Source organism: Cricetulus griseus (genome assembly GCF_003668045.3).
Source record: "Cricetulus griseus strain 17A/GY chromosome 1 unlocalized genomic scaffold, alternate assembly CriGri-PICRH-1.0 chr1_0, whole genome shotgun sequence".
In the NCBI taxonomy this organism is placed as follows: domain Eukaryota; kingdom Metazoa; phylum Chordata; class Mammalia; order Rodentia; family Cricetidae; genus Cricetulus; species Cricetulus griseus.
The window spans coordinates 38,735,296-38,879,474 of NW_023276806.1; the positions used below are offsets into that span (position 1 = coordinate 38,735,296).

General features: G+C 39.6%; 1 long non-coding RNA gene across 1 annotated transcript; it reads left to right on the forward strand.

The window, feature by feature from the left end:
- Positions 1–37,749: 37,749 nt before the first annotated feature.
- LOC113833493 lies at positions 37,750–95,376 on the forward strand. Its single transcript, XR_003481216.2, has 3 exons — positions 37,750–38,619; positions 94,295–94,368; positions 95,142–95,376. It is a non-coding gene; the product is annotated as an uncharacterized LOC113833493 (long non-coding RNA).
- The last annotated feature ends 48,803 nt before the right edge of the window (positions 95,377–144,179 follow it).

Below are 144,179 nucleotides of genomic sequence, written 5' to 3' on the forward strand. Positions count from 1 at the left end.
ATCTCTCTAAAAGCGAGTTTTAGTTTTTCATCGATATATTAGTTTTCAAGATTTCTGTGAGAACTGAAATTCACACATGTGAAGCACTTACAGGCTCATGGCAGGTTCAGTTGGTCATTAATTAGCCATTGAAACCCAGGAGAAAAAGAATAAAAAGCTATAAGCTTCATCCCTGGCATGGATTTAGGACCATTTTAGAAACAAAAAGATAGGTGAAGAATTATCAGCTTGGCAAGGTGTTTGAACTGCATTTTACCCACATTGAGTCTGAAGAGAAATGTAACATTCTGGCTTTTCATTTTGCCTTGTATGCCTTCTCCAAATGGCAATATTTAACATGGTGAGAATGGAGACATTACCAGGTGGCCAGGGTCTTGGCTGGGGGCTTCCAGGTTCCTGATATAGTATTCAAAATTAAATACAGGAACACAGAGATTGCAAAGTAGCAAAATACTTTATCCAAAGTAAGCAAAACACTGTCCAGATTGACAGTGGCCCACCCTAGTGAAGGTACTCAAGTTCTAATTACTGTTTGGGGATTCCTTTTAAGTATAGGATCCAGAGGAGGGATTGATTGTTAAGGGGCATGCTTTGAGTGGTTGTCTCTTCTGATTGGCAGCCTTAATTTATATAATTTTCCTATGCTATCTATGTCCCTTCCCTCAATGCATGTTTTTTTAGTCATATGCATGATATGCATGTCTATGAGAATAAAGGAGTAAATAGGAGTATCCCTAAGAGTCCACTCTGAAACAGTTTGATTATTCTAAATGCCTTCCAAACCAATATAGGTGGGGTTGGCATTCAAACCTTTGTGCGATAGCTGGAGTATGATTGATTGCAGAGAATCTAAGTTTGGTTGCTGTTAAGGGGAGGAGATACCTAGTTCATTGTTTAGACTGGGCTGAGCATGCAACTCTAAGCGCGTATGGGTTCTAGGCTATTGGTAGACTGCTCGTTGCATTATTTGTAGTGTGTGTGTGTGTGTGTGTGTGTGTGTGTGTGTGTGTGTGTGTGTGATCAGCATAGCCCCATACAAGTGTGGTCCCAGATTGCTAAACTATTCCCTATGCTTCTCTGCCTCACAGTCACTTTAATAGTGTGGTCTCACAAGAATCGTAAGCCCAGTTTTCAACACTTAGACAAATGATAATGAAATGATAATGTGTTAGAATTTTTGCACAATAGTTTTTTGTGTATATGTATGTGTCTAAGCATGTTTATGTGCACACAGGTGAGTGTGTGCCTGTGCATATTGAGGGCAGAGATCAACTCTTGCTGTTTTCTTTTATTACCCCCACTGTGATTCTACAGGCAGGGTTTCTCACTGAACCTGGGACTTGTCCATTCAGCTAGACCGGCTAGCCAATGAGCTAGCTTCAGGGATCCTCTTTTCTCTGCTTCCAATGTCAAGATTATGGATGTCTGCTGACGAGTCTGACTTTTTTAACCTTTATTTTAATTTTATGCATATGGGAGTTTTGCCTGCATATCTGTCTGTGTACCATGTGCTTGCAAGTGCCTGTGGAGGCCACAAGGTGGGAAGATCACCTGGAACTGGACTTACAAAAGGTTGTGAGCCACCATGTGGGTGCTGGAAATTAAACCTGTGTCCTCTGGAAGAGCAGCAAGTGGTCTTAACTGTTGAGCCATCTCTCCAGCTCCACATGCCTTTATTTTACCCTTCAAGACAGGTTTTCTTTAATCCAACTCCTGAGTGCTGGGATTAAAGGCATGCGCCACCAACGCCTGGCTCCACATGGCTTTTTAAGTACATGCTGGGAGTCCAAACACAGATCCTCGTATTTGAGAAGCAAGCACTTTGCCATCTGAGTCTTCATCCTAGTCCTCGCAGTAAAGAGTTTTGTTTTGTTTTTAACACTAAAGCTTCCATGACAAGATTTTTCCTTTTCTTCTTTTTTCTCTTTAATTTTATTTTTCGGCGGTGTAGGTTGCCTGGGCAAAGGGTGGATATGAACGGACAGGGAAATGACTGGGATCTAGATGCATGATGTGAAAGCCACAAAGAACAAGTAAAAGGGTTAAACAAATTAAAATACAAATTAGTATCTGGATGGCTGAAGTGTATCCAGTTTTACTGATAACTTGATAATAGAAAGAGAAAGGTCAATCTTATTGACTATAGCCATTTTTACAGTCACCAAATTCATTTTTATACTATAAAATTCCACTTTAAAAATAAGACCTTTATTAGTTCTTTGAGAGTTTCACCCAACACAGTTTTATCAGATCCACCCCATCTCTAACCCAGTCTCTGGGTTGCATCGTCTGCACTTTCTGCAGATGCGCTGGTCCTCTGGCTCTTTCCATCTTCCTGTCTCCTCTTCCTTGATATTTCCTGCCATATGCTAACATTCTTAAGCAGGGGTCAGCAAATGTTCTCCTGGAAAGGAGCAGATAGTATTTTTCACTTTGTGGTTCTACAGGTAAAAGCAAAGTTACAGTGTGGGTCCCTATATGCAAGATAGGACACAAACCTCTATAATTTGATATGTGTGCTTTTGTCTCTTTCTGTGGGTCTGTGGGTCTCTCTCTCTCTCTCTCTCTCTGTGTGTGTGTGTGTGTGTGTGTGTGAGAGAGAGAGAGAGAGAGAGAGAGAGAGAGAGAGAGAGAGAGAGAGAGGATGCAGAATATAGTAGTAGAGACGAGTGAGTGTCTTCCTTGATGACTCTCCACAGACTCTCACTGAATCTAGAGTTTACTGATTCAGCTAGACGGGCTGACTATGGAGCCCCAGGAATCCTCCTGCCTCTGCCTTTCTAATTCTGGGATGACAGTAGCACACAACTGTACTATGCCAAGTTCTTCTCAGCCCCAGATTTCAAGTTAAAATAATTATTAATCAATGTAAACAATAAGCGAGATTCATTTTGTAATAAAAGGTTACTACTGAGAGAAACGGGCTTATTTGGGGGAAGTAAGATTTGATTTAATTGATGTCTGTTATTGTGATGGATGAAGTCTCCCTTTCCTACAGAGTCATCCCTTGCTTCTCTGAAACACAGGGAACAGACAGGGGTATGTTATTCCCCACTTTTGGCACCCCTGCACAAATGTAGGTTCCTTTAGTGGGGAGGTGGGTAGAGCACGAGCCCTGGGCTAAGCTGCCTGGTAGAATGCCAGCAAAACAGGACTCCAGAAGCTGTGTGAATTTGACTCTCACTTCAGGTTTTTCATCCATGAAATGAAAAAGGACTGCAAAGGCCATTACAAATATCAGATGAATCATGCAGTATAAATGATATTCTTCCTTTTACTTTTAATATAACAACATAAAACTATCCTTAGCTCATGCTTGGTATAAAAGAAGACCATGGGCTGGATATGGGTCATGGATGATAGTTTATTAAAAATTTCCTTTTTCTCTTCAATGGTCATTATCAGCATTTCAGAGCTGGCATGGCTCTCTGGCTATCTCAGTCTTGTAGATGCTATTTCATTCATGAACTGGTTAAGCAATTATCTTGGATTTATTTATTTTATGTTATGTATGTGAGTGTTTTGCCAGAATGTATGTATATGCACTACGTATGTAGACACAGAAGTTAGGAAATGGTGTCAAATCCCCTGAAACTGGAGTTACAGACAGTTGTGAGCTCTCCCACAGGTACTGGGAACTGAACTCTGGTCCTCTGGAAAAGTAGCAAGTGTTCTTGACTTCTGAGCCACATCTTCAGCTTCCCATTTTTTTTTAATCTTAAAAGTTTTAAAGACAAGTGTGTATATTTCTTTGGAATGCTCTTTGTTGATGCATAATGTTCTATGTATTTAAAAAATGTAGCAATTAGTTTTAAGAATAACTACAAAATTGTGAACTATACTTGTTATAAGTTTTGGGGCATTGATTATAGTTAAATATTTTAAAAAAACTATAAAGAAAATTGGTAGTGGAGATGAGTATGTTTTGGAAAGAACTTTAGGTATCTATGAAAGTCATCATTTACAAAATGAGGTGGCAGATCTTAGTGGCACCCTATCACTTTTAAAAACATCCAGCCATGTTTCTTGTGAAATTCCAATTTGTGATATCTTGGTTAAGAATCAGTCTCTGGAGTTATACCAATCGCCTAGTTTAAGCAGCATGTCTATAAAATTCATGGTGTCTCCTCAAATACCAAACTACTAGATGCACTGACAGTCAGTGTTATCACTTTACAAATGGCTTAAAACTACACAAATGTTATGCCCCCTTTTTATATAAAGTAAGCAAAATAATGTGATTATCTGAAAGAAAATCTCTGAAACAGAGCTCTTTCAGTCAGGTAGCTACAGCTCATGCAGAACTCCAAACCAAAAGCAGAACAGAGGTTGAAAGAAAGGATTTCTCATTCACCAGGAATGTATTAGCTTTAAGATGAGAAGGAGACTTGGCTTCTTCCCCTTTACTGTGTCTTCCGAAATTGTAGGATGGCACTAGGACCCAGAGACCCTCAGCAACTGTATGTGGGTTTTCTTTGATTTGTCTCATTTTCATTTGCTTTGTTCCAGCCCTGGTTGCCCTAGCCTCAAAGCAGCTTCTTCTAGTTTCACTCTTTCCCAGGTGCTTACATGTTCATGGTTTCTCCTCTGCTATTGCTTTTCCCTTACAACAAAAATGTGTAAAATACCACTTAAAAATTTTGTTTTTGAAATTTAGAGAACAACCACTCATTAGAATTATAAAACTAATATTTCAAAACTTTTCAGAAACTGTATAATAGCTAGTGTTTATTGAATATTTTAAAATAATTTCACATATATCAGTTCACTTAAACCTTTTGGTAACTAAGTTTCTTCAGACCACACCTGAGGAGGGAAAGGGGAAGTCAAATGGCTAGTTAGGAGACCCAAAGACAAAAAGCAGGGTCCACAGCACTCTTCTACCACAAAACCACACCATCTCCCCGGTTTCTAGTGTCTTTCCCAAAGCATCCCGAAGAGGTTCTCCCCATTCTCCAACCCTCATCTCAGGAGTTACTTCTCCTCATCAGGTCCTCATTGCTCTTCTTCCAGCTCACTTTCCCTACACATTAATGAGAGCAAACCCCATCAAACGAATGGCATTTGACGGCTTGCCAAACAAGCCCACAAATGTTGTGGGTTTTGTTGTCTTCTTCAACTCTCAGATGAGAAACTCAAGTCCAGAGAGATGAAACTTTGTTAAAGAATCTTCAGCTAAGGAGGAGGCAGACACTGGGCTACACTCGCAGTCTTGTTTCTTTCTGCTATGTGGCAATGCCTTGAACTTCAGTATCAGAATATACTCTTCAACAGAAGACAGAACTGTTCCCTGGGCTGTTATGGTTGAAAGAGGTGGTGCTGAGTGAATGTTACTGAAACTCAGAATCAAAGGGACCTTTGTCCAGCAGGTGGTTCAGTCAGCCCTCGTTTTTTATATTCTCCCCCTGGGAACCTTGTGCTGATGTTAGGTTTCCTTTGGAGAGCCCCTAAGCTTTCCCCATCCTCTGGAAACACCCACTCCCCTCTCTTTCATTGCCACTGAGTATTATTTTACACACACTATTCTCCATCTTAAAAGCCCAGGTTAAAACAAATAAGCAAAAGGGAAACAGAATAAAAAAAACCCCTATCCTCTTCTCGACCAGACAAATAATTTCCACCAAATCACTCAGTTCATAGCGGCATGCAACTAGTCCAGCCATACTCCCGACCCCCCACCCCCCAGCCCCGTCCTCCCAAGTTCTATCCTAGGGCTCTTCCACCTTACCATGACAAATGCTGTCTTCCTGAAGGGAAAAGTCATTGAAAAGCCCATTATGGAAATGACAAACTGGGAACCAGAAACAAAAATCTTAAGAGATTCAGCAGCCTCATTCTGGCCGAGGGGCTGATTTCAGTGTAACACCTTGACATGATTTGAGCTTTCTTCCTTCTCCCATCTAGGTACAACTCTCTTTCTTTCATAAAGCTCACTGTGGACAATTATCTGCTTGGGGGAAATAGTAAGACTTTACAAGAAAATGGTGCTTCTTCTTTCTCTATTGTGCAGAAAGATAGATCAGAATGTATTCCCCGCAACAACTTAGCAAAGACATGAAAAATATTTTTTAACCCTCACACACAGCCCCGGAGAAGGGAAAACTAAACCACACACAAGACAAGTACAGCACATACAAACGATCAAAATGATTTTTCAAGGGCAATCCAATAAAACATAATTCACAAGGACTCCGGTAATGGAATGGCATACGAACACAATTCTTCCTGAATTGAAACAACAAAAAGTGATAATTTCAGCCCTCATAAGCGCTTATGTGCAATTTTATTCACTATTTAAAAAAACTATTATATTCTTAATGTAGATTATTTGATCATTTAGAATATCACAGTGCTTTTGGACACTGAGTAGGAATTCTTACAGAGAATTAAGAAAGGAAACTGGGTTTAATTAAAGCTACACTACTAAAGACCTTTCAGGAGTGTTACATTTTTTCTTAAAAGTTTTATTTTGTGTGTGTGTATGTGTGTGTGTGTGTGTGTGTGTGTGTGTGTGTGTGTGTGTGTGTGTGTGTGAGAGAGAGAGAGAGAGAGAGAGAGAGAGAGAGAGAGAGAGAGAGAGAGAGAGAGGCTGGCAGGGACCTAGAGACACATTTGTTCAAGTACCCACGGAAATCAGCAGGGGACACTGAATACCTTAGAGCTGGAGTCATGTGCATCTATGAGTGACCCCAGGTCAGATTCAAACACTGGTCCTCTGATAGAACAAATAGTGCTATTAACTGGTAAAACATCTCTATTTTTCAATTCCCCAAATATTTTAAAAATTTCAGTTGTTTCTGTGGCTGGAATTGACAGAATAACTGGTACTTAGATTGTTCTCCTTCACACCACAGTGCATAACTGGAAATCAAGATAAACTATTGAGTAACTTTGCTCATTAGTTGATAAATGGAAGAACATAGCTATCACCTCCCCCCAAGAAAAGTAATATAAATGAGACTAGCCTTGTATTATCTTAGAATTTGTCTAGAGGTACTTTCCCAAACTGTGGCCAAAAGAAGGTGAACCCTGGCCACAACAGCATCACAGTTTATGGGGTCAGAGGTGAGAGTTCATGGAGTCAGAAGCAGTTAGGAATTTGGGTATCAGAGTACTAGAGAGGGGAGGGTTCCAGGAATTTGCACAGAAGCCCACTGTGCTTTGAATAGTAGACAGAAAGCACATTGGAGGGTATTTGAGTAGAATAGGGATGGTGCAATGGGCAATATAGGACAAAATTCTTAGGCTTCGAACAGGGCTGAGAAATACTGAGCTTCTGGCCATCTCAAAGAGCTACTATTGTTCACCTGAAGCATTCAGTAGAGAATCCAGAAGAATGAGTCTTTAATAGAGGGGCTCTTTATTAGGGGGAGCTAAACCAGACTTAGTGTAACTGCTGTGCTATGTCTGCCCTATCAGGACCCAAGCAAAAGGTTCCAAAGGACTGAGTTGATTGATGTTACTGAACTGCCTATTTAACGCCATTAATTCAACACTCTAAAAAGTAGCCAAATCCAGTCATTTGACAAGTAACATTTATGATGTTCAGCATCAATCAAAGCTTGCCATTCAAAGAAGCAAAAAACTACTACCCATAAGTAGAACTAATATACCAGGGTACATGGAAATGCTAGATCTGGGAAAGACATTTGTTAGCAAAAAGTTTTTTGGGTGAGCTTGCTGGGAACTTAAGAACTATAGAATTCAACTGGAACATAAAGAACGAAATGAGGTAAATTGAAGTACGTACAAGGGAAAAAGGCACTGAAAAGGTTTGAATGGAGCCTAATGACTTCTGGGATAACACTAAGGTATCAACAAGGTAAGCATCCCAGAAACAGCCTGGTGTTGTAAAAAGAAGTGAGTGACCCCGAAGCTTATGAATATGATGAAAGCCAAGTTCATAGATCCAAGAGGTTCTAGTGAGTCTCCAGCACAATAATTACAAAGAAGCACACAGCAAAACATTGTAGTAAAGATTATGAAAAATTAGTAATAAACATATCCATTAAAACAGAGAAAGATCGGATATTTCAATATTCTCAGATTTTATAAAAATAATGAAAACCAGAAGACAATGAACATCTTTTAGTAAAGTTCTGATGGAGAAAATCTGGTCATCTAGCAGTAAAAATAGCCTACAGTAAAAATAACCATCATAAATGAAGGTGAAAAATATCTCAGATAAAATCCAAGGTTGGGAATGGTGGTTCATGCTAATAATCCCAGGATTTGGGAGATGGAGGAAGGAGAATCAACAGTTTAAATCAGCCTGAGTTGTAGACTGAGTTCAAGGCCAGCCTAAGCTACCTGAGAGCCTGTCTTAAGAAACAAAAACACTACATGTTTATATCAATGTATAAGTATATATTATTATATTACATTAATATATTGATGTACTTATACAATATATTGATGGATATATAGCTGTGTAGATTAAATCTTTTTTCTCTTATTATTATTATTATTATTATTATTATTATTATTATTAATTCAAGTTAGGGAACAGGCTTGTTTCACATGTAATTCCCCTCTCCCTCTCCCTCCCCTCACCCCCATTCCTTCTCCCCCACCTCCAACCTACCCCCCACCCCATCCACCCACCACTCCCCAGGCAGGGTAGGGCCCCCAACCGGGGCTCCACCAAGTCCACCAAATCTTCCTGTGCTGGGCCTAGCCCCCTCCCCATGTGTTCAGAGACAGAGCGCATCCCTTCAAGTGGGATGGGCTCTCAAAGTCCCCCCCACACACCAGGGCAAAACGCCAGTCCACCTCTGGAGGCTCCCAGGAGTGCAGGGGCCTCCCCATTGGCATCCATGATCAGGGGGCTGGATTAGTCCCGTACTGGCCTCCCAAAGAGCGTCTGGGGTCGATATGCTTTCCCTTTTTCAGGCCAACTGTTTCTGTGGGTTTCTCCAACCTGGTACAGACCCCTTCGTTCTTCATTCCTCCCTCTCTTCAACTAGGTTCCAGATTTCAGCTCAGTGTATTTCTGTGGATGTCTGTCTCTGCTTCCATCAGCCACTGGATGAGGACTCTAGGATAGCATAGAGAGTAGTCATCAATCTCATTCTAGGGGAAGGGCTTCTAGGCCATCCTCTCCTCCACTGCCCGGACTGTCAGATCGTGTCATCCTTGTAGGTCTCTGGAGATCTTCCTAGTTCCAGATCTCTTCTTGGACCTATAGTGGCTCCCTCTGATATGGTATCTCTCATCCTGCTCTCTCTCCTCTATTCTTCCCCCAACTCAATATATCTGCTCCTCCATTTCTTCTCCTCTACCCTTCTTCTTGTGCTCTTATTGTGGCAGCACCCACTCCCCTACCCTCATGCTCTCAATTAGCTCAGGAGTTCATGCCACTTCCCATTCCTGGGGTCCATTTATCCCTTAGAGTCATTCATGATTTCTAGTTTCTTTGGGGAAGTGGATTATAGGCTGGTGATCCTTTGCTCTATGTCTAAAATTCATATATGAGTGAGTACATACCATGATTGTCTTTTTGTCTCTGGGTTACCTCACTCAGGATGGTTTCTTCTAGTTCCATCCATTTGCCTGCGAATTTCAAGATTCCATTGCATTTTTCTGCTGAGTAGTACTCCATTGTATAAATGTACCACATTTTCTCTTTCCATTCTTCAGTTGAGGGGCATCTAGGTTGCTTCCAGGTTCTGGCTATTACAAACAATGCTGCTATGAACATGGTTGAACATATGTCCTTGTTGTATGGACATGCAGTATTTGGGTATATACCCAAGAGAGGAATGGCTGGATCTTGAGGTAGATTGATTCCCATTTTTCTGAGCAACCGCCATACTGATTTCCAAAGTGGTCTTACAAGTTCGCACTCCCACCAGCAATGGAGGAGTGTTCCTTCTTCTCTGCAACCTCTCCAGCATAGGTTGTCATTGGTATTTTTGATTTTAGCCATTCTGACAGGTATGAGGTGGTATCTCAGAGTTGTTTTGAGTTGCATTTCTCTGATGGCCAAGGATTTTGAGCACTTTCTTAAGTGTCTTTCAGCCATTTCAGATTCCTCAGTTGAAAAATCTCTGTTTAGTTTTGCACCCCACTTTTTAATTTCATTGTATGGTGTTTTGGTGGCTAGTTTCTTGAGCTCCGTGTATATTTTGGAAATCAGTCCTCTGTCAGATGTGGGGCTGGTGAAGATCTTGTCCCATTCTGTGGGTGGTCGTTTTGTCTTACTGACTGTGTCCTTTGCCTTACAGAAGCTTCTCAGTTTCAGGAGGTCCCATTTATTGATTGCAGACCTCAGTGTCTGTGCTTCTGGCGTGATGTTCAGGAAGTGGTCTCCTGTGCCAATTTGTTCAAGGGTTATTCCCACTTTCTCTTCTAGAAGATTCAGTGTGGCTGGATTTATGGAGAGATCTTTGATCCATTTGCACTTAAGTTTCGTGCATGGTGACAGGTATGGATCAATCTGCAATTTTCTGCATGTCCGAATCCAATTGTGCCAGCACCATTTGTTGAAGATGCTATCTTTTTTCCATTGTATGGATTTAGCACCTTTGTCAAAAATAAGGTGTAGGTCGTGGGTTAATATCTGGGTCTTCAATTCGATTCCATTGGTCTATCTGTCTATTTTTGTGCCAATACCAAGCTGTTTTCAGAACTATGGCTCTATAGTAGAGCTTGAAGTCAGGGATGGTGATGCCTCCAGAAGATCTTTTATTGTAAAGAGTTGTTTTGGCTATCCTGGGTTTTTTATTTTTCCATATAAAGTTGAGTATTGTTCTTTCAATGTCTGTGAAAAACTGTGTTGGGATTTTGATGGGGATTGCGTTGAATCTGTAGATTGCTTTTGGTAGGATTGCCATTTTTACTATGTTAATTCTGCCTATCCAAGAGCATGGGAGATCTTTCCACTTTCTGGTATCTTCTTTAATTTCTTTCTTTAAAGTCTCAAAGTTCTTATTGTACAGGTCTTTCACTTTTTTGGTTAGTGTTACCCCAGATATTTTATGTTGCTTGTGGATATTGTGAAAGGTGATGTTTCCATGATTTCTTTCTCATTGAGTTTATCATCTGTATACAGTAGGGCTACAGATTTTTTTGAGTTAATTTTGTATCCTGCTACCTTGCTGAAGGTGTTTATCAGCTGTAGGAGTTTCCTGGTAGAGTTTTTCGGGTCACTTATGTAGACTATCATGTCATCTGCAAATAGTGAAAGTTTGACTTCGTCCTTTCCAATTTGTATCCCTTTGATCCACTTTTCTTGTCTTATTGCTCTAGCTAGAACTTCAAGTACAATATTGAAGAGGTATGGGGAGAGTGGACAGCCTTGTCTTGTTCCTGATTTTAGAGGAAAAGCTTCGAGTTTCTCTCCATTTAGTTTGATGTTGGCTATTGGTTTGGTGTATATTGCGTTTATCATGTTTAGATATGTTCCTGTTATTCCTGTTCTCTCCAAGATCTTTATCATGAAGGGATGTTGGATTTTGTCAAAGGCTTTTTCAGCATCTAGTGAGATGATCATGTGGTTTTTCTTTTTCAGTTTGTTTATATGGTGGATTACATTAATGGTTTTTCGTATGTTGAACCATCCTTGCATCCCTGGGATGAAGCCTACTTGATTGTGGTGGATGATTTTTCTGATATGTTCTTGGATTCAATTAGCCAATATTTTATTGAGTATTTTAGCATCAATGTTCATGAGGGATATCGGTCTGTAGTTCTCTTTCTTAGTCTTATCTTTGTGTGGCTTGGGTATCAAAGTGATTGTAGACTCGTAGAAAGAGTTTGGCAATATCCCATCTGCTTCTATTGTGCGGAACAGTTTGAGGAGTATTGGTATCAGCTCTTGTTTGAATTTCTGGTAGAATTCTGCAGTGAAGCCATCTGGTCCTGGGCTTTTTTTGGTTGGGAGGCTTTTGATGACTGCTTCTATTTCATTAGGGGTTATGGGTCGATTTAAACTGTTTATCTGATCTTGATTTAATTTTGGTAAGTGATATTTATCCAGGAAACTGTCCATTTCCATTAGATTTTCAAATTTTGTGGAGTACAGATTTTCAAAGTATGACCTAAAGATTCTCTGGATTTCCACAGTGTCCGTTGTTATATCCCCCTTTCGTTTCTGATTTTGTTAATTAGCATGCTCTCTCTCTGCCTTTTGGTTAGTTTGGCTAGAGGTTTGTCTATCTTGTTGATCTTCTCAAAGAACCAACTCTTTGTTTCATTGATTCTTTGTAATGTTTTCCTAGTTTCTACTTTATTGATTTCAGCTCTCAGGTTGATTATTTCCTGGCATCTACTCCTCCTTGGTGAGTTTGCTTCTTTTTGCTCTAGTGCTTTCAGTTGTTCTGTCAGTTCTCTAATGTGACTTTTCTCTAGTTTCTTCATGTGGGCACTTAGTGCTATGAACTTCCCTCTTAGCACTGCTTTCAGAGTGTCCCATAAGTTTGGGTATGTTGTGTCTGCATTCTCATTAGATTCTAGGAAGTCTTTAATTTGTTTTTTTATTTCTTCCTCAACCCAGGAATGGTACGATTGGGTGTTATTAATTTTCTAAAAGTTTGCAGGTTTTCTGCCATTTGTATTGTTGCTGAATTCTAGCTTTAATGCATGGTGGTCTGATAAGATACAGGGGGTTATTTCAATTCTTTTGTAACTATGGAGGTTTGCTTTGTTGCCTACTATGTGGTCAATTTTAGAGAAGGTGCCATGTGGTGCTGAGAAGAAGGTATATTCTTTTGAGTTTGGATGGAATGCTCTATAGATATCCGTTAACCCCAGTTGGGTCATAACTTCTTTCAGGTCCTTTGTTTCTTTGTTAAGTTTCTGTCTGGTGGTCCTGTCTAGTGGTGTAAGGGGGGTGTTGAAGTCTCCTACTATAAGTGTGTGTGGTTTTATGTGTGGTTTGAGCTTTAGTAATGTTTCTTTCACAAATGTGGGTGCCTTCGTATTTGGAGCATAGATGTTCAGGATTGAGATTTCATCTTGATGGACTTTTCCTGTGATGAGTATGAAATGCCCTTCTTCATCTCTTTTGATTGATTTTAGTTTAAAGTCCAATTTGTTAGATATTAGGATTGCTACACCGGCTTGTTTCTTGAGGCCATTTGATTGGAAAATCTTTTCCCATCCTTTTACTCTGAGGTATAGCCTGTCTTTGAAGTTGAGGTGTGTTTCTTGTAAACAGCATAAGGATGGATTCTGTCTTTGTATCCATTCTGTTAGCCTATATCTTTTTATGGGTAAGTTAAGACCATTGACATTTAGGGATATTAATGTCCATTGTTCGTTGGTTCTTGTTTGGTTTGGATTTATTGTTGGTGGTGTCATTGTGTGTGGATTTTGCCCTCCTGCTTCTTTTTGTGTTTGGCAAAATTAGATTATCTATTGCCTGTGTTTTTGTGCATGTAGTTATGTTCCTTGGGTTGGAGTTTTCCTTCCAGAACCTTCTGTAGTGCTGGATTTGTGGATATGTATTGTTTAAATCTGTTTTTGTCATGGAATATCTTGTTTTCTCCATCTATAATGATTGAAAGTTTTGCTGGGTACAGTAGTCTGGGTTGACATCCATGCTCCCTTAGTGCTTATAGGGTATCTATCCAAGACCTTCTGGCTTTCAGAGTTTCCATTGAGAAGTCGGGTGTGATTCTGATTGGTTTGCCTTTATATGTTACTTGGCCTTTTTCCTTTGCAGCTCTTAATATTTTCTCTTTATTCTGTAGATTTGGAGTTTTGATTATTATGTGTCGGGGGACTTCTTTTTGTGGTCCAGTCTGTTTGGTGTCCTGTAAGCTTCTTGTACTTTCATAGGCATATCTTTCTGTAGGTTGGGGAAGTTTTCTTCTATGATTTTGTTGAATATGTTTTCTGTACCTTTGAGCAGTGTTTCTTCACCTTCTTCTACACCTATTATTCTTAGGTTTGGTCTTTTCACGGTGTCCCATATTTCCTGGATATTTTGTGTTAGGGATTTGTTGGACTTGAGGTTTTCTTTGGTTGATGAATGTATATCCTCTAGCGAGTCTTCAATAGCTGAGATTCTCTCTTCTGTCTCTTGGATTCTATTAGTTATACTCACGTCTTTAGATCCTGATCGTTTATCCAGTCTTTCCATTTCCAGCATCGCCTCATTCTGTGTTTTCTTTATTGTGTCTAATTCAGCTTTCATGCTTTGAACTGTTTCAAGAGCTTCCTTCACTTGTTTGGTTGTTTTATCTTGGGTTTCTTTAGCTTCTTTAAGAGATTTGTTTATTTCTTGAATTTTTTGGTTTGTCTTTTCCTCCATTTCGTGTAATTTTTTGCTTGCTTTTTCTTCTATTTCTTTAAGGGATTTTCTTGTTTCCTCTTTGAAGGTCTCTATCATCTTGCTGAGATAATTTTTGAGGTCCATCTCTTCTTCATGCACTATGTTGGGCTTTTCAGGTCTTGCTGGAGTGGAGTCCCTAGATTCTGGGGTGTCATATTGGTCTTTCTGTTGTTGTTGTTCTTATTCTGTCTTCTTCCCATATCTTTTTCCAGTGAGTGCAGGTAGGATCTCTCTATCTCCTCTTGTTACTCTGTAGTGTGTGGGGGCCAGGAATTCAATGTCCAAAGCTCTGGATGGTCTTGCCTCTCCTCGTAGTCTCCTCACTCTGAAGGAGTTAGGCCTCCTGGCGGATCGTTCGTCGGGAACGGAAGGAAGAGTGGCCTGTACCCAGATTCAGGGAGCCCCTCCCTGCCTGGGTGTGTCTGTTTCAAGCAGGGACAAGCCTGGAGGGATCTGGGTGAATGGCGCTGGTCTGCAATGAGTCGGCTGTGTAGATTAAATCTTACACATATAAAATTCATAATTTTATAGAAAATAAATATACAAAACATAAAATATTTTTTAACATACCCAGGCATAGTGGTGCTTGTCTATAATTCAGACTAAGATAAGAGAATCACTACAACTTCAAATCCGTCAAGCTAGATGGGAATTATTTAGGTTAGCATGTTAGGCTTCCAAAATGGAATTTGGAGTCCTAGACCTGTAAAACATTTGAAGAAAGAAAAATTACTTTTGTTTCTTGTTAATTCAAAAACGAATTGACCAGATAGACCAAGACTGATTGCACATTGTATTTTATATTTATAGCATGTGTAATAGCAAAATGCATGCCACTAACATAAAGACCCAGAGCTCATATGCATCACAGAGCTGATCAACAAATGGCACAGCCACTTTGGCAGTACAATTTAACATGTATTTCTCATATGACTTAGGAATTGTGCTCATTCTTCAGCCAAAAACAGTGGAAACCCATGCTTTACAAAACTTCAGCACAGATGTTCACAGATGCCTTATCTGCTATATTTTTCTTCGTTCTTGAGGATTTCATATAGACACAGTGAATCTGATCATATCTATACTTAATTTCCCCTACTTATGCCTCCTCTTAGATCCCCCAACATGTCTTATACAAATTCATGCCTTTTTTTGATAACCCACTAAGTCCAGTTGGTAATGCCTGTATGTGTGTGGAAGTAGGGCCATCCATTGGAACACAGGACACGTACCATTGGTCACATCCTCCAAACAAACGACTCTCTGTCCTCTAGCAAATATCAATTGCCAGTAGCTTCTTTGTAAGTAGGTGGGCCTAGAGATCATTTACCCCATAGATACTGAAGTTTTGGCTGGCTTGATCTCGTACAGTCCTGTGAAAGTAACTACAACTACTGTGATTTTGTGAGTGTGATAGTCACGATGGTCCAGAAGATAATGTTTCTCAGTTTTCCTTCCCACCTCTGGCTCTTATGCTCTTTTTGTCCCCTCTTCCTTGATGTTCTCTAAATGGTGGTGGTGGTAGTGGTAGGGTTAATATAGGTGGCCGCTTTAAGGCTGAACACTCATTCTTTATTCTCAGCACCTTGACAATTTATGCTTCTCTCCACTGACTGCTGCTCACTGTAAAAAGAAGCTCCCACAATAGTGGCATGAATACAATGAGGTCACTAACTGTTTTCTGATTGTATTTGAAGTCTGCTCCTCAGAAGGCATTTTGTACCTAGTACTGCAATCTTGGTCAAAAGCTTTGGAGGTCTTAGGCCCTAGGCTAGGTAGGACTTGTTGATATTTTGCTAAATGGTCATGCTTTCAAAATTCCCTTCTAAATATTTATGTTTATGCCCATAGACATGAGCTGCTGTCAACCTCGGACAAAAGTCTTCTTTATTCAAGACAAATGCACATCATGGCCATACGCTAGAGATAAACCAAAAGCATCTCAAATGATGAGTGATAATCACATTTTGCTATATCTGTACAATGAGATACCATGGTACTTAGTCAACAAAATGAACTATTTGTACATGGGATAACATGAGAGAATCTCCAAACTACTATTTTGAGTGAATGGAATAGCCAAACACAGAAGTAAGAATACGATAATTTCAGTTTTTTTTTCAGCTGCTGGACCACAAAATTAACTCATGTTTGTATGTATATGTACTAGTACATTAGTATGTCTATATGATGGTGTGTGTGGGTGGCATGCATATAGAGGCGAGAGGACAATCTTCAGGGTTGATCCTACCCTCCCACTTTGCTTTGAGACAGGGTTTCTTGTTACTGCTCCATGCACCAAGCTGGCTGTCCTGAGGACTTGTGTAGATTCTCTTGTCCTGGCCTTCCATCTCCCTAGAGGTATGTGCTAGGATTACAAATGCTGTTGCATAGGGCTCTGAGTGGTTTCCGGGGATTCAAACTCAGGTTGTCAGGCCTTTGTAGCAAGTGCTCTACAGCCCCAATTAATAAATGTTGACTGAATGTCCATTGGTGTTAGTCAGTGTTAATCTGGCCAGAGTTCATAGATTAATTACAACAGAGGCATGGAAGAATTTTTGGAGTAAGGGTAGTATTATAAAGTTTGACTATTATAAGCATAAATGAGTATAAATACTTGTCAAACTGATTAAATTACTGCTTCAAGGCCCTTTTCTTAAGAACTATAAGACTTATAAAACTGTAAAGTTAAGATGTATTCTTTTTATAGCATATGAATTATGACCAATAAACCCATCTAAGAAGAAAGCTTATAAAAGCAGAACAATGAGACATTCCTATTTAGTGAACAAACTTCTTTATAGCAAGCTGATATTATAAAATAATTGATACAGAAGGTTTGTATCCAGTGAAAAATATGATTCCTTTAGTATTCTTGTGCTTTCATTAATAAATTTTATGCATAAAATTATTCATTCCAATCTGGTTGAATACCTTTTATTTTTCCAATTGGTTGTGATTTTTCTGATTTCTAAAAGGATATTAAATGAAAGAAAAGCAGAAAATAAATTCAATTGTTCCATTTTCTCTTGGTTAGTTGTGCTAATTTTACTCATTCACTCTGAATATTTTAGTAATACAGGCTTTGAGTCATTTCCAAAGCTGCTCAGTTATTAATTTTGGGAACTTGTGGGAACCTTATATATTTTGTGTAGAACATTTTGGTTCTACAGCATGTAGCCAACAAATGGGGGGTGGTGAAAGGTCATAAAAACACAAAAAAGTTGATCTCAGTAGATAAGAGTGCTTGTTCTGTAGGCATAGACCTGGTTTAGAATCCACAACACCCACTAAAAATGTCCAGCATAGCTGTGCATGCCCGGAATCCAGAATTAGGCAATAGACACCAGCAGATCCTGAGAGCTTACTCCCTAGCTAGCCTACCTTCTGGTTCAGTAAGAGACTCTGTCTCAAGCAAATAAGGCCAAAGGGGAACAGAAAAACAGACCTACTACCCTGCTTCCAAGAAGCTTGCCCTTGATGGGGAAGATAGATACAGTGACATGCCATGGTTATTGGCAGATTGGAGAAATGGATGTGGGCAGTTGGGATCCAGGATGGTGATGTGCTGAAACTATTGGAGAGGTATTAGAAAATTCATTCAAGTTAAACTGTAGCAATCTTGCCTGTAACAGTGGCCACACACTTTGTGAGTGGCTTTAGGCAGAGAAAAGCAGAAAGAGGGAAACTTAAGGTATGGTCTTCCTCGTAGGTCAGCGGATGAGATAGAAAAGGGCAGAGAAGCACTCATGCAGTTCTTTGTATTTTTTCCTGTGTAAGTGTTCCCCAATAAGCACCCATTTATCATTTATCTTGGGTCTAGAGAAATCATTACACCCTTGCCTTCACTAAACTGAAGCTAAAGAATGAGTAAGAAGTTACCTAATTGACAAGTAAAGAGAGTCATTTTTAGCAAAGGAAACCCAAATGCAGTGGGGCATAATGGAGATTATAAGGAACAAAATGTTTGAAAACTGGGCATGGGGCTAGGAAGGGACTATTTAACTGTGAGTTTGAGGGTGTGCCCCCTAATCAGCAATTCAGGAGTCAGGAAGATGCTGCTGTTTCATCTCCTTAACTCTTTCCTACCATGAAGCCAAGGTTGGTACAATGACTGCCACCACGACCACATGATCGCTGGAAAGCTGGGTACCCCACAACTACTGTGTGGCATCACCAGCCAACAGGAAGTTCAGTTATGTCAATTCTCTTCTGCTGTCATGACCTCAGAGTACATCTAAGTGACAGGATTTCATTTGCCTTTAAATGCCAGCTACCAGGATATTTAGGGGATGGGAAGATTGTTTTTCTCCATCTGCAAAAGAGTTATAATGGATAAAATGATAGCTGTGGATACTGTGCACTTACTGGAACATAGCCAACATGTTCCCTGGCTATGGATTGTGTATCATTATGAGAAAACATGTTAACTTAATATTACAACACACTATAGCGAACCTAAAGAAGTTTGGTGTTGGACATTGAACTACGAAGTCATGATTCCATTAAACTGTGTGCGAGCTTCTCCAGGATATGATTGATATCTTATTGATCTTTGGTTTTTCCATTGGGAATAGTACCCTATGAACGGTAAATAAAAATGGTTGAATAAATGAGTTGGACATTTGCCCAAAACAGTTGACCCAGGCTGTCTCCTTAATGAGAGAGTTAGTTTCCCTACCGCCTGCCAAGTTCTTATCTTGCTCCCTGAAAGAATGAAATAGTCAGTGAAGGGTCAGCAAGTGAGGAGAGCTTTATTAACAGGCAGTAGCAATTCAAGTGTATAAATACAAGTCCATCAAGTGAGGGTGCCAACAGAATAAAACAGTAGAAACTTTGAACTCTAGGTAGCAGCCAAGTGTCATCATTACCTGCATGACTCTGAGGCTTGGTGGTCTTGGAGTGCTTACTGAGAGCAGTCCTGTGAGAGCAAGTCTGCAGAGGGCAAGTTGCTCACGAAAGTGACAGAGACTGTGGGTCCTGGAGGGTAGTAACAGTAAGTCTGTCCCCAAGATGGGAAAACTTGATAGAACAGTGGTTCTCAACTTTCCTAATGCTGTGACACTTTAATACAGTTCCTCATGTTGTAGTGACCTCCAACCATAAAAGTCCTTTTGCTGCTACATCATAGCTATAATTTTGCTTTTCTTATGAATCATCCTGTAAATGTCGGTTATCTGACATGTGATCCCTGTGAAAGGGTCTTTCCATTCCCCCAAACCGGTCTCTACCCACAGTTTGAGAACTGCTGAACTAGAGGCAGAAGCATCTTAGAGCAAGACTCTGGATGGGAGTAGAGCCAAGGAAGGTGCTGTGCTGCAGGAGTTTACATAGGTTCACAAGGCCCTGACTTGCTACTTATGTGTATGCAAATGAGGCGAAAAACTGGAACTGTGGTGGTTTGAATGAGAATGTTCCTTACAGGCTCAGATGTTTGAATATTTGGTCCTCAGATGGTGGCACAACAACCATGTGATGGGGGATGTCCTTCTGTTTACTGGGAACATGTATTTTTCTTATTGGTTGATGAATAATGCTGTTTTGGTCAATGGACAGGTAAGATTTAGCCAGGTGAGAAATCCAAACAGGGATAGAGAAAGATAGTAAGTAGGCAGAGTCAGGGAGATGCCATGTAGCTGCTGAGGAAGAAGATGCCCAGGCATCACTGGTAAGCCAAAACCACCACATGCAGATATACAGATTAATGGAAATTGGTTAATAACTAGAGAGAGAGCTAGCCAATAAGAAGCCTGAGCCATCAGCTGAAGAGTTTATAATTAATACAAGCCTTTTGTGTGTTTATTTGGGGCTAAATGGCTGTGGGACTGGGAAGGACAGAAACCTCCATATACACCCATGCATCAGTTAAAGGACAGTTAGCAACCTGAAAAAAAATTAATTATACACACACACACACACACACACACACACACACACACAAATATATATATATATATAATATATATATATATATATATATATATGTATATTTATACAAGTTAATTAAGGGGAATAATAAATATATTAAAATAGAGATGGCCACTATATTAAGATATAATAGATTAAAGCATTGTACACATAGATAAAAACAGGCTATATACATGTACACACGTATGTTCACACCCTCACAAAATGCACCCAAACCTATTCCAAGTGACACTTAACAGTAGGAGAAGCATAAGCCAAGTGAAAATTTTAAACAGTTAAAAAATGAAGGAACATATGTCACAATCATATTGCTCACATCCTTCATCCTTTGGATAAGACAGTTAACTATAAGATCAGAGACATCAGGTGAATTGTGTTTTCAGCTACCCTTGGCAGTATTATACATTCCTGGACTAGGAATCTGCCTCCTTGCCCAGACCACCTAGGTGGTTTTCCCTTGTATGCTATTCTCTACAGCTCCATTCTTATTAGAACACCAGGGACAATTTGTAATTGTGTTTGTTTGTCTTTGAATTCTCGGTGAAGTTCAGTCTGTGATGAGGCTGATGTTCATTGCACTTGGTCTTGGTTTTAGCCTGGGTGACATTCCCAGTCACTTTCAATTAATCAAAATCCACTACTCTCTAAGCTTTGGGTTTTTCCTGATGCTTCAACCCTCTTGAGGCCTCTCCATTCACTTTAGAAACTCCGTTAAATTTGTTCAAATCCAATTTGAGGGATCTCTGAATTTCCAACCATCCTTCCCCAAATCTGTTTACCAAGCTAATTTGTTTGCTTATTTTGAGGATCAAGCCCACTTGCATGGGATTAATCTCTGCTATTTGGGATCTGTTCATCCACAATACATGTTGTTTTGTGGTTAATGGTCCTTGTCTCAGGGCAGGGATGAAGAAAAACTCATTGAAAAGAAGCAGATGGAGCTTTCTCTTGCCTAATTTCTCTTTGTCATATCCCCAGCCACTGTGGTGAAAATTCCAAGTTTAGCTGAAGAACAAGCTAGCCTCTGATTGCTGTCTATCTTCCCCTTTCCCATCTTCAGGGCACACTGGGGAAGAATGGCTCGATTTGGTTGTTTTTCACCCATGAGCCTGCAAGTATGTTTTCAAGAGGATATGTCTTGTAGCTTGAAATAAGAGAGTGAAATGAGGTAGGGGATTTGGATTGGAGAATAACTTTGGAGTCTACTTTTAGTTTATTTTATAGAAGAAATCTGGAGTAAAATTAAGCCCATGGAGAGAGTGTAGGAGAAACAAATTGGACAAGTGTGCATTACATATACTAAAATCCAACAGAATATTGCTTTTAATCTCTCTCTCCATTATGACAGCCATGGAGATGAGGCCCAGGTGCTGATCCTCAGCATGAGGGGAAAAGGACTGCAATAGAAGAAGAGAATAAAGAAATAGATTACTTTCTATAAGTATAAGGGGAGGATTATGTAGCTCTCCACCACTGGGCAGAATATCCAAGAAACTCAACTGAAAGAGAAAATGTTTATTTTGGCTCCTGGATTGGCAGGTTTCAGGCTATGCAGCTTGGCTTTGTTGTTTCTAGGCCTGTAGTGAAGCAGGACATGATGCCAAAGTGGGGGGTATAGAAAAGCTTCAGTCACAAGCTGCTTGTCGTGACAGCCAAGAAAGAGAAAGGGGGCAGAGAAAGCATGGAGAGGGGGAGAAAAGAGGGATGGAGAGAGAGATTGACTTAGACAAAAATACCCATCATATCATCCTGCTGTGGCCTATTTTCCTCTATCTAGGCCCCACCTATTAATGTTTCTACCACTACCAATAACTCATTAAGTTATGAACCCATAAATGCATTAATATGTTGGTAAGACTTAAGCCCTCGTAATCTAATCACCTACTCTCATACTCCAAGTCTATTGTGTTGTATAGCAAGCCTTCAGCACATTGCTGTCCAGGTAACACTGAGAAGCTAAACCATGGCAAGGAAAGCTAACAAGCCAAGACAGGAGAGCATTTTCTGTGGAATGTCTTGGACTGGATGCTTCCAGAAGGTCAAAGTCACTGGGTCAGGTAAGAAGAAGAGGTCTTCAGCATGGCATTCTGGAAAGCTCAATGAGAGAATGAAAGTCATCAATGGGAGAAACTTTTGAGTGGCTGGCATAGAAAAGAAAGGCGATTTTAACCAGACTCAATGAGCTATATAAGAAAACAAACAAAAATACCCAGCAGAAATAATAATGGAAGGAAAGAGAAAGAATGAGATACATATTCCAGTTTGGAAATTACAGAATTGTTTGAGGGCAGTGACTGTAAGGTAATTCTACTGAAGAAACTGAAAAAGGCCCAAAGTTCTCCTAAAGATTGCTTTTCTATCTCACTTCATCACAAGACAGTGTGTCATTGCACAAGGACATGTGTTCCTGCTCACACCTGCAGGTAGACATTCTTTGACTCTCTATCCATAGATTCTTCCAAACAACACCTGCAACCTTCCATCTTGCTCTCATCTTCTGCGTACATTCTCTTGGCCTTCTCATTCAACATTTATTATCGATAACATTATGAATAATTGTTGATTATTGATGCTCTGTTGTCAATCTTCTCAAACTGTTGGTGGAGACTCTTAATGGCCTGCAATGAATTTATAGCAGTGAGAGGTTTCTGAACATGCAACAACCTAAAGTTAATTCAAAATTAATTTTAAAAAATATAGCACTGGGCTGTATTATATGATATTGCTTGACTTTAAAAATTACTGATTGACTTTCAGACTTGCATTTCACAAAAAACATAACATATAAATAGATTTAGCTTGAGATGAAGAAAGAATTTCCAACAGCTTCTAAATTGTCCTAAGTAAAATTTTGTCATTTCTTACTATGTACTAATATGAAGTGACATTATAAACTTTGGCAACTATAACATCAAACTGTTGATCAACTCTTAACATATTATGTTGAATGTGATTTCCATCCTGCAGTATTGAATATTCATTCAAGATTATATTCTCTTTGTTAAAATTTTTATTGCAGTTATTTATTTGTTGGAGGGCTGTGACAAATGTCCACAACATGTGAATGCAGGTTGGAGGATGACTTTCTGGGCTTGGTTCTCTCCTTCCCCCATGAGGGGCCTGAGGATTGAACTTGGGTTTTCAGCCTTGTCACCAAGCACCTGTACCCACTGATGAAGTCCAAGACTAAATTCTTTTTTTTTTTTAAGATTTTTAATTTATTATGTATACAACATTCTGCTTCCATGTATATCTGCACTCCAGAAGAGGGCACCATATCTCATAACAGATGGTTGTGAGCCACCATGTGTTTGCCGGGAATTGAACTCAGGACCTCTGGAAGAGCAGTCAGTGCTCTTAACCTCTGAGCCATTTCTCCAACCCCCCAAGACTGAATTCCTATGTAAAAATAAGACAGTACATCCAACTCAGTAGTATACAAATTTGCATTGTCTGTGTATTCCAAAGGTCAGTTTTAATATGGAATCTGAAATGTTTTCTTATTGTTATGTTCAATTTGAGCACCTGTTTTGTAAACCTACATCAACAGAATTACGTGAAAAATTTTGACTGGAAACAGTAGGTGAGTGGAACATGCTTGAGATGTCCTGCACTTTGGGCTGGGCCATAAGCATAAGTAGGGTGAGGCAACTTATTATGTCCAGTAATGCAAAGGTGGAACAGCGGCTCTTTATGCATGCCCAAATAAACATGAACGTTCTCTTCATAGCTGCCTGTTGTCTTCATGACAATGCCCCCTAAGACACAACTGGAAAAAAAAATTTCTTTTTTTTAGAGAGTGATTAAAAAAAAAAAAAAGGTTACTGTTCTGAATTGCACCATCATATAAAGTGGTGTTTTTCTCAGGTTCAATACAACTCCCCAAATTAACTTCAAATCTCAATTATTGTCCTCCCTTATCCCCACCATCGGAGGATGCGACAAGACAGAAACTGGTTTTAAAACACAGAACTGCAATTACAGCGTCTATGGAGATCATCAAAGGATGCTTTAATAACCCTCGAAGATTCTCTTTTTGCAGACACTGTGGACATAGGGGATTTAAACTCTGTTCGAGCACCTTTCCAATCATAATTAGAATCGAACAAAAGCACTAGTCAATAGATTTGTTTTTCTTCCTTGGGGATCAAAGAAGTCCACAACAGGAATTATTTTTTGGGAAAGGAGTCCAAGGAATTTATCTACAGAAAAAAATTAATCATAACTATTATGATGATTTGATCTTGGGGGGTAAAGAGAGTCTTTGAAATAAGCTGCTTACTTAACCCACCCGAGTCCAGGCGTCCTTTGTTCCAGCCCCCCAGGGATGTTTTGATGTGATTTATGCTACTTTCTTGTGTTTGTTACTTCGTGACTCAATGCCAATGACCGGGGAGCTGAATTTGTTCCCTCCATTCTTTCTCACACTCTGGATTGATTCATACAAATCGAGGTAGCATTCGAGAGAGGTTTCATTAATTTTAGAGAGGTCATAGATTGGAGAAACAGATAGAGCACTAATTGAAAATACCAGGTTGTATGCTGTCTCCTTCTTAATTCCCCAGGCTGAAAGCTTGCAAGGTGTCTCTCTTTCAAAAGATCATGTGCGTCTGGTATGTGCTCTTTTTCAAATTGGCTTTGGATTACTGCATAGTTGAAACATCTCACTGAAGCTTGTCTTAGGCCAAATTATCATAAGGCATTTGATTGTGTGAAGAATGTGAGGATGTTTCATTTCTCTGCACAGTCTCATGTAGGTGACACAGGTTGAAACTTCTGGTGGTAATATAGCTAACAAAATGTCACGGTCTATCTCACAATCCCCTTGTAAAGTTTCATAAGGAAAGAGATCTCAAATTCTCCCCTTTATAGAATTGTGTGCTATATTGCTCAAATACAAGGTTTCATAATATAGTAATTCTTTTTTCTTTTCCCTTTTTTGTATTTAGAAACAATCATTTTACATATCAATCCCCCCTTTTCCTCTTCCTCCCATCCTCCCATGGCCACTACCAACTAACCCCCCAACTCATCCCCCAAATGGCTCCCCAAGGACGGTGAGGCCTTCCATGGGGGATCATCAAAGTCTGTCACATCATTTGGGGGAGGGCCTAGGCCCTCCTCCATATATCTGGACTAAAACAGTATCCATCCATAGGGAATGGGCTCCCAAAGTCCATTTGTGCAGTAGGGATAAATACTGGTTCCACTGTTAGCATTCCATAGCCTGCCCAGGCCTCCTAACTGGCACCCACATTCAGAGGGTTTGGTTTAGTCCAATGCTGGTTCCCCAGCATTGCGACTGGGGTTTCTGTGCTCTCACTAGGTCAAGTTATCTGGTTCTTTAGGTTTCTCCAGCACAGTCTTGACTGTTTGCTCATCCCTCTCCCTCTCTACAACTGGATTCTATGAGTATGACTCAGTGCTTAGCTGTGGGTGCCTGCTTCTGCTTCCAGCAGCTACTGGATGAAGGCTGTTCACGGCAGGTAGTTTGGTCCTATGTTGGTTCCCCAGCTGTCAGACTGGGGTCCATGATTTCCCACTTTCTCAGGTCAGCTGTTTCTGCAGGTTTTCCCAGTATGGTCTTGACCCATTTGTTGGTCACTCCTCCCTTCTGAAACTGGATTCCAAGAATTGGGCTCAGTGCTTAGCAGTGGATCTCTGCTTCGGCTTCCATCAGCTACTGGATAAAGGCTCTGGGATGGCATTTAGGGTAGTCATCATTTTCATTATAGGGGATGGCATTTAAGGTGGCCTCTCCACTAAAGCTTAGGTTCCTAATTGGGGTCATCCTTGTGATCTCTGTACAATGCCCTAGCAGCAGACTTCTTTTTATACTTATTGCTGTGTCTCTTTTCTTGATCTCCTGTATTCCTCTCCCCACTCAATCTTCCTGATCCCTCATGTTCTGCACCCCATTCCTTTTCTCCTCTCCTCTTTCTCCTAACTCCCTCCTCCCTTGCCCCATGCTACCTATTAGTTCAGGGGCTCTTGTTCTTTCCACTTTACTTGGGGACCATGTATGTCTCTCTGAGGGTCCTCATTGTTTTCTTGTTTCTCTGGAGGTGTGAATTGTAGGCTGGTAATTCTTTCCTCTCTGTCTAATATCAATATATTAGTGAGTGCCTACCATGTTTGTCTTTCTGTGACAGGGTTGCCTCATGCAGGATGGTTCTTCTAGTTCCAACCATTTGCCTGCAAATTTCAAGATTCCATTGTTGTTGTTGTTTTTTTTTTTTTCAGCTGAGTAGTACTCATTTGTGTAAATGTACCACATTTTCTGTATTCATTCTTCAGATGAGGGGCATCTAGGTTGCTTCCAGGTTCTGGTTATTACAAATAATGCTGCTATGAACATAGTTGAACAGATGCCCTTATTGTCTGAGTGTGCATCTTTTTATTACATGCCTAAGAGGGAATTGCTGGATCTTGTGGTAGACTGATTCCAATTTTCCTAAGGAACCGCCATACTGATTTCCAAAGTGGCCGCACAAGTTTTCACTCCTACCAGCAATGTAGGAGCATTCACCTTTCTCCACATCCTCTCCAGCATAAACTGTCACTGGTGTTTTTGATTTTAGCCGTTCCAAAGTGTATAAGATGGTGTCTCAGAGTTGTTTTGATTTTCATTTCTATGATAGCTAAGGATGTTGAGTAATTTCTTAAGTGTGTTTCAGCCATTTTAGATTCCTCTATTGAGAATTATCTGTTTAGTTCTGTACCCCACTTTTTAATTGGATTAGTAGGTGTTTTCCTGACTAGCTTCTTGAGTTCTTTCTATATTTTGAGATCAGCCTTCTGTCTGATGTGGGGTTGGTGAAGGTCTTTTCCCATTCTGTGGGGTGCCCTTTAATATTATTGACTGCCTTACAGAAGCTTCTCAGTTTCATGGGGTCCCATTTATTAATTTTCAACCTCAGTGTCTGTGCTACTGATGTTATGTTCAGGAAGTGGTCTCCTGTACCAATTAGTTCAAGGGTATGTCCCACTTTCTCTTCTAAGAGTTTCAGTGTGACTGAATTTATATTGAGGTCTTTAATCCATTTGGACTTAAGTTTTGTGCATGGTGATAGATATGGATCTATCTGCAATCTTCTACATGTCTGAATCCAGTTGTGCCAGACCAGTTATTGAAAATGCTTTCTTTTTTCCATTGTATAATTACCTTCTTTGTCAAAAATCAGGTGTTCATAGGTGTGTGTGTGTGTGTGTGTGTGTGTGTGTGTGTGTGTGTGTGTGTGTGTTAATATCAGGTTTTTAATGGATTCTATTGGTCAACCTGTCTATTTTTGTGCCAATACCAAGCTGTTTTCAGGACTGTGGCTCTATAATAGAACTTGATGTCAGGAATGGTTATGCCTCTAGAAGTTCCTTTATTGTACAGGGTTGTTTTGGCTATCCTGGGTCTCTTGTTTTTCCATATAAAGTTGAGTATTGTTCTTTCAAGGACTGTGAAGATTTGTGCTGGGATTTTGATGGGGATTGCATTGAATCTGTAGATTTCTTTTGGCAAGGTTGCCATTTTTACTATGTTTACTATGTTTGTGGCAAATGTAAGGATGATATTTCTCTGATTTTTTTCTCTGCAAGTTTATCATCCATATACAGTAGTGCTACTGAGTTACTCTTGTATCCTGCCACTTTGCTGAAGGTGTTTATCAGCTGTAGGAGTTCCCTGGTAGAGTTTTTCGGGTCACTTATGTAGACTATCATATCATCTGCAAATAGTGAAAGTTTGACTTCTTCCTTTCCGATTTGTATTCTCTTGATCTCCTTTTGTTGTCTTATTGCTCTAGCTAGAACTTCAAGGACAATATTGAAGAGGTATGGAGAGAGTAGACAGCCTTGTCTTGTCCCCAGTTTTAGAGGAATTGCATTAAGTTTTTCTCCATTTAATTTGATGTTGGCTGTCAGCTTGCCGTATATTGCTTTTATTATGTTAAGGTATGTTCCTGTTATCCCTGATTACTCCAAGACCTTTATCATGAAAGGGTGTTGGATTTTGTCAAAGGCTTTTTCAGTATCTAGTGTGATGATCATGTGGTTTTTTTTTTTCCTCAGTCTGTTTATATGGTGGATTATATTGATGGATTTTCATATGTTGAACCATCCTTGCATCCCTGGGTTGAAGCCTACTCGATCATGGTAGATGATTTTTCTGATGTGTTCTTGGATTTGATTTGCCAGTATTTTATTGAGTATTTTTGCATCAATGTTCATGAGGGATATTGGTCTGTAGTTCTCTTTCTTATTGTGTCTTTGTGTGACTTGGATATCGAGGTTATTGAAGCCTCATAAAAAGATTTGGCAATGACCCTTCTGCTTCTACTATCTGGAATACTTTGAGGAGAATTGTTATTAGCTATTCCTTGAGTTTCTGGCAGAATTCTGCACTGAAGCAATCTGGCCCTGGGCTTTTTTGGTTGGGAGACTTCTGATGACTGCTTGTATTTCATTAGGTGTTTTAGATCTATTTCACTTGCTTATCTGTTCTTGATTTAATTTTGGTAAGTGAAATATGTCCAGAAAATTGTCCATTTCCTTTTGATTTTCCAATTTTGAAGGACATAGGTTTTCGAAGTATGACCTGATGATTCTCTGGATTTCCTCTGTTGTCTGTTGTTATGTCCCCCATTTCATTCCTGATTTTAATGATTTGCATATTTACTCTCTGCTGTTTGGTAAGTTTGGACAAAGGTTTGTCTATCTTGTTGATTTTCTCGAAGAACCAACTCTTCGTTATATTGATTCTTTGTATTGTTCTCCTAGTTTCCATTTTATTTATTTCAGCTCTTAATTTGATTATTTCCTGGCATCTCCTCCTCTGTGGTGTATTGGCTTCTTTGTGTTCTAAAGCTTTCAGTTGTGCTGTTAATTCTCTAGAGTGATTATTCTCCTGTTTCTTCATGTGGGCACTTAGCACTATGAACTTTCTTCTTAGCACTGATTTCAAAGTGTTCCATGAGTTTGGGTATGTTGTGTCTGTATTCTCATTGAGTTCTAGGAAATCTTTAATTTCTTTTTGTGCAATTGGGTGTTACTTAATTTCCATGAGTTTGTAGGTTTTCTGCAATTTGTGTTGTTGTTGAATTCTAACTTTAAAACATGGTGGTCTGATAAGACACAGGTGGTTATTTCATTTTTTTTTGTACCTGTTGAGGTTTGCTGTGTTGCCAAGTATGTGGTCGATTTTAGATAAGGTTCCATGTGGCATTAAGAAGAAGGTAAATTGTTTTGTATTTGGATGGAGTGTTCTATAGATATCTGTTAAGCCCAATTGCGCCATAACTTCTATTAGTTCCTTTGTTTCTTTGTGAAGTTTCTGTCTGTTGTTCCTGTCCAGTGGTGAGAGTGGGGTGTTGAAGTCTCCCAGTATAAGTGTTTGCAGTTTTATGTGTGATTTGAGTTTTAGTAATGTTTCTTTTACAAACGTGGATGCCTTTGTATTTGGGGAATAAATGTTCAGAATTGAGACTTCACCTGATGGATTTCTCCTGTGATGAGTAGGAAGTAACCTCCTTCATCTCTTTTGATTGATTTTAGTTTAAAGTCTAATTTGTTGGATATTTGGATTGCTTCCTCCGCTTGTTTCTTGGGTCCATTTGATTGGAAAATCTTTTCACAACCTGTAATTCTTAGGCACCCTCTATCTTTGAAATTGAGGTGTATTTCTTGTATGCAGCAGAAGGATGGATTCTGTCTTCTTATCCATTCTGCTAATCTGTGTCTTTTTATAGGTGAGTTAAGACCATTAATGTTGAGGGATATTAATAACCATTGATTGTTCATTCTTGTTTGTTTTGGATTTGGTGGTGGTGGTGAAATTATGTGTGGGATTCTATCCCTTTTTCCTTTTGGCTGTTGGTAAAGTGGGATTATCTATTGCCTATTTTTTAACTACAACTATTGATTGTAGTTAACTTCCTTGGGTTACAGTTTTCCTTCCAGTACTTTCTGTAGGGCTGGATTTGTGAATATGTACTGTTTGAATCTGGTTTTGTCACGGAATATCTTGTTTTCTCCATCTTTATTGATTGAAAGCTTTGCTGGGTATAGTAGTCTGGGCTGGCATCCGTGGTCTCTTAGTGTAGGTAGAATATCTATCCAGGATCTTCTGGCTTTCAGAGTTTCCATGGAAAAGTCAGGTGTACTTCTGATAGATTTGCCTTTATATGTTACTTGACCTTTTTCCTTTGCTGCTCTTAATATTTTCTCTTTATTGTGTATGTTTGGTGTTTTGATTATTATGTGTCTGAGGAGACCTTTTTTTTTGGTTCAGTCTATTTGGTGTTCTGTGGGTGTCTTGTACTTTCATTGGCATGTCTTTCTTTAGGTTGGGGAAATTTTCTTCTATGATTTTGTTGAATATGTTTTCTGCATCTTTGAGGTGGGTTTCTTCACCTTCTTGTATACCTATTATCCTTAGGTTTGGTCTTTGCATGGTATCCCATATTTCCTGGATATTTTGTGTTAGGGATTTGTTGAAGCTTTTCTTTGGTTGATGAATCTATTTCTGCTAGTGTGTCTTCAACTCCTGAGATTCTCTCTTCCATCTCTTGTATTCTGTTGGTTATGCTTGAATCTGTAGTTCCTGATTGTTTACCCAGCTTTTCTATTTCCAGCATTCCCTCAAGTTGTACTTTTGTTATTGTCTCTATTTCAGTTTTTAGGTCTTGAACTGTTTCCTTGAGAGATTTGTTGACATCTTGTATTTTTTGGTTTGTTTTTTCTTCCATTTATTTAAGGGATTTTCTCATGTCCTCTTTGAGGCCCTCGATTATTTTCATAAAGATGCTTTTAAGGTCATTCTCTTCTGCTTCATCTGCATTGTGATGTTCAGGTCTTGTTGGTGTATGGTTCCTAGTCTCCGGTGGTGTCATATTGGGTTTTCTGTTATTGAATGTGCTTTTACATTGTCCTCTTCTCATCCTTTCTTCTGGTGGGTGTAGCAGGAGTCTCTTCATCTCCTGGTAGGTATAGGACTAAGGTTCCTTTCTGGTAGATGCAAACAGTTCCAATACTCTGATGTCTGCCATCTTGTGGATAGAGGTGGCACTGTTACCGGGGCCTTGGCAGTGTCTGGGTGTGTTGGATCCTGCTGCTGAGTTTGGATCTGGTGAGCAGACCTCTGGCGTCAGGTGTCCCCAAGCAGGGCCACAGAACTGGAACCAGAAACAGCCCCTGGGCTACCTGGGCCAGTGGATGGAGCACTGTTTAAATTTTTAATCAATTTTATATATTGCAAACATATCAGCAATGATTCTTGTGGTCACAGGTTCATCATGTCAGTAATTAGTTTTTTATTATAAATTTTTTTTTTGCTTTTTATTTTTTTTAAATTTTTTATTCTTTTTTTTTATTTTATTAGTTCTAGTTAGGGAACAGCTTATTTCAAGTCCCTTCTCCCTCTCCCTCCCCTCACCCCCAACCTTCCTCCCCCACCCCCAGCCACCCCCCACCCCATCCACCCACCACTCCCCAGGCAGGGTAGGGCCCTCAACAGGGGCTCTGCAAAGTCCACCAAATCTTCCTGTGCTGGTCCTGGGCCCTTCCCCATGTGTCCAGGGCCAGAGTAACCCTTCACGTGGGATGGGCTCTCAAAGTCCCTTCTTGCACCAGGGAAAAATACTAATCCACTACCAGAGGCTCCCTGGAGTGCAGAGGCCTCCTTGTTGACATCCATGTTCAGGGGTCTGGATCAGTCTTGTACTGGCCTTCCAGACAGCATCTGGGGTCCATGTGCTCTCCCTTGTTCAGGTCAACTGTTCCTGTGGGTTTCTCCAAACTGGTACAGACCCCTTCGTTCTTCATTTCTCCCTCTCTTCAACTGAATTCCCGATTCAGGCTCAGTGTATATCTGTGGATGTCTGTCTCTGCTTCCTTCAGCCACTGGGTGAGGGCTCTAGGATGGCATAAAGAGAAGTCATCAATCTCATTTTAGGGGAAGGGCTTTTGGGTTTTCCTCTCCACCATTGCCTGGATTGTCAGATCGTGTCATCCTTGTAGGTCTCTGGAAATCTCCCTGGTTCCAGATCTCTTCTCGGACCTATAGTGGCTCCCTCTGATATGGTATCTCTCATCCTGCTCTCTTTCCTCTATTCTTCCCCCAACTCAATATTTCTGCCCCTCCATTTCCTCTCCTCTACTCCTCTTCTCTTGCTCTTATTGTAGCAGCTCCTTCCCCCCCTACCCTCATGCCCCCAATTAGTTCGGGAATTCATGCCACTTCCATTCCTGGGGACCATTTATCCCTTAGAGTCCTTCATGTTTCCTAGTTTCTTTGGTGAAGAGCATTATAGACTGGTAATCCTTTGCTCTATGTCTAAAATTCATATATCAGTGAGTACATACCATGTTTGTCTTTTTGTGACTGGGTTACCTCACTCAGGATGGTTTCCTCTAGTTCCATCCATTTGCCTGCGAATTTCAAGATTCCATTGCTTTTTTCTGCTGAGTAGTACTCCATTGTATAGATGTACCACATTTTCTCAATCCATTCTTCAGTTGAGGGGCATCTAGGTTTCTTCCAGGTTCTGGCTATTACAAACAATGCTGCTATGAACATGGTTGAACATATGTCCTTGTTGTATGTACATGCATTATTTGGGTATATACCCAAGAGAGGAATGGCTGGATCTTGAGGTAGACTGATTCCCATTTTTCTGAGCAACCGCCATACTGATTTCCAAAGTGGTCTTACAAGTTCACACTCCCACCAGCAATGGAGGAGTGTTCCTTTTTCTCCACATCCTCTCCAGCATAGATTGTCATTGGTATTTTTTATTTTAGCCATTCTGACAGGTGTGAGGTGGTATCTCAGAGTTGTTTTGAGTTGCATTTCTCTGATGGCCAATGATTTTGAGCACTTTCTTAAGTGTCTTTCAGCCATTTCAGATTCCTCTGTTGAGAATTCCCTATTTAGTTCTGCACCTCACTTTTTAATTTCATTGTTTGGTGTTTTGGTGGCTAGCTTCTTGAGCTCCTTATATATTTTGGAAATCAGTCCTCTGTCAGATGTGGCATCCGTGAAGATCTTTTCCCATTCTGTGGGTTGTCGTTTTGTCCTACTGACTGTTTCCTTTGCCTTACAGAAGCTTCTCAGTTTCAGGAGGTCCCATTTATTAATTGCAGACCTCAGTGTCTGTGCTACTGGCGTAATGTTCAGGAAGTGGTCTCCTGTGCCAATTTGTTCAAGGGTAATTCCCACTTTCTCTTCTAGAAGATTCAGTGTGACTGGATTTATGTTGAGATCTTTGATCTATTTGCACTTAAGTTTCGTGCATGGTGACAGGTATGGATCTATCTGAGATTTTCTGCATGTACGAATCCAATTGTACCAGCACCATTGGTGAAGATGCTATCTTTTTTCCATTATATAGATTTAGCACCTTTGTCAAAAATAAGGTATCCATAGGTGCGTGGGTCAATATCAGGGTTTTCAATTCGATTCCATTGGTCTATCAGTCTATTTTTGTGCTAATACCAAGCTGTAAGTTTGGTGTTTTGATTATTATGTGAGGAGGTTACTTTTCTTGTGGTTCACTCTATTTGTTGTTCTGTAAGCTTCTTGTACTTTCATAGGCATATCCTTCTGTAGGTTGGGGAAGTTTTCTTCTATGATTTTGTTGAATATGTTTTCTGTGCCTTTGAGCTGTATTTCTTCACCTTCTTCTATACCTATTATTCTTAGGTTTGGCCTTTTCACGGTGTCCCATATTTCCTGGATATTTTGTGTTAGGGATTTGTAAGACTTGAGATTTTCTTTGGTGTATGACTGTATATCCTCTAGTGAGTCTTCAACAACTGAGATTCTCTCTTCCATCTCTTTTAGTCTATTGGTTATACTCACATCCTTAGTTCCTGATCATTTATCCAGCCTTTCTATTTCCAGCATCCCCTCATTTTTTGTTTTATTTATTGTTTCTATTTCAGCTTTCATGCCTTGAACTGTTTTGGTTGCTTCCTTCACTTGTTTGGTTGTTTTTTCTTGGTTTTCTTTAGATTTTTTTTAAGGAGAATTACTTATTTCCTGAATACTTTGTCTTTTCTTTTGTTTCTTTAAGATACTTTCTTGTTCCCTCTTTAAGGGTCGCAAACATCTTCATAAGGTATATTTTTAGGTTTGTCTCTTCTTTTTCCTCTGTGTTGTGCTTTTCAGATCTTGCTGGTGTGGAGTCCCTAGATTCTGGTTGTGTTATCTTGGTCTTTCTGTTGTTGAGTGTGTTCTTATCTTGTCTTCTTCACATCTCTTCTTCTAGTGAGTGCAGGTAGTGTCTCTCTATCTCCTCTTGTTACCCAGTGGTGTATGTGGGCCAAGTCTTCAGTGTCTGCCGCTCTGGATGGTCTTGCCTCTCCTGGTATTCTCCTTGCTCAGCAGATGTCAGGGTGGAGGGGGAAGGAAGAGTGAGGTGTTTCCGGGCCCAGGGAGGTCCTCCCTGTCTGGGCGGGTCCACTGTATGCCAGAAACAGGCCCAGAAAGATCAAAGGAAGGGGTGATGTCTGAAGTCAGGTGGGAGAAGAGGGGACACTCACCTCGGCAGAGGTTAGGGTGGAGGGCGCAATACATTATTTTCAAAATTTTTCTTTAATTTATATTTTGCTGTGGCTAGACTTCTTTTTTTCTGGTAATGTTGAGATGAAAGCCTACAAATCAATATTTAATGAATATTTAGTCATGCATCACTGTTAGTTAGAAATTCACAGTCTTGCTTGGAAGATCTCCAGAACACACCCTGAAAATACTTCACTTTCCCTCCTTCTTGCTACTTTCTGACAACTGTGAGGTGAGCAGCTGAGCTCCACCATTCTCTTCTGCTATGGTGCTAGCTCTTAACTGGCACAGAAACAATGGAGTGAGCCGTTATGGACTGAAACATCTGAAAATCTGAGGCAAACTAAGTCCCACCTTCTTCAGAGTGTTTTGCTTGGATATTTGTCATAGTAATATATATATATATATATATATATTATATATATATATATATATATATAGTGTGTGTGTGTGTGTGTGTGTGTGTGTGTGTGTGTGTGTGTGTATAGTATGTATGTATGTATGTATATGATAACTGAGTAACTGACACACAGTTAGTAGCCACAATCCATAAGATCATTCAACTTAAATCAAAAGACAACTTAAAATGGACAAAAAGCCTGAATGGGCATTTCTCCAAAGATGACATACACATGGGTTAAAAGGTGCAGGGGATGTGTTCAGCATCATTCATTATTAGGAAAGTACTCATCCAAACACAGCAAGATATCATTCACACCTGTTGTAGTAGTCATTGTCAGATATGCCGAGAAATAACAAGTGTTGGCAAGGAACTGATCAAATGTGACCCTTCCACAGCAATGATGGAAATGTAAAGTGATACAACAGTTGGTACTGACTGTTTTGGTACTAACAGAACTGTTAGGAAGATTTATCCTTGCAGGACTGAGAAGTTGATCACTGCCATTGCAGCATTATTCACAAAGGGAAACAGATGGGAATACCTAAATGCCTATCATTAAATGAAATATCCACACTTAATAAATAAATAAACTGTCATCATTTATTACAACATGAATGAACTTTGAGGAAATTATGCCAAGTGAAATAATTCACAAATAGAAGGGAAAACATTTTCCTACTCCATTTATCTAAGGTATCTGAAGTAATTAAATCCATAGATGACAAATATGGCAAACTGGTTGCCATAGTCAGTTTTATGTAAAGGGTATAGAATTTCCAGTATACCAAATAAAAAGTCCTAGAGATCTGCTATACAGGAAAAAAAAAAAGCAAATATAGGGCTGGTGAGATGAGTCAGTCCATAAAAGGTTTGCTGTGCAAATGTAAGGCTCTAAGTTCGAATCCCTAGGATTTATGAAAAGTTGGCATAGTAGCACATGCCTGTAAATCTTGTGCTCCTACAGGGAGCTGGCAGCAGAGACAAGAGGGTCTCTAGAAGCTCTCAGGCCAGTAAATTTGGTATGCACAATGAAGAACAAAATACTCTGTCTCAAGCAAAGTGAACAGTTAGGACCAACACCTGAATTGTCCTCTGACCTCCTCACCTGTGTTCTCACATGTGTACATTCATACACACCCCCCCTACACACATACGATTAAAGTAAATAAAGATAGCATTTATAAGAAGGAGACATACAGACTGGGAAGATGGCTCGGCTGGCAAAGTGCTTACCATACAAGCCTTGAGTTTGTATCGCCAGCATCCAAGTCATCAATGGGTAGAAGGCACAGCATGATCCTGGGACATGATATCCAATCACTCCAGCTGAATTTCTGAGATTTCACATGGCAGCTCACAACCATCTGTAATTACAGTTCCCGGGGACCCAATGCTTTCTTCTGAACTTTATAGGCATCAGGCACAAGTGTAGTGTATATAATAATGCAGGTAAAACACTTATACATATGAATTAAAATAAATAAATTTAAAAAGTATGAAAAATAAGGTGGAGAGTGTGAGGAAGATACATAGACTTCTGGCCTTTATGCAAGCACGCGCGCGCGCGCACACACACACACACACACACACACACACACACACAGAGGAACTGGTGTACACATACACAAAGACATAGTTAATATTGATACATATATACATATATATGTTTAAAAGTTTAGCAAGGAGGATACAATTTTTGTGCAACTAAAAGTTTTCTGTCTTTGAATATTATTGCTGATAAAAAATTTCAGGATTGTTGGAGTGTTTAGAAATGTTCTGTGGCTGTTTGAAAATATTATATATTATTCTTTTAAACTAACCTTAAATAAATCTTATTACTTAATAAATCTTACATGTTCTATTACCTGAAACATGTATGTCATAGCTTTACGTTGATGTGTGTGGGCCTGAGGATTTGCTTGTGCACCACATGCATGCAAGTGTATGAGAAGGCCAGAAGGTGTCAGACTCATGGAAGTCTATAGAGAAGAATTATTTCAGTCACACAGGTTTAGAAAGACATCCATATGTTCATTAACACGGGGCTAATATTAGTTAAATCAGGATGTTTTTTCCCTTCCAGTTTTGTAGAAAAATTGTCTCCTGCAATATTCTTGATCAGCTAAAAATTATTTAAGGCTATATTTATTTTAAAACTATTATTATTATTATTATTTTGTATGTGTGTGTGTGTGTGTGTGTGTGTGTGTGTGTGTGTGTGTGTGTGTGGTGTGACACAGGGCACATATGGAGGTCAGAGGACAACCTTCAGGAGTTGGTGGTGTTCTCTCTACCCTATGGGTCTCAGGGATTGACTCAGGTCATCAAGGTTGGTGGCAAACACCTTTACCTACCTGCCCTAAGAATATGTCTCAGCACCAAATTTTGTGGAAGACATCAGAACTTAGAGTTTATAGTTTCAGAAGCTACCATCCCTCATGCTGGGAAATCAAACTCAAGGCCTCAGGTTTAATTGGTAAGTGCTACTTTAACAGCCTCATGGTCAGTTTGTGCATCTTCCTCCCTTAGGACATTTTAATTGCTATTTGTAACTATGCTGTTCTTACCTGTGTTCCCTGGGAGCAGAGCCAGGACCTATACTCTATTTGGAGTATGGCTGCAGGAAGCAAGAGGCAGAAGAAGGAAGGAAGAAGGGTCATTACAAGGATATGTTAAGGAGTTAGTCTCTACTGTGCTAACTGACTGACCAATCATATTGCAAATTGGAAACAACATGACATGTGTCTTAGCCTCCAGAAATTTTCATATCCCCTCAGTAGAAGTGTGAATCTGTGGGACATTGTCCCATGAATCACTTATGCACAAAAACTGCAAGGCTCCTGTGATGTCCAATAAATGGCATTAGCTCAAGATCTGTGGAGTAGGAGGGCACAGCCTAAACATAGGCTTGGACCAAGTGCTCTCAAAACACTCCTCCATGAAGCTGGTCAGCTAAGTGCAGAGCACGTTAAGGTTTGGTGCCTAGGGAAGGCATGCCTGAGGCTCAGAGATCTGCAGTGGTTAGAGGGATCTGCTAGGGACGAATGAGTCTCTCAGTAAAGATCTGAAGAAGCAAAAGCATGTTGGAACAGAGTTATTTTCACTTAGACTTAGCATTACCCAAGATTCTAATAAACTTGAAATAGCTAATATTGCTCACAAGTTTACTGATGTTCTGAGATTTTTCATTTCCTGATACTGTGTGAATTAGAGAATGAATACATCTGCTGAGTTCCCCCAACAAGAGCCTGTGTGTAGGCAATGTGTCCTGCTAATCTGACCAGAGGCCTTCATTTATTTCCTGTGTGACACATGCTGTATTTATGAAAACCATGAATGGAATCAGATGACCCACAGACTTGATGCAAGCAGATGTTAGTGTAATTCAAGCAGAAGCCATCCTGAAGGAAAACGAGGACCCTGGACTCTTGAGATAGGACCCTGGAAATCCTGCTGGAGGTAGGATTTCAGGCAGGTGCACCTACCCTCCTTCTTTTCCTCAGTGACAAGATAGTTTCCAAAGCAGAGAGAGAGAGAGAGAGAGAGAAAGAGAGAGAGAGAGAGAGAGAGAGAGAGAGAGAGAGAGAGAGAGAGAGAGAGAGAGAGAGAGAGAGAGAGAGAGAGAGAGAGAGAGAGAGAGCCATCTTAAGGCTGGAGCTGAGATCCACTTGTGGAGACAGATTGGGGGAAATGAGCTGGTGGATGTTTGCCTACTGAATGAGGCTTAACTTAGAGATATCAGCAATTTCTTTTTAAAAAGATTTATTTTTATTTATGTGTCTCTCTGTGTATGGCATGTGTGTATAGGTACTCATGGAGGCAAGAAGAGGGCTGGAGTTATAAGCCGTTGTGGGCTTCTGCAATAAGTTCTGAGAACCAAACTCAGAACCCCAGGGAGAGCAGGAAACACTCTTAACCTCCGAGTCATCTCTCTAGCCCCCCAATATCAGCAATTTCTTCTAACTTGCTGGGATATCAGATGCAGTAACTGTGCCCCAGATACAGTTTTATGACTATTATTGCAGTGAGTTGACAAAACAATTAGTAAGATTGAAAATTACCGCAAGTTCATAGTCACAATGTAAATGTGAACTTCAAAGTATTCTTTTGGACTTACTTGAGATTTAAAGAAATCTTGCCAAGATGGTATACAGAATAGTTTCATCTTTCTTACCTCACTTTCATAGTATTAGTACTGTAAATATCCACTATCCAATCATCTGTATGAGGAAATTGTCATGGTTCAATACGGGCAACCAAATTCCAAATTTCATTTAACTTCCCCATGTCTTTCTTTCTTTTTTTCTTTTCCAGGATCCTACACAGGGTAGGAACTGCAATTGTCTTTAGCCATGTGGTCACCCTAGTCTCTATCCTCAGGCACAGCTGCTCAGTCTTTCCTTGTGGCTCAAGGCCTTGACACATTTAAAGAACACCAGTCAGCCATTTTGTAGCACTATCCTCATTTGGTTTCCCTAATCTTTTCTCACAGTTGGAATAAACGTAGGCCTCTTTTGTCAAGGAAGCCAAAGAAATAATGTTGTGCACTTCTGTGTACAGAGGCAATCTTTATTTTCTCAGTGTCTGAATTTCTCCCTTGAAGTGGAGTTCCTTGAACAAAAGATGCATCGAGGTATGTTCTATATAGATTCTTGTTTTTGGATGTGAAATTTCTATGTTGCTTCTCTCTTTATGTTGGTCTATGATCTCATTTCATCCACGTAACACATAAATGATTAATGTGTATCTACTATATGCCAGGCATTGGGATCCTGACAAACACTTGTACTAAACAAACAAACAAACAAAACAATGTTGCCATTCTTTTAATCCCAGAACCTAGGAAGCAGAGACAGGAGGATCTCTATGAGTTTGAGGCCAGACTGGTCTACCTAGCAAGTCCAGGCCAACCAGAGCTACATAGTGAGACTCTATCTCAAAACTTGACAAGCAAATAAACAAACAAGCAGAAGTCCCAGTGTTCTAGGGAAATATGTGTGTGTAAATAGAAAGTGTATAGGTCCAGATGAAGTAAAATTCACTGTGGTAGCTTGAATAAAATGCCCCCTATAGGCTTATGGGGAGTGGCATTATGTGAAAGGATTAGGACATGTGGCCTTGTTGAAATTGGCATTGCCTGATTGGAAGAAGTGTGTCACTGGGGGTGGGCTTTGAGATTTCAGAAGCTCAAACCAGGCCAACTGTTACTCTATTCCTGCTGTACCCTGCAGACTGGGATGTAGAACTCTTTGCTCCTCCAGGACCATGTCTGTTTGCATGCAGCCATGCTTCCCACCATGATGATAATGGAGATAACAGACTAAATCTCTGAACCTCTAAGCCAATTCTCACTTGGGACATGCCTTCAGCTGTGGGTTCTCATTGCTGCTATCTAGACTATCTAGATAGATGCCACGGGACTGCAATTCTAGTTCCTGTTGTTGGGTTCATCAGTTTTGACTCTAAACATTATCCATAATTTGCTGAATAATCTCAACCATAGGACTAGGCTTAGAAGATAATCTTGGCTGGATTCTCCTTCATTTGGATCTGAAGTAAGGAATTTTCCTTTGGCATTGCCAAAAGATTTACAAGATATGCTCCACAGATATTTCTGAGACTATGAAACATAATTAGCAATCATAACTCATCAGTAACAGGTAAATCAGGTGAAATCTCAACATGTTTATATTACTTTTTAACCTAATTTAGTAATAATATAATTGTTAGGATAGTAAAATGATCAATGATCACCCATGAATGAAAAAGGAAAAGGAAAAGAAAACCCATGTACCAACATGACCAAATCTATAATCTTAAATTGATTTAAGTAAAAATATTGAATAATTAGTTAAAATTCTAAAGGTAGGCTTTAGCTCTGGTGAAATGTCTCAAATGACACATTAGCAATGCTTCATTAGACATCTTAGTCATCTTCCTCCTCTCCCAACCCCAGCCCCTTTCTCCTGAGCCTATGGCCTCTTGCACGCAAAGAAGGTGCTTTGCCTCTGATACACAGCTCCAGCCCTACATTATATTCTTTTCCCCAAATTCTCATTCTGCCTCACTGCCTCAACAGGGCATATTCTCATTTTTGAATCAATCACTGAACAACTGTGTTGTTATAAAAACAAATTTGTTTGTGATTATAGCTAAAGGTTGTGCCCATCCAAAGTTCCATGACCAAGAAAAGGAAATAGAGTGCTTTCTCAGAGGGGATTTGAACTGCCCTATTGGAAGAATAGTGTAGATATTGAATGGAAAAGAAGTTAAGAAACAGGTACAACAAACAAACAACCCAACAGGGTGATTTAGTCCTCTGTTAACACTATGGGAAGTCCAGAGTTGAGCTCATAGGATGTTCTATGATTCTTACTTGGCTCTACTTCTTCCTGGACCTGAAGTAGTCAGGTGGGCATTCTGTCAACTGGACACCTTATCTTCTCTACAAAGCTAGTAATATTCACTTATATCCCCATTCTCTGTGGACCCAAGTCTCCTTTCAGTGAGCTTCAGACTCCTGCAAGAAGAATTTCTGGACCTTCTGGCCCAGGGTCACATTCTTGTCCTTATATTAATGACTACACTCTGAGATGATGGCTATTTGTGCCCAGTTTGGATCCACTGTTTGGGTCCAAATGACTGGGCTCAGTAACCCTCTGTGGTCTCCAGATGTTGATATATCCTAGAGGAGATGGGTTGAGTAGGCAGAACAATAACCTATGTAGTGTGGTCCATTGCATCTAAGAGAAGTTAATGCTGAGTCTACAGAAATTTTCTTCTTGTACTCTGAAAGTGAATAACTTGCATCTGTCACAAATATTTTATAAAGAAAAATGGAAAGATCATTAAAGCCAAATGCAATAGAGTCAGAACTAGATTAACAACAGGTAGTTTATTAATTTTGTCAGTTTTGGGATAATTGTTGCTAATTTTTCCCAAAAAGTCTATAAAAGCTATCTGCCAATATTCATTGTCCTTCCATAAGGAGGAAATTTCCTCATTAGTAAACGGTACTATAATTTCTGCTGGGTCTTTTCCGGTTGACAAAGTCTTAATTTGCCTTTTAGAATCAAATCAGAAATCTTTTCTATGTAGTTTTTAGCTTTTTATTTTGTTTATGTGGCAGAAATATCCATTCTAATAGAATATCTTTCCTCTGTATCAGAATCCCTGAAGGGTATTCTCTGGATGGAAAAATAACAAGAATACAGTCTAAATTAGGGTCCACATGATCTATATGTATGTCCAGTATTCTGTTTTTCACCCATTGTAATTATTTTTCTGCTTCAGCAGATAATATTGTGCACTGTTTAAGTCCTTGTCCCCTTTAAGGGCCATTTTCAATGCTTTAAGTCATGTCCTTCTACTCCAATTATTGTCTGTAGTTGAGAAATTTCCCCTAGCAATTTCTGCAGACTATTAAGAGTTTGATAATGTTCTCTTTTAATTTGTACTTTTTGTGGCCTGATTTTTGTAAGTCTATCTTATAACATAAATAATTAATAGAATCTCCTCTTTGTATCTTTTTGGGGGCAATCTGTAATCCCCAATGAGGTAGAACTTCCTTCACTGTCTCAAACATTTGTTCTAATGTTTCCTTCTCAGAAGCTGACAATAAAATGTTATCCATGTAATGATAAAGTATGGATTGTGGAAATTTCTTATGAATTATCTTCAAAGGTTTATGTACAAAGTGATGGGACAAGGTAGGACTATTTAACATTCCTTGTGGCAAACCTTCCACTGAAATCTCTTAAGTGGCTGTGAATTATTAAGTGTTGATTCTGTGAATGCAAATTTTTCCCTATCATTTTTTGTAACAATATAGTAAAGAAACAGTCTTTTAGATCAATGACTATGATAGACCATCCTTTAGGAATCAAGGAAGGCAAAGGCATTCCAGGCTGTAGAGAGCCCATAGGCTGAATTACTTTATTGATGGCTCTCAGGTCTGTCAGCATCCTCCACTTACCTGACTTCTTTTTAATAACAAATGCAGGAGAATTCCAAGGGCTGGTAGATTCTTCTATATGCCCAGCATCTAGCTGTTTCTGCACTAGCTTTTCTAAAGCTTCTAGCTTCTCACAGGTCATAGGCCATTGTCCTTCCCAGACAGGTTCATGTGTTAGCCATTTTAAGGGTAGAGCTTTGGTTTCTCTGAAGGTTTATCATTTGTACTTTGTTTATATACAGCCTGGATGGTTGGTATCTGTTTTCCATAATGTCTTACTATATTTTGTCTACCATCTAGAGCTTGTATATGTTTTGTATCTGATACTGGAGGAATGTTAATCTGGGTATTCTATTGCTGTAAAAGATTACAACCTCAGAGATTTATTGCAATATCTGCCACATATGGTTTTATCCTTCCTCTCTGTCCTTCCGGTCCAATGCAGACAACCCACCTAACACTCTGGTGTACTCTAGATAGAGTTCCAATCCCTCAGAGTTGAACATTTACCTATTTTATTTTATTTTCCCAGGCTCCACACCACCTTTATTTAGACCTCTCACCACTCAGCATGGTCTAGCCTGCAGAAGGTCCCACCCAGCATGGTCTAGTCTGTAGAAAGACCACAACAAAAGGGAAGAACAAGGCCCAGTGTTCCCTGAGAGCAACAGAAAAGAATGCATAGTAGGAGTGTCCCCAAGACTCACAGCACAGGCCAGCGCTGTGCCCTGGAGACCTGTATCTGAGGCCTGGAAGGAGGTGGGCTGGAGAGAGGCAGGAGCCACCATGCTGGGAACGAAGGCACCAGGCAGGTGGTGAGAGATTCAGGTTGAGATGCGATGTCATGAGAGACAAATTTTTCTTAAAATGGGTCTCAGGGAATCTGTAACACAAGGACTTGAGAATTCTGCCTTCCAAGTAGTTCCAAACCCAGGCTAGGTTCCAGAGTTCAGTTGATAATGACTTGGAGCCGAGCCTTTGGCTCCCTGGAGACTGGGTTCTTAGCAGTTTGTGAGTGGGGTCTGAGGCTGAAAGAGAGCATGCCCCACTAGGCTGAGGGTAGGGCCACAGTAACAGACAGAACTGCTCTTCCTTGCTAAGGCTGTCCCAGGGGAATCAGTAACCCCCCAGCCCATGGAGCCACTTGGGGACTATGGAGCCTTCTAGAACAAATGAAGCCCAGAGGTGGAAATGCTCTGTCCTTTAGGTCTAGGGGCAGGCATGACCACCAGAAGACATTTCAGTGAGGCCAGCCCAGTCCTGAGACATAGGAGTATTATCTCTAATAGTAGTGAAATACATGGTAGGGAGGGTAGGGGCCAGGATCTTGGCCTTCATATACTTCCCCAAACTAAATTCCATCTTAAGTCCAAAGCAACAAACAAAAAACAACCATGACCAAAGCAGCTGTGTCTTTCAACAATGCACTCTGCCAGTCCCTGTGCACATGCACATTCCATATTACCACCGCTGCACATATGCACCCATGCACAAATGTCCATGGCCTGTTGCTCCCAGGGAGCCTCAATGCTGACTGCTGACATGGAGTGGGTAGAAGGCCCAGGGCTCAGGGACATAGATGATGCCAGGGTACTTCTTTCTGAGTACAGGGTCATTCCACAGCCAAACAACCCACAGAGGCACCAGTGAGAGGATGAGGGCGAAGGCATAGAAGAGGAAGAGGCCATTTCTGTCTAGGAAGAGGCGCCTGCGCTTCTGGTGAAAGACGAGAGCCAGCATGACAAAGAAGAGAATGAAGATCTTCCTTCTGCTCAAGCTCATCAAGAGATACCCTCGAATGCTGTCTTGGTCTACAATCTATGTCAGCATCATCACTTTCATCATGGGAGCCAGCATCCACCTGGTGGGCGATTCTGTCAACCTGGCTGCTCTTCAGTGGGTACCAGCAGCACCTGTCTGTCAGAGAGAACCCCACATCAAGAATCTCAAGCCAGAGACGCTGATTGACTTCTTTGAGCCGCTGTACTACTATGACGAGTACCTGGGCCACTCTATGTGGTACATTCCCTTCTTCCTCATCCTCTTCATGTACTACAGTGGCTGTTTTACTACTTTCAAGGCTGAGAGCCACATGCCAGGGCCTGCCCTTCTCCTGGTGGTGCCCAGTGGTCTGTACGACTGGTACCTGGTCACTAAGGTCCAGAACATTTACCTATTTTAGAGGCCAACTTTGAAGCCAGGACTTTGGGGTTATTATACTTACATCTGCCTCAGTATCCACCAAACCAGTAATAGCTTTATTATTTATTCTTACTTTTAACTGAGGCCTCTGATCTTTACAGAAGTTTGCCAAAATATGCGTTTTTTCTTCTCCAGTCACGTCTGATTCCTCGTCACTAGCCAAACTACTATCTAGAGTGCTACCATTCCTTACAATAGGCAACGTACTATCTATTCATCCTGTGAGAGATTGTCCTCCACAGTACCTGGGAATGGCCAGATCTTTCTAGATGTGGGTGCCTTCAAGAGTCCCCTCAAGGAGTTTTCCGATTGTAATGGGTTTCCTTGTCTGTGGTCAGTCTACATTCATTGATCCAGTGTCTGCCCTTACCACAACTCCTACATAATCCAGAAGGTGGAGGCCTTTTATTTGAGGCACTGTTGGAATTTCTTTGTCTACAATTTCTCCTAGTATGTCCTATTCTGACACAGCTGAAACATCTAGGATCCTGATGACTTCTGGACCCTCTGGGGATTGCTTTTCCTACCCAAATTCCTGTTCCATTACAGTGAGAGGATCTGGCCTCTTGGTGTCTTTTTAGACCTCTGGAATTTGCTTCTCTTTCCCAAGCTTCTGCGTCATCACCTTTAGAACTTTTAACCTCTTGGTGTCTTTTTAAACCTTTTGAGATTGCCTCTCCTACCCAAGCTTGGACATTATAGCTCTATGCAAGACCCACTCTTCCAGTGGTGTTTATCTGATGTTTAAAGGCAAAAGTATTCTTTGGCATATTGGATTTTCATTATCATAAGCTAGAGAGTATGTGAGCATTCTTCTAGGTTCTGGATCTGCTACCTGTAATTCCACTGCCCTGGATAGTCTTTGTAAAAAGTCAGTGAACTGTTCTGTTAGTCCCTGTTCTATCTTAGTATAGGTTTCTACTCTTTCTCCTGGTTCACGAATCTTGTCCCAGGCATTTAAGGTTGCTGTACCTCATGAGGACAATATGTGCTCGTCATATCCAGCCTGAACCTGTGGGTCAGCATAAAGACCCTCACCAAGAATCTTATCTTGGGGAGCTTCATAACCTTTCTTTACACCTTGAAGCTTGAGGGCTTTTGCTTCCTCTCTCCATTGAGAGCTCCACTGTATCTGAGACAAATTTTTAAGCACAGTTAATATTAGCATTCCCAATCTATGGGTGTTAACCCTATTATAAGTTGCCCATGAATTTAATAATTCTTTGATATAAGGGCTATGGAGACGATATGAGGCAACAGACTCCTTGATTCCTTTTAGGTGTTTTAGTTGTATCGGTTCCCATTGATATGCCATGAAACCATTTGGGTATATTTTGGATGGCAGTTTTTCTGTCATAATTGCTGGGAAGACCAGTGTTGTAAGCATAATGACCTTAGGAAGGTTTTTCTGATTTTTGATTGGAATAGGTGCATTGGATTAGAAGGAATCGAATTCTGTGTCTTCCAAGGCTGGGAGCCTAGCTACTATAGTCTTATGAAGAGATCAAATTTCATGCATCGTATAAGATTCTAAGGATTTCATAGAATCATTAAGTTTCTTTGTTTTTTCATTTATATGTGCTTCTAAACCTTTAATATTCTCATCCTTAGATAGTATCTGAATGGCATGTAAATTGCCTTCTAAATATCCAATCCTAGACTCCAGCTTTTGGCCTGTGGCAGTAGATTCATCAGACATGGAGCAATTGTCTGTGCCAGATCGCTAATTTTTTCCTGGTTCTTAGCTATTTTTGCATTCAAAGCATCAGACATGGAACAAATTTTGGGTTTTATTTGGACATTAATTTGTTCTACCTGTGTTAGTAATGTAGTATGGCCAGAATTAGTATTCTCAACTTTCATATGTAAACATTCTGTGTCTTCCATTTTAGAAATCAAATTTTCCTGGCTGGCTTTTATATCATGCATCCAATTTGCTAAACTGTCCTTTTCCCTGGGTCTCAATCTCTGGTTAGAAATATCACATTAACTATAAAGCTGACTACTAGTATAGTATGAAGGTACATTACTGGCAAGTCATTAGCCTCCTCTAACATTGAATTAACATAAGAATCAAGAATATTCCCAATTGTCTGCATGGTCAGATATTCTGCCATACTGCAAATTTTACCTGTATCAGTTCCCTTCCAGCTGCAGTAACTGTGTTTAACCAGCAGGTGGCACAGGTGGCAGGTTGTGGTGGTGCAGTGTTCAGCTGTGGGTGGCTTAGGTCGATCTCAAGACTATCTGAAAAAATATCTGAATGCCTTTTGGACCACGTTAGAATGGATGGAAGGGATTGGCTATTGTTAGAAGAAAAGTCTTTGGAAAACCTGCATGCCTGTAGCCAGTTTTGGCACCAAGCTGTACCGGTTCTGGGTACAGAGCCATATCCAGCACTATGTGGCTGCGTGCTGGGCTGTCCCAATGGTGACCGCAATGACTAAAACTGAAGGGGAGGAGCCTTGGGTAGTGAAACCCGAGGAAGGCACGGGCAGAAACCATGCTTGGGCTGGGAGACTGATCTGGGAGGAATGAAACCCCCCAGGTGGCTTCCTTGCAGTGCTAGTGGACAGTTTGGCGATTAGTGCTCACAGGTGTTTCTTGGCAAAGGGGGTGGGAAGGAAAGGTGAAAGATTATCCAGGCTCTGATGAAGCAGGGGAATAAATCTCGTCGAAGGTCATGACCGACCTGTGGATTCAAATTCTACACCACTCCTGGTGGTAGCAGTTAAACCAGAACGCAATAGAGTCACAACTAGATTGACAACGGGTAGTTTGTTAAGGGGATGGTACTCACACAAGGACCAGTTACCAGGTTTACACAGGAGCTGGAGTGACCTGCAGATGTCCACTCAGCCAGGTGGGAGAGAGAAAAGAGAGCTGCGTATGTGTCTCTCTGCTACTTAAACCCTTGCTATGTCACTCTGGGCGTGGTCAGTGGCACTTGTGGCCAGCCTCATGTGGGCATGGTCGGCTGTACCTATGAACAGGATTACTCCCTACGGATCATATATGATTTCTACTCCATCAGAATGTAGGCAGGATTCATGTATAGCCACTGGACACCTATGTAACTATATTTGATGCATGTGAGAGGAAACATGAGATTTCTGAGCACATGACTGGTGCTCCTTTAACTGCTGCAGCCATCACAAGGACATAAGGCTGCTGAAATGACTGAGGTGGGTTCTACCAGTTGGATTTTGTTACAGCCTTTCATTAATATCATTTCCTAAATTAAGGATCAGAGCAACAATAAAGATGTCTCCTTTGAGCTTAGAGTAAGTTCAGAGATTTCCTTATTTAGGTGTATTTCTTTTATATTCGAACCCCTTAAATACTTTGGTGTGCTGTCCTCAATTTATGCAACTTTATTAGTGCCAGAAGTAGGTAGGGCTCTTTGGTAATGTGGGTTGGACATGACTCATTGTATCTGTTTGCCAGGTACCACACATTCCTTTCCATTGTGACCCAAGCTTTCATTCATCATGTTTATCCCTGGGAATGAGGCCACTGAAGGCGATTAGCTCACCCCAAGGGCTTAAGTGCAGCAGAATAATGATAACTTATTTAAATCTCACACATTTTGAGGATCATCAGGGCCTGTGTCCTATGAATAAAAGCGATTAAAATTCAACAGTGTTTTGTGTGCCCTTAATGTGCCTTCAGTTTTCTCCACAACATCTTTGACATACCATTACACTGTGTGCTGTGACTGTGTCTCATAATGGCCCACACTTGGTAATACGCATGATGATACAGAATAAGTCTAAGTGTCTTTACATTATTCTTAATATAATAATGGTTCCTAGGGCTACATGCAGCTGTGAGTGCATATTAACAGGGGTAGCCCACTGTGAATTATGATTCTATAATACAGAATTTTCAGAAAAAATACTTACTGTGTATGTAAAATAGCAGCCTTTTAAATGCTTAAAACTTGGGCTGTTTAAAATTGCTTCTAGTGATATTTTTTAAAGAAAATATTCCAGAGGTAGTAAGTGAATGGAATGGGTTTATGAATGATTGCTGTAAAGTCTTCTTTTCAAGGTAATAAATCACAAAACTGTAAGAGCAATGGAAAATTATCTTTTTATGCATGTATAATATGAAATCAATTCAAATGAATCCTAGTAACTAATGTTCTTGATGTTTTTGCCAACTTAATGGAGCCCATGATTATCTTTTATGCCTGTTGATCAGATGATACTTGATCTTATTTCTTTGTTAATTTGAACTAAATGTCTATAAATATAGACATGTTGAGAAATAATCTTTAATGATAATTTTTACCATATTTTGGGGATCTCCACTTCCCAGTATACATGTTCCTAAAGCATTTCTGAAATTCCCATCATCGTATGGATTAGTCAGAACAAATTAAGATCCATCACACATGAATTTCACTGGGAACTGTCCAGCACATGTTCTACAATCATCTCCTTCACTTCCCAGAGCCATCAAAGGCACACCAGTGGTTTGCATTCATTCATTTGTATAGCCCCTATGATTTTGCAGTCTGCAGTGCCCACCTTACTCACAAGACACTTCTTTTTCCATCTCATATCAAGGTTAAAGGTTAAAACCTCTTCTGAAAAGCATACTGACCATGAACTTAGTGACTCCTTCCTAATGGCGGGTAGCATGTTGACGTCTTTAGTGTGCTTACTGAGAAAAATGGAGCCCTTGAATGAAAATATGTGTTTCTCACACTGGCTAGCTGTTACTGTATGCATTGGTAACACTATTTTTGTTTACTAAAATGATTTTTCTTTGTGTGTATACATATATGTGTAGGTGTCTTCCTCTATTGCTCTATGCTTTATTTATTTAGAGTCAGAGTCTTTCACTGAACCTGGAGCTTAATGATTAGTTAGACTGGCTGGTAGTGATATTGGAGCTCTCTGCCTACCTAATGCTGAGGAATCCATAATTTGTAGAACTTTTCTACAAGTGAGATGATATGGTATAATATTAATTTTAAGACTCATTCTTTTACATATTTTCAATGGTCTAAAATAAGTCAGCATCCACTTGTGCCATAATGAACAACCACAACAATCCTGTGGATTGGCAAGGGTTTGGCCTACCTCCTGGTCCAGACTGATATGGCTCAATGTGTTCTACCAGTAAGTTTTAATGGTCAATTTCACACACTCTAGAATCCGTAAGAAGGGAAGTCTCAACATGGGATTGTTTATGTTAGCTTGATCTAGAACATGTCTATATGGGGGACATTTCTTAGATTATGTTAGTTGAAGAGGGAAGAACAGTCCATTATGGGTGACACCATTCTCTAGGCAGAGGATCTTGAATTGTATAGGACTGTAGCAAGCGAGTGGAACACTACCATATGCGCATTAATCTATTGCTCTCTACTCTTGACTGTGTATGCAATGTGACTAGACATTTCAAGTCACCTGACACATTGATTTCCTTTCAGTAATAGATTTAAACCTGGAACTGTGAGCTAAATAAATCATTTCTCCCTTAAGTTGCTTTTGTCAGGGTAATTTATCACAACAGGAAGCAAACCTAAGACAGTGATAAAAGGATCTTGTTATATGTAGTCCTTTAGGGACTCACACCATCTGGTGATGCCAAGTGACTTGAATAAGGACATTCTCTATTATGATTTTTAAATACCGGGAAGACTGAGAACACAGGAAACTGAGAACCTGGTCCTTGGAATGGAAAACATTGCTTGGGTCTATATTTCACTGGTCATGTGGTCTATCCTGATGATAAGAAAGACATGAATTATAGTGTTGACATGTTCCAATTGGAGGGCAAATTGTTGAGCACAAAAGAATAGTTGTTATTTGTCTAGTGTTTCACAAAATAAGGTTGAGGGCACATACAAATGAGTCCATGCCTCTTATCTATAAATGACAGATAATTCAATATCTATGTTTATTTAGTCAGGAAATATTTATTCATTTTTTTGAATATATACTGTAAGCTATGCCATGTGCTAAATCATGTGACACCTAAAAGGAACATTGAAATTTGGACCCTGCCTTGAGAAATTTATCATCTATGAAGGAAGATACAATAAGCACAGAAATAAGTGTAAGTTAGATGTGAAAAGTGCTGTGAGTTAGGAGACTGATTGCATCCTGTACCCAGACCATGTTCAAGAGTAGTTTCAAACATGGATAAGAACAGAAAGGATGATAAGAGAAGAGGTAAACTCAACCCCAGGCTACTCAAGAACCTCCTTTCAAAAGTTCCAGAGATTTTCTTAAAAAACCTAAGAAAATCTCAGAGAACAAAATGAAAGGAATGGGAGAGGGCTGGGAAGAATGTGTTGAGGAGCAGGATGCATTTGCTAAGGTGTGCTCAGCAAGGAGAGAGCACAATGGAAATGCTCAGAAATAAAGGCTCCATCTTTACTCTTTGGGTTATTCTAGTATCAGTGTGCATTTCTCCATCACTCCAAAATCTTCCAAGTTAAATGAGAGGTAGTAGGTTATGATCCAAGTGTGACCTTGCAAAGTCCTCACAGTCCTTTAGATCTAAAGAAAATAATGGGCATGTGCACAGGCACACACACACACACACACACACACACACACACACACACACACACACACACACACACACTCCTTACTATAGAAAGAGGCTTTGGCTTGTTCCTAATAAGCCGGTCACTCCAATACCTGCAGCATCAAAGCAGACAAATGTGGACCCCCAATATGGAGTCAGGTCTAGACACAAAAGGAGTTTATTTAGGAAAATGCTACTCATTCAGATCAGCCTAGCCAGTTGGCAGGGAGCAAGGCAAGTAGAAGAAGCCCCACGTGCATGCCCCTCACTCTTAAACCTTCCTCGTGTCACCTGTCGCCAGCCCCAAGTGGGTGTGGTTAGGGTATCCCCTACAGATGACTTTGGCTCCTCTGCTACATGTTTGCCTTTGTCTCTGATTCCATCCTCAGCTGTGAAGATCATTTCAGAGGAACTTGAATTGTGGCTATTGTACTGTTGTCTCTCTGCCCTCTTTTTTAGTAATAAAATTTTAATTGCACTTTTATTTATCTATGTGTATGTGTTACAATATGTTAAGTAAGTGTGTGCATATGTATGTTTGTGCCTATGTGGGTATGTGCACATGTGCCTGGAAAGGACAGAAGAATGTATCAGATATTCTGTAGCTGGAACTGTAGGCAGCTGCCTGATGTAGGTGCTAGAAACTGAACTCAGGTTCTCTGCAAGAGCAGCGGGTGCTCTTAACTATTCAGTAGTTTCCAAGCCCCCTTTTCTGGCCTCTTTATGGGACCCTAAAAATGAACTAAGTTTGATAGACAGTTATATTTATTGGTACTAGGGTTTCAATTGTTGTGAAGAGATACCATGACCAAGGCAATTGTTACAAAGGAAAACATTTAATTGGGACTAGTGTGCAGTTCAGAGGCTTAGTCCATTATCATCATAGTGGCTAGCATGCAGACAGACATGGTGCTGGATAAGTAACTAAGAGTTCTATATCTTGATCCTCAGGCAACAGGAAGTGAACTGTGTCCCACACTAGGCATAGCTTGAGTATATGAGACTCAAAGCTCACCCACACAGTGACACACTTCTAATAAGGCCACACCTACTCAAACAAGGGCGCACTTCTAATTTTGTCCTCCCTAAGAACCTGTAGAGCCTAATATCATTCAAACCACCACAATGTTTCAGGCATATATTTAAATCTTTCAGGAAGTTATGCTTTCTATATTGTCTGAAGACAAAAGATTACAATATGTTAAAAGCATCCAAGGAGCCCAGGAAGTGTCCTCTGGAATTGTAGCTCAAGAATGCTTTTGTCAATGGATAGAGAGAATGTGGAAGTACATATATGATGGGTACCTACACAGCCTAAAAAAAATAAACTAAAGCAAATAAACAAACAAACCAGAAGCAAATCATATCATTTGTGGTAACACAGTTGGACCTGGATGACATTATGTTGGCTAAAACAAACCCCAAAGAGAAAAACTAATAACACATGGTATCGTTTGCATATGGAATGACAAAAATAAAATTATACTAAGAAAGGATATAAAGTACTCTGGCAAACAGAGAGCAACTAGAGGCTGAGGGATACAGGGATGAGAGATAGTAGAAGAACCTATCATTTCTCTCAAACAAGAGATCCACTACACTTCAAAGTAATGGGCTAATATCAATACCTTGTATAATTGAAAATTGTTTAAGTTGTAAATTTCATTGTTCTCACCATGGAAATAAATATATAAGGTAATGCTTATGTTAAATGATTTGACCTACATACACCCAAGCATCATTTTATCACACATATATTGTGTATATGTACAACTTTGACTTGTTTATTGTGGTGGTTTGAAAGAAAATGGCCCCCAAAGGAGTGGCACTAATGGGAGGTGTGGCCTTTATGAAGTAGGTGTGGCCTTGTTGGAGGAAATGTGTCACTGTGGGGCTGGCTTTGAGGTTTCTTTTGCTCAAGCTTCACTCAATGTGACAGACTGTATTTTTCCCCATTGTCTTCTGATCAAGATGTAGCCTGCACCATGTATATGTGCATGCTTCATCCCCACCATGAAAATTATAGACTGAACCCCTGAACTGTAAGCAAGCTGTCTTAATTAAATGTTTTCCTTTCTAAGATTTTCTATGGTCATGGTGTCTCTTCACAGCAATAGAAACCTTAACCAAGACATTGACTATGCATAACAGACCTATCTTGTCACAGATCTGTCTTTTGGGGACTTTTGCCTGATCACAGTTCTTCCTCAAACTCTTCTAGGGTATTGGTTTTTCATTAGCTTATTGTTCTTCATTTTAACAAGAATTCATTGCCTAGGTATCCTCTTCAAAATAAAAGCATCTTCTCTGTGTCTAACTTCGATAAGAACTTATGAGGGAGTGCCTTAGCAACCTTTACAGGTTTATTTCTATTCAAATCACTGAGTTTGGTTTACACTAGATTTTCTAAAGAATCATTATTTCCTTATTCTAGACACATGTTGAAAGTGGTCCATTTTTGGTCTTTCCATACAAGGATGTAAGTGGTGACATATGGCTTTCTTAGTCGTCAGCAGGCTGAAGAGAAATTCATAATAATGAGAAGAAGCATAGTTTTCCCTAACTTGTGTTACCTTAAGGCTCTATACTTCTGTGTAGCTGACATAAAACACAGGAAGGGTGCCGTCTTAGCTCTTGTTACAGAAGTTAACTGCAAGGGCAAAGTATCCTGAGATGTGGACTTCTCTATACTTATCTGTTGCAAAGGTTCCCATAGCTCTGATTAGAGTGAATAAGTCAGGGTAATTTAATAGATTTTAGATTTGAGTAAATCAGGGTAGTTAATGGAAGTGATCCACAAAAGCTTGCATAGGTCGAATTTTGTTGCATGTATTGCAATGGCAGTGTGCATGAAAAAAATTGATGCATAAACTGTTATCTGCTATGAAATAAAAGCTACACTTACACAAAAGTAACTCTTCAAAGCAAACGTGTGCAGCAGGTATGACTATTCCCATTTTACAAAGAAGACATTAAGACACAATCACTTTCTTCAAAGTTGTACACTTGAAAATGGAAAATCTCAGAGTCTGTCATTGCCACACCCACTCCAGTGGAGTCTGTGTGACATGAGGCAAGTATTGCTAAACACATGTCCAGACCTAAGGCGTGCACTTTCGTAGCTAGGTCTCCTGGAGGTCACTGGCAGGATCCCAAAAAGGACAAGATGGTCTCTTGTGTCTCGCCGTCTGTGGTGGGTTGTTTTTTGCTTTTGTCTTTATCTTATGAATGGTCTGGCTTTGTCATCATCAGCAGATGGTCAGGTGTTGGTTGAAGGCATATTGAGTACCTCTAGATATTTTGGTTCTAGGAACCGAAAGCACCTCACCAGCAATTTTTTGATAAAATTCTATCATTGAAGTTTCGTTTGTGCTCATGGTCCGAGCAGAGCAGTTTCTTGCTAGGATGGCTCAGGATATGAGTACTTCTACTAGAAGCCCCTCATTAGTTAGAACTCTATTAGAGATGTTTTAGGTAGAAAATAAAAGCTTCAGATCAATTATGAATCCATTCCAGCAAGCAGAATTGTCTTACCAGATGTCTAGGAAAAGTAGAAGAGTAGCTCAAGAAGGAGATGATTTAGAAAGCTTAGGGGGATCTTGGAATCCCTATAAAGGTTGAATTAGGCAGAACTTTTAGGAAATGGTGGCAGCCCCTAAGGAACAAAGGTCCATATTTTTATAAGACAATAGCTGTCCCTTTGCCATACACAAGAGCTTATGATAAAGACTTTGATCACTGAGTTGTCATTGGGGGTAAAAAGAGATTGTATATATCATTGAGCTGGTGGGAGAGACTAAACAGAACAAGACCACCTTGATGTGTCATGTCTTCAGCTGACAGAAGAGAGATTTTATGGCAAATGTATAGATATTTACATTATCAATCAGAAGACTTTGTATGAAGACATACAGGGGATAAAAAGGATTTTATTGATTGCTTTATGAAATTTGTAGATTGGCCTAAAGAATCTTAAAGTTCAGCAAGATCATATTTTCAGAGTCACAGCCAGTTCAGCAACTTAACCACTGTCTGGGACCGAGATAATTCTGACTAAAACTGCTTCCTGTTTTGTATTTTCAGTTTAGCACTTATTTAGAGCTAATAATATCTATGATACACAATTTTGGTCCCCAAGCCAAAGCTGAAGTTCCTGTATTGCTTGTATGAATTACGGTGATGGAGGAAAGATTTTTGCAGCAGCATCAAACCTCTCTTGTGTTTGTGTCTGTCTGTCAAGCCGAATCTGTCCCAACCTGAGTACCAAGACCCTGATTCTCCTGCAGTGTGGTTCTCTCCCTGAGTGGTCTGTGGCGTGTCAGATCCTTTGGGATAGGGCCTAGGCCCTATGCTAGGGATAAGTACTGATCTACTACAAGAGGCTCCATAGATTTCCGAGGCCTCCTCACTGACACCCACATTTATGGGGTCTAGATCAGTTCCATGCTGGTTTCCTAGTGATCAGTCTGGGGGCCAAGAGGCCTCACTCTCCCTGGAGAGCAGAAATGGTATTGGATAGGTAGCGTGTTAGTGGGGGGGCAGGGGAGGAGAGGGGAGAGAGGGAACAGGGATTGACATGTAAAACAATCTTGTTTCTAATTTAAATTAAAAATTAAAAAAAAAGAAAATGGAAAATCTCAAGGCAAATTTGTTTGAGTTATTCTTCATAGACATACACATTGAGGTGACAGGGTGGTTCATTTTTTCTTGTCATTTTCCATTCCATTTGTCTACCATCCATATCACTTACTTCCTAATGCTTAGCCTAGGTTATCTTCAGTAACTCTTCTTCGTGAGTGAAGTTAAGCCATTGTTAGAATGAACCTGGAAGATTATCCAAGTTGTGGGCATTGAGGTATAGACCAGGGGAAAGCACAACATTATAAACCTCTCCAGTCTCATTCAAAAGCTTTCCAGCCACAGTGATGTACTCTTTTTCAGAACAGTCATTTTTCTCTAAGCACTCAGCCTTCTCTCTGTGGTAACTACATTTTTATTCCAGGTTCCACCAAAACTGCCTGCAGTGGATAGCCAACTTCTGTTTAGAGAAACATGGCTGCCATAAGGTAGAATGGTCTGGAAGGGTTGATTCTAATCATCTTGGGTCTTGGTCAGTTTCAAAATCAAGACATTTTGCCTACCAGTGAATGGTTTTATATGTAGTGAATTGACATTTAAAAATTTGCGTCTTTCAGCAGACCCCCACACTCCGTTAGTTAGCAGGTCATTTCTTTCTCCCTAATTCTTTTCTTACTGCTTCCTCATTTTCTCTCAGTTACCATCAGCAACAAAGCATGAATTTCTTTGGCTTGTGTCTCTCTGTGTTAGCCCATGTCTTTTAAGGACCTTCTACCTGAAACCCTTACTGTCAACCTGTTCTGAGAGACTCCATGGAAGTAACACTGTATATCCTGATTTATTCAAATCTAATCAGTGAGAGTTAATGAATTCCTAGGGGCAGGAGATCAATCATGTTCTATTTATATTTAATTAATTTCATGTTGCCTCACTTGTCTTTTATAACTACTTTAAGGCGTTTGAGAGAAAGCATATTTGTGATTCATTCTCTTTTTAGAATAACCTGATATTTTTCATGGATTTTAATATAGCAAATTCATAAAATCATTGTTTTCTCAGTACTTTTAGGACATGTACAATAATAATATTTTTACTACCCGAAACAGCCTCATCACAAATTCTTTATTTTCTCTCAGATAGAATTGATGCTATCATCAGTTTTCATTTTTAGTACTAAATTAAACTCAGACATTGCAAGTGTTTATTCATCTGTCTGAAGGAAGTCAGTGTCACTGATACATAGAGAAGATACACTGATGTGTTGTTTGGTTTGAAGGGGTGGAAGACAGAATGATTCAAGAATGGTAGAGGAGAAGATAGGTGAGAGCATGTCTGGTTACACAGAGATGTACCGGGTGACTGATGATGCCCTACAGTGTCATTACATGTAAAATAGAATGGAAGTATGAGATACTATATCCACCTAGGAGCTGATGGTTTGGTACAGGGTGGAAGAAGGATCCTGTTAAGGAAAAATAACTTGTTTGAGATTTGTATGTGTAGAAAGAAAACTGTGTTGCCAGGGTATGGTGAGCCTTGTATCTGAGAAGTTGCTGTGAAATGGGGCTGGAGTTCGGTTTTTTTTTTTTTTTTTTTTTTTTTTTTTTTTGTTTTTTGAGACAGGGTTTCCCTGTGGCTTTGGAGGCTGTCCTGGAACTAGCTCTTGTAGACCATGCTGGTCTCGAACTCATAGAGATCCGCCTGCCTCTGCTGCCCAAGTGCTGGGATTAAAGGCATGCGCCACCACCGCCCGGCTGGGCTGGGGTTCTTAACTCCAGCTAGTGGAAGAGTCTTAACATCTCTCTAGTTACTATGCCACTTTATAATTAATGATCATTCCCAAACTAGAGACCATATTTGGTGAAGAAACATCATTTCTCTATAAAGCATCATATAATAATTATTTTTGAGATTTATGCTCATGCTGTCTCTCTCAACTCTGGTATTAGGAAAGCAGCCATAGACTGTATGCTAATAGATGTGTAAACTCAGGCCATGGACTGGATTTGGTCAATGACACAATCTACTAACCTCAACCAGTATACAGAAGTGAGAGCAGGATGGGACTAGAGAGATGGCTTAGCAGTAAAGGGTGCTTGCTCTTCTAGTAGGGGTTTGGTGTTGGGCTCCAAGCACCCATGTCAGGGGGCCCACAACTGCCTTTAAGTCTAATCCTTGGAGACCTAACACCCTCTTCTGGCTTTCTATGCACACACACACACACACACACACAGAGAGAGAGAGAGAGAGAGAGAGAGAGAGAGAGAGAGAGAGAGAGCACAGAGAGAGAGAGGGAGAGAGAGACACACACACACACACACACACACACACACAGAGAGAGAGAGAGAGAGAGAGAGAGAGAGAGAGAGAGAGAGAGAGAGAGGTATTTTTATGTGTTTGGGTTTTGCCTGCATGCATGCATATGTGTATCATGGGCATGCAGTACCCACAGAGGCTGTCAGCTTTCCCTGGGACTGAAGTTATAGATGTTGTGAGCCACCATGTAGGTGCTTATAATGAAACCTGAGTCCTCCAGAAGAGCAGTCAGGGTTCTTAATCATGGAGTCATCTGTCCAGCTCCAACAGACACATAAATAAAAACAAAATAGCTTTTAAGCAAACAAAAGAAACAAGAGCTGGCGATTTCTGGCCTCCCATTCACTCTTACATGCTTTCCTGCCTTGTTCATCAGATTGGTGCAGTGTGAAATTGATGCCCTTATGCTCAGAATAAGCAAAGTGTAATTTCACTCACTCTAATTCCCTAAGAGAAAATATCAATCTTTGATTTCCAATTGCTATTAGTTATTCACTATTTGAATAAGTAAAGTGGATCACTAAAATTTCTGAGTTATAATTTGTCTTATTAATAAAATAAAAAAGTTCAAATGACTGAGATGAAATCTTTTCCAGCTTTTCCAAGGAGGAGAGGCAAATTGCTGATGCTTCAGACATCTGGGCTAAGGTCAGTGGTAGTGATGGAAGACAGATTAGACTCAGCAGGAAATATTAATATGAGGAGGAAAATAAAATTAGTATTGCTCAAAATGTTTGCTTTAGCATTGGTCCAAACTTAAGTTACGTAGAGTCTAAAGTGCTTTCTTTAAAACAATAATTTTCAGACTATTGTCTGAAAAAAATTGACCATAAGAAAGAGAAATCAATTTTCAAAAGGTTTGAATCATAATGTCACTCCATTTCTTGGATGCAAAATTCAGACCAGAAAGACAGCCTTCTCATGAAAATGAAGTTGTAAAGTTTTGTATAAAATGGTGATGACATGGAGGTTACTCACCCATCTTGGCCAGATTTACAATGAAACAGAGCTGAAAGTGGAGTAGGAAGATAGGAAAAATACATAGTTTGTCTAGAAAAGGAGCTTGAATTTATTTTAAGAAGATTTTCTATTAGTGATCCTTTGACAATTGAGTCTGAATTGTTAAACTTTGGACAAAGCAAATGTGGACAAAGTGGCTTTGATTGCTAAGGAGATGGTGCAAACAATGAGAAAGTATATATTTGTAACAGTGACAACCAGCAAGTTTCCTGAGGGTAACACCCCACTTATCAAAAGCTCTGGCTTTTAAAAACACAAATTCATTTGGAAGGAGAGAGCCTGAACTGAGAATGTGGAAATCCTTGCTGGCAAATGACTACCTAGGGAAGGGTTTTTCCTGGTTCAGTTATGACGGCACACAGAAATTTTCATCCTAGATTCTGGAAATACTTTGAAATCTCAGCAGAACTTGATGTCATCCATGTGGTACTGAATTTGTAGGTGTAGAAGGTACTAGAAGGAGAGGGTCACAGAGGCTTGCACCAAGATTTTCGAAAGCTGGTGATGCCACGGAGATGCTCTGGCACAATCACAATAAAGACTAATGGAGGGATCCTGTTGGTGTTAACTTGTTTATATTTCTTTATATAAAATAATGTGCTTTCAGTGCCTTCGTTACAGGTCCCTTTCTTTTTTCCTGTTCCAAGAATTCTATAATGTGTTCTTAGATAAAGTTCCTCCTTGTCACTCACTAGGAGGAAAAATGGTGTCTAAACACTGGTCACTGGTGGACAGAAACAAAACACTGTGTTGCAATTTGAAGAGAGCTGGGTGCTGAGCTAGTGGCTGCCTTTGGGTTCTTACACTATAGAGAATGAAAATGGCTTGGCCACACCGTGAACTTCACATAGACATGCCTGTAAAAGTGTTTTGTACCTACCTTAAATGCCTATTTCAGAGTCTTGGTTTTGGTCACTCGTTTTTTAAAAGATCATTATGTGGGAACACCAAGTTTTTTTTTTTTTTTAATAACTCACAGAATGGCCTTAGCTTTCAGTGTCCACTGGAATGTTTTCGAGTTGTTAACTGTAATATGCATCCAGAATAAAGTGGAGTCAATTACAAAAAGAAAGGAAGAAAGAAAGAAAGAAAGAAAGAAAGAAAGAAAGGAACAAAGCTGGCGAGACCAAGAAATGTGTAGTAGAATCAGATTCTCTGCCTGGAGAGAACCCAAGTTGGCTTTGAGAGCAGCCCTAGGAGTGAAGCCTAAGTTACAGTGGGATGCCAGTTGCCAGAAATGCCAGAACTTCAATATTTGGCAAGGAAAGCTGCAGACACTGAGTAGAACTAGCCACAAATAGGCCACAACTGCTGCAGGCAACAGAGCTGGAAGGACAGGGATGTCCAAGACCACTGGACACCTGATGATTGCATCGTAAGCTACAATTTCTAGGCACAAAGCTTCAGGATTTGCTATGTGCCTTACTTCGTTTTTGTCTTGCTTTAACCTGCTCTTTTCTTCATTTTGGAAGGGAAGATGTTTACTTTGTGTCATTGTGTATTGCAAATTTGTGGCTTGTTTTATTTATTTATTTTTCTTTTTTTATCATTTACTTATTTATGTCTTACAGAGTATGGCAGTTGAGAGTTTTCTTTGTGTTTCAGAGGAGACTTTGGACTTTGGGATTTTGAACCATGTTGACACTGTTAAGACTCAGGGGACTTTTAGAGATGGACTAAGTGCACTTTTTATTGTGAGCTCCATACAAGACTTTAGAGGCCAGGGTTGGATGTTTTGATTTAAAGTGATATGTTTTGATGTCAAGTTGGTAAGGAGTAGACAGTTACTATTCACTGTCAAATTTACTAGTCTTAGAATTACCAAGGTGATGTCTCTGTGCATGTCTGGGATGGTGTTTCTACAGAAGATTAACTGAGGAGGAAAATCTACTCCGAATGTGTGTGCACCATTCCATGGATTGGATTTGCAGGATTAATAAAAAGGAAAAAGGAGAAACTCGGGTGAGTCTGATATTCTCCTTCCTGTGGTTCTTGTTCCAGTGGACAAGCGGCCCCATGCTATCATCGCCATGACTTTACCTGAAACCATGCCTTCTCTATCATGAGTGACTTTATTCTTTCAAACTCTGAGTCCAAATTAATTCTTCAACCTTAAGTTTCCTTCATGAGGTAGTAGGTCACACCAGTGAGAAAAGAAGCTAATCAAGCCTAAAGTCGACACAAAGGTTCTCAAAACCATAGCCAGGCCTTAAATTGCTGGTTTGAGTTCAGAGAACTTATTCAATTCTATTTATGTGAGATTCTTACCCCCAGATACTTTATACATGTGGGATTTGAATATGGCTTTTTAAACTCTTGGCCTCTATTCACTGCCTGTTCTCTCTCTCTCTCTCTCTCTCTCTCTCTCTCTCTCTCTCTCTCTCTCTCTCACTCTCTCTCTCTCTCACACACACACATACACACACACCACACACACACACACACACACACACAGAGAGAGAGAGAGAGAGAGAGAGAGAGAGAGAGAGAGAGAGAGAGAGAGAGAGAGATTGTTCTTCAAGTGCTAAGTTCTTAGATTTATGGATTCAATAAAACACAGTGCCTCTTCAATTTTTCAGGGCTTGTGCTGATTTATATGGGCTTTGCTGGCACAAAAATTAGATTAAAAATTTTTTATTGAATCTTGTCTGAAATGCTTAAAGTTGAAGAGAGACTTCAAAAAAGAAAATTCATTCTTCTAATTCTCTCAGTGGATCTGGCTTTGGGGAAACAGAACCTGTGCACACTAACTAGGCTACTTGTTTATTTCTGGACACATCCCACTCCTTCCAGTCCATTAGAGGAATAGATTCTCTGTGCCATTCATAATCTCATCAGAAGTCTGAGCTCGGCTGGATGTTGCAGGGTGTGGTGGGCTCAGTTATCATCTATTGTGACAGGCATTTGAATTCCCCAGGATCTCACAAGTTGATTCAAACTCCTTCTGACTTACCCATCAGTGAAAGAATGATCAAGAGACTTCTTCTGTGAATTTGGAAGAACTTGTTTGCCTGAGCTCAAAATTCAGATTTCTGGGCTGCAGCTCCCTGCTGCTGTAATCATATCTTTTCTCTGCTTGCGTACGATTTTCTTCATTTCAGCTCAGTTTGGTCTCTAGAAGTCCAGTAGTGCTTCATGCACCTGGATGAACATTGAATCAGGAGGACAATTAAATAGCTGAGAACAATGAACTCAGGGCACTCTGCCTTTCTTCTTTGTTTAAATTCAGGAATTCTTCTAGGCTTCACTTGCAGGATGATCAAAACCTTTTGGTTTTTCTCCTTCAGTGGCAGGCTACCAGCAAAGTGTGGAATTGGTTTCATTACCTTGTGAGATTGCCGGCGACAGTGTCTCATGCAGGGATGGTTATTTGCTTCCTGTGATTTTCCTGCCATGCAGGTGGTTGGTTATTAAAAAAAAAGTTATTTTCAGATATGTCCTGAAATAATATCACCTCTGTTGGGTTGTCTAAGGTAATAGGACACTGAAGGATGAGAGGTAGGGGGTTTGGTCTTGTGCAGTGGCAGCTGAAAGGTGCTGAAATGACAATATGTTGTAGAAGATTTGGGTATAGACTGTAATTCCATGGTTGCTTGTGTTTTAAAAATATCAAGAAATCTTCAATAACACAATTATTCACTTGGCTGACCTGGTAGATGGTGGTGGTTTTATTAATGTGATTTTGAATAACATTTTAATATGAAAGAAATATTCACTATAAAAATTGGAAACTTTTATGTCTGTTTTCTGCCTTTTCCCAGTATGTCCTTACTTTTAGCCCCAAGAGAACCCTTTTCTCCTTTGGAAAAATGAATGCTATGTATTTTTGTTTGTTTCTTTTTTGAGACAGGGTTTCTCTGTGTAGCTTTGGAGCCTATCCTGGTACTTGCTCTGTAGACCAGGCTGGCTTTGAACTCACAAGGATCTGCCTGCCTCTGCCTCCCGAGTGCTGGGATTAAATGTCTGTGCCACCAATGTCAGGCTGAATACTATATTCTTCAGGAAATTTTGTTGATAGGAAAATTGTCTACAATGCTTTTGAGGTGTAGATGATACATGGATTTTGTTTTGTTTTGAGACAGATTCTCATGTATCTCAGGCTAGCCTGAATGTTACGTATAGCTGAGGATGAATTTGAGCTTCTCATCTACATTCCAAGTGTTGGTATTACATGTGGGCAAAACCACACCTATGTTATTTGATACAGGGGACTGAACCCAGGACTTCGTGGATGCCAGCCAAGCACTTATCAATTGAACTATATCAATGTCCTGTTATGGACTTTGTATAGGAAAACATCATCAGAATTTGTATATCAATATTAATAGTGATTCAGAATTATTTTTTAAGATTCCATTTCCCACAAGCTAAATATTTGGGCATTTCATTTTTGCACAAGTTACCACCCTATGTCCTAGTTGTTCAATTTACCAATGTGGTAACACACTAAATTCATTTGCTCCTGTAAATTACATCAAACCAAAAAAAAAAAAAATGGTTCCTTGGAGCTACCAGTGAGGCACTGTAGGGTGCTGGTGTCTGGAAATGTCTCTCTCTCTCCTCTGAATGTGCTTGAGAGGTCATGGCAACCTGAGAACATATCTCTTCAATGGTCAAGAAGTTCTTCCACGAAACAATGGGACAGTGGCCCACTGTGATCAGCAGCTTTCTCAGAGTTTCTGCTTTCTCAGAGTTGTTGCTTCTCAAAGGCAATCTCTTTTTCCCCAGTTCATTTTGCACTTAGATTTTATTGTCCTGTAAAAACACAAAAAGAAGTGTAGATGTACTCTGAGAGGGTTTACTGGCTCAGTCTCCTGCGGTACAGTCACCCTCACACATTTGTTATCAATGGGTTAGTTCACATTAATCAAGGAGCGTAGGACTCCCACACTTAGGGCAGCTGTCACTCCTTCAGTGCAGGTTTCTCTCATCTTTTTAATTTGCTGGTAGGAAAGTTTCTTTAGACTGTGAGTCAGAAAATGATTCAGGGAAGGCTGAGATTGTCTGTTTTTAATTGAAGAGCCCATTTGTCATATGAATATTGACATCAGAGGTATGATTTTTACATTTTACATAAAGATCAAGCCTCAAGTATCTATTCCATCAAGCAATTTCTGATGTATTTATTTAAAGCTTGTGATAAGGGAACTGTTAGTTCATAAAGAAAATACATAACTGCTTTTCCTTTTATTGAGTTCCAAAGTTGCTGGGAGAAAGCAGGAAAGTGGAGCCCACCTCCTCTGTTGGTCTGCTTCTCATTCACTGGAAGGATAAGGAAAGTGTGCTCATTTGTATAATTATCAGATCAAATTTTCAAGCACACCTGGCCATAATAAGATATGGATTGTTTTGATTTTATGGAGAACATGGGTAGGGAGATGAGGGATGCATTAGAAAAATACAGTCCACACCGAGGTCTTCACCAGGTTTCTGGTGGTCAGAGTCAGTCTGGGCTGGGTGTTTCCAGGTTGTGGTCTCTTACTCAAAGATCTGGGGAAAAAGGGTTCATACTGATTTGTAAAATAAACAAGATGATTGTGTTTAGATTAAAGTGATAGACTAGAGAGGAATGTAGAGATAGAGATTGACAATATGACATGAGTGAAGATACCTGAGGGTTCAGATAACAACCTAGGGGCTCTTTTTATGAGTTCTGAGAAGAGGGGTGTTTACGAGGAGGCATAGTTTGCATGGATCTCCATTTTTATTGATAGATTAGATGATAATACTGCTCTTACTATGCATGTCCCTTTCTGTAGTGCATCTGATTTTAAGCATAAGCATGCCTGTTATACATAGGTTTAAGATGATAAATACGGGGTTCTCCCTAGAAAGTCAGTAGGGGACACAGTTTTGTCTTACTATGCATCATCCAAAACTAGTTCAGGCCATATTAACCCTTCTAGTCTTCACACTCAGATGCACTAGGAATGAACATAAATAAAAACTGAGTTTTATTGTTAATGGGACAGGGAGACTCACACTAATGTTTAACATACCGGGAAGATGTTTAGGGGTTCCCAAATGTTTAGGGTGTTTAGGGTCACTTTGGGACATTTTTTGGAGAGAGATGTGTGTGTATAGTACATATAGGTGAAAGAACCAAGAGTATTATTACAAGTAAAGGGGTGCATTGCCTCCAACCAAATGGAGCTCCCAGGATGCTATACTGCTATGCTTCCCTGCCTTATAATAGGTACTTAGAAACTGTTTTGTTAAAATGCATTGACTCCTCGCTAGGGCCTATATGGTAAGTCACAGCAGGATCAGGCTCTCATCTCCACCTGAATTTTGTGTCTGTCTCCTTTCTTTTGGCCTAGCCCCTGCTGGACTCTACCCAGGTATAATAGTCACTCAAAAATTATCTGTCTACCTTACCTGTCTCATCCTCCTTCGGTGTGAAGGTGCAGTGATACCATTGTTCCAAACCTCTACTCAGTCTGGATTCCAGGGACAGAAAAACTTAGTTGACTGACAACCACCCCTCCTCATGAGGGCAATTGTCTATGATGGGAACCCTGAACTCTAGACCAAGAACAATCATATCCTGTGAACTACGATGACCTCTTAGGAAAAGGAGCTCTCTGGCCCACCTTGTAGAACCAGAGGTAACACATTGATCCATTGGATAACACCTTAACAAAAACTGCCTAAGTACATTTCCCTGATCTCTGTTTGGACTTAAAGCTCATGGCAGAAATCTTGGTGTCTTGAACCGCTTCTGTTTTCTGATATTTCTCATCTGCTTGCTTATGTGGGGATGAGTGACTTAGTCTAGTAGGTTGGGGCTGCCAGGGTCTGGCCTTTTGCCTTTAAACAGTAGCTCCAGAATCTTTAGCCTACACCAGTGTTAAAGGCCAGACAAGAGCCACCCCATAGATTAAGTCAAGATAGGTATTTTGTGTTTACCAGGTAATTATGAGTTTAAACAAGATTGCTATGCACCAAATAAATGATCCCCACTGAAAGCAAAAGAACAACAAAGGCATCTTTATTAACATGATTCATCCATTCATGTTTTCAAAGTGTTTTCTCCACCCTAGGTTCTGTATTGAGTGAAGCACCTCTAGCATGTTTTGGTAATGGCCCCAGGTCAGATAACAGCTGCTGCTGTGGTAGAACTGTAGAAGGACTGGTCGCACAACTCTTAGCTTCTCTTCCACTCCATGTTCAGGGTCTCTGCTGTGAACCTTAGGAGACCGATACAGCAAGGTAGGGGAAAAACAAGATCAGGTTCCAAAGCCCATGTTCAAGGCAACTTGGTTCATGGGCTCATATCCTATTTATTAGTTTTTCTAAGCCAGTACATAGCAGTCCCAAGGAACATTCACCATGTAGTAAGATCCCATTTCTAGCTATTGATCATCCTCACTATAGAGCATATAGAAGTAAGGGATTTCTTTGGTTCTGCAGGTTGTTGTTGAATCTCCTACCCCAAATTCTTATGGTGTGGGTGATTAGCTTCTATTGAAACTGAAAATAATCCTTATAATTTAAGATACTCATAGCATTTCGTGTCACCTCCAACCTTCCTCTTTGTGGTTTTTCTATTAACTCTCAAGTCTTGGACCCTAGGAGATATATCTCAGAATAATTCAACTTTCCCTGTTTTGACCATGTGTGGAATGTCATTTGTATGAGTCCTCTGGGTCTCCTCATTTTAGTTGGTTACCCATCTGACCAGCCCAGAACCTCAGCATAGTTGGCTTAGATATGCTCAGATAATGAAATGCCCAATCATTTTGAAGGGTAGATTGCATATTTCTGGCTGCACTAGCTTTGTTTCAACAGAATATAATCCCCAAACTGTGATTCACCAGAACTTTCATTGTTGTGATTAAAATTGGAATCCTCTTGGTCTCTCTACTTGTCAAACAGCTTTCTGCAAGGACAGCTTTTCATTTATTAAGTGAAACTTTGCCCAGCACCAACTGATAGAACTGGAATGGATTAGAGAAGGGTTACTCACTTAACCCTTTACTGAGGGAACCAAAAAGATGTATTCCAGAGTCAACTCTCTTTTCAGTATGGTTGCTCAACATCTTTGCCTTGGAGTGCTCTGAGCATAAGTTGGCACTTACCATCATCTTTCATGATGTTGGGAATCAAACTTCTACAGGCCATGATTATCCTACCTATAATTCTAATTGAATTTACAATTTGTCTGTCAGTGCCATGAGAAATGCTGCATCTCTACATTGCAAAAATGAATATGTTGTTTATCACTTTCTGTATGCAAGTGTTTTTACATGATTCTTGCAAATATTTATAGCACTTCTTTCTACCTTTATTCATTGAGGCAGGATCTCTCAATCAGACTTATCTCTCAAGCTGGCCTTTTTGGCAGATAAAAGCAGTGTCCATTTCAAAGGCCCTGGAGAGACTTTTCTTAGACTTGAAAGAAATTAGTGACCTAGTCAGTCATCAGAAGTTACTAATTTCAAAGAGGTAAAGAGACACTTGTAGCTGTTTCCTGACAAAAATATTCTGAGGGAGAAGCAAAGTGGAGGACCCTTTCTCCCATTTTCAATATGGAGAACAAAGCCTTGTATTTTAGCTTGTATCTGCTCTTACATGTTCAACTCTACAGTAACGCCATCATTTAGTTTCACAATTGCCTGCTAATAAAATCTTGTATGTAAATGCTTATCTCTGATTATTGGAATCATGTGCAATGCTTTGATGAATGTGTCCAGTTTTTAAGATGAGTTCCCCAGACATTTTGGATCTCCAGTGACACAATCTAAGGAATGGCTCTATTGGGAAACAAGGGTAATGGCATATGCAAACACATGCCTATATCAGCGTTTCTCTGTGTAACAGCCCTGGCTGTCCTGAAACTTGCTTTGTATACCAGGCTGGCCTTGAACTCACAGAGATCTGCCTGCCTCTGACTCCCAAGTGCTGGGATTAAAAGTGAGCATCACAGCAGCTAAGACAGTTTTAAGCACTTTTACCCCCTCTGTCTCTCTCTGTCTTTGTATCTCTGTCTCTGTCTCTGTTTCTCTCTCTCTCTCTCTCTCTGTGTGACTGCGCATGCACATGTGTGCATGTCATGTGTGTGTGTCTCTGTGTGTTCACATGCCATGATGAGATTCAAGGACATATTTCAGGAGTCTATTATCTTCCACCATGTGACCTTTGGGGATCAAACTTGAATTGTCATGTTTCGTAGCAAACATCTTTGTCCATTGAGCCATTGATCTATCCCAGGTAACTTTTGAAAGGTAGCTATGTCCAAGATCCCATTTTAAAGTTTCCCCTTCATTTGGTTTTCATTGGCACTCAGCATCAGTGGTTCTCAAAGATCTCTATTGTGCATATGAAATTTGGAACCATGGTTAGGGTAGGTGATCAGCCTTGCTAGGTACTCATCAATCACAGCAGTTAGTGTGTAAGTTAATTTCATACTCATCTCTGTAGGCTATTGAGGACTCGACTTTGCTTTGCTGGACATTTCTTTGATGGAGGGGCATTTTCCAGAGAAGCTCACATCACACATTATCACCCCATCACTAACTGACCCAGCTGTTAATATAAGTTACATGTTTGAGATCTTGGTACTTGACACAGTCTGGGTGGCATTTGGTAAACATTTATGGAGGGAATAGCACTAGCCTAGTTATGAGACAGTGGGAATCAAAGAAGCAGAGCACGTAGCTCTTGCATGTAAAGAAGGTCTCTTCTGAAATTCCAATTCTAACTCTGGGGATATGGGATCACAGTGAAACTCAAGTACATGGTTATTTGCTGTTGAGAATAATTAAGGTGTGATCATAAGCTTTGAGGCTCTGGTAAAGGGGGGAACTTAAAGTCAGAGAAATATGAATGGTAATTAATTCCTAGATTTTCAAACATTTTAGTTATGAGATATCAATACAATCTTTTCTGCCATAGCCTATTCATCTCTCTACACACAGAGAGACAGGGGAAAACACTACCTGAATTCCTTGCTAAATCATCACTATTTCTTCCTCTCTTGACTCAAGAAGGAGTGTAATAGAGAAAAATACATCAAGGAGAAAAATAAGGAAAATGTGTCTTTAGGGCTGAGGAGGAGCAAAGTAAATGAGAGAGGAAGGAAAGAAAGTGATAGACTGCGCTTTGCTCTCAAGTCACAGAGAGTTCCAAGAGGAATATTTTTTTCTTTAACACAATCACAATAGTGTGTTGCCTTGAAAGACATAAAATAATCCAGGAACTCCCTTTCTTCTTTGATATTTTTCTTGTACCTTTAGCAAATCTGCTTGCTGGCTCCTGTACCACCCCCAGCTACACATAGGACCCCAGCTCTATATGCTCTTTTAAAAACTACAGTGAGTTTTCATCTTTGGATGTCAGACATTTAAGCAAAGGCATATTCAAGCAAGCATGATCCAGTGAATTCTCATCCCCTGCTGTGATGTCATAATCTCACTCATCCTGGCATGCTAAGGACTCTGGGAAGAGACAAAAAAGCATGGCAAAGATCAGTCTAGCAGTCTGCAAATTTGTGACATTGGGGAATTCTGTACATAACACATTCGTGGAGCTAGTGACCTGACCTGAATTGCATGTGTGGAGAATCCCACATTCACCTACTTTATCCTGCTCCAGCTCTGTAATAACACCCTGTCATTATATGTTCTGTGTTGTAATATCATCCATTCTGTTATTTTGAGCCTTCATTTATTTGGGTTGCTGCAGGCCTAAGAAAGGGGGATAAGTGTAGGAAAAAGAGGATTTTGGAGCCAATTAGATGGCTCCGTGGATAAAGGTACTGATGAGCTGAGTTTGATCCCTGAAACCAACATGGTGAAAGGAGAGAACCCACTCCTGTAGGTTATCCTCTGACATCACCTGCTCACTGTGCCATGTGAAGACCCCCTTTTCCAACATATAAATAAATGTACAAATCATTTTATAAAGGAAAAAAGAGGATAATGAATCTATTGAGAGAGGGAGGGTCTTGTCCTGTGACATTGTTGCAGTAGACCCTCACACAGGTAGATTACAGTGAATTAAAGACTTTGAGGTATGGGAGCTAATATGAAGAGAAAGAAAAAAGATTGAGAGCCTCGTTTGGCCCATCCAGTTTGTGATTATAGGATTGCTATTCCACTCAGGGGCAATCTTGTCTTTAGACAGACAGCTTGTTCAAAAGAATTTTGATGAACATGAGCTGAGCATGAGATAAGTGTTTTTGAAGAAGATTTAGGACAATGAAGGAAATACCTAGATTTCTGGTGATTTTAGAATTTTCTTTCTGTTATATTTTAAAGAAATCTCATTTGGGTCATAGTATCATTTTTTTTTCCTGTCAGCTACCTCTTTACCTGCTTAAAATGTATCATGTATCAAATCCAATTAACAATAATTTGGCTATAGCAAGAGACTTTATTCATTATTCCACATTTAAAAATGAAATAGAAAAGAAACTAAGGAAAAGGATTTGTGTTAAGTGCAGGCAACCAACCCCATGAATTAAGTTTCTGAAGTGCTTTTGCATCGAGTACCTAATTTGGTACAGATGAAGCACTGTGATTATCTTAGTTTGTGGATGAGAAGTTCAATGATTTGCTTGAGATCCTATTGCTATGATAGCCTGCACCTGAACTCAGTTCTTCAGGCATCCAAGTTCCATCTCCATTTTAATACATGCATAGATTTCTTTCCCAGGTCTTTGGCTGCTACAGTAACAGACATTCAAATTTCACATAGAAATGATCAGATAGTGTCTTAGTTACTTTTCTATAGACACCATGACCGAGACAACTTATAAAAGAAGGAGTTTATTGGGGGTTGGCTTACAGTTTCGGAGAGTTAGCCTATGACCATCATGGTAGGGAGCATGGCAGCAGGTAGGCATGGTGCTGGAGCAGTAGTTGAGCACCTACATGCCATGTCAACTAGCAATCAGAGAGAGAAAGAGAGAGGAGAGAGGATTTTTAAACCTCAAAGCCTACCTCCAATGATATACCTTCAACAAGGCGTCTCCTAAAGCTTCCCAAACAGTTCCATCAATCAGGTCCAAGCATTCAAGAGACCATTCTCATTCAAGCCACCACAGTTAATAACTGAGAGCTAATGGCCACTAAGGGCTTAATGTATTTGTTGGAAGGTTTATTCCATGCCTCCTCTAGGCAGTTCTCACAAAATTTCCATGAAAGAGTCCCCTTCTAACTTCCCTAATTTATTGATGAAGAACAAGCCCGGGTGAGCTGGAGTCTGAAGTTGTCTTTGGTCTGTTTGACACTGAAACCCATGCTTTCGTCACACTGTTCCTTCTAACCATTTTCTACAGCTCTTGTGAAAATTTACCACAAAGTCACACTGTTTAAAAGAACACAAATTTGTATGGGTTGGAAGTGGAACCCAAGTCTCAGGTGTGGACAGGGATGCAATTCTGGAGCAGTCATGGGGAACCCACTTGGGGACCTTTGCAGTTTTTATAAGCCTGTCACATCCCTTGGTTTCTGGCTCCTTCTATTACAAATTAGGCAAAATTCACCACATCTTAGGCATCTGTCCATATTGGGTCTTTTGTATTTCTTTTAAAAAATAAGTCTGAGAATTATTTTTGTGCATACCTGTATAACTCAAGATACTCTCCTTATACTAAAGGAGTTAAGTGCGAATGGTGTTAATTCAATCTATAACCTGAATTTTCCTTTTCATTGTAATTTGACATCTTCATTGTTGCAGAAGTGAGATGAGAACAGCTTTGGGGAAGACTGCTACTATGTTACTCTATTCCTTTTTCTCTTTTTGCAGACATGGAGATGTAGAATGTAGTACTTTATTTACTCATGCAGATAATATTACAGTATTTCAAAAGAACTATTACTGATAAATATGTCATCAAAATGACTTAGTTAACAATAAAGAAACAGGAAATATGGTTTTAATAAAACTGTTTGGAATGTTCATAGCACATCGCATAAGGCTTTGCAGGTTACTACATGCTTTCACAGATATCCGTTGCTCACAGGTAGCACATGAAACAAGGAACTGAGACCTGACAGTTAATAAGCCATACTCCCATTCTGTCTCTCTTGTTCTCCCCCCAAACTTGCTTTTGTTTATAAATGTTTCCCCTAAATAAGTTCTATTGTTCAGTTCTATAGAAAATGATAACTCTAACCTAAAATAAACATATTAAAATTCCCCACAACGTCCCATTACTTTTCAGTCTCATTTTAAGGAACTTGGTGGGAGGGTTTTGAAGTATTGTTGATGGTGGGCTCTTGAGCTGGCTTAGTTTATCAAGAAGAAAATGGGAATAAAGGAGCTATTGTTGAGCAAAAACTGAAGCTGATTTTTCTAAAATAATGTTATTTATTTATCTGAAAGAAATATATTGAGAATTCTGTATAAACCAGGCACTCAGCTGTGTCAGAAATTCAGTAGTTTATATAACACTTTAGAGATTCTGTCTAGGAAGTTTAGCTAGCAATCTCTAGAAGAGATAGACATGAACAAGTAGGGCATATAAGATACCTAGAAATGGGATGTGCTGGGGAATTTGATGGCAGATACTTTTTAAATAGAGACTGGAAAACAAGGCATCCTGAAGAGATGCAATCAGAAACCTAAAGGAAGAAAGAGACAGGGCCATGCCAACAAAACATGGGAACAGAGTTCAGACATAAAGGACCTAAGGTCAGAATCTGCTTGGCATATTGGAAGAAGCCAGGACAAATGACCTGATATGACCAGAGGAAGCAAACTGGAGGGAAATAGAAACTGAGCTCACAGACATGCTGGGATACAGACCCCAGGTAAATATTCGAGGAACTTAGTTTTATCCTGAATGAGATAAGGGATTAATGAAGGATGTGGGAACAGGCAAGTGGTGAAACCTGACCCTAGTTATGAATGCATCTCTCTTGCTGCTAATGATGGGGAAATGAACCGACCAGGTAAAAGGTTACTCATAATTATCTTAGTCACTGTTTAATTGCAATTACAAAACCACAACCAAATAAAGTTAAAAAGGAAAGCATTTAAAATGGCTATGGTTTCAGAGGATTATAGTCCAAGATAGCAGAGTGCAGGAATAGCCGAGAGATCACATCTTGAACTACAAACATGAGACAGTGACAGGGCACTGGTAAAGGCCTGAGTCCTTTCAAAGCCTGCCCCAGTGATATACTTCTTCTCACAAGTCCACACCCTCTAGTCTTTCTCAAAAGGTTTCACCAACTGGGGGCCAAGTATTCAAATATATGTGACTATTTGAATGACCATTCTCTCATTCAAACCACCATAAGGGTAAGACCTTGAAAAATTTGAAGGTTTTTCTATAAAGGATGCTGGTAATCATGAAGTGTGATATGAAAGAAAAGACACCAAGGTTTCTGTCTTGACCTATTAAAAGAACGGAGCTGACATTTTCCTACTGAATAGTCCTGAAGATATGGTGGCTCTGGGTAACAAAATGAAGATGGCATGTGATGAGATCTTGTGGCCTACTGTAAATTCACGCAGCAGTATCAATTAAGTAGTTGGGTATACCAATTTGGACTTCAAAGCTAAAAATCCAAATGGAAAATCATCAAAATCCTGGTTCATGTGTGCTGAAGGCTGGAGGAAAGACAGATATCAGTAAAGCAAACTGAGCTTTGGGTAGTACAATAGGAAGAATACCAGAATGGACTACTAACAGGAAGTCAAGTGAAGAACATGCTTCCAGAATGAACAAGAAGATAACGAGGCACTGAGGAAGGCAAGGGCTGAAATTCAACCAGTGGGTTTAGAAACAAAGAGAGAAATGTGATACCTTGGCAAAGGTTTTTATAGTGGTAGAGTGGAGAGGCAATGACCATGAGACTGTGGGAAACAGCAGTTGGAAGATGAGTGTATCAACTCAGACAGACTGGGGGATGTTGTAGAGACACAGGGTATGTCTGGTAACTTCTTTCCCACTGAAGTATTATGCAAGGTCTTCAGTGAGAGTAAAAAGTGAGAACTGGATTATGGGCAGTTTGCAGACAGAATGCCCATAGGTGAGGAGAGTAGTCAGCACACAAGAGCCATCACTCACCAAGAGTGCTGGTCCAGTTTCAGCAGGGCTCTGTGTTTTTCTTTTGCTTCCCTCAGGAAATGGAGGTTACAAATCAATCATAATAACTGGAGTGGTAATATTTTCAAATTTGTGAAACTATTGTCACTTCCTGGATCTTAATAAAGTATTATGAATGAAGTCCTTAATGTGGTCCGCCCTCTGGGGACATTTGCGTTTTCAGCAGTAAGAGAAATCTGTACTCACAACCTCACAATTGAATAGTAGAATTTCACATGTCAGTAATGAGGTTGGTAGGGAAATGCTTTTGAAAAGTGGGTCCAATTGCTGTTATTCAAATAACCATATATCATTATTAACTGATGCATGAATTTGGAGTCTTATTTATAAGCAGTTTGAATATCAGATATTCACTTTTTTAAAGATACTATTACTTGTCACCAGTGTAAGTGTGCCCCTTAACTGTTTTGTGAAGAAGAAAAAAAAATAAGACCCAGGGCAGGTTGGAAGAAGTGAGGAAGTTCTAAAGTTTCCTGTGTTGTCTTGAGATTATCTTCTAAAGTTGTGACTCAGTCCCAGGGTCTGCCCAAGGAGAAAACAATAAACACCACAGATTGTCCACCATTTCTTCTTGAGTCCTTTAATCAATTATTAGATGGCAACTTTCAATGCCTTTGGAAAATGAGAGCATGGCCATGTCTTAACAATGAGGGCTGCTGATTCTGATCACTCCTTCCATTTAATAAACATGTGATGATGTTTGTTTCTCTCTTAACTGGAAACCTTATAATCTTTCCTAGCTCTGGAAAAGCAAAATATTTTTTCCTGAGAAAAATCTTCTGACACTTTTTTCCCTAGACTTCTGGCAAAACTGTATATAAAGGAGATGACAGGAAGACAGCTTACTGTTCTGTCTTTTTGCCTTAATTGGAAATGCTATTGTTTCCTAAGAGGCTCTGTTTTATTTTCATGTACTCCCAGCATAGGCATGATAGTTTGACTAAACCATGAAAACTCTTTGTTGGTGAGTGTTCTAGTTTCATTCTGTTACTGTGATAAAACACTCTGACCAACAAGCAACTTAGGAGGGAAGGAGTTATTTCAGCTTGCAGGTTGCCATCTGTCACTGAAGGAAGTCAGGGCTAGAGCTGAAGCAGTAAATAGAAGCAGAAACCATGTAGAGTCAACAAGTACTGCTTTCACACTCACTTGTGCACAGTTCCATGATCACATGTTCTTATCTTATGTGGCCTTTCTTACATGTTTCTTTCTTATATGGCCAAGGACTCAAGAAACAGTGCAGCTTGCAATGGGCGTGACCCTTCCATACCAATTAACAATCGAGACAATCCCCTAATGACTTGCCCACAGACTAGTCTGATCTGGGCAATTCTTCAACAGAGACTCCCTTCTCAGGTGGCTCTAAGTTGACAATGAAAGATAAATAGAATAGTTCTTAGACACCGTCATTATATGTCAGAGCTTGTAGTATGGAAACAAATATCCAAAGATAGGTTCAGGGACATGAGAACACTTGTCACCAAGTGTTTTAATTACATTTATATCACTGTGACCAAAATCCCTAACAAACAACATGATGGGGAAAAGATTTACTTTGATTCACAGTTTCGGAGGACTTCAGTGTGGGGAAGGGGCAATAGAAAAGTTTATTTTAATTATAATGGAGCAGGAAGCAGGGTGTGTATGTCAGATCTCTGCCCATGCTTACTCTCTGTTATGCCTTTTACTTCCTAATGGGCTGTAATATAAGATAGTGTCTCACAGGGTGAGGTTTCCTCCCTTCTGTTAACATCCTTTATAGACATACTCTCACAGGCATGCTCAGAAGTACACTTCATGAATCCCCTAGATGTGTCTTAGTTTAATAAGATTGGCAATCAAAATGAGCCATCATATTAGTTTTCTACATGAATCCGGAATGGATTATTCACAATGAAAAACACCAAGATAAACATCACAAAATATATTGTAATGCTAAGATACCAATTGCTACTTTTATAATTTATTAGTCAAAAGTTATTATGTAGTTGTTCACTTATTTATCCATCTGGAAGGCATACTCAGACTTCACATTACAAAACAAAGCTATCGAAGTAATCAGTGATGGTCATTGGCCTCGTTAGAGCATGTGATCTAGTTTTCCCAAGAAGCCCATACTATTGGGTTGATTAGTGTGCCCTACAAAATTTATGTAGGCAAAGGTGTTAGAATGTTACCTAATTTGGAAATAATGTCAACAGGAAACCACCTTGCATTATGGGTGACTCTCAGTCAATGGCTGGTCTTCAGAAGACACACAAAGAGGTGAGCAGGCTGAAGGTACACTGCCAAAAACCATTGAATGCCAAGGGTCTCCAAGCAGTGTGAGACACCTTGAAAAGTCAAGGAAGGAGATGCCTCAGAGCCTCCACACGACACAATCTAACCCACTCCCTGATTTCTGACTCGAAGCTTCCAAAGCTGTGGTGCAGTCAGTACCACTGTAGTGAATCACTTGGCTTGTGCTTGATTGTCATGGCATTTGTCATGGTAGCCTCTTCAAGGATTGCAGTGACTCAGCTGTGTTACCCTACCTCCATATCAGCCTTGTTTCCCTTCTTTCTTTTGTGAAGTCATTCTGTTTGACTGGAAGATGTGCTCTCTAAGACTCTGTGAGAGATGATTTGAGTTTCTGTATTATGGGGATCTAAACTTATTTTTCCCCTTACCTTCACCAAGTGTTCTCTTTCTTCATTCAAGGCTGGTGTTTTCTTTTTAAAAGCACATCTCTGAGACACTATGCTTTCATAGTGAAAGAATTTTCATGCTGGATATAAAAGCTATTAGCAGAGGACTTACTTGAAGCTGAAGGCTTTTTTCCTCCTTAAACCAAACAACAACCAAATGGTTTTTATGATTCTTCTCTGAATTTCAAATATATTTTGTGTGAAGCAAAGATGGAAAGAAAAAAATGATATCAGGGCTTCTTAAAATTGAATGAAATTTCTACTTGGCCACATCTTAATAACCAGGAGCCAGCTAAGCCATATAATTTTTTATCTGCACACAATGAATGGCATTCCAATCAATAGATCTGATAGCAAAGACAAGTCACTGTGTGTTCCACTACCAGGGCCAAATTTATTAAGTACTCAAGAAGATTTTGGCTGGGACAAGTTCTGTGCAAATGCTGTTTCATGAAAAGCAAATTCTCACGGTATTCGTTGGTGACCATGGAGATCATGTTCTAAATAAGCATTGCACAGTTATTGATTTGAGGTAGGGTATGCATTTATTCTAAAGGCCATTACCTAGCAACAGCCAAGGCAGAGTCACCCTATCAGAAGTCGCCTCTCACAGAACTATGGAGCCCGAATGGCACGTACTGTTTTGTTGCCCTGTTCACAAAGTAGGGCTGAATTGAATGGAATATTCATGGCCATTACTTTTCAAATCTTCTGAAAGCCTGATTCTTTTATAAAGGATAAGAAAGAGCATAAAAATCTGTTAGAGTTCTTAAGAGATAGAAGAAAATAGAAAATAAATAGAAATTGCTCCCATAGGTTAGATAATTTTCACTTTTTCTCAGGAGTGAGTCTTTCCATATTTCTCCCTATAGTCTCTCTCTCTCTCTCTCTCTCTCTCTCTCTCTCTCTCTCTCTCTTTCTTTTCCTCACCCCATCAATTGCTTATGTTGGGAACAATATTTAGAAATGTGAAACACAAATAAATTCTTGTGGTACTTATTTAAAAATATTCCTTTCTAAAGTAGCTTCTTAAGATAATGATGGTCAAGATTAAATAACATTCCAATATTATGCAAAATGAAATACAACTCATTTCCCTTGGGGTGAAGGATTTCAAGAGAAGCTGCCTTGAGGTGCCAGACACAAAGTTCCCTTGTTCACTCTGTGGAGCTAAGTAGCAATCCACAGGGAAGCACTGTTCTTTAATGGTAATAAATGATTCTACAATCACTGTAAGATCCTTCTAATTGCTTTGCACACTTCAGTGTGTTAAGAAAATGTTATAGCTTTAGAAAAGTGAAGATCTGTTTTGAAATTATGATGACATGTATATTTAAGAATATGTAAGAATCTGTAATAAAAGCCAAGCACATGTGGAACACTGGGTCCTAAGCCAAAGCCTTTGGCCTTCTTTGCATAGAACACCTAGCATTCTTAACACTTCTTGGTCGGTTTGGATTACTTCTCAATGGAATGGTTACTACCCTAATGTATCTTCTATGATTACATGAGCCATGTGCATGATACCATATTCTGGATCATTTGAAACTAGTCACAAATCTTTCAAAAGGTCTAATGATTGATCTTAGGATTCACACGAACACACTTTTCATTGTGTTGGAGGTTAAAAATTTCTAGTTATTTGTTGAATGTTGGCATGCATATCACCACATGCTTGGAGAATTTGTTCTGCCTGATTTCAGCTACTGGTGATTGAACTGATAAAGTTTATAACCAATTAACTAGTAAATGAATTCATTAACCTCCAATTCCTATATTATGTCTTCTAGGGCCCCTATAGTTCAAGTGACTCTACTAAGTTGCCTTGTGACTACTATATCTTACTCTGCTTGGTTAGAAACAGAATGATGTATATAATTTGGATTTCAGATTCTTAGTTGACATCAGTGTTTAGTTCTTGAATACTTCCTAGGTGCCTACTGAGGGGCAGGCAGTAGGTAGGGAATGACTCTCAAACAAAATAAAAATATCTGTCTACTGGCACACACTCTATAATGAGTTTATTAACATTACAGATGAAGTAATGAAAGTCATGATTACTTTTGAGCTATGTAACTGAATTTGTAAGAATTGATATATAGAACACAATGCACAGACTGGGTGAAACCTTTAATGATCAGATAGATTTATGTACCTGTAACCACAATTATTGTCACATCACTGGGTGTTTTATCTAGCCCAGAAAGTTCCCTCAAGTACTTAACCCTGAACTTATGTTAATAATCCACAATAAGTAATAAGCTTTATTTTTTATCACCAAAAATTGGTTTGCTGTTCTAGATATCATATGGATGTTACTGTATTCCATGCTCTGTCTTGTCATGCTGCTTTTACTCAGCATGAGTACTTGAGTGAGATTCATTTATGTCCTACCAGTAGCTCTTTCCTTGTTTCTTTTAAAAGATTTTTTTTTATTTCTGTATATGTGTCTGTGTCTATATGAATGTATGCTACATGTATGTAGGTGGCCATGGAAGCCAGAAGACATTGTGAGATGCCCTGGAGCTGGAGTTACAGGTGACTGTAAGTGGACTGATCTGGGTGCTGAGAGTGTGGCACAGGTCCTCTGCAAGAGCAGTAAGAGATCTTGTCTTCTGAGCGATCTTTCCAGCCACCTTCCCTCTTCATTGCTGGTGATCATCTCAATGTATTAGGGTACCACAACTGGTTTATTAATTTGAATGCTGATAGATGTTTGGGTGGTTTCCAGTTTCTGGTCCTTGTGACGAAAGCTTCTGTAAACATTCTGCTATAACTTTTTTTCTCCATATGCATCTGTTGTCAGATGTATGTACTGTGAAAATTGTTTCTCGCACTGTAGCTTGCATTCACATTTCTGAATCATGTCTTTTGATTAGCAGATGTTTTCTATTTGATGAAATAAATTTGGTATCTCTTGTTACAATTGATGTTTTTATTGCATCTTTATGAAACCTTTGCCTTGTTGAGCTACAGATACGTTTTGTTGCCGTTGAAAATTGTAAGAATTTTATCTTTTGCTTATAACTCTATGATGCATTATACTTATTTATTTACATTTGTGTTTGTATATGATCCCTTGCACACATGTAAAGACCATGGCCTGTGTATGGGGGCTAGAGATTATGCGAGTTGGTTCTTTCTTTCCACCATTTGGGTTCTAGGGATTAAAGGCAAGTTATCTGGCATGGCAGAGGGTGCCTTAACCTGCTGAGTCATCTCACTGGCCTAAGTCTATGATTTCATTCACACTACTTTTTCTGTGCAGTAGAATATTGGAATTATTTTCCTCCCTTAAAATTACTGCAGGATATTTTGTAAAGATTATGTTTATCCTGTTGAATTGTGGGTCAAAAGTCAGAAGTCCATATATCTTACCATAATGACTTCTGGACTATTTTTTTCTGTCTCTTTGTTCTTCTTTCATTGACTTGAAAGACAATGAAATATCATGCATGATGTCATGACTATAGATGGAATAAACTCATATTCTTGGGAATACAGACTAGGTTGTTAATATTCTACTTTTAATGGTACAGTTTGAAATAAGTCAACATTTAATTTCTTTCTTTCTTAAACATGGTTTAAATTCCTATTGCCTTTTTCTTAAGAAGCAACTTGGAGTTGGCAGTGGTGGCTCATACCTTCAATTTCAGTACTCAAGAGACACAGAGAGAGCAATCTCTGTATTTGGGGCCAACCTGGACTACATAGTGAGTTGCAGACCACTTAGGGCTATATTGTAAGACCTTATATCAAAATAAACAAACATAAGAAAGTATTCAACATCCTTAGCCATCAGTGAAAAGCAAATCAAAACAACTCTGAGATACCATCTTATCCTGTCAGAATGGCTAAAATCAAAGCCACCAGAGACAGTTTGTGCTGGAAAGGATGTGGAGAAAGGGGAACACTCTTCCACTGATGGTGGAAGTGCCAGCTCATGCAACCACTTTGGAAATCAGTGTGGAGGTTCCTCAGGAAAATGGGAATCAGTCTACCACAAGATCCAGCAATTCCACTCTTAGGCATATACCCAAAAGCACATTCATACAACAAGGACATCTGTTCAACAATGTTCACAGAGCATTATTTGTAATAGCCAGAACCTGGAAGCAACCTAGATGCCCCTCAACTGAAGAATGGATACAGAAAATGTGGTACATTTACACAATGGAGGGGGGGAAATGGAATCTTGAAATTCAAAGGCAAATGGATGGAACTAGAAGAAACCATTCTGAGTGAGGTAACCCAGTCACAAAAAGGCAAAACATGGTATGTACTCACTCATATGGTGACTGACATATATGCCATCCTACAGTCTTCACCAAGCAGCTGGTGGAAGTGGAAACAGACACCCACAGCTAAACACTGAAGTGAACTGGAATCCAGTCGCAGAGGAGGAGGAGTAATGAGCAAAGGGGTCCAGACCAGGCTGGTGAAACCCACAGAAACAGATGACCTGAACAAGGGGGAGCTCTTGGTCCCCAGACTGATAGCTGGGAAACCAGCATGGGACTGATCCAGACCCCATGAACATGGATGTCAGTGAGGAGACCGCAGAAATCTATGGGACCTTTTGTAGTAGATCACTACTTATCCCTAGCATAGGAATGGACTTTGGGAGCCCATTCACCATAAAGGGATACTCCCTGAGCCTAGACACAAGGGGATGGGCCTAGGCCCTATCCCAAAGAATGTGACAGACTCTGAAGAACCCCTATAGAAGGCCTCACCCTCCCTAGGGAGCAGAAAAGGTATGGGATAGGTAGGGTGTTAGTTTGGGGGAGGGCAAGAGAGGAGGGGAGGGAGAGGGAACTGGGATTGACATGTAAAATAATCTTGTTTCTAATTTAAATAAAAAATGGAGAGAAAGAAAAAAATTAAATAAACAAACAAAAAGAAAACCAAAAAGAGTAAACTTTCTGATTTCTATCATAAAATGCTTATTATATTAATATATTATATTATATTATTTAATATAACTGAATTTCCTTAATCAATGTAAGAAAAAATTAACTTTGTAATATTTAGTCCTCTAATCTATAGACATGGTATATCTCTATACTTATATATATATAGTATATATATATTATATATATATGTCTTCTTTTTATTTCTCTTTGGAATGTTGCACAATTTTGTGCATTCTTTAAATTGTTTGAATTGTTTTGTGTATCTTAGTGATGTTTAAAAGAGAGTCAGTTTTAACAGACTATATTTTTAAGTTATTTACCGTCAATATTTGCAAATTTGACTTTGTACATTGCTTCATGTATCTTGTGAACCTACTTAATATTTGTATTGAGTAAATTCCTTTGAATTTTCTATGTGAAGATAGTAGCTACATTTTCAAGAGCTTATTAGAAACCAAGGCTTTCTGAGGTGCTAAAATATTAATTATGTGAATATAAAACAAACCAACAAACCTTTACCATTTCAAATTGTATGATGAGTCGGAAACCAAATTTATGCTTAAAAACCTATGTCAAAGTTATCCATTAGAAATACAATATGCAGTATAGAAATAATTAAAGACTTTCCAGAAACCATATTTAAAAAAGAGAATAGAATGACATAATTTTTTAAATTTATGTTTTAATTGTGCATGTGTATGTGTGTATGCCTGTGAGTGGGAACCTTCCACAAAGATCAGAAGAGATCTTTGCATCCCCTGGAGCTGAAGTTACAAGTGGTTGGTTGTGAGCAGGACAAAGGTGCTGGGAACTGAACATGGGCCCTCTACAAATGCACTCTTAATCGCTGACCCAACTCTCTAGGCCTGTAATTAGTTTTAGTATATTTTATTTAATGTGACATAACCCAACCATTGTAATATCTGTATGTAATCCCTGTAAAAATTAATGAGGCATTTGATACTGTTATGCTTTTTATTTTGGTGTTGAACCTTTCAGTCCCATAAGATTTTAAATATACCAGTGGCTGGTGCCCTTCCCATATCATCGTATAAATCTAGTGTTTTAAATATTATTGAAACCTAACTTGTATCGGAATGCTTCAATTTGATGGCTTTCTATAAGTTCAGTAAACGTTAGTATGGTAACTTTGTAACGAAAAAGACACGAAAGGAAGGAAGGGAATGTTAGGGAAGAGGAAGAGGGGAAGAGGCAAGGGGAGACAGAAGGGCAATGGAGGATGACAATGATTGAAGTACATTCTATCTATGTATAAAATGTATGCTGGCTTATGTAATTCATACATACTAATAAAATTAAAAAGTACTATAGATCCTATATATTATATCATATAGATAATAACATAGATCCTATATTATAATATACATCATTTGTCGTATATTACACAATTTTTATTATGAAGAATACGTACTTTGAGACAAGTTCTCAATATGAAGCTCTGGGACTTGCTATGAAGAACAGGCTGGCCTGGAACTCAAAGAGATTGACCTGCCTCTGCCTTCCTAGGACTGGGATTATAGGTGTGAGACACCATACCCATTGTGAGTACTTTCTTTAACAGGACAAATGTAGTAATTGAGCCCAAGTTATAGATACAGACCAGCTGTTTCCCAATCTTGTCTCTATCACTTAGGATATGACTTTGGACACATTCATTATTCACTGGGTTAGTTGATTCACTGGTAACATGGGAACAATGACATGGGCTGCCTATGACAATGGCTGAGAGTTTATGTAGGATGGAGCTCAGAGAGAAAAGATAATGACAGTAAATAGTCTAGGATCATCAGAAATATGCAAGCACATTGATTAAAATGAGTGTGTGTGTGTGTGTGTGTGTGTGTGTGTTTAGAGACACATTTGTACAACATTGGTTCAAAAATAATCCAAGGGGAAGTGTTATGCTTTTACATCCTCTTTTCTTGGTTTTATATCAAAACTGAGCCACAAAGAACAGGTTGATACATTAAAGTAGAATAATTAGGATTACAACTCTTAGGAAGAAAACACAAGAGGAAACTGGAACTAAACAGAGGCAGCTGCTCAGCCCTCCAGCCAAGACAGGCCACCCCCAGGGTCTCCCAGTCACTCTGAATTTAGAGTTGGATGGACTTCTCAGACTTTTTCTATAGACATATTTGCTCTAATTTCTATTTCTGGTCCCTGGCTGCTGGTAACCTCTGCTGGCTCTGTTGACATCTGGCAGCTCTCTGGCTCAGTAACTTAAGTCAAATTACCCTTTTCTCTTTGTTTTAATGAAGATTCCTTTCCATCCTCCGCCTCTGGAGTCAGAGAAAGGACAGAAGGAAGAAGGGAAACCCCTCTGGGGCACAGTCTTACATTTTTGAAAGAATTTGTTTTGGATTCACTTTCAAATCCTTTCGTTTTGATAAATATAATCTAGCGTGCATCTGGAGCCGATCCCGTACATTTGTGAGATTCTCGGCTTCATCTCAGTTCTCCGAGAGAGAGAATAATTCCGCACTTTGCAGCATAATGAGATTTATTTGCACAACATCCACAGGCATATCCATAGAATGTGCTTGTGGGGAGAAGGGTTATTCAAGTGTGATCACTCTACTTTCCTGCTTTCAGCAAATGTTTGCTATTTGAGATATTTCTCTATGTATGTGTCTCTGAGAGTTTCTTTGCTCTGTGATGTGTTCTTCTCTTGGGAGGCTGACTGTGTAAGTAGTTGACAAAAAAAGCTAATAAATCTGAGGTTAATAGGGCTCTAGACAGCAAAGTACATAGAATAAAGAGTCTCACTAGCTGCAGAGTATTGTTGAGGAAGCAACTGTCAACATGGCAGCTGATTATTGCAAAGGGCAGGACAGAGCTCAGAAAACGTCCAGATCTGTTTTCACTTCATCAAAGTGTAGTATCTCAAGTAGTTATATGCCTCTCCTGGGGACTTTGTAGTTAAAGAGAAAGGAGTCTTAGATTTAGAAGTTATGCACATGTGTGGAGTTCCTAGATGGGGCAAAAATTCATAAGAATGGAGAGTGTTAAGACTCAGATAAGACATAAGGCCATGAAGATGGTCTTGTAAAAAGCTGGCAGAAACTCATGCACGTTTGTGGAAAACTAATTACAATTTCTATGTGTTTCTAAGTGTGTGGCATATATGTGTGGTCTGTTCACACATGAGTATGCAGCTGCACACACAGAGGCCAGAGAAAGATGCATGATGCCCTGTTTTTTAAATCACTCTTTGCCTTATCATCTTGTAATAGAGCCTCTCATTGAATCAGAAACGAGGCTGACAGCCAGCAAGCCACAGAAATCATCCTGTCTCCACACCCCACAGTGCTGTGGTTGTAGTCACAGCATGTCTATGGTCATGGGGGTTGGGACTTCATTCTCAGGTCTTCATCTATGTGCAGCATGGGCTCTTATACTCTGAGCCATATCCCTAACCGTTTGTGTGGGTTTTGAAACTCAAAAATAATTCATATTCTGTCTTAACTTTTAGTTCAGTTGGGTGCACTTAAATATCAGCCACTTATGGCTGCATAGTATGGGCAGCTGTGGGGGGCTATTCCTGCAGTTCCTTTGACTGACTATGCAGATAGTGACTCAGCTGTCCCTTAGGGGGTCTGAGGGAGATATGTTACATGGATCTGGGGGTGTCTTGCTAGCAGGGAGAGAGCTTTTTGAGATCCAAGCAGAGGATCTATGATGGAGATAGAGAAGAGTTTTCACACCCTTTAATAAGAAAGCATCAAGTATCTGAAACATTATACATCAGAGAAGACTAAGAGGAGAAACCAAATGGCATATCTGATATAGGGACACACTGAAGTCAGCTGACTCTGACAGGGCAGCTATTGGCTTCTCTAAAACTCAAGGCAAGCACTGCTGCCAAGAGGAATTCTTCCCACTTATAGGTGAGACGTTCTTGTTTTAGAATGATATGTCAGACAATAATATAAGCTGAGACTCCCATATAAATCATACATTTCTTAGAATTTATTAGGCAGGAAATTCATGTATTTATTTGTAGGCACAGGAATGGTACATTTCTGTAGCAGTTCTACCCACCAGAAACTCATTATTTCCTGGGTGTCTAGCTTTGTACAAGGCACTGGTTCATATGCCAGGAGACAAGAAGGAAATACATAACCAGATCCTTGGGGTGACATCCTATACTACATAGATTTCTCTAGGTGCCTTGTATAACCCTGAGAGAGAAGAAGGAAGAACATCACTGAGAATAATCCAGAACCATTAGGTCTGGACAGCTTTCCCATGTGTATCTAGAGCCAATGTCTTGCTTTTGAATTAATTCATTTATTTGCACTTCCTCCTTGAAACAATTGTTCCATGAGCTTATGCCAGTTTAAATGAATATCAGCTATTTTTTTTAGAGAAGCCAGACCAGATGCCACTATAATTAACAAAGGAAAATGAACATTCAAAAAGTTGAAATAGAAGAATCCTTCCTATTCTAATTTCTACTTTCCTGCCTTGTGTGTATGTGTGTGGGTTTTGTTGTTGTTGTTTGCTTTGTTTTGTTTTTATTGTTTGCTTTTCTTGGATACTTATTGTTTTGAACTTGTTATTACTCCCCACATCTACCCTTTGGTATTTGTAATTTTATCTAATATTCTGGCCTTAATAAGGGGGTACCTGTAGATGAGACCCAGTTCTTTTTCTTGTATCTGAACATTAGGATATATTATTTTAACCCATGGCAGAAATCAGCTCCCTTTGTATTTGGCTGCTGGTTAGTTACAAGGAACTTTACACTGCACAGCAGTTTCCTCTCAAATTTTGAGTGTCCAGGTCCCACTTACCTGAGTCACTCTAACCACAAGCATCTTCTCAATTCATCTTGTTCATCCCATCCCTGCTTTCCTGACCCCTTCCTAATATACTCCTTGTAGAAATGTCTTTGTCCTTGAACTCCCTATACCATCCTTAGTACTTTACATGGCCTAACTAATCTAATACTAACCATGCCTAAAGTTTTAAACATTCTCCAGTCACCCCAGTTTAATGGATGAGTAAACTGAGGCTTAAAAGTCACATGACACCAAATTCTTGTTAGTAATTAACACACCTATTATTCAAACCTTAAATAGCCTATTTTCAGGACACATGATTTTAAAGCCCTTATTTTATAATGCCTAAATATATTTATGGCTTTCTATTTAATATTAAAGTCACTGATGGAGTGTGCATTTTTGTAAGCCACATATTATGGTGTCTTACGTATTTCACAAACTCAGTGAATATTGGGTTAAGGATTGATTTCCTTAAATTGTTACTGTATCACTTTAGGTGGTTTGGTTGTCCTTGAATTTAAGCAAAGAACCTATTAGCTGATGGTCAATATGTTGATGTGTCCAAAGCCTTATTAAGAAGATGGTAAGCCATCTCCCATGCATCTTTCATGTCATCACCCGGCTCCTCCTGCCCGAAGAAGAAAGTGGAATTGGTTTGACATGAAAAATCTTGTGTGCTGCTTCTAAACAACTCAATAACCTCCAGGATTTTACAAATTGATCTTTTCCTTAATGAATTGCCCTAGAAACTTTCAGATTTGAGAGTCAGACTAACTGCTCCATAATTCATGAGTTAGGATTGTTGCTCCTCTTGCAATACAGGATGAACTGATTAATTTTTTGGACATTTTGGCAAATCTGATCTGGATGACTAAGTCCCTGGCCTGTTTTAAATCTTATTTCTTAAGTCCTCTGGTAGGAATTGTATTATGTCTCTGACAACAGTAGTCTTCATAATGAGAGCTGAAACAAAACAGGCATTAAGCATGTCGATGTTACCCAACCATTTTTCATTTCTCTTTTAACTGGGGTGAACATCTACCCTTTATTTTGACTGTAGCTGAAATATGTTTCCTGGTTGCTAAATGTTACATCCTTCTTGCTGAGCTGATCTTGTGTATCAGGAGCGTATGCATAGTCTGTGGCTTTAGATGATAGAATTTGGATTCATTTTTTTTCATTGAAGGTTAAAGTTTGGGGATTATTTATGATAGCAACACACTCATACAAGTATGACCTTTACCTTGCTCATGAAGAAAAGCTGGTCACACAGAAAACAACCTACTTAATCTTGCCTCATTATAACACATGAATGCCTGGGAAAAATTTAGAAGCTCATGATACACTCAAAATAAACTTGAAAATATTTTCTTCTTGCCAGAGGACTATAGTTCTAACAAATTTAAAATAAGTAGTTTATTTCTTCACTCACCCATTTTTGAAATAAATGTCTTAGCATTGTTTAGTATGGTGGAGGGCCAGATGTTGAGTCTGAGGAATGCAAAGATGAAAAAGAAAACATCTTTTTTGAGGTCAGTCTGATGAGAGAAGACAGGTAAGTTATGGATCAGCAAATATCAGTCATTCTAGAAGGAAGAATGACTTCTAAGAGAGCTTAAAGAAGGGAAAATTGAACCAAATCTTTACAGTTAGATTATAACTTTTGAAGCAGAAGGCCAGATGCAAAGATGCTAACTATTAAAAATGATAGAAGAATGAGATTGAAAATGAGAGCTAGGCTCTGATGCAGAAGGGTGAGTAATGATTCTAGAAGAATAACATTGTATTCTGAAGAGTCAAATGTAATGCAGAGTCGGACTCTACCTTTAAAGATTATGCATTGGTTATAGCTATTTGCTCTATAGCATAGGAATGGTTCTGGCACATTGTTCCCGCTTGCAGAATTGAAGATGTTTTCCCCAACTATTGCTCATATTTGAAGATCAACCCAAACTCTTGACATTTAAGCCAGCTCATGTTCATTTGTGAGATGTTTGCAAAACAGGATTCAAATAGTCTTCAATGCATATTTGGCAGAAAAAGGCCTTAAAAGTGATTGTGGGTCCAAAACTTTCTTTGGTGATTAAAACAGAATCATGTTTTATCTAAGACATTGTGAGCCTGCTTTCTGAGGATGGGATTTGTAGAGCTGACAGAGGCAGTGGTAACAGACCAAACACAGAAGGATGCACATCATGAATGTCTGACATGTGAATGCGTGGTGATGATGATTATGATCACTAATATGGAACATCTCTGCAACAATGAGTTTTCTTAGATATGTAGGTTATGTGTAGTAGTTTATTTGGGTGGCTAGAACAGTGGATTGGGTGGCTTATAAATAAGAACCAAATATATTTCAGTTTGGAAAAAGAGAAGTAGAAGGCTAAGGCACTGGCAGAATTGGTGCCTTAGGAAGTCCTGCTTCAGGGTTCACAGATGGCAACATCTTTCTGTAGCATTAACATCACATAAGGGGAGATAACTCTTGCTGGCATCACTTTTATATGGGAATGAATTCCATTGATCAATAGTCTACTCCTAAAGGCTACACCAAATGCCACCACCTTCAGATTAGATTTCAATATTATTTTTTACCTGATTTTCTCTTGCTAGTCTAAAACACTTTGACAGAAGAATTCTAAGGAAGAGTTTGTTCTGACTTAAATTTGAGTGTACAGTCTGTCACTATGGGGAAGTTAAGGTGGCAGTAACTTGAAGAAGCTTGTCATTTTCCATCCATAGTCAGGAAGCACGGAGGAATGAAAGCAAGCTGCTGCTCAGCTCTTTTCTACCTATCTATCTCCTACTCCCCAAGCCCAGGAAATTGTGCCACCTGAACTGGGTGGGTTTTACCACCTCAAGTAACCTAATATCATCAAGACATCATGCTGAGAAGCCATGCTCAATCTAGACAACCCTTACAGGCATGCCTAATAGCCCGTCTTCAGAGGGATTCTAGATTCTGTCAAATTGACAACACTCACTAACAATATATAGATTGAAGGTTGGTCAGAAAGCATAAACCAGTATTACAATGTGTTTAAATGCATGTATGTTGGCTTGTCTGTTCTTTTAATTTAGTTTATAAAAAATTAGAACACATTGCACTAGAAAGAAACAAACAAGCAAAAAATGAAAACTGTTACACATGGACAGTTTCCATAATCCTGAAGAGCTGTAGTTTTTAATATAGGAAGCCACATACCTCATGCTCACAAGATATACAGGAAGCCACATACCTCATGCTCACAAGATGATAATCTTGCCATTCAGGATGTGTTTGAGTAGACTTCTGGGTTCATTAGAGGACTGGTGAATACTATGTGGTGACAAAATAATAAAACATGCAAGGAGAAAAATAAAAACAACCCATTTTAAGGACTTGTATCTAAATGGCCTTTTAAAATGTTACAACAGAAAATGTGAATTCAATGAATTGAAAATTTACAAAAATATTATGATGCATGGTTTAATAAGACTTGGTCCAGGAAGAAGTGTTCAAGTAGAGACACTCATCATTTTGGTGTCAATATAATGCCAAGTCAAGACCAGAGCTCTCATGGTTATGCCATGACTCATTCTGTAGGTGATGCTTTTGTTGCTGGGAATTGAACCCAGAGACTCCTGTGTGATAATTGTGTGCTCTACTATTGAGTCCCACAACCAGCCTACAGCTCTGATGAATGATGAATTATGTCCAGAGATCCATGTTCAAGACCTGGCTCTGTCATGTACTGAATTCAATGAAGTAAGAAATTTATTTAAGCTCCAGTTTTCTCTTTTTGTATAAGATATATTTTTGCCAAGATGTCTTTTAGTTCTCTCATGACTTAGTTTTGTGAATTTGATGCAATGGAAAGTGAGAGTATGTAGCTGGTTACATCCTGCTTAGGCCAATTGGACTGACCAAATGATTCCCCTTCTCATGCCTCACCCTACTTTCTTCCACAAGCTCTATAAAAAGATGCTGGAATGACAGCTTGGTACCCTGTTATCTAGGACCTTTCTTGCTATCCATTAGATCTGTCTTTAAGCTCCCATTTGTGAATCTGTAATGTGATTCTTTCTAAGCTTCACCCTCTATGGTATGTGAATAGCATTCTTTGTATTTGAAAAAACATGAACCCAGAGGCCACTGACTCAGGAGAAGTTTTCAGAGACTGAGAATCTGGTACCATGAATTTTGGGTTAAAGCCCATCAAAGGCAAGAGGAAAGGGCTTCTTTGAACTCAAAGGCACCCAAATTTCCCCCAATCAATGGTGTCTTTGAGTACAAAGGAGCCCTTTCCTCTTCTAAGTCAAGGTTATGGGTAATTTGGAGGGCCAGATCCACCAGAAGTAAAGGAGAAGGAAACACAGCTGGTGTGTCCTGGGACCTCTTTGCCACATCCATCTATGTAAGTAGCTTGTTTGAAAATTTAGATATGTGATTTAACCTCTCTGAGCCATAGTTTCCTTCTAACTCCATAATAGAGCAGGCTAGAGGATTCAATAAAATCATGTGTAAACAGTTCTTATGGGTACTAAGGCAGGTTAGAAAAATAACAAAAGTTCAGGGGGCCTAGGAAGGGAAAGGAGTGCCTTACCCTGGAATCTGATTGAGAGGTCTTCTTTTGACATCTAGAAGTTAAGAATTCCACCACAATTCACATTTGTTGTGAAGGCTGGGTGCATAGAGAATGTTACAATGAAACAATACACCACCCTTAAGTCCTATGCATACATGAGTGGATATGTGACCTTTGGCCTTTTGTAGTTGTAAACCAGTAATGTTCTAGGAGACGCACAAGCAAGACTATAAATTCCATTTACAGATAAAAAGACACATCTTATCCTCACTGTAGAACTGTTGTGACACAGTTTGATAGGGGCACAATGATAAGTGCCCTGGATCTTCTCTACTGTAAGGACATATTTATACCTTGTTCTATAGGAACAAGTTTGTTTTCATGCCCATACTGCTAATAGTTTATCTTCACTGAGTTAACTGTCAGACTTGATGTCATCCAAATGACCAGCTCAGGAGGAGTGTAAGACTCGGTGGCCCCAGAGTTTGCCACCAGCTTTCCCCCAGGGAGGAAAAGGTGAGGAGAAAAACATCACCACCATAAATCTGAGACAAGACTACCCATTTGACCAGAAGGTGCTCTGGAGACTGGACTCCAGTATGCTTGCCTACCTTTGCTGGTGGAAGATGAGATGGAAGACAGATCCCTAGGACACTAAGCCACGGTCTTCCTGAGTTTTGGGCTCTCTCAGTAAAATGTGGCTTAAAGATTCAGTTCCTGATTTTTTTTTTCTTGTGTAACAGGAATCATGGTCACTCAGAATTTTACCTTTTCAGACTGTATTCATAGTCAAGGCAACCTCAGGAAGTACCTTATCATTTATAAATCAAATAAAACAAATAGGGACACCAAACCACAATAACAACAACAAACCAAATAACCCAGAGGCCACTGTAACTTCAGAAGCCATCAATGCTGTGTGTGCTGCTAAGACACAGCAGCAGTCTCTCCTGAGAGGTGCTCACCCTCCCTGGATGAGCACTGTCTCTTCCTGAATGTCCCTCTGTCTTTTTGATCTTTGTGCTTAAAACTATGTTAAAGGTTTGTTCTGACTTGTCCTGAAATCCTTTTCTATTGTGAAGTCAAGAACTCTAGCTTGACCTGTGTAGGGGTATTATAAACAAATTTCTTAGGCTGCTATAGGGCAGGGCAGTGTGGAACTGTGTCTTTGGGCCACACCCTATTGCTAGGGACAACACTTAAAGGCAGGTACTTTGCATGAACTTTAATGTCTTTTTTTTGGCGGAAGGGGGCACGTTCGAGACAGGGTTTCTCTGTGGCTTTGGAAGCTGTCCTGGTACTAGCTCTTGTAGACTAGGTTGGTCTCGAACTCACAGAGATCCTCTGCCTCTGCCTCCCGAGTGCTGGGATTAAAGGTGTGTGCCACCAATGCCCGGCTGAACTTTAAAGTCTTAATTATACTTATTTCTGTACCAAAGTAGTGGGGAATGTTGAACAGAGAGACTGAGATGTTTTTGAGGAAGTAATTGAGAGCCGGAGGCAGCTTTTGCATCTTAGCTTCTAGTTAGCAAGCAAACTCAACTCAGCACAAACATTCGTCTGAAAAGGCAACTGGAAGTCACCAATTAACCTCTAACAAGGCATTTGTAAATTATACCAGTGTTAGACCCCAGGAAAACTCAGGCCTCCAGAGTCCCAGCCCAGGACCTTAGTCACCCCAATCACCAGGCGGATTCGAAAACTTGCTGCAAACTGCATGAGGCTTTATTGTTGTTTAAAGAGCTAACCCCATGTTAGCTGGGGTCTTTCACCCACCCGCCATGGCAAATGGCTAGCAAAGACAGCTCGAAGGGGCTGCAGAGAGATCCTGTAGGGCAGCGTAAGGGGAGTGTCTAGGGGTACGCACAGGCTCAGGATTGGTGTGCCTCCAGGCTTGGAGGGCTTGCCCTGTGTTGATTGGCCAACTGGTTGTTATGGCCCATAGGCCCTCCCAGGGTGGTTGCTATGCTCTGTGCATCATTGCTGTGCACTTGTCTGTAAAGCACACCCAGAGCCGTAAAGCATATCGCCACCAGCTAACTTCTGATTGGTTCCTTGCCACGAGGCAGGCATCTGACTTCTAGTGACTAGGACAAGGTCATGGCAAGCACGTGTTTCTGTCATGGCTGCCAAAATGGGGAGCTGGTCCCTTCACCAGCTAGCACTTAACTGTGGACTTGCCACTGTTATGATCTAAGTTGGAAATTCTTTAATCAATCAGATATATTCTTTGCCTTGACTCCAATGATCACTTTCTGAAGCCTTCCACTCTACCCCTCTGTTGGAACACAAATTTTCCTGAATCTGGGGCTGTTGGACCCAGGAACCATTATCTTCTTACATGAATTTTGAAATCTTAACTTGCCTGAGTTTATCTTCTAAGGAATGACAGAAAAGGGAGAAATGGGACAATAGAACAAGTTTTTCTAACTGTGTAACTTTATCTAATGTCTCTTTTCTCAGTTTTCTCATCATTCCTAAGCATATGTCCTTTGAAAGTGTGGCCAGTGCTTGGACTTGAAGAGGAAAAAGCAAAGGTATACTTAGAGGGACTGGGCTAGTTGCTAGATATAAAACTTCATAAATACATCCATTCAATTATTTAACTCCTAGTATTTTCCTTCACATTTCAATGTGATGAAAATAATTTGATTCATTTTTGTTAAGTGGATTTAATTTGGGGTGGAAAATGTGCTTTAAGAAATCATCTGTAATGACCACCACATGAGACAATCTTTTCTATAGAAATCAGTTGTATGTTTCCTTTAATATTATAAATTAAATGCAAGCAGAAATGTAGGCAATGGGTTACTAGTCTTACTTTGTGGTCATGCATATATTACTAATTTGTTTTTGCTCTCTGTCTAGGCCACGTAAAAGAAATTGCATCTAGAGGGAGCCAAGTGTGCATTGGGTAGGACTGGCTCAGATGACAACTTACAAACAGTACTGTTTGTTATCTACAATGACTGGGAAGAGGTCTTCCCTGGAGAACTTTGAAAGGCACTTTGGCTTTTTCCTGTTCCTATTACTCTCTGTGCACTTCAAACCGAAAGTGTGTGGATGTGGTGGGAGGTGTTAGGAGGTGTGGGCTTTTCAGATCTTGCTATCCAGTGTAACTCTTCAGTTTAACCCCAAAGGGGAAGGGTGTATCACAGAGAACTGTAATCATCAGAACGAAGTTAATGACAAAGAGCAATTAAGCATTTCTATGGTGGGTAGTATTCTGTGTCTGTTAGCTATTATTAAACTTATTGAGTTTTTGAAGGGATTTATTTCTTGTTGCCTCTCTTTGCCTTTGGCTCAATAGGGCAATGAAATCGGAATTGCATGCCTGAGACAACATGGGGTTTTGCCACAGAATGAAAGATGTTACCAATTTAGCTTGCAGACCACTTCAAAGTCAAGAGGAAGAACAGATGGGCCGGCATTGGGAAATTCTCCTACTTGCTTAAATGAAGATAACTCATAAAATAATAAAGATGGAAAATTGATTCAAAAATTAAGCAAATATAATTCAATTTTTAAATTTATATTGGCATATATCCTAGATAATAAAGATGTTTGATCTAAGATCAATCAAAATGTGTCATTGAGTGCTTCCTGTCTATGTTGTCAGCCATGCCTTTCAAAATAAATTAATATAGAAGATGTGAACTGCTTCTAAGGAGATTATTAGATTTGTCAAGATGAGTTGCACATCTACACTTGTGTAAAATGTGTGCATTTATGTATTTTCTCTTTCTCTATATGTTTGTAGAATGATATTGATATTAAATGTATATCAGGGATTGCTAAGAGTTAATAACGAATAGTGAGGTGTGGGTGCTACTGCGAGGACACTTCATGCAATATGCAATGCAAATAATGTAGACAGAATTTCAAGATGAGGTTAACATAAACTGTAGCATGAGAGTGAATGAGTAGATATCGAAGTACAGAGGGAGGCAAATGGGCTGGAAGGAAAAAGGCAATTAGTCAGATATGACAAAGGAGCTTGAGCCAAAGTTGAAGTTGAAGCCAGGGAGACATTAAAAAATTCTTAATAGAATCTAGTATTTCTTGAATTAGAATTGTAAGAGATCAAGCAAGCCTGGAAGGTGAGCTGAGGGGACTAGGTGAGTTGGAATTACTATGCTAATACAGGGCCCTGAAGGGAAAGTATCACATTTAATGCTTGGAGAAATTTAAAATTGGAGATAAGAGTCTCTCCTGACATTATCGTGCAAGGTTAGAGACTTTTGATTTGAAGTTATTTGAAATGATGACAAAAGCTGAGAAACAAGACACCATAATGTAGACAAGCCTACTGTTCAGTTAGAAAGGTGAAGAGAAAGTTGATTTGGCATAGAAGTTTTTACAAGTTTGGTGACAAAAGTATTTGTAAAGCATTTTCTGGGACCAAATCTATGCTGGGCACACCCAGTAGAAAATGCTGTGTCATCTTGGAGTTTACACTAAGGATGTCCAAAATTGATGCTTATTACCATCCTTGTCTAGGGGAACACATCTCTGTCTACAAATTGACTCATTTTCCTTATGTCTCTCTTCCCAATGGGCAGAAGGAAAGCATGACTTTGTGAATAAGCAACGGTCCTTCCTCTTTTGGTTTAGTCATTCAGCACTTCCTGAGGGTTACATCTTCAGTGAATTTAGAAGTATGCATGCACCCAGGGGTTGTTCAGAAAGAAGACTGGGTCTTTTAATACAATCCTTAATACTTATCATCATAGAGTGCTCATTTGGTGGCCTTGTGATCATGAAAAAGAAGGGACTAAAAGTTCAATAGTGCTATTGAATTAACAGTTTTTGACACAATTATCATTGTTGAAGTTTTGGATTGTTGGGTGAAATCTATTTCTAGGGTCCATGATGAGACTGCCTTCTAATTAGTCATCTTCTTTGACCTGGGACTGGAGACCTGTAGCCTTAGTATCTCCATTAACAGTTACATGTGCACTTCCTATTGTACAGTACATGGGCTTTTGGCATGCTACAAGTAGGCTTTTGAGCCAGGTAATCTGCACCATCACTTTAGCTAGCCCCCAGGAACTGGTGTTTTTTATATAGCAGGATGTGAAATACACACATCTTTCTTGACTGGAGATTGAGACACCACTGACCCTTTTGCTTTCTGTCTGGTATCATTGGGCTTTGAGGCATTGAAATATCAACATGTAAATATATAATTCCACATGCACTTCAAGGTTTTGCCCTCTTGTTTTGGGCTGAATTGTGTCCTCTTAAATTCATATATAGGTTTTTTTCATTTGTAGGGCTTAATAATATGAGTTCAGAGAGGGTTTTTATAGGGGTAAAATAAGTGTCATCCAGTCATATGTTGGGCTTAATCCAATTTCCCATGTTGGATGGAAAAAAACTGAACACACAAAGAGACACTATGGTTTGGTACAAATGGACCAAGTGGGAACACAGAAGGAGGCAGCAATCTGCAAGTCCAGGAGAAGAGCCTCAGAAGGAAACAGAGCTATGTATATTTTGATCTTGAGCTTCCAGTCTGCAGAATGTGAAGAAATAAATTCGAATTGATTCTGCTTTCTTGAGTTCGGTATAGTATGACCGCCCTAAACAGCAAACATGACTTTCCAAGCAGAACATTGAGCTACCTACCCAGAGGGCCTCATGTTTGTCCATATTCTTTCCTCTTTCTACAATTTATTGAAACAGAAATGTTAAATTTTCTACTTTCCCTTTTCTGCACATGAACTTTCCCTCTAACCCTCTCTCCACCTGTTTTCCAAGCCTCAGTCTTTACTCACCATAGAAGAACATGATATAAGAAAGAGCCCCTCCTCCACTAGTGAAAAAAGAACCCATGACCTAGATCTGTCAGACATGACTGTTCTTAAAGTAGCCATGGAATGATTTCTAGCTCATGACAAAATTAGCATGAGAACATATTGTTTTCATTTCCAAATATTCCCTTGATAGATGGCCTTATGAAAAATCAAGATTATCATGCAAACACAGAAGTAAAAAATGTAATTAACAAGTGGAATACATTCAATAAAGGGAAAAAAAGTATCTGTTGGGTAGAGGTCAGGGATCCTTCTCTCAGAAAGGGACATTTTTGCTGAGACCTAAAGAACGGTTCAGATTTAAGTGACAAAGGGGGTAGGAGTGTGTCAGGCACGTAGAAGGAGAAGAGAGGCAGGTGGCTTTTTTTTGGAATGGAAATGGTCTGTGGGTATATGAGGTGTTGTGGTAGGGTAAACAGGGAGGTAGTGTGCGATGTAACAGTGTGCTTTGATTGGATCTGGATCCAATTAAAAGGACTCGTGGAACATTTGAGACTTTGACCTTAGTGCCAAGGTAGCCACCATGTGTGTATGCCTGCTACTTCGGGTTCAGAATGATGGACATTCCAAAAGCAGTGGCACTACTTATTGCATATTATTCCCTTGGTGTCAGGAACTTTGTATGCTGTTTTGTAACTCTTTAAAAACTCAGTGAAGTAATAATTGCTAGTGTATTGAGAAGCAGAAGTATTCTAGAGATCATATGAAATGCTTTACAAACATTAAAACATTTATTTGTTTGTTTGTTTGTTTGTGTGATGATATATTATTTATGATTTAATAAAGCTTGCCTGAGGGTTCAGGATGCAAAGCCAACCACACAGTTTAGCTATTGAGGCTAGGTGGTGGTGGTGGTACACACACCTTTAATCCTAGGACTCAGGGGTAAGAGGTAGACTGATCTCTGTTAGTTTAAGGCCACATTGACTACATGAAATTAATCCAGTCCTAAAAGAAACAGCTCACACAAAGATGATCTCAGTACCTGCAGTCACAAGCCTTTAATTCTAGAACTAGGGAGGTGGAGACAGGAATGACATGACTGGGTGGAGAAAGGAATAAAAGGTAGGAGGAGATAGGAACTGAGAGCCTTTTGCCTCTGAGGATTTGTCAAGACAGGATTACCATTTTATCCAGGTAGAGGTGAGATCTACTGGCTTGGCTGCTTTGCTTCTCTCAACTTCAGCTTGAAGCTTGAACCCCAATATCTGTCTCTGGGTCCTTAATTTTTCTTGTTACGTGTGTGTGTGTGTGTGTGTGTGTGTGTGTGTGTGTGTTGTATGTATGTACATAAGAGGACAACTTGATGAAGTCAATTCTTTTTCTCTACCATGTGGATTCTGGAAAGCAACTTAGATTGTCAAACTTGGCAACAAGCAATCTTCACCCACTGAACTATTTCACCAGTCCTTACAAAGACGTCTAATCTCACAGCAAATCTATAAGATGACTCATGGGCTTTCTTTTGTACTGATACAGCTCAGCTCATACTTAAAGTACATAGCAACTAAGTGATGCTTGAGGTTAAATGCAAGACATCCAAGCTATATGTGGTTCCATAGTTGTAGACACATGGTATGCCTAGCTGCTTAGAAAAGGACCCAAAAGTGGTAATGGCAGAGAAAGTGAGATGAATAAAGAAGAAAACCTTAAACACTCTTTATATTCCAGTCCCATGATCTCAGGTTAGATCAATCCGAACAGCTGACTGACTTGTCTACTCTCTGTAGCACTTGCATTTATGCTACCTGTTTTAGTAACTTAGGGTTTCCATAAAGACAATCACAGACTTACTGGCTTATAGCCAAAGCAATGTATTTATTAGCCATTCCAGAGCCCAGAAGTCCAAGTCATGGTGTCAGCTGGGTCATGTTCCCTGTGAAGGCTCTGGGGGAGCCCTTCCTTCTTCTTGTGCCTCTCTACTCTGTGTATCTCTTCTGAGGACACTTGTCTTCACATGGAGGGTTAAATAATCCAGGATGCTCTCTTCCCAGATCCTTGCCTTGATTACATCTACACATTATTTTCAAATCTGGTCCTACACCCAGATTCTTCATCCCAAGCTCATCATTTTCTGACTTAACTATGTGCTTCATCACAGGAATCACCCACCCATTCTCTTAATGAGCACACTCAGAAAAGGAAATGATAATAAAAGACGAGATCATTGCCAGTCAAGCTGTGATAGCATGACTCCTAGAGGTAGGGAGACCTCTTTACTCAGTGCTCTGCCATGGTTAAGGCTCCACACCTAGTGCAAGAAGGCTAAAGGTCCACAAAAAACTGTGACAACTTCACTGTTAACTGGGGGCATTTGTAATATTACACAAGACCATATAATTTCCCTTTCCTCATCGGCAGGGAGCAATACACACAACTCTATTTTCTGTTCCAGTTTGTACACAGGGCATTAAAATTTGTTGTTATTGAACCAGGGAGTGAAAAATGTGTCTGGGGTATCAACAACAGTTATGGCTTGAAGATTGTTTTGTCTTTCTTTCTTTCTTTTTTTTTTAATTTGTTGGTGTTAGCCCAGTGAACCAAAGTGGGAAGGATCATCCTTGAGCCCTGAGTTACCATGCTCCATCTTCATTCATACATCAAGGCGTCCACAAGAAGGTTTAGTATGTGCTCAGAATGAGATTCTGTAATCTGACCTGCAGATCAAAAAAGTGCTAATAAGTGGCAATCAATCCATCAGCCAACAAATGGTTTTATTTTCACTCCGTGTGGGTTTCACGCTTAAAGGGGAGATAGATAATTAAGACTTCATGTTTCAAAATATTAAATATTGATTTGTAGACATTTAGCAGCAGGCGTAATGCTCTCCTGAGGGATGGCAACAACTGTCTCAAAGATTATAAAAGATTTTATTTCTCTGGGTAGAATTTAGCATTTATTTCTTATTTAAAAGATGTGAAATGAGAGTTAGTAAAATATTATATCAAGGAGATAGCTCGGAGCTCTGCAGATGGATGTCATGTCTGCAGTGTGTGGCTAGCCAGAGCTAGAATAAAACCGCTTTGCTGGTTTCATATCGGCTTTTGGTTTATTGGAGTGTCAGAAGGTTTATAAGCTCTTCAACTCAAGTTTTGATTGTTTTATCCAACTACTGTCACTTCTTATCAGAATTAAAGGCAGAAATCAAAGAAAAGGCCCAGGGGAGGAAGACTTCCAAGTGTTGCTTTTTGCTGTCACAGTTGTGGCATGGATACTCTCTTGACAGGCTTCTTTCTTGACACCACAGAGTAATTAGGGAGATTTTTTATAATAGGCTTCACCAATTAGTTAATACATTTTATGATTAAACACTCCTTTGTTTCAGCCTTAGAGAAACTGCCTACATGAGTTAAAACTAAAGCTGGGACCTGTTGTTGTGGGCCAGGGGAGAGAAGACACAATGGGTGTAATGTCAAGCAAATTTTGACCTTAACCAGATCTCTAGTTAGGATTCCTTGGTAGTGCAGGTGTTCAGGACACTAGCACTCTGTGTAATATGTAGGGCACGAACAGTCACCTTGCCGTCAATAGGCCTCACACAATGTGTGAAATGCTGTGATACCTTAGGAAATTTTGTCTTTAAAAACAGATCATTATATTATTATCATATTACATTTTGCATGTATTATTACATATTATATCATTGTGCTCAAAAGATAATTATATCATTATTACATTGTTCTATGATGATGTGTAGTATTATATAGTCTATAGCAGTATTGTATTAATTAGCTTCTTTTGCTTGACAACATGTTCAGGCAAGGAGAAATGCATCAAAATAAATGCATGGGGAGTTTACAAACTATTTTTAAGATTCTGTTAACAACTAACATAGAAAGTCCATTAAAGTTGCCAAGCTTCCCAGTGGAGCTATCACATCCTTCCAGGTAGAGTGCAAGTTTCATTTTTATTTATGCTGTTTAATTTGTTTCCATAAAAACAAGTATGACATTAGAGTCTTATGCCTTTTGGTTTGTTGACTCAAGTTTTTATAGTAGATAAAAGTAAAACACTGGCCCTCCAAGGCAGAATCTTTTGCTAACATAAGGCTGGGGAGATAGAGCTGAGATGAGAGTGTCTGGGTCTGCTTTCACCTAGGACCTTGAACAGAGTTCATAACCCTTCGAGGGCTCTGTCGAGTGTATCTAGATGGCCAACTTGTTTCTGTTGTCTCTTCCCCTTTGCTTGATTGAGAAGCTTCTCAGCTTTCCTTCACTGCTCACTTTAATAGTGATAGTAACTGCAATAAGATGACACGATCTGACAGTCCGGGCAGTGGAGGAGAGGATGGCCTAGAAGCCCCTCCCCTAGAATGAGAGTGATGACTACTCTCTATGCTATCCTAGAGTCCTCATCCAGTGGCTGATGGAAGCAGAGACAGACATACACAGAAATACACTAAGCTGAATTCTGGAACCTAGTTGAAGAGAGGGAGGAATGAAGAACGAAGGGGTCTGTACCAGGTTGGAGAAACCCACATAAACAGTTGGCCTGAAAAAGGGAAAGCATATCGACCCCAGACGCTCTTTGGGAGGCCAGTACGGGACTAATCCAGCCCCCTGATCATGGATGCCATCGGGGAGGCCCCTGCACTCCTGGGAGCCTCCAGAGGTGGACTGGCTTTTTGCCCTGGTGTATGTGGGGGACTTCGAGAGCCCATCCCACTTGAAGGGATGCACTCTGTCTCTGAACACATGGGGAGGGACCCAGGCCCAGCACAGGAAGATTTGGTGGACTTGGTGGAGCCCCGGTTGGGGGCCCTACCCTGCCTGGGGAGTGGTGGGTGGATGGGGTGGGGGGTAGGTTGGAGGTGGGGGAGAAGGAATGGGGATAAGAGGAGGGAGAGGGAGAGGGAGAGGGGAATTACATGTGAAACAAGCCTGTTCCCTAACTTGAATTAATAATAATAAAAAGAGAGAGAAAAAAAAGATATTCAGAATCCAAATAGTAACCGGGTCACTGACCCTCCTAAGTTCCTGCAATCAGACTGGGCCAGCTATAAACTCTGGGTAGTTTACCTATAGTGAAATTCTTATAAACTTTATTTTCCATACAATGCATCCTTTTCATCCCTTCTTCCATGATGCTTCCAAGGTCTGGATTGGGTGATATAGATGTCCAATTTATGGCTGAGAATTCAACAATCATTTATTTTTTGTACTTTGTCATCATTGACCGCTGCAAAAAGAAGCTTCTCTGATCAAAGCTTACAGGAATACTAATATATGGCCATAAATATAGCTCTTTAAAAGCAAAACAGCAGCAGTAGCTTCCTGGCCAGAACCCATGACCTTATCAATGACTCTGCTTTTGACCAAGTTTACAGTACCAGACATGAATTCTCCCCTGTGGAGTGACACTGATATCCAATCAGAAAATGGGTGGTGGTTATCCCATAACCAGCTTGGCTCACCTTGGGCTTCATAATCTAATTTCCTCTATTTTCTAGTATTTATTAATGTGGTGGTTTGAATGAGAATGGCCCCTGTAGGCTCATATTTGAATATTTGATCCACAGTTGGTGGAACTGTTTGGGATTGATTAAGAAAAATGGATTAAGTGAGGTGTGTCACTGTTCAAAAGCCCAGGCTATTCTTGGTTAGCTCTTGCTGCCACCATTCCTAGATAAAACACCATGGCCTAAAGAGAAATAGAATAAAGACTTATATTAACAATGGCCAAGTTAACTTATAGGAAAAAGCATTTAATTTGGGGCCCAGGGTTGCAGAGGATTAGTGTATATGGCCATTAGAGTGGAGAATATGAAGCCGGCAGAGACATAGAACTTGAGCAGCGGTAGCTGAGAGTTTGCTTCAAGATCCACAAGCACGAGACAAAGAGACCTCACTGTAGAAATCATATCCTGTTGTCATAAACTGTGACAAGAAATGAGTGAGAACCCAAAACTCCAAGTTGTAGTCATGATCTCACCAGTGGAAGCTGTCCTCCGATCTCCATATACTGTATCTCTTTCCTAGTGACTTGGAGGGGGAGGGGCAGTAAATTAAACACTCCACAAGGCTTCAGAGTTGCTCACTAAAGAGGTTGAGACAAACAAATTAGGTTCAAGTTTTTGAACTGAAAATTTGTACTCTGTAAATCTAAAGTGCTATCCCTGGGACTCCTCAATTCTCAGATGATTCTGATGGCCCTGTTGCGTACAATCTATGACAAAGTGGCAAAAACTTAATGAATAGCCTTGTTGTATATGAAATTGATTTTTGAGCAAATATTTGTTTGGGCGCTCCTAGTGTGAAACAGACATGCAGGGTCACAGCCCATCATATTTTGTTTACCGAACATGTATATTCAATTTCAGAATTTTCCATTTAAATAGTTGTAAGTTCAATGGATGCATTTCAGCGCTATCTTCCACTTGTCATAAAACACTTAGAATTAAAAATGCTTTCTTTTAAAGGCATATTCTTTTTTATTAGATATTTGAATGCATCACATTGTTTTATCAGCCATCAAAAGCAGAGGATGGAATACTGAAGTGACAGAAAATCCATTTGACAGAGAAAATGGGCTCTCTCCCTATGTGTGTACGATTGCATGTGTGTGAGTAACATTACAGCAGTCATAATACAAGGTCAGGCATCTTTTAGCATCATGATGGTGAATCATAAAATACAAAACAATTTAAAAAATATGGCTTGTTTTGGTCACTTGGTTATTTCATACTAGCAGCAAATAGAAACAAAATAAGACAAGAGAAACTGTATTAGATTGCAGTTTAAGTCCCAGAATAGGTGTGTGTGTATGTGTGTGTGTGTGTGTGTGTGTGTGTGTGTGTGTGTGTGTGTGATTTGTGTATGTTCAACAAATGAAAGGGAATTTGGAAGAAATTATCTATTAGGAAAAGAAAAAGAAACAATACAGCTAGCAATAAACACTCATATTTTATTTTAAACATATATTTTAGGAAACAAAGAAGCATCTGTGGTTTCCATAAGAGAATCATTGAGAGGACATTAAATGGAATATTTAAAGCTGTAAAGTTGAAGTGGGAATTCATACCAATTATCATCTTCTCTAATAATTTAGATAGTATTTCCTAGTGTGTGAGATCAAATCTCTAAAGTATATGATTATGCTCATATTCATATATAGCCTTGGAAAAATAAAACAACACAACAAAGAAATAACTTTTTCTTTGAGCTCTTCCAGGAGATTTGTATTAGACATGCAAATTCCTTGGGTTTCATAGGTGATATAGGAAATATTTGTAATTTCTGTAACACTAAACCATCAAGGCTGACAATAATATACCCCAAAGAGAGAAAATAGGATACATTTAATAAAGTATACTTCATTTACAGTTCTGGGTATGTTCATCTTGCTGGCAATGACATTTCTCCCAGTCATGCCTCTGATGGATGCGATCTCCAAGTACAATTTAAATAGAACAACTGAATGATACACTCAACAGAATTTATGAAGAGGAAATAGACATATTTTAGCATGGGAGAATATTTATGCATTATTTAACAGCAATAATGTTTGAATTCATACATTATGCAAATACAGTTATAATCAGGAAAATGAAAGAAGTTGGACTACTACAGTATCTTCACCCCACCATTCGATACTTATTTGTGCATAACATTTTATACTGTACAATGCTTTTCAATGCTGCAGGATGTCACTCCAAGAGAAAAGTTGTCAGAAATTAACTGGGTATAAAATGAAGAGTTGATGACCCCTGATTGTTACCTTGATATTGACTTCTATAAATTTATCCTTGTACAAGTGTAGAAGTGTTAGTGATAATTAAGAGGGTTTTGGAATCAAATACATATCGTCAAATGCTGTCTCCATGATTGCTTCAATGTCATTGGTCAGATGTCAATGACTTTAACTATTTACCTAGAAATTCCTACCTATGTGTAAGCCCAGCCCTCAGTATTTTGTTCAAATTGCCTTGTTTATGCCTATAACAATTAGTTCCAAAAAAACTACACAGAGATAGACACCATTGTTTTTCCTACCTTACAGAAGAAGATACTGGTTTGTCCAAAGTCAATGTCAGAACCTTGGCTTTCAATGCAGAAAATCTGAATTCTAAAACCATGATGTCATATGGTTTATATTACCATGGATGTTATTTATGTCCTGTTTTTTCCCCATATTGAACTCACTGAATTAGAAATGACATCAATTTATCATTTCCTTTATTCCAGGTCCAGTGTCAGCATGGTGTAGAGAAGCAAAGAGGAGTTAAGTAAAGCTGTTACTCCCCGGGGCCTCCTAGCTAGCAGGGTAGGTAAATAAAATTGTACTGTGTAGTAGGAGGCAGAACTTAGCAGACAGAGAGAAGATCAGAGATGCCACGGGAAAAGCATGTAACTCATGTTGACAAATGGAGGTAGAGTCATGGCTGGATGCTTCTGAAAGGTTAGGAACTTGTGACTGGCAATGGACCATCTTCCCTGTCCTTTCAATACCAATGAGCCCTCAGCCTGAGTGTCCATATACAACACTAGATCAACTTAATACACTCTGGAAAGAGGTCACTCGCCCGTGACATAGGGGCCCAGGGACCTCCATCTACACTGGTGATTTCTTAGTGTAGATTACAGAGACCATACTATTTCCTGACTCTAACCAGAAGCAATGGCTTATACAGTGTCTTATAAAATCCCAACTCTTGCCCCAGAAAAATAGTTTTGATATGTGAAATTTTGTAACAGTTGAAGGTTTTGTAAAGTAAAATTCACTCAGGAATTCCACAAAGGCCTTGTACATTAAAGAAGACCAGTGGGATGACAGCAGCAGTTCCTGGTACAGACAGAGGCTCTCAGGGTCTTGGTCTTCAACCCTTAGTTCAGCTTGAAGGACTGTATAATTCTTAAAAGGCAGGTTTCTCTTGCAGTTGTTGTTCATGTATAATATACATACATACACACACACACACACACACACACACACACATATATATATATATATATATATATATATATATATATCAATCTATGCTTGTATAAGAAATTAAAATTGAGACTTGAAATTTAATTAAAAACACAATTACCAGCTATTGTTAATACATATACATGACCATACTTTCTCAATTAAATGAACAAAAATTACTGACAAACATAATTTTACATTTTTACAAATCTCCTTACTGTGTGGTTCACTGTTAAGACTTCTGGATTTACACATCTCTTGTGATTGTCCTCTGTTGGGATGTATTATTCTGGTTGAAAGACACAAAGAAAAATCTGTTCCCACACAGCTATGAAGTGGGAAAGAGAGACCTAAGTAGCCCCCAAAGATCATTAGGGGGAATTTTCTTTGCTATTTCATCAAAACTTGCTAAGAGGTTGCTCATTGAAGGCCATTCATTTGCAATACCAAAGTTAAAGCCATGTTATTGAAATTCATAATTGTATTATTTAAAATCCTATTAGCTGCCTTTTCACTTTAAGGCCTCCTATCTTTGCATGATTTTTTTGAGAAACATTTTGTGATGGTAATTATTTTGGAACTATAAGTTCACTGAGTTATATACTTACATCTTTCAGATGTTGACATGGTTCATAATGCAACATGAAAATTCATTCACTGAACGCACCACCAACCCTATGCAAATGTCCTCAAGTACTGGGAAACTGGTAACCTCATTCTGGGGCTACATGTTTTCCCAAAGTCTGTTTTGCATTTGTAACCTTGTAATTTTATCAACAACAGTGACAACAACAAATAATAGTAATAACATTAGTTGATCAGTTACTTTTCCTGACAGATTCACTTCATTTAGTTTTAACAAAATGACCCCCCCCCACACACATACAATATTGTATAATCAGAGCTTCTCCACCACTTTTTAACCAAAAATGTTGAAGGATGTGGCTTGTTCTGCTTGCAACAGCATCATATCACACAAAGCTGGAGTCAGTATGCATGTCTACTGGCAGCAAGTGTCCTCCATGTCCACCTCCAAATCCATAATCTCAACTCTTAGAATGTGTACTTAGAAGAAAAATGTAAACAAAGCTAACTGGCTCAGCAAGGCTATTTCTAAGTGAAACTGGATTTCTTTTTAAAATGTGGTACGCAGTTGAAAAGCACAGTGGTTACAATGAATGATGGCGGGAGGTGTTTGCCCTGAGTTTTTTCTAAGACATCGGAAGTCTGATCCACAGTACTTTTCACACGCATTGAAATACTGCTAATATCCTGAAAACAGAAAGACAAAGATTATCTTAGAATAATTATGAAAATGGTGCGAGCTTCCTGATACCCGCAGAGGCTCTTCCTGACTCTTGGATTCTGCAGATGCCCTGAAGCGCTCTTCCTGATCCCTGGGACTGAACATTCCTGGCCTTGTGGAGGCTTAGGGGAAAGACTTATAGGGATAGATGTTCAGTAAAAGCGAAAGGTTGTATCTAACACGGTGGAAGGATGGGGAACAGCTGCAGAGTTCCCAGATGCCCACTCTAGCCAGTTTGGCATTGGACCACCCACAGTGAGGTTGCATGCCTCTTGTGACAGTTATTCTTCTGATTGTAGCTTCTGCTGTTAGCATATTAAACTCACCAAGATCTACTTCTCTGGGTAGAATTTAAAGAAAGACCAAGCCAAACGTGGCAGGAAAGAATTATGTTCCTGTAGCTCAAAACAGAGATTTGAAGAAATCTTGCAAGAAAAAGTGTCTCTTGAAGAGTGAGCTTGTAATGTGAACACATGGGCTTCAGAGTGGAGTGTTAAGGTCCTTCTTACAGAAGGAGGACCCGAGGAGCAGAAAAAGACAGACCTGCAGTAACTAAAACTAAACTGGAGATGCTGAGTAATGCTTGTTATTTCATACTTTCGTAGCAGTGTGTTCAGGTTGTCTCATAGCAATCTATTAGCATGTACATCACAAATCTCATTTCTACAGAGGTCAGAGCTCACTTGTGGTGGAGACTCCTTGCCTTCCTTTTGGTCTGTGTCATAACAGAATGCTTCCTTGGCTTATTTCAGTTGTCTAAATCAATGAACTGTATGTAATATTTTTCTTCTATTTATCAGTGGTCATCTTGAAACTCGAGGGTTCCTTGCACGAGGGTGGAATCCTGTATAACACACAGATCACTGATAAGGAGATAGTATTATGAAACAGGTTAGTAAGAAAGATTATTACCAGCCATTCATCTTTCCACCTCCAAGGCAAGGAATATCCTCCTGAGAGATAGCAGTTCATGCCCTTGTAAAATGACAGGGAGGCTATGCTCACCAAGATTATTGCCATTTGGATGGAACCTTGTGGTAGAAATCCACCCTGAGCTTTCATTCATGCTTTCTGATTTCTCTGGTGCCACCATTTTGTTAAGTTTAAGTCTATTTTCTAGATGTTTCATATGGGCCAAAACTCATTTCAAAGATGAGGTTAGCATTTGGCAGTGTTTTCTGTCAAAGCCTTTTGCAAATGGAATCACTGTGCTATGGGGATGGATGAAGGATGAGATCTTCCAGTTTATTGAATATGAGACATAGCGGACAACATGTGCACTCCTGGAAGAAGAAAACGCCTGAACTGGAACTTTCACTTGTCTTTCCCTCCTTCCATCTGTGAAGCCATCATTTTGAAGGAAAGACAAGGAAGGAGCAGATGAAAAGAGTTTAGAATTCCCAAAGTGACGCAAATGTGGTGTCGTTGTCACTTCACTCTCATATAACTTACAAAACAAACAAACAAAACTCCAAACTTACATCTCTTCCGAGACAGAATGAATTTGGTCTGTGAAGAGGCCACGGGAAGAAAGGATATTGTTTTGCTCCCAATGAAGAGTGTACCTCTGTTATATTCTGAATATTGAAATTTTTGTTTTAAAGGTGTGAAACATCCCCATGCCTTGCCCATTCCAAGTTGAAATGTGGACCCCAAAGCATCAGAGTTCATACATAGTTTTATCATTAATAGCATTCTCATTAGTGCAAATGTTGACACTCTCTGCTTGGCCATTTCTACCAAAGATCTGCACAAATAGTAGTTGACATCTTATTTACATAGCTACTGCAGTGTGTGTTTTCCACTCTTCTTTATGTCTTGGCTGCATATTGGAATGAAGCATTATTTTGGCCTAGTTCTGAATCTTTTAATATGCAAACTTGAATCAACATCAAAGGACAAATCAGCTAGCCTGATTTTCCACACTACGGACTTCTGCATTTCCACTAAATATTATCACGTTGATTACTCTTATGTTTAACATTCAATGGCGTCCTGCTGAGTTTTCCTCTTTTTTGTCCATTAATCCACAATACGGCTTTGTATGCTCTTTTTATTTTACATTGTTCTCATAGAAGTCCTGATTTTTGCTTCTAAAGAACATCACTTATTCAATATGTAATTTTAAATATCATCAAGAGTTTTCTAGGATCATGTTGTGAATGACACTTTAATTATTTTAAGCCACTGTTTGTTATGCAATTGAGCAAGGCACTGCGACTCTTAACATTGGGATTTCTTTCATGGGCTAGGATAGAACTGCTGTAAACTCGCTGGACTCTAATCTGAAACAGTGTCTAGAGAGCTATACTTTGCTGTAGAATGCACAATCCTGTCTTGTAAGAAAGGCATCATAGAGAGGGCTTGCTAATTGATTTTTCCTTAAGAACAATCTGTTTCTCTTTCAGTTTATTTTAGGACACACTGGCCTTTGTCATTTTCCCAATATTTGGAGCTGGCTGCCTTAATAAATGCATGCATCAAATGTTGCGTTCTCCCTGTCTGATAGGCGAATGGGCTCGGGCAGAAGAGGGTCACAGTGATGATAAATTTGCTGCTGCGCAAAGGATCAAAGTGTAAATGGAATCCTGAAAGCTGGGAACTGTGAGTGTGCCTGTGTAAATAATCTACTAATTATTGACAGTGAAGGGACTAAAAATTCCTATTTAGTAGTGACATCTTTATTTTCATACCAGCTGAACTGTTCCTGGCGTTTTTTAAATTAAAGTTCCTCTTGTTTTTTCTTTTTACTGTAGATAGGAAATATTTCAATTTACAGTAAACCTTTGCTTGTGATTTCTTCTTCTTGTGACATTTTTGTTTGATTTCTGCATATTAAGATAATATTGGTGGTGACAGAAGGCAAGAGGAAATCCAAGGATAAGAAGTAGAACAATGGTATGAGGATTGGTTATACTTTTAAAAAATTCTGAGCCTTCTCAAGAGACAAAGAAACCCCAGGAGAAAAAGAAAGTAGTACTTAGAAAATGTAAACATGTTTGCTATTTGCAGGAAGCCAATGACACTCAAGGAGTTGCCATTTCTAAACCATTTCTGCCATTATGTAGTAGGTAGCATATAACTGTCACCATCGCTTCAATATTTTGAAATATACCCAAGGAAAAGACAAAGTGTAGGTGAACTATTTTAGTGTTCTTGCTGCAGTTTTTGAAATCATAAGTTGGACAACAACTTAGAACCTTCATATATTTGGTTGATATTTTAGTTATTTTTCTGAATTGGCTTTTTGTTTAATTAAAACAATTGATACTCTGCTCATTGTAGTTTCACTGGAAAGAGTATAAATTTAGCTGCAAAAAAGGACTGGAACCATTGCAGAACATTTGGGGACTTCTAAGGCGCAGCGGGTTGGTGCCCCTCCATGTGGGGAGCAGCTTTTATTAACAGCAGACTTCCATTGACGAGGTGACATGCAGACCTCTGGTAACTATAAAGGCCTTCTTGTCTGGGTTTCTTAACAAACTAAAAGGTTGGACGGGTTCCCTGAAGTTAAGAACCCCTTTTTGTACATTTGGGTCAAGTTTGAAGCCCAAATGGGCCAATTTATGTTTTCAGGTTAGTTTTTGCTTTGAGTTGAGGAAATATATTTGAACCTTCCATTCAACAATCAAACTCAGGGGGTGTGAATAACAGTGCACTTCGCACAGGAGCCTCTGCACACCCACACTGCTGTGTCTCCTACTGCTGGCCCGCTGCTCTGAACTGGCCTTGAAGGACTCGACACCAGGGGGAGGTCTTTTATGTCCCCCTAGCTTTGATTTCACACTCTGGGCAACTGATTATTTATGATAAACTGGAGCCTTCTAAGGTGAGCAATGTCATGGCTGCTGCCAAGATTTGAAATGACATGACACAGATGGATTTTTACAATGGGAACAAACATGGAATGTATCATTTTAAAAAGAAATGTTTTAGAGAAAATGAAAAGATACAGAAATGCACCCATGAAGAACATTTAAGTGTAAGGATTTAGTTTGATGGTTTGTTGAAAAGAAAGCAGCAAGGGTAAAAAAAGAGGCCATTCTATTCTATGAGAGAGTATGCAAACACGCAAACCATTGTTTTATTAGTGAACACACATAGGGGGAGTGAGTCACTATATTTTCTTTAGTTTGTATAGATGTTTTTCTTCCTCAGTGAGTTGCTGTGTGTTGGGTGTTCTACAACAATGGCATCAGAAATGGATGAGATACAGACCCATCATTTGTCCTGGTATTATCAAGGAAGACAGCTCAGCTACAGCCCTCCTGGAACACAGAATACTTATTCTGCCCAGCAGAGGGCACTAGTAACTCGAGCACACCAGTCATCACATCATGACATTTTCCATAGGCTGAATAACCATGTTTTTAATATCATACAAACCCCACAGTAGTTAGAAGTACCAGTCCTTTCTTGTAGCCATTGTCATAATATAATCTCTTTTTCTTATCGAAGCATAAATTTCCAATTCTGCTAGTCTATGAAAATAAAAATATCTAATTCAAATGACCTTATAGAATAGGTCTATTAAAATAAACTCACATAGACCTTGTCACACTAATGAAGAAGATGAATTTCCCTGACATTTCCACTCACTTAAACAGGACTCCAAAGGGGTAAGACAGCAACCCTAAGTGTGGAGCTTTTTGGTAGATCAGAGAGGGACATTAGAATGGTCTAATCACAAGCCTCAGGTACCAGGTACTGAAGAGACCTGATCAAAGTTGAAAAGGTTGGTTTCATAGGTGCACCAACAGAATTTTATTGAGCTATAACTTTACAGATTTAAATGTCTATGTAATCATTGTATACATATTCAGATCATTACATTACATTATTTGACGGCCTTGGAATGTAATTCATTGGAGACTAACAAAATACTTCAAATACATTACTCCAACCTTTCACTGAAGGGAACTGGCTCTTTGATAATGATGGTGATGATGACAATGATAATGATGATGTGTTTATTTGGTATACACATGTGTGTGCATTGGTGCACTCACAGTAGTGCAACATATTGAGACCAGAGATTGATGTCAGCATATCTCTCTCCACCTTATATTTTTTTAGATAGGATGTCTCATTGTATCTAGAGCTCATTTCAAGTAGACTTTCTTGCCGCTGAGCATCCAGGATCTGCCTGCCTCTATACCCTACCAACTAACCAAGAAACAAACTCAACAACAGCACTAAACTAAACAAATCCCACTTGGTAAAAAGTTTCAGGAGAGACAGCTCAACATTCAAGAGCACTTGCTGCTCTTGCAGTGGATCTGAGTTTGCTTCTCAGAACCCAAATCAAGTTACCTGTAACTGCCTATAACTCCAGCTCCTGGGGATCTGGCACCCTCTTCTGGTTTTGGATGGTACCTGTTCTTAGCTACATACACACACACACACACACACACACACACACACACACACACACTAAAATAATGATGCAAATCTTCAAAATAAAGCATGAATGTAAGTTGATTAGCATTAAAATGACACACTTTACTTTGAAACAGTCCTGTGTATGACTTCCACTGAGAATATAGAGTAAGATATTATTAGTTATTTTTCTTTTGTTGTGATAAAATGCTATGACCAAAAGTGACTCACAAAAGAAAGAGTTTATTTTGGTGCCTGGTTTCAGAGGGAGAGCCCATAATGGTAGGAGAGCAATGGTAGAAGTAATCTGAAGCAGGAAGCTGATAGATCACGTGTCAACAGTACGCTGGAAGCAGAAAGAGCAAGCTGGAAGTGGATAAGGCTATAAACTCTGAAAGCTACTGGTGTATTCCTTCCAACAAAATTTATGTTCTAAAAGTTCTATGACTCACCCAAAAAAGCACCACCAAATGGGGACCAAGTGTTTGACTACATAAGCAAATGGGGGACATTTCTTATTCAAGATACCTAAATGACATTAGTCAGCCAATCAAAGTTATTGACTGTTTTTAATCATATGTTGACAGATAGTGTCCACTAGGTCTCCATTACGATCAAACCCAGATAAGTATAGAATAAGTGGTATTATGAGATATGAAAATGTTACGGGAAGATGAATTCATGCCACTTGATCAGGTTATAACAGGTTGCCTGCATTTTTAATACTGCTTTATTGTCACAGAGGAGAGAAGTTTGTTATTTTTGGCTTTCACTGGAGTTTGGTTCAATGTTGGTTTGTATGGCCTCTGCTCCTGGGACTGATATCTCTTTTCTTTTTAGCATTGGGTACACACAGAGTGAGATGCTATGGGGTTTCAGCATCATGAGTGATGCAGCTTACCTCCTCAATCCTCATTAACATTGTAACTGAAAGCACTAAGTTCTCCATCTCTGCTGTGATGGCTCTGAGACTGCCTGACTGGTAGGCAGTGAAGATGGTAGACCTGAGTAGGGAAGGGATGAAGCTGGGGAAACAGTGAGCAAAGGCTGTGAGAGCAAAGGTAGTAACAGAAATATGATCAATATGAAAACATAGTATTTCTTACACATTGAGAAATATATGGTAGGGCTGGAGAGATAGTTCAGCCATTAGAGGTTAGGCTCACAACTAAAAAGGTAAGAGAAATATATGGTAGAACTATGTAATTATTATTAACTACCATTTAAAAATTCTGTTTTCTCTGGATCATTTTCTTTTAAAGTGCAGGCAGTAGAGAAGGAACCCTGTAGATAAGGTTCTTTTTAATTTTCTGCTCTTTGGCAGAAAATGTTAAGGCAGGGATTGGGCAGATCAAAATGCCTTGAATACAAAGAAAAGTATTATCTCACACTGCAAGAAGCTTCCATTCAGGTGGCTTCAGGGCACAATAGCATCCTCTGGACTGAACATCAGCCACCATCTCTGCACTGTTATCCTCACAGACTCTGGACTCCTCTTCATCTCTGTCTTTATGGATAGAAGTTGGATATAGGGGTTCCAGCTACATTATCAACTACACAGGATCTATCCAGCGCAGGGATCTGAAGAAGAAATGACAAAATAAGTCTGGAGTATCAAATTGGACTGTGTCACTTCTGAATATAAGTGTTGGCTTAATTCTCAGGCTCCACATGGAAGCAAGATGGCTTCCATTGTCCCTGCCTCTTTGCTTTAAGTACAAGAATCAAAATGAATAAATTCAAGCCATACCAAATCAATGGAATAAAATAAATAAGCCCCAGAGGCTCCAATACATTAAATCATTTATATTAGGATTCCGAAGCATGTATAAAATATGGTGTTTCTTGTTCTTGAATATTGGTGCTTCCCTAAGAAGCCTGGCTTAAGAGACAGAACCTTCCCAGTACCTGTGTGCTTATGCATACCTCTTTGCACATAGTAGGAACTCAATGAGCATCAGCTGATTTGATTTTAGGCTCAAAAATGAAATTAAAAGGGAGCTCCCTCAGGCTAATTTGGCTTTGCTCCTTCTCTGGCATTTCTCTCTGTTTAGTTTAATTGAATTTGAACCAGACTCAACTGTTCAGTTCAGAACAATGTCCAGGACCCAGAAAGCTTTTCTGATCTATTGGACTGCACAACAGCAGCATACAGAGAAGATGCAAACACGGATGCCTTCTGTTGTTCCTGTACCTTGTCCCTCCTCTGTAATCAACCAGCCAATTAATCCATAATTCTTGCTCCTCTTCATGGAGATACTGCATTTAGCTATTTCCAAATTTGTAAGATGCTGTATACTTTGTCAAGATGCTTGCAATGTATATGAAGAAACATATGAAGTATATGTGTAAAAGGTCGGATCCTATGTGGGTGTGGAGAGTGTTAACTACACAAATAGATTTAAGATGATCTGGTCTTTAAAAGGTAAACTGGGGGAAATAAAGAAAATATTAACTTGGATAGAGAAATTCTACTTGGATTTCTAGGTGTCTGTAGCTATACAACCTGGAGCATAGGAACCCACTGTGCCCTAGAGGAGTACTAGGACTTTGAAAACTGGGGTTGGTGTTAGAGTGGGACAGTGACTCAGAGAGTCAGCTTTGAGAGACACCAGGGGGAAGATCTCTAGGTTGATTTAACTAAGATGCAAAGCTTGAGGAACTCTATACTAACAAGAAGCCCTCAATAAAAGTGACCAGTATGGCCAGCATAGATTCTTACAAGCTGCACGGTCCACTATGGTATGTACTTTGTGTTGTTACTATACTTAGTTACACTTGCTATAAGTCTCATCAGGAGTACAGGCTTCATGGACTTGCAACCAACAATTCAGTTGGTTGTTTCTTTTCACTAGGAGGAGTGTGGCTCTGGAAGTGACAGAGGTGGCTGTTAACACCAGAAGAGAAGATGAGATATATAGGGAGGACACATCACAGAGAGGAAGGCTGGAAATACAGTCTAGAAGATTGTCCATGAGGGTCGATCTTAACCACACTCCTGATATCAGTCACTGAGGACATATTAGTGAGTTAGATCCAAAGCCTCAGGAAACTGTTAGACAGATAGTAGATCCCCAATCTGGTCACTAAGACTAAAATTCCCACGTTTCTTTCCCATCATACTCCCTCTAGATATTTTCCTGTAACCACAGAGCTATCCTGTTGCTGGTAGACTCTCCTCAGATGTTTAAAATCCCTTTGGTTCATGTGTGGGTCTCTGGCAGTTTATCTTTACATTCCATGGCCAGAATTCACCTGCTGTGTTTGGTGCTGCGTGATCTTCACCACAGGTGTTTGGATTTTAGCTCGACTATGACAGGAGATAGAAGGACCCTATTGCAGAGGCCTCGAGCAACAGCAACAGTTTGCACAAAGCTCTTCTCTCCATGGCCTCTCTGAGATACCCCAAAATGCACTTTCCTGTTAATGGGATGCCTTTGAGGAGGAGACAGGAATAAGGACAATGGAGAATTAGGTACAAGAAATGAGCAGCACAAGGATGCTGTCAAGTGATTTCCATAGAAACCAAGAACTGATTAAAAGAGAGAAGCAAACAAATGTGGGGTCATCTGGAGCCTAGAGATACATTTAATAACATTTCTTCATTTCTTTAAGTTTCTATCTTTCTCCCCCTATGGAAGAAATTTGCCCAATAAAAACATAAACCACTAATACCGTGCTGTAGGCAGAACACAGTTCTGGGAGCCAATGCAGTCTGGTTTCAGGGAAGCTAACAACATTATTGATTTTAGGCAGGCTTATTAGAATCAGCATTACATGCCCTCTTCCTCTAGCAGATTGTATTTGGACTTCATTATGAAATCTCATTACATTAAAAGGAGACAGCAATGAGTTTTGTAAATAAAAAATTTCCAAAGATGGATCTGTTCAAATTAGTATATCTGTGAAACTTGCTTTGGGTATCAATCTATCAAGGAACCAAATCATGTATCTTCTTGAGCCTACCTTGTATTTTTTTAAAAAAAAATATTGGAAATATTCATCAATTCTCACAGCACACAGGAAAGCTTCAGCAGTTTTTCTGTTAGCAAGCACTGAGGAACATATTGCTGCCAAACCTGGGTGAGCCATCACATCACATAATAACTTCAGACAGCTTGAGGGGATGAGCATGGGCTTTTTCCTTTGCCATAGAGCCCTAGAACATGATAGACTCACAGACACCGAACTAAGAGCTATGAAAATGGAGTTAAGTCAATAGGAGCCTTGCCTGGAATCCTAGTGCAGAAACACGAAAACCAAGAAATCTCCTTCCACTTCTGCAGCAATATGTGGCATATCGCTTGGATTAGGAGGCTTAAGTGAATTGATAAAATTGATGGAAATGAACTGATAGAGGAAATTACTTTTCCAAAACAAACAGTTACAATATGTACTTTTCTCTTAGAGTCTCAGTCCTGTGTCTGTTTGTTCAGTACCAGCAGGCACAGCCTTGTAAATACTGGAGGAAATGATGAAAACTAAGTTTAGTGCCTTCTTTCAGAATTATAACCACAAACCCCAAATCCAAATGCGAAGCATGGCTTTCGAGAATGAAAGGAGAAGTTCTAGGGTAACCACTGGAAAAGCAGGGGGTAGTGAGGAGCTGGGTGGTGGGTCCTGGAGAAACACTGGAGGAAAACTCTCATCTATCTGTGCTTTTCTTGCTGTGTTGAACATCCTGCCACAGCATGACCCACCCTTCTTTTGACCCAGAATATTCCATTACCTCCTAACCACTTAAAACTTAGGAGCTGTCTACTTAAGAATATTGGTCTGAGCTTTCAAATTAGACGTGGAAAAAAAGACCTAAGCTTCTGGATGCTTAGCACAATGGTACATTGTAGGGAGAACCACTCAGGGAAATAGGGCAGAATTATCAGAACTTAATGGCCCTGGTAAAGGGTAATGGTTGCAGTGACACATTTCTCCTACCTTTTCTGGGGTGTCCTTCCTCACACACCAACCACAGATGAGCAGTATGGTGAGTATAGAAAGCCACAAACAAGCAGTGTTTGTGGTTTTCCATTCATTTTTTTTATTACTTTATTTTTTTTACACTCCAATCCCAGTTGCCCCCTCCTACTTCTCCTCCCGCTCATCCCACATCCCCCCTCCCATTGGATCCTCAGAGAGGGTAAGGCATCCTCTAGGAAGTCTACTAACAAGTCTGTCCTATCATCTCGTTGAGGCAGGACCAAGGCACCTCTCTACCTACCCCCACACCCCTGTGTACAACCAATGTTTTAGCAATGCATTATTTTCATATTCTATGATTGGTCTGAGCACTCTGATTTTCTTCTCTTCTGAAATCTAAGAGTTAAGAATTAGCTTGGTATTTGATTCCTCTGCTTTATAGAATTGAACTCCAGTGACCTGTTAATCTGTTTGGCCCCTCCTTGGGCTGTCCCTATAGCCATTGCTCCTGTACCATGGAGACTTGACTGGGTTCTGAAGCCTAGGTTTGTCCCAGGGACATGCACTTGGGAGCATTTATGTGGAACTATGGTCAAAGACTATGAAGGGCTACTGGAATGAATGTTGTCAGTATGCTCTTATTTTTACTTTATTCTTTTATTTGTGGTTTATTATTTTGTTTTCTTCATTGAGGTCATTATTGCCTTTCCATTCGAGGAACCCCACGAATCCTAGGGTTTTTTTTGTGAGAAGTTTTATTAAAAAGGGAGCGAGGGGGGAAGGAAAGAGAAAAGAGATAAAGAGACACAGAGAGAACAGAAGAAAAGAGGGAGACAGGAAAAGTCCTGACTGCCCCAGGATAGTCCTAGTTTTAGAGTTGCAGATGGAATTATTTTTCTAAGCTTCTGCACAAGAAGATGATTGTGCTTGACACTGATGAAACCATCTCTGCTAAATTCCAGAAATCTGCTAAATCCAGATTTCAGCACATTACATAATTCTGGATGCAGGACAACACAGGTGACTTCACACTCCTTGAATGGCGATGGACATTAAGTCACTTAACATATATTTATTTATTGCATAAATATTTCTCATGTTCTAAGTGCTAGTCATTTTTTGAGTGTCAAGAGTCAAATAGGACAGACAAAACCTGTCTGAGGGACCTTTCATTCTGATGAATAAAATAAAACAGAAATGTTGACAAGTGTATGGAATATGCAAGGACCCTCAAAATTGTACCAATTACCACAAAAGCAACCCCAGGAAAGGAGGATGGGGTTTGATGACTGCACATTCAGACTCAAGCCCTGCATTTTTATTGGAAGGTGCTTCATAAAATAGAGCTAGAGTCAATAGTGGAAGACTAAGGGGGCAGATCCTGTTTAGTGTATGCAAGAAGTTTCCAACAAATAGAGAGCTTCAACCCACTAAAGCATAGCACACTTTTGAAAAAGCAAGTCTTTAAAGTAAGTCCAGTTCACCATCTGGTAGAAAGAATGCAGAGTCTTTCTACTTGTAGTGGACAACCTGAAGGTGGTCTAAAAAAGCAGGGGTGGCACTACCCACAGCAATCATTTATCAGAAAAATGCCCCAAAGACTTACCCACAAGCCATTCTGATACAAACATTTTCTCAATTGAGGTTCCTTCTCAAATGATTCCTGCTTGCATCAAGTTGGCATAAAACTGGCGAGCACCATTAGCTATCAGAGAAATACAAATCAGGCCATAAGACACCATGACATACTTGCTAGGATGGGGGAGAATTAAAAGAGAGAATAAATGCTGGCAAGGGTGTGGAGAAACTGGAACGTTTGTACATTGATTGTGGGAGGAGAGTCTGCCTATTTTTTAAGGTATGTGATGCACAATTACCATGTGCCTGGTATCCATAACTGCACATAAATGCAAAAGAAATAAAAACATATCCGTGGAGAAATTTGTCCATGAATGCTACTAGTAGCATTATTGACCATAGGCAAAGGGTGGTGATAGGGCTGAACAACCCAATGTCTGTCAACTAATGACCAGATAAATAAAATGAATGCAATATACCCATAAAAATAAATGATATATTGATTCATGCTATTACTAGATGAAGCTTGAAAACATAAAAACATAGTGAGATATAGTAGTCACCACAGGAAATGATATATGACTCTTCTCATATAATACAGAATAGAGGAATGTGCAAGGCTAAATATAGATTAGGGATTGCTTAGGGCTTGGGGAAGGGGCTGGGATAGGAGAGCAATTATTATTATTATTATTTTTGCTGGTGTGTGCCTTTTTTATTTATTAATTCAAGTTAGGGAACAAGCTTGTTTCACATGTAAGTCCCTTCTCCCTCTCCCTCCCCTCACCCCCATCCCTCCTCCCCGACCCCCAACCTACCCCCCACCCCATCCACCCAAGGCAGGGTAGGGTCCTCAACAGGGGCTCTGCAAAGTCTATCAAATCTTCCTGTGCTTGGCCTGGGACCTTCCCCATGTTTCCAGGGCCAGAGTGTATCACTTCACGTGGGATGGGCTCTCAAAGTCTATTCTTACACCAGGTAAAAATGCTAATCCACTTCCAGAGGCTCCCTGGAGTGCAGAGGCCTCCTTATTGGCATCCATGTTCAGGGGTCTGGATCAGTCTTGTACTGGCCTCCCAGGTAGCATCTGGGGTCGATGTGATCTCCTTGTTCAGGCCAACTGTATCTGTGGGTTTCTCTAACCTGGTACAGACCCTTTGGATCTTCATTCCTCCATCTCTTCAACTAAATTCCAGATTTCAGCTCAGTGTATATCTGTGGATGTCTGTTTCTTCTTCCATCAGCCACTGGATGAGGGCTCTAGGATGGCATAAAGAGTAGTCATCAATCTCATAGGGGAAGGGCTTTTAGGTTATCCTCTCCTCCTGGATTGTTAGATCGTGTCATCCTTGTAGGTCTCTGGAGATCTCCCTAGTTCCAGATCTCTTCTCAGACCTATAGTGGCTCCCTCTAATATGGTATCTCTCATCCTGCTCTCTCTCCTCTATTCTTTCCCCAACTCAATATTTCTGCTTCTCCATTTCCTCTCCTCTACTCCTCTTCTCATGCTCTTATTGTGGCAGCACTCTCTCCCCTACCCTCATGCTCCCAATTAGCTCAGGAGCTCGCTCATACCACTTCCCATTCCTGGGGTCTATTTTTCCCTTAGAGTCCTTCATGTTTCCTAGTTTCTTTGGTGAAGAGGATTATAGGCTGGTAAATCTTTGCTCTATGTCTAAAATTCATATATGAGTGAGTACATACCATGTTTGTCTTTTTGTGACTGGGTTACCTCACTTAGGATGGTTTCTTCTAGTTCCATCCATTTGCCTGCGAATTTCAAGATTCCATTGCTTTTTTCTACTGAGTAGTACTCCATTGTATAAATGTACCACATTTTCTCTATCCATTCTTCAGTTGAGGGGCATCTAGGTTGCTTCCAGGTTCTGGCTATTACAAACAATGCTGCTATGAACATGGTTGAACATATGTCCTTGTATGAACATGCACTATTTGGGTATATACCCAAGAGAGGAATGGCTGGATCTTGAGATAGATTGATTCCCATTTTTCTGAGCAACCGAGATACTGATTTCCAGAGTGGTCTTACAAGTTCACACTCCCACCAGCAATGGAGGATTGTTCCTTCTTCTCCACATCCTCTCCAGCATAGACTGTCACTGGTATTTTTTATTTTAGTCATTCTGACAGGTGTGAGGTGGTATCTCAGTTGTTTTGAGTTGCATTTCTCTGATGGCCAAGGATTTTGAGCACTTTCCCAAGTGTCTTTCAGCCATTTCAGATTCCTCTGTTAAAAATTCTCTGTTTAGTTCTACACTCCACTTTTTAATTTCATTGTTTGGTGTTTTGGTGGCTAGCTTCTTGAGCTCCTTGTATATTTTGGAAATCAGCCCTCTGTCAGATGTGGGGTTGGTGAAGTTCTTTTCCCATTCTGTGGGCGGTCGTTTTGTCTTACTGACTGTGTCCTTTGCCTTACAGAAGCTTCTCAGTTTCAGGAGGTCCCATTTATTAATTGCAGATCTCAGTGTCTGTGCTACTGGCGTGATATTCAGGAAGTGGTCTCCTGTGCCAATTTGTTCAAGGGTATCTCCCACTTTCTCTTCTAGAAGATTCAGTGTGGCTGGATTTATGGAGAGATCTTTGATCCATTTGTACTTAAGTTTCATGCATGGTGACAGGTATGGATCTATCTGCCATCTTCTGCATGTCTGAATCCAATTGTGCCAGCACCATTTGTTGAAGATGCTATCTTTTTTTCCATTGTAAAGATTTAGCACCTTTGTCAAAAATGAAGTGTTTTTAGGTGTGTGGGTTTATATCTGGGTCTTCAATTTGATTACATTGGTCTATCTATCTCTTCTTGTGCCAATACCAAGCTGTTTTCAGAACTATGGCTCTATAGTAGAGCTTGAAGTCGGGGATGGTGATGCCTCCAGAAGATCCTTTATTGTAAAGAGTTGTTTTGGGTATCCTGGCTTTTTTATTTTTCCATATAAAGTTGAGTATTATTCTTTCAATGTCTGTGAATAACTGTGTTGGGATTTTGATGGTGATTGCGTTGAATCTGTAGATTGCTTTTGGTAGGATTGCCATTTTTACTATGTTAATTCTACCTATCCAAGAGCATGGGAGATCTTTCCATTTTTCTGGTATCTTCTTTAATTTCTTTCTTACCAGACTCAAAGTTCTTACTGCACAGGTCTTTCACTTTTTTAGTGTTATCCCCAGATATTTTATGTTGCTTGTGGATATTGTGAAAGGTGATGTTTCCATGATTTCTTTCTCATTGGGTTTATCATCTGTATACAGTAGGGCTACAGATTTTTTTGAGTTAATTTTGTATCCTGCTACCTTGCTGAAGGTGTTTATCAGCTGTCGGAGTTTCCTGGTAGAGTTTTTCGGGTCACTAATATAGACTATCATGTCGTCTGCAAATAGTGAAAATTTGACTTCTTCCTTTCCAATTTGTATCCCTTTGATCCCCTTTTCTTGTCTTATTGCTCTAGCTAGAACTTCAAGTACAATATTGAAGAGGTATGGAGTGAGTGGACAGCCTTGTCTTGTTCCTAATTTCAGAGGAAATGCTATGAATTTCTCTCCATTTAGTTTGATGTTGGCTATTGGTTTGGTGTATATTGCGTTTATCATGTTTAGATAAGTTCCTGTTATTCCTGTTCTCTCCAAGATCTTTATCATGAAGGGATGTTGGATTTTGTCAAAGGCTTTTTCAGCATCTAGTGAGATAATCATGTGGTTTTTCTTTTTCAGTTCGTTTATATGGTGGATTACATTAATGGTTTTTTGTATGTTGAACCATCCTTGCATCCCTGGGATGAAGCCTACTTGATCGTGGTGGATGATTTTTCTGATATGTTCCTGGATTCGGTTCGCCAATATTTTATTGTATTTTATTGAGTATTTTAGCATTGGTGTTTATGAGGGATATCGGTCTGTAGTTCTCTTTCCTAGTCATATCTTTGTGTGGCTTGGGTATCAAAGTGATTGTAGCCTTGTAGAAAGAGTTTGGCAATATCCCATCTGCTTCTATTGTGCGGAACAGTTTAAGGAGTACTGGTATCAGGAGGAGAGCAATTATTAAAGGCAACAGAGCATCTGATTAAGGTGAGGTAAATACCCTACAATTTTGTTAATTATTGCATATATCTACAGATATACTAAGCCATTGAATTATGTACCTTACACATACGAGCTTCATGGCATGTGGACTATAGCACTTGATCCTCCAGGGTAGTTTGATTAAAAGAGGAAAAAGATTAAAAGGGTGGATTATGTATGACGACATATATGGTGGATAGCAGTCACACTAATATATTTTTGTAATTTATAAGGAACAAAATATAAGGAATTTCAACATGTGATCATCTCTTGTTCTATGACACAATGAACACTTTGTTATTTTTTCTGGGAATCAGCTTCATTGCCTGTGCTTTCACATACTTAATTTATCATAAGGAACAAATCATTCCAGTCTATATTCAGTATGAGGTGTGCTTCGTGCTCATCAGCGAACTACAGAGAAGCAAACGGAATCGGCTCCCTGTCTTCCCTAGCTGGTGCTTGACTGTTTAAGCCAGTGGTTCTCAACCTGTGGAGCTCACTGGGCCCCAACAGAGGTCACATATCAGATATCATGCATATCAGGCATTTACATTACAATTCAGAACACAACAAATGTGGTTCTATGGTTAGAGGTCAGCACAACATGAGGAAGTGTATTGAAGAGCCACAGCACTAGGAGGGTTGAGAAGCACTGCTCTGAGCACCCTGAATTTATGCTAGGGTTGGACAGGCAGGCAGTCTGTTAGGAGACTGAGCTCACGTATCAGAAGAGGAGGAATCTTTTTTATTATTTTTTATTTTTATTACTCATATTTACATATCTATCCCCCCATTCCCTCACCCCCCCATCCTCCCATGTTCCCTACCCAACCCACCCCAACTCCTCCCCAGCGATTGTGAAGCCCTCCAACAAGGACCTTCAAAGTCTGTCATATTGCTTGGGGGAGGGCCTAGGCCCTCCTTACTGTGTCTGGGTTGTAATAGGAATCTTGAGTCCCCGGATATTCCTTGGGTAAGGCCTTGTGTCTTGGACAAACAGGATGGGGAATTTAGGGAAGAGATAATATTAGACCCAGGAGAGAATATACCTCCCTCAAGGACTCTGGCAATGAGAACTAATAGGAGTAGAGAAGTAGAATGAAGGAAACAAACAAAACCTCAAACCTGTTTACTGCCAAATTGGTGCAGCAGAGATTTTTGCCTTTCCCCTGCCTAATGACCTTCTTCTGTGAAACCTAAGATAAGCATTCTTCATTTTTGCTACACTAAAGACTGTATGTAGCATTTGCATTGGAGTGAGGAACTTGTTTCTCGCAGACATGGCTGTATTTTGAGTTAAGGAAATAAGAGTTTAGAGAGACTCATTTGCCACCCATCACACTATTTTTGTAACTAACAGAACTGGGATTTGAATCGTTAGCTTTCAAACATCAAAGTCTTTTTCTTTCTTTCTTTTTTCCTCTCCTGAACTACCTTTGAAGAAAATTGTCCAGGGTTACAGATTTTTCTGTCCCCTTACTGCCAATGAGTTAAAAAAATAAGATACAGAAAGGGGAGCAGGCTGGTTGGGAAGTCCCTTCAAAAGTTTTCAAAAGTGAAGCCACTGGTTGAGACTTCTCCCTGCTGTCCCCAGAATGCTTGCTGCATTAGAAAGCCTTCAGAACCACACACTCCTTGCTCTCCTGCTATTTGGCTGGATTCAGAGAGAGGCCTGTTCTGTCTTCCAAGAACTCACCCTACACAAATTGCTAGTGGTTGAACTGCCAACAAATCAGAGCTGCAGGCACGATGTCAGAGCAGCCAGGCTCATGTTCGTATTCTCTCTGGCTGATGAAATATTTAAACTGTGCCGATAGCCTCAGATGGCATGTTAGATGCTGAGTGCCTCACCCCCATTGTGTCTCTTTCCACCAGGAACCATAGGCTGCTGTGCTCAGCCTCTGTTTCATTGCCATGTTTATGCTTTTTTAAAAAATGACATTTTCCCCACTGGTGTTTTAATCAAAAGCAACCCATCACAAAAAGAGAAGAGAAAGGAAGAAAGATAGAAAGAAAGGAAAGAAAGGGGAAAGAAGGAAGGAAGGAACGAAGGAAGGAAGGAAAGGAGGAAGGAAGGAAGGAAGGAAGGAAGGAAGGAAGGAAGGAAAAGAGGAAGGAAAAAAGGAAGGAAGGAAGGAAAGTAGGAAGGAAGGAAGAAAGGCCATTGCTAGTAGGCTTGGCTGGCCAAGTACACACAATGAATAAGAACTTTTGGAGGACAAATGTAGAGCATTCTCTGTTGACTTTTAATTAAAATGGTAAGAACAGCAGAACAAGAGGAGAGAAAACCTGTTGCAGCTTTGTTAGCCCTGTAGCTGGTGTGTGGTAGGAGAGCAAGGATCTCTTTGCAAGCACAGGTGAGCAGGTCAGCCAGAATGCAGCTTTTACACCCAAGCTAATTGATGGAGACTTTCTCATTTTGACCTGATCCCACGGAAACCTGACAAACAACGCAAAACACTTGTCAGGGAGCTGTGCTAACACAGGTAAGGTTAATAGGTGTGAGAGACTAGACTTTCCTTAATATTAATCAAAAATAATTTAAGCCTTAACATAATACCCCTGGCTCCTTAATTTTGAAGGTAAAAATCAGAATGCTTCCCTTCAATGCTGTTAATGGGGTCAGTCCCTGGGTCTGAGTTGGCTGCCATGTCCCAGTCCCGTGGAATTCTAAAAACCATCATCATTTGTTTCTAAACAGATCAAGAGCTATTTACCATCTCAGTGTTTTGTGCACAGCTGGGTGTCTGGCAAATGTCCAATATCCATTAACATTTAAAAATTAGTCCCATAATGCATCTTTTCTAGGGCTGGAGAAGTACACACAGTGACACGTGTTGGAAACCAATTACACTTGCACCACCATTAGTCTGGCTGCACTCAACTTCCCAGTAAATGCAGGCTAATTTAGTTTCCAGAATGGTGTGTCTAAATTCATACAATAACCTCAGAGAAGACTGAGTATCTGAAGATGGATAGTGCAACCACTGCTCGACAAGGGGTATGAGTTCTACTGTGGAGGCACCAGGGTACATTGTACAACTGTGCCTTGTGTTTCTACACAGCTCCTTCTAATTCATCCTTTCTAGCCAGGGTGAGACTAGAGGGCAGCCAGTAACATATCTCAATAACCATCTATAACCCTGCTTTGTAAGGCAGCTAATAACTTTATATGAGTGTATTCCTCCTCACTCTTGGAGTGAGTACTTTATTTCCTTCACTCAGACAGTGAACACACGCTGTTCTCAGAGTAGAGAACTCTTTTGGTGGAATATTATTCCAATATTGTACAAGATGAACACAGTAAACACTGTAATTCATGATTTGGTAAAAGGTTGAAAACAGAGGGGAAGGGCCACGGGCAGAGACAAACCTGGATAGGTAGAGTGCTTGCCTAGCATGCAGGAAGCTCCAGGTTCAAGACCCATTGTCACATAAACTGGGGAATACTAGGGCATCTGTAATTCTGGGGTTTAGGAGGTGGAGGTAGACAGATCAGAAATTCCAGGGCACTTACATAGTGAGTTTGAGGCCAGACTATGGGATATGTGGGGCTTTTTCTTAGTGTAAAAACAAAAAACACCAAGCAAGCAAGCAAGCAAGCAAACAACAAAGCAGAGAACATGAATACTACATTAAGACTTTGCTTCTGGGAAAATCTCTCTAATAACACCCAGGGTGAAGTGAGGAGTCAGATCCATCCCAGGAGCAGACAGAGGATGTGGTCCCTCCTTGCCAGTGTCCATTTGACTTATGGACTTAGGCTAGAAACTACAGCTCTGCTCTGGCCCTGGAGTCCAGGGCACATACAATACAAGGTTATCTTCACTCACTTCCTCTTTGTCATGCTGCTTAACAAAGTTAAATTGCTCATAAACAGAACACTGTGCCATGGGCTTTTAGGATTCAGAGGTGGTTTAAAAATATAATTTTTCACTAGCTTTCAACAACAGAACAATTTAGGAATAGCTTACAGAAAATTGCAGGAAAGCAGTCATTTTCCAAATGTGCACAACCTGATTCAGCAATTTACAAGTCTGAGGTTGTGTGTAGGTGTGTGTGTGTGTATGTGGAGAGGTGGTGGTGGGGTTCAGGATTTACATCGAACTCAAAAAGTCCCGTTTGAATGGAGATTTTTCAAGCTTCAAGCTGTGCTGGGGACATTATTCTGTTGTCTCTCCAGTCCCTTGTAATGGTTCATGGCATGGTTCCTTTTGGAAGTTGTAGCTGTTAGGTTAAAATTTCCATCTACTGATTGATTTAAATTAGAATTGATCCTAGGAAATGTCATAACTGCTATAATTTAAGAGTAATTTAGTGTGAGGCAGGAGAAACTGCAGTCAGGATGTAAAATAAACAAATAATTAAAAAAAATATGAAAGAGCCAGAGATTCAACTTAGTGGCAGAGAGTGTGCTTAGCAACTGTGAAGCCCTAGGTTGAATTTCTATTAGCAATAAATAAATATATAAATAAGCAGGCCCCTCCCCCAAAAGACTCACCACAAAACAAAACAAAACAAAACAAAACAACACAGAAAGCATGAGAGAAGAGTTGATAGCCTCTTCAGAATAGGATAATCAGGTGGCCACAAGGAAGACTACTCAGCTTTGTTTACCATTAGGGAAAGGCTAGTGGTAGCATTGTAAAAAACAACAACAACAAAAAACCAAAAAAAAACCTTAAAGATCATTGGAGGTACTTCTTCAACGTGTGCCTTACCACCTGCAGCAGTTTGAATGGGGAATGCCTCCCATAGGCTAATGTACTTGAACACATGGTCTCTGTTTCCTGGCACTGTTTAGGGGGAGGAGGACCTTTAGAAGGCGAAGCCTGGCTGGAGCAGTTTACAGCCTCATCCCACTTGTCATTGTCTCTTCCCTTCCTGCTTGTGGTTGAAGATGTGGCCCCTCAGCTTCCTGATCTTCCTGCCATCCCTGAAACTTGCTGTTATGCCTTTCCACACCCAAATGGCAAACTCTTCCTTCTGGAAGCATAAGACAAAATAAGCTCTTCCTTCTATGAAAAAAAAAAAGTAATTTTGTGGGTATTGGAGGCATGTATTATATTCTTTTCAATGTGCTCCTATTTTTGTTAAAACTGTGTGTTTTAAGTGTTTTGAGTGGAGATGCTTTGAAACATTGTAAGAAGGGAAGCTATCTCATTAGGGCCGATCTGCGTTCTTATTACATTAGGAATCTCTTTTGATGAGTGTGAATCCTTGTTCCTTCTGACAGAGGGAACCAGACACGATGGGTGGAAATCATACAGAAGAAATATGTTCAGTGAGGAGAAAAATTTAACGATATCATCAAATCAAACTGCACATACTGTGTGTTTCCAGTACATTTTGTCAACATAAGGATTAATCCAAGGGGTGAAGAATTAGATGAGGAGAGAGGTGACTTTGCTGAGAGTATTTCAATTTACTGACTTGAGAGGTAAAGACTTTATCTGTGATAGTCATTTGGATATGTGTTCTGCTTCAAATAATTAGTTCAAAGCAGGCAGGGGGAAGTGCATTTATCTTTTGTGTAAAATGCACTTGGGGTTATGATCTCATCACACACACACAAACACACACACAAACACACACACACACACACACACACACACACACACACACACCCTTTACAACTGGAATCGTGAGCAAGAAATGTATTTCCTTCAACTTAATTATTTAGTTTCCTACGAAGAACTTGCTCTGCAGAGGTCAATTATCCTTCAGGGATACCCTGGAAGAAATGAACAATTAACTTGATTTTCTGTTGAATTTGGAGCTTCAAACTCAGTATGTGATCTATTAAAAAAAGGAGATAATTCCTCTTAAACCATGTCCTAATCTACATGGGAGCCTTACACTGCAGGTAAGAAATCAGCGAAGTAATCCAACCCCCCACCATGGGGCCATGGCTGAGCCGCTGATACACAACAGTCATAGCTTCAAAACATTCAAAGAAAAATCTCTCATGGGGAGCACCGAAGAATAACAGAGCTCACTTCTCTTATGAAGAGTAAAGCCTTCTGAAAGGGAAATGGCATTTGATTTTTTTTTTCTTTTTTCCAACTAAACAGAATTGCTCAAATCTGATTAAAGAGAATCACGGCAAACATTGTAATTTGGGGTAATCAGGAGAGTGTACAGTTTTATGGCGAGATGAAAGGCAAGGGTAAGACTTTCATAAGCCTCTGACTGTCCAGGAGGCTGACTATTACCTGGCTCTACTCTAAAAAAAGCTTTCTTGCCCCAAGAAACAGAATTTAAAGTGGGGACTAAATTGAGTTAAAAAGCTTCCTGTAAAGCGCTTTACAGAAAAACACCAGGTTCACCTAGGCGTGGACCCTGGGAAAGGGAAAAAAATTCTCTCTCTCCCTCTCTCTGGGAATGTCTCTGTCTCTTTTTGAGTTATGTTAACATAGAAGTTGTAAATACAACATCTTTATTTTATTTTATTTTAATTTGAGAGTGCTCGTTTCAGCTGGCTGTATTTTTTTTTTTTTTGGAAGTCGGGGCTGTGCTATAAGCCTAATAAAACCAATGACCGTCAAGTCCTTTAAATCACTCTCCTGTCACTGCTTTAACATTTCCCCTGAGGATGCATTCATTTGTTCTGTCTCAGTCCTGGGAAAGTCGGCTTTCAAATACACAGACACACTGACACACACAAATATGGAGGAGGGAGAACATGAAATGAGAATATGCAAAGGGTTAGAAAATATACTAAAAAGCATATTACAGAAGGGAAACTTGCTATTTTTAATATGATCCCAGGCAAATGGTTTTTATAGGCAGTTGCTGCTTTTCTTTACAAATGCAAGAAGAGTTCCATGAAAGCCGTTGAGTGGGTGGCAGAAATGGGTCTCTTCAGTGCAGACAAGTAAAGCTTCTTGAATGGCTGCAACTTATGATACCAATGATAATTTGTAATAATGCATAAAAAGAACACCTTGGATTCATTTAGCCAGTTTCAATGAGATTTAAACACTTCTCACACATTTCCATTTACTTTCACAGCCTTCTGGTGAGGCTGAGTGGGCAGATCTTATTTCTCCGTGTGCAACTGAGAGATGGTTGTGATGAACGTGAAGGGCTGAGAGTTTGTGGAGCAGTGTCTGGTGATGGGAGATTAGCTTATTCTGCTTGGACCTCTCTAAACGTGCTTTCCTAATATATTTTCCTTTCAACGTTTTTCTATGCTCAGTTTCATATTGCTTCCTATCTGGCCTGAGGTTTTGAGAGGGCAGGGGAGGTGCCAGGATGTTGAATCACTCTGAAAGACATGGTCTTTGATTTCGACTCTCCCTCCCACCCCCTGTATTTAACTTCTGCTGACAGCATCAGCATGACCTGGCAAAAACCTAAACATCTAGTATCTAGAAGAGATTGTGTGGTATGCCCACTAAATTTGGACCTGCCTCCATTAAATTTCCCCAATATATATGGCAACTAATATTCCCAGAACAATGGTGATGGCCTGATAGTGAATATTTTTGGGTCAGGGGAGGAGTGATAGGGTCTCAAGAATGATATTGAACTTCCGTCCTCCTGCCTCTACATCTGGAATGTTGGGAATTTTGGGCGTACACCACCAAGTGTGGTTTATGTGATACCGAATATTCAACCTAGGGCTTCATAGATGCCTGATAGGCACTCTATCAACAAAACCGCTAACAGAAGTCTTGACTTTATCATCCGTAAAATGAAGACAGTATTGATAAACACCTACTAGTATGAATTGAGTGTTAAGTATGGATAAAACAATGCAAGGCAACATAGAGTGTTGTGGCCACAGTCTGAGCAACCCAATCAACTTCTAACTCTATGGGCACAGGACATGTTTCTGGGCTAGTTTTCTTTCTTACAGTAAGCTTCTTTGCCAAAGCTTCCAAAAGCTCACTTTCTGTTATTCTTGTTAAACATATTTGAAATTGTAGAACTCTCTCCTTTCTATTTGTTTTTCTCTTTCTCTTTGCATCCCCCCCTCTGTGTGTGTGTGTGTGTGTGTGTGTGTGTGTGTGTGTGTGTGTGTTTGTGCACATGCGCGACCATGTGCACTCGCGAACGAGCATGTGTGCATAGATGTGTTTAGGTATGCATGTACAATTGTATGTGGGAAGCACACATGGCCTGATGTCAACATTAAGTATATTTTCCCCAATTGCTGTATTTTTGAGGCAGTCTCTCATTGAACCCAAAGCTCACTGTATTGGCTAACTTGTCTGGCCAGCTCCCATAAAGGATCCTCCTGTCTCTACTTCCTTGGTGCTAGGATTATAAGATTTCTCTACCTAATCATTTTTGTTTATCTTTTTAATGTGAGTGCTGGACCCCTGTCCTCACATTTGCACAGGAAGCAGTTTACTGACTGAACCATCTCCCTAGTCCCATTATAGCCTTTTTTTTTTTTTTTGACACAGGGTCTCACCAAGTACCCCTGGCTGGCCTGACATTCACTCTGTAGACCTACCCTTGAATTTACAGAGATCTGCCTGCCTCTGCCTTCTGAGTACAGGGATTAAAGGTGTTTGTCACCATGTACAGCTCATCATAGAGCTATTAACATTAGATTAGTAACCATTGACTTACTTTTGTCTTAGATATCTACTTCTGGGTATAGAGACTACCATTAAGTTTGGTTAATATACCTAGTGAGATTCCATTGGAGAGAATTAACTTCTCATTTGCAAGTGGATGGGCTAGAACTTCTGAGGCATTCTACCCTTTTGCCGTACTCCATGTATCATTAAATTAGATCAAGCTGACTGGTTTTCCCTCATGAAGAAATGGTTCTTGTCGTAAGAAGACTTTATATTCCTTAGAACTTGTGAATGTATACAATGCCTGTGATGAGAGTGCCCTGTGTTTTCGGGAGCCTTGTACCAGAACTAAGCAGAAGAAAAGGAAGGGTGCAACCACAGGTAGGGTGGAGCACTGAACTCTTCAGGTGAGGACACTGAAGTAGTAACACAGATCCAAGCAAGACAAGAGACCTCGACTACTAACTTCTGGTATTGTGTCTTTTGTGTCTCATAGAACGAACTATGATATTTAAAGGATTTTTCTATGTTTCATTGAAAACACATTTTTTCATATAATAAATTCTGATCATGTTTTCTCCTCCCCCAACTCCTCCTGAATCCTCTGCACCCACTCAGTTGCACACCTTCTTTCTCTCTCTCTTTAGAAAACAAACAGGCAAACAGAAAAAGCAAACAAACCATAATTTGAAAACAAAAACAACAAAGAGAAAGTACAAGCAACACTCACACACACACAAAGTAAAACCCATAAGTACACAAAATAAGAAGCTATAATATACAAGCAAAAGAGCAGTAAGACAAGAAAATTCTCAAAGCAATATGAGACAAAACAACTACAAAAACACCATTGACTTACTTTTGTCTTAGATATCTACTTCTGGGTATAGAGACTACCATTAAGTTTGGTTAATATACCTAGTGAGATTCCATTGGAGAGAATTAACTTCTCATTTGCAAGTGGATGTCAACTAGGAAGAGCTTCTTGGTTAGGGATGGGAGCTCCTGTCCATGTCCCATTCTCAGCAGTGGGATCAATTTGGCTCAAATCTGTGGAGGTGATTTTTTTATGAAGATATTTAATAACTTTTTGATGACTTGTTTATAGTCTTTGTGAGTGATTTTAATTTCTTTTTTTCTTTTTTATATATTTGAATTACAAACAAGATTGAATTACATGACAATCCCAGTTCCCTTCTTCCTCCCTTCCTCCTTTACCACCCCCCAACTAAAATCCTACCTATCATATGTCCTTTCTTCTGATCTACACCTGACTCAAAATTTCTGCTTCCTCATGACCTCTGCATCCTTCCTTATCTTCCCTTCTCACTCTCATAGCTTCCTCCCCCCTCTTCCCATGTTCTCAATTTGCTCAGGGGATGGTGACCCTTTCTCCTTCATCAGGGGACAAAGTTTGCCTCTTTTTGGGTCTTCCTTGTTTACTAGTTTCTCTGGCAGTGTGGATTGTAGGATGGTAATCCCTTACTCTATGTCTAAAATCCACATATGAGTGAGTACATATCATGTTTGTGTTTTTGTGATTGGTTACCTCGCTCAGAATGGTTCCATCCATTTTCCTGCAAATTTCAAGATTCCATTGTTTTTTTCTGCTGAGTAGTACTCCATTGTGTAAATGTACCACATTTTCTCCAACCATTCTTCGGTTGAGGGGCATCTAGGCTGCTTCCAGTTTCTGCCTATTACAAATAGTGCTGCTATGAACATCATTGAACAGATGTCCTTGTTATATGAATGTGCTTTCTTTGGGTATATGCCTAAGAGTGGAATTGCTGGATCTTGTGGTAGATGCATTCCCATTTTCTTGAGGAGTCACCATACTGATTTTCAAAGTGGTTTTACAAGTTGGCACTCCCACCAGCAGTGGAGGAGCGTTCCCCTTTCTCCACATCCTCTCCTGCATAAACTGTTGTTGGTGTTTTTGATTTTAGCCATTCTGACAGGAGTAGGATGGTATCTCATAGTTGTTTTGATTTGCATTTCCCTGATGGCTAAGGATGTTGACCACTTTCTTATGTGTCTTTCAGCCATTTTAGATTCCTCTATTGAGAATTGTCTATTTAGTTCTGTACCCCATTTTTAATTGGATTGTTTGATGTTTTGAAGAATAGCTTCTTGAGTTCTTTGTATATTTTGGAGATCAGCCCTCTGTCAGATGTGGGGTTGGTGAATATCTTTTCCCAGTCTGTGGGCTGTCGTTTTGTCTTGCTGACTGTGTCCTTTGCCTTACAGAAGCTTCTCAGTTTCAGGAGGTCCTAACTGGATGCAAACATGTAGAAGACTACAGATAGATCCAAGCCTTTCGCCCTGCACAAAACTTAAGTCAAAATGGATCAAAGACCTCAACATAAACTCAGCCACACTGAACCTATTAGAAGATAAAGTAGGAAATACCCTTGAATTAATCGGTACAGGCGACCGCTTCCTGAACATAACACCATTAGCACAGACACTGATTTTAATATCTTATGTGTGTCACGCTCCAGTATAGAACTGCACCTCCAGTTTTCATGAATATTTCTGAATACAAGTTTGAAGACAATGTTTTCCTTTTCATAAAACAACTAGTCCATCTATCAATCCAATTGCTCAAATAATTAATTCCTTATCTTGGGAAGAAGCTGAGCTGTTACTGGCTAGAGGATTGCTACATGAATGAATTGTATGGTAAAAGCATCCAATTGACAGACCAGTGCTCCTTTCAATAGCTTTGAAGATATAAAATATTGTACTGGATAAATGGGAGTCAGTAGATATATTGGAGGATCTCTGAAATAACAGCATGAGAAGATTCCTCAGAGTTTCCAGGATGGACTAATTGTATTTCCTGGCCTATCATATGGAGTTTAAGTCTGTATGACTGCATTAGTGAGCTTTCTCATGGCTGTGATAAATACTAGAAAAAACTTAAAGGACAAAATGCATACTTGACAGGCATGCCCTGTTTTCCACAAGTCCACCAGATCTCAACAGTCTACTCAAATCTTGATTCCATAAATGGATTACCAGGTATTAAATTAGAGTCTTCATGAACTAATTCTGGAAACCCCTTAGAGATATACCTAATCTCCAAGATACCTCTTGATCCAATCTAGTTGACAACATTAATCATCATGATGATGATTCAGCCCCCATTTACTCTTCAGTTATTTGTTCCTTTTGTTGTTCCCTCAGTGGTGAACTTTCGCCAGGTTTGATTCAAGATGGACAACAAACTCAAAGGCAGACTACAGAAGTTCAAAGGCCTTTCTCTGAGATTAATATCAACTTTTACTTCAAATCCAGGAAGCCAAATTAAAAATATAAAACAGTTAAAGGTGATTTTAATTTATATCCTATTTATAAGTAGACTTTTTATACTTTTCCCAATGAACAGTTGGTGAAGTTGCCTTACAAATAGTACATTTTTAAATATCTGGAGTGTGATTCAGATTTGACTTCCAGTTTTGATTTTATCCTGGCCTTCCTTTTCTCTTACATAACTATTTAAGTCTCTGATAGTTCAAAACCTTTCAGTGATGACAGCATCTATTTCATTCATATTTTCTGTCTCCCAAAGGGCACTGAAGCATCACCTCTACTAATATAGAACTAGCAATGAGCTCTATACATTTACTTATACATGTATGCTTTCATCTCCATTCTTTCTCTTCCATCTTCATACATGTAACAACCACAGCCAATCTACTACCCACCCAATGGCTAAACTTATCTTTAAAAATTACATCACATGAATAGAGACATGTGAGTTGGGTTGACCGGAAAAATAGATAGTAAAAATCTTAGTTCTTAACATGAAATCCTTGAACTGAGTGGAGCAAGAGATAACATGATAAGGACCTTTAGGTGAGGCTCTTGCTTCCTTCCAGGATGTCAAAGTCCCACTGTCTGACAGGTCACATTGTTTCTAGGTCCAAGTGCTTGTCCACAAGGTGAACTCTATTCTAAAGCCTGTTGTTTCTCCACAAATCCATCATCCCTCTCTCTTGCCACAGCCTTTCCTACACTTCTAGAATGCTTTCCTTAGTAAGAAATTTGCCTAATCTTTGGAACAGTTTAACATTTGATTGGCAAACCTTTCAGCTTGTTTTCTGAGACTAATTTTGACCTCATAAAGAGACACTTAATTCTCCCCACACCTGGGTTATGTTCTAAAGTTTCTTTATGGTAATCTACACAGGTAGCACCTAAATCTTTTTCTAAGTTCTCATTTCTTCATGACCATGGACTTTGAATATAGGAGGAGAATTTTCTCTAAGGTCAGTTTTCATAGAATGCCAACAGAGGCTTTGCTATTGTTGAGTAAGTAGGATGTAGACAAAGAAAGCCTTTATATATGTTGTTTTATTTTAGAAGCAACTTTCTAAGTTGTTTCCTCGGGCTTTATCCCCTAGAGTCTGTGGCAAGAGCTGGGGCAAAATTGGCTTAATAAGTAAGGTGGTGTCAGCAAACACCAAGAGAGGAGAGAGGGAGGAAGATAAGGAAGACAATCTAAGTATAGTGGTGAGCAATGCTCAGCTATGTTCAGCTTCTGGAAAATGAGAAGTACCCTACCCTAAGGACAGGTTAGAGGAGTACTAATTTTTGTCTGTTTTTAAGGAGTGGCACTTCAGACAGGGACTGACTCACCTACCATTCCTGATAGGCTCTACTGGTTAGAAAGCACTAGCGCAGAATCTTCAGGAAAGATTGTTTTGGAGAGGTGAGAGCCTAGGCAATGGCTGGGACTCTCTTCCTTCCACTGCTCTCCTGAGTAGAGATGTGCCTGGAAGTACACTTCAGACTTTATTGGTCAGTACCCAGAAGTGCAGAGAGGATGATCGCCTTTGTCCATACAGTTAGCTGGTATGGGTGTGGTTTTTGTTATGGAAACTCTTCTTCAGGTTCCAAAGAAGGTTCTTGTAGGAATGAGGGACAGCTGATGGATATTGGGCCTTTTGCCTCCTAAGAAGGTGGCTTAGATTTGTTGATATAAGTAAGTATTTTTTAAGTGGAAGGATAAAGGAAAAGATGAGGATTAGAACAAAAAATGGCTTATCTCAAGAGCTATGCTCCTTTCCATTTAGTTCAGTTTTTGCCTCATTAAAGATTTCTCAAGAAGAGAAGTCTAGTAGCTACCATCAGTGGTGGTAAGGAAAAGGGTCCCTCCCCTCCCTAGGGATTCTCAGCCAGGGCTGATAATGGTTTCTATGTGTCTAAGACTCTGATCTGTAAATTGGCCTGCCAACCTGGCTGGAATGCAAAACTGTGACTCCATTACAGGCCATTCAAAATCAACCAAAACGTCAACACTCTTAAAGACAGATCTGCTAGTAATGCAAATATTTCTGTAATAAGCATTTTCTCACATTATATCATAAAATTTGCCAATGTTTGTCCATCTTTGTAATTATGATGGCTTTCTTTTTTCAGAAATAAAGTACTGATGCATGCATTTCTGCATTCAATAGCCTGTCTTGAAGAAAATTTCCTGAAGCCAATAGCTCTCATTTAAATAAATAAAATTTATCCAGGAAACCTCTGAATTCATCCAATGGGGAAATAAAGCTATGTTTATCTTACAGTTAATGGTGTTTAAGTGTTTTTGTATCTTCTAATTCTTTGATAATTGGTTATGGATGGTAGCATTCCATTCAGGATGTAGGCTGTTCTGCTGGCTAGATGGTAATAGTTTCCGTAGAGTGATTCTGCACACACATTACGTGCTTATTCATGCATATTTATATACTCCTTATGTTCAGTCATTTGACAAATACTTATTGGATGAAAATATATTTGTCATTAAGAAATCATCTTAGTTGAAGGCCCACAATGAGTTAATGGATCTGCTGAAAAGGAAACACCTCTGCCCTAAGAAAGAACTTCATTCAAGTCCTAACAGCTGCTTGACATCGAGTTAGTGAATTAACCCATTCCAATCTTACTTCCTAAATCTGCCTGATTGTAACAATAAGTATTTACCCCATGATCAATGAGAATGGAATCACATAATAGGATTAATTTTTAATTTAATTAATATTTAATTAATATTTAATATTATAGATGACAGGATGGTTGATATTGCGATTTCCCCAACTTGAACAGAATTGAATCCTGGTGCCCCAAACACCACAGAAACATTCTGATTTACATCCATGACATCTTGCTTTCACCTTTTCATTGTTGTAGAGAAGTAGCAAGAAGCTTCCTTTTATCTCAGGTGTCACTAGGATAGCTCTTATCAGGTAAGAGACAGAATCTCTTTTTTTATCAATTAGATACTCATTAAGGTCAGAAAACTTGTATTGATTAGCGAGGGAGTGCATGGACAAAGGGCAGTTGTAAATTGACTGTGAACTGAAAAACAAGAAATAAATGCCTGGTGATGCCTCTGAAAGTATTTTCATCCATTTCCACTGGATTTTATTAAACACCTGGCACCAAAGGCCTAAGAAGGCTGTTTAAATATTTGATAGTGAATTGATTGTGTATTTTGACAGAGTTGTGCTTTTTCAGGAGTCCCAATGATCATATGGATTGGTTGTCCATTTGCTGAACTTGCATGAGCTGTGTTGACAAAGCCAGAATATTCCTTTGGGCACATGTTTGGCATCAATGAGTGTCATTTTGTAATATTGGAGCAAACATTTTTTTCTGTGTTTGGGAACACATTTCTAAAATCACAAAGGAAGGGCATGAAAATATGTGACTTCTGTACACAAATATTTATTTTATAGACAGCACTTCAGGAACATTTAGTGGATAAAGCCAAGTAGATCTATATATTGATCAGGCTGGCTGGCTTCCAGGGTAGGAGAACTTGATTCAGCTCCCACAACTCACTGTTCTCTTTACAGTTTTAGTACTTTATGTGGGCAGCACTGCTCTCGTGGCTCTGAGCCCTCTGCCACCTAGTTGGGCATGGGCAAAGAAGAAGAAATCATTAAGGAAAAAAGGAGTATGTATAGTGTATATCAAAGATAGAATTAAAATTCTTAAAATTTATCTTTAATATCCGTTTTATAAGATATGCACCAGGGAAGGACTATCTGTGTATTCATCATCTTATCACATGTTTTTAACAAGTCCATGTTGGATCATGGCCAATCTGGACCACTTTATCTTCCCTTTCATCCACAAAACTGAAGAAAGTCTCCTACAGCCCTGAACCTCTGACACATCAGTAAGTGGGTAGTTAACCAATCATAAACACAGTGTAGGGTTGCTATGAATAGTACAGAAAATGTACACAAAGTTGCCAACAAATAGTAGGTAATAATTTCCAGTTATTTAAAATTTTTAACAAGGGTGTTACAACCTCTGGGTAGTCAAACTACATATTCATTAGAACATAGTAGTAGAAGTGGGCGGGGTGTTAAATGCTGTTTTTGGTTTCACGATTGCTCATGGTATACAAGCTATTAATATAGTTATCTAGCTATAAGTTACACGGCAACGGTGTATTAGAACTTGGTGACAATACAAGAACTCTAATGAGTTATAGGAAGAGTTTGAAGGTAAGTGGGAAGGGCAGAGCACACTGAAGCTTGTAGGCCTTTATGATGATTTTAGCTTCGACTTTTACTATGTCAGGATTTTTAGGAGAGGAGCTTATGACCTGCTTTCAGGTTTTCTTTTTCTTTCCTTTTTTTCCTTTCCTTCCCTCCATTTTCCTTCTCTTCCCTTCTCTTCCCTTCCCTTCTCTTCTCTTCTCTTTTCTTTTCTTTTCTTTTCTTTTCTTTTCTTTTCTTTTCCTTTCTTTAATTTATTGTTCTGATTGCTGTGTGGGCTCCAAGTAGGCCAGGGATAGTCAGGCAGGGATCAGAGAGAACTCTCTGGTAGATCCTGTTCCAATCTTGGTGACTTTGGTAGACTCTTGTATAAAGATGACCACAGTGGGATTTCTGAGAAACCATCACACTTGTTGAAGTGTGGGCAAAGCGAACAGTGCTGCTGATGGGTTGGTAGTGGGGTGCAAGGGAAAGGATGGAGTTAACAGTCAGGTCATGGTTAAAGTTGAGATCCTTTAGAATAAGATTTGAGGTGTTGAGGAATTCAGGTTGGTGCACATGGCCCATAAGAATGCTTGTTTAGTTCTCCCTAGAGTTGGAAGTTAGACAAGTTCAGGCTGAAGACAGGAATTTAGAAAACATTATCATAGAGATGGAATTGAAAACCACAGACTGGATGTCATCACCAGGAAGTGAATGTGACAGACCAGAGTGTAGGGGAGGCTCCCAAACCCCAGGAGAAGGCACCTTTCATTGATATCTCTAGAAGGCAGAAAGAACGGAGTCTTTAAAAGGCTCATCCTGCATCTCATCGCTTGAATGTTTTTCTGCCTTGGGAATGCTTCAGCCCTAAGACAGGGTTCAGTGTTAGGACTCAGAACGTAACAGCCCAAAGCACAATGCTCAGGCACAGTGAATACTTCAAACTGAAAGATATTTGATGGGGCCTCAGATTCAGGAATGTACTCTTGACCTTTTCCTCCTCACCTGTTTCCTGTCCCTTTTCTCCTCTGAAGTGAGCAATAAACATTTCTCTTACTGAAGGGTGTCTTTGAAACCAGAACCTCTATCCTCCTCATCCAAAACTACCTATAAAACTCAGAAAGGTCATACTCCCCTTTAATCCTTTTCCTTGGAGACCCACAAGGCTACCTCCACACAGTAAAGAAGGAACAACACTTTACAGAAAAACAAAGAGGAGTTGGGAAAGGGTTTGCTGGGATTTCCCCCTCAGGCTGGTACAGTCAGGCCAGACCCTGGGAACACTGTCAACTCTACTTGAAATCTAAGCATGCACATGGACACTGTTCCCTGGTGTGTTGATTTGTTTTTTTCTGACAGTTTTCGTGTTAAATACAACATTTGTTGAAAAGGATTCTAATACTTTTCTCTTATTTACCTGTCTTTTCTTCTACAAGTGTTTGCTGTCTTACTTGTGATGGGCAAGGGACATGGGAAATGGTCAAGTTTTGTGTCCCTGTAATAGTTAATGTCATATTTCATTTGATCTCTTAGGGTATCATTTAATTGTCACAGATGTGTTTCTGGGATATATAAGGAATATAAAATTAATCAATATAAAAATAACCCTTCTAAAACATAAGTAATAGATTTGAACTGAAACTTTGTCAAAGAAAACATAAAAATGTCAAATGAGCAGAGACACAAGTGAGTTGCAATGAACTATTATTTCACATAATTCAAGCAACTAAAATCAGGGTGGCAAGGTGGGGGTGTGGCTCAGTGGTACAGCACTTGCTCAGCATGGGCAATATCCTGAGTTTAGTTCCCAATACTTCTAAATGTCCAAATCCTCAAACAAATAAATCAAAATCCTCTGTGAAGATAAACAACAGAAAGAAAGCCATACCAATGCTATAAGGAACACAAAGCACTAAGGACTCTGTTATATTGCTAGTGAGGAATACACTCTGGAGTGCTGCTTAGGAAAATGGCAGTTTCTTATAAAATTAAACATGTTCTTACTATATATACAATAATCCACATTTACCCAATAAGAGTATAAAAATCCCCATGCATGCATGCATGTTTATAGTGTCTTTATTCATGTTTGACTGGGATTCATTCAAATGATGTCCTTCAGATGATGAGTGGTTAAATAGACATGCTCCCAAGGACAGTCTATTGAGACATACAAAAAAACCAACTGAGGGCATACACTAACTTAGATACATCTCGAATGCATTGTGCTGAGTGAAAAGTGCCTGACTCACACTCTCTGTGTCCTATGGTTGCAGGATGATCTGAGGTAGAGGGCTGAAAGAGGGATGATCTGCAAATATTTGGGTGGGGGGACTGTGTTGTATTTTTATTGGTGGTTGCATCATGTTTGTCAAAACTCACTAAAATAACATCTGTAATGATCACTTTTAGATAGCATTGATATTTCATTACATGAACAATAAACATAAATAAATAAAATATCAGGAAAACAGTAATTTTTTTTTTGTTTTGGTTTTTCTCTTCAGTGTTGAAGTAATTGTCTCACTTAATCGGAAGGGATCCAGGTGTTATACTGAAGTTCTCCCAAGTAACAGATTCTGTGGGATCCTCTTTTATGTGCTCTACCCAGGAGAACTTCGAGCAAAGCCAGTGATGGACTTTCAAACCTGATGGTTAGTCCCTCACCCCAGTGAGGGATGACCCAGGCCAATGCACTACAAAGTGTCAGCACACCTCTAGCTTGCTGTATTTTTAGATCCCAGACGGAGTCTCCATGTACAGTACACTTTACAAGGGGTGAGGTTGACCTGAAACACTGCAGGCAGAATCTCTGGAGTAAAAGATTTTTAACTACATGTCAGCAATGATTAGTTACAAAGAGAAAGAGAACTGGTCCACTTGACACTAAGTGACAGAACAATATGACAAAAGAGAAAAATGGGGAAATTCAGTCTTAAGACAAGAGACTGATTCCCCAGGACTGTAAGGGACAAGTCTTTTGATTGCATCTTTTGTCCAACAAATAATAAATCCCTACCCCCAAAAGGCTTTTTAGGCTAGTCTTCTTGATTTTGGCCTGGTGACCTCCAAAATATGATTTGCAGAGTTAAAGGGAACTGACCTGCATTTTATATTTCATTTCTATGTATCTCCACAATGTGTATTTTGGTGAGCAAACCAGAGAATCTCATTATTCTCCATAAACCAGTGCAGCATGGAAAACATATTCTATTGCTTGTTAAGGACCCAGGTAACAGGTTTCAAACCCTGATTAGCAATGATGTATTTCCAATCTTTTGACTTAGGCATGTGACCGGGCTATGGATTGTTGAGGCTGGCTTTCTGTGAAACCTCAACTGCAGTGGTAACACAATAGCTGAGGTGTGTTAGAGCCAAGCATTCGGACAGCAGAGGGAAGAAGCAGGACTAATGAGATAATCATCGTCACCATCACGTCACCACCACCATCATGATCGTCACCGTCATTATTGCACCATGAAGCAGGGGCTAAATTTGAAACATGTGAAGGAAAGAGCAAAACAACAAGGAAGTTGCATATGATGAGTCAAACAGATCTGTTCTGGACTAAAGGTCTAATTCCTTTACCAGTAAGAATAATTAGACAACTGATAAAGCTGTAGTTTCTGTATTTGTAGAGGGGAGATCCAGGGCCTGGGGAAACAGCCTAGTTGGTAGTGTTTGCTTTGCAAGCAGAAGTTCAGTCTTAGAACCCATTTGAAAAAGTTGGGCATGGTGGAGCACATTTGTGATCCTAAGAAAGGTGCTTCAGAAGCAATGCCTGAGGTTTTCTTCTGGCCATTCACTCACATGCATGCACACATGCATGCTGTACACACATGCACACACACACATACATACATATACATACATACACAAACACACACATACATTCACATACCCATACACACATACAAACATACGCATACATAAACACACACACACATACACACATACATACATACACATACATACACAAACATACACATACACTCACATACCCATACACACACACACATACACACACACATTTAATCCCCACTGCTTAGACTTTTGAGCTTAGTTTGTGGATGTTTAAGAACAGTGCATGACACAGAACATACTTTGACTGTTATATCTTGGTAGTAGTCACAAACACAGCAACAGAATGCGAAATAAGCATCAGTTTTGAACATGGCATGTCAACTGTGCTCTCAAGGAGTGGTCCCTGCTGGAGTTAGAAATTTGCAAGTGTAAATACTGAAGAATACGGGGTGGGGGAGGGGTAATGAGACTTTTCTATGGAGCAAGGTAGATTACAGCCAACAACAAAGAAAAAGGCCCTAGGCATAG